Source organism: Phoenix dactylifera, chromosome 11 (assembly GCF_009389715.1).
Source record: "Phoenix dactylifera cultivar Barhee BC4 chromosome 11, palm_55x_up_171113_PBpolish2nd_filt_p, whole genome shotgun sequence".
Taxonomy (NCBI): Eukaryota; Viridiplantae; Streptophyta; class Magnoliopsida; order Arecales; family Arecaceae; genus Phoenix; species Phoenix dactylifera.
Window position 1 is genome coordinate 1026008 of NC_052402.1, and position 141462 is coordinate 1167469.

Consider the following 141462-nt stretch of genomic DNA (forward strand, 5'->3'; position numbering starts at 1 on the left):
ATTTTAAACGTTATTGAAAAGAGCCACGTTAGATGTAACGGAAGTCAGTAGCACGTGGTTTAATTAAGATAAGTTCGGAGGCCGTAACAATTTTTTTAATATTACTTTTTGCATGTGCGAAGCCTTTACGTAGGTGCTGCAGCCTTTACATGTGGTAGGTTCCAGCAACTTTTACGCGTGTCGGGCACTCGCTGCAGCTATTGGCGGCGGCCACGTCGGAAGCCGCCGGCTGGTCCTGAAAGCTGAGTCAGCGAGACCGGGCCGGACACCGGGGGCCAGAAGTGGTCCCTCACAAACTTGACAGCTGTAACGCATCAACTGGGTCCACAGGCCGTAACTGAAATCCAGTGGGGGCGCCGCCGTGGATCCCCTTCTTTTCCGAGTCCAGGAGACTTTTTTTTTTTCTTTTTCTTGGCTGCTTGCAAAGAGGAGAACAGAGATTCTACCAAAAAAGGAAAAAAAAAAGGTAAGAGAAAACAGAGAGCACGCTACTGCCTTACTAATTTTTTGATTTAACATGAAACCCGATCACAGTTTAAACAATTATTGTTGGAATTAGAAGTTGATGAATTCCTACTTAATTTCAACAATAATTATTAAGTATATCTTGAGCCTATAAAATTCAAAAAAAAAAAAATTAGTGTGGAGCGAGCGAAAGGAGAAAAGTGAGTAGAACATGATGCTCTGTTGGCTATACTTATTTTGTTTGGATGCATAATTAGTTAGTTGAATAAACAGAGATGGACTTCTCTAATATGAATATTTTAGAATATTTATTTGGATTTAAATCAACTTATATTTATATACTGTAATTAAAAAAAAAGAGCAAATGAATGCTCTAATGATTGAATATATTAGAATCCAAAATTTGTAAGCAATTCTTATATTTTGTAATCTCTAATTACCTATAGTAAAATTTTTGCAATGTTTCAGTCCATAAACATAGGTACCATGTACATATTATATATTTTTTATTTTTTTTCTTTTTTTTTTTTTTTTTTTGCCGACCCAACAATAATGTTTGTTAGTTGTTTAAGAAATAATGCTACAAAATATAATAATATATAATAGTTGGACAACTCAATGTCATCATTAAAATATAACTAAAGCAAACTTTCTTCTGGATCCAGAATCTTATCGGTTGAGTGGTGCAAACATACCCGCAGGCCAAAGGATGCATTAATTATAAAATGCAACAGGAAAAGAATAAAGCAGCTGATAAGACAATAAAGTAATAAAGAAAAAAATTCTTTACAACCTGCTTTTGACGAAGGAAGAAAACATAATAGTGAAATAGAAGCCTAAGAAAATACAAGCAAGCTTTTGCAAACCGTTCCAAGCTTGCTAATTAACCAATCGATAAGCAGATAATTGCTGTAGTAAAATCAACAAAGTAGAATTAGGAGCAAAGTAGAATGGAGATGCTGTATCCCTCTTTTGCTTTAAAAGCAGGGGGAAAAAATCTAGAGGCATATTGCTTTGAGCAATATTGGAAGTTGTGTGAAAAAGAGAGTTTAATTAGATTACACTTGTGAGATAAAGTGTGCGGGTACCCTAGCTTATAATAAAAACTGTCAACAGCAACACGAGTTTATTAATTTGACTCCTACTAGAGTAGGTATGCTTATGCTACATTGAAGCTCAATCCATGTTCCTATATATAAAAAATCTTAAAACAACTTTAGTTGTTTTAGTCCGATGATGATTAAGAATGGCATTTTGTCCGCTAACTACTCATTCTCCATTTAAAAAATTGTCGGCCGCTGGCTGCCAACGTATCACCATCTGTTGTTGAGCAGCGTGTGCTGGTTATATCTTTTGTGCGAAAAAAATGATCGGTCTTCTTTTGCGACATCAATCGTTGAATCATATTTTGCACGGATTTCAAAGCATTTTATTTTTTTTATCTATCTGTACAAATCTCATAGTGGCTATTGTGCGATCCTACAGCGCACATCACAAACAAAAAGAAGAAAAAAAATCATTCTTTCATGCGAAGGATACAACTCTTCAATTCCTAGGGCGGAAACCACGGGCGGAACTGCTGCCACACCACCAACACCGTAGGCTTTCTTAATCAATGCATTAGAAAGAGCCAATCCTATAATCTCTCTTGCCCATTGGTTCCTACGTTTTGGCATGAACGTGGACGTATATATTACTCATAAAACAAGTAAACTACATGGGTGCAATGGTTCCTCGCATGCAAAATCGAGCCACATTACAGCCACCATCAAAAGCCTAGCTATTTCTACGTGGAAGACACGCTGCTCCTTCGTTTGAAGGATATTTTCCAAATGTTTTGGCCACTATATACTTATATATGACATATTTGGTGGAACATTTTTAGGTACCACACACCTTATCCTATGTGCCTAGCTTCTGTTAAACTTTTCTTCAAGTAAGGGTGGGAACGCCATGCCCCAAAACTCCGGACTCTCACATCAATGGAAAGATGCTTTGGAGTTCCAATGAGCTCTCATGTTTGCATTACTTGCCTCCCTCCCAAGGAAGCGACCTTCTGTCTTGTAAAATGACAGCAAGATAATGCGATACACGCGTTACCACTAAAACTTCTGGTGCACCTACTTTTTATGAGTTACTTTCGCCTTGTTTTCTCATTCCATGTACCATATATTCAAAAGGAGTGGCCAGCAGCTAAAGCTATGGAGATTCAAAGAACTTTGCCATCTTTGTTTTTAGATTGAAATGTAAAGGCTTCTGGCCTCCTTGGACCTGTGCTTATTGTTTGATTAGTGGCAGATCTAATTGATGACGACTGGAATCCTTTCCCTATTGATGATGTTGATTGTAAGTAATCTTGCATTACTAGGCAAGATGGCTTGTTCGATCAAGATGCGAATTCATTGGATTCTGATTCAGTTTGCTAGAGAACATCTTATATGCAGAATTGTTACTATAGTTTGGTATGTGCTTTGCACATGCTTTAATAAAGAATAAGGAGCTATGAGGAAGACCGAAGACCAACTACATAAAATTATCTACCTAGTAATGATATATATTTTATTAAATGTCTTGGGCTTTTAGGACTTTCTCATTATAGACATATGGATGGTGATGTACTTAATGACAATGCTAATATGTGTTTGGGCTTGGAAACTGGTTTCGGTATCAAGCATCTCATGCAAAAGGTGCGCAATGAGGTCTATTATTGTTGCAGCTAGAAGAAATATCATATCAAAAAAGTGCTGGTTTTGTGTAAGTGCTCTATTCCTTTTTAATGTTAATATTATATCAAAAAAGTGAGAGTTTATTGTAAATGTTTTATTAATTTTCAATGTTTGAATGATATTTTATCAAAAATTAAAGTAGCTAGCACAGGCATTTGGATGGAATTATGACAGAGGATGGTCGACAAAACAAAAAAATAGCGCCTTTTGATGAGTTGTTCTTAAGGACTTCTCAAATTGCATAGGACAAATATATTAGCCAACTTTAGATTAACTTGATCAAGCTTAGCTAATGTGATCTAGACTTTGAAATATCATTACCAACCAATAAAAATTCTACAAACTTAAATTACCTTTCTATATCCCTAAACTTGAGTACGCATTTTTATGAGAAAAATCAACAAAATTGTTTTTGGAATGCCTAGGTGAGAACAAAATTTTATCAACTTTGTTATCCATGCAATATTTGCAATAGGATTTTTAACATGTTCGGCTCAAATGCCGGTATTCATCATCATGTACCAATGCTTCTAACTTCTTTTCTTAGCAGTCCAAGCTTAAGATTGAATTCCCAATTGAATTCCAATGCCCCACAGCCTAGCTTGTATCTTTTCTATAATTTTTTTTTTACTTACAAAATTCAGACCAAATTCAAAAGCAAATAAAGCTACAAAGCTGAAAATATACTAAATTTCCGTTTCTGTTTTGAATGCACAATTTGGCTATACCATAAAAAAAAAGACAGGAAAAACCATTTTGGAAAGAATAATGCTGCTTAACACCACTTGATCCAATGCACAGGGTTGATGTGCTTTAGGGTATTGGAGTCACTGGAAACCACATCAATGCCGATCTGTAACACTATCTTGTAGAAAAGAAGAATACTTTAAGAGTGCTAATTTGGAGAAATTATTAGGTAGACTTAGTCTAACACATCAGCATGATGTAGGGAGCATGAACATGTTATTAAATTACAGTTTAAAGGTTTGTGGCTTTCACAAACCGAATTCCCTTTATGACTCATCACCTTTCTTAAAATTTAAAAATATAGTAGAAAAGGAAATGTTTTTTTTGGGCACCCATGCAGCCTATATTTGAACACCTGGATCCTGCCCAATAGTAATGTGCTAGTGCACCAGTTCAAATGATCTAGCAGAATACTTGGAAATGGGAGCTATATGGGGGGATGAAGAGGATTCATTACGTGGTAATGCTATCATTGTAGACTTTATTAGTTATATACGTATAAACTCAACACTAATGGATCCATTTACGGGTTCAATTAATTGATTAAACTGCCACCAAATTCTACATCCTTGACAAAGTAGGGTTTTTTTTAAAAAAAAAAAACAGAAAAAATGGGTTCTGTATTCATTCATTTAATCGAGAACTTGAAATGAAAAAATAATGAGGCATACATGAAATACATGAAGCGAGCAATCATTTCATCAGCAACTGTAGAAGCCCAAACACGATATATGATTTTTATATATTTAATCAAAATCTCAATAAACGTGAGATATTTTAAATATTCCTTGACTTCTTTCCGACCAGGTTTCCATTAGATAGCCATGACATGTAAATTCACCTCAACTTAAGATTTTCTATTAATAGAATAACTACAATAATTAATCATTAAAAAATACGAAAGATTATATTATGACACATGTCCCCCCACAATAATTAATATCTTATTACCTCCTTGAAAAAAACTATATCTAAAACTTTTCAATTTTTTATTCAAAAGTATTAATAAAAATCCTTCTCCACACTTTGTCCAAGTTCTCTTAATCTTGCCGGAACTTAATGGGACTAGTCCAAGCAAAAAACTATATATAAAAATTTTGATTAAATTTGACCCGATAAACAAACTAAAAATAATTGAAATCAGGTCCATGATAAGCGAAAACCTTTCAAGTAAACAAAGAGAAGCAGATCTATTCTATAGCTGGTAAGTACTTATACCCAATGGGTGAATTGGCTCCATTTCATGAGGAATGAATACATAAATACTTGTTTATAATTCGAACAATCCAATGCTCGATTCGTTAAAATTTTTCTTTATTTATTCTATCTTAAACCTTCCAATACAAATATATCAATATTTGACATGTGCAGATGTAATAATATAGAGAACAGACTGTTCATGGTGGCGATAAGAATGTTACGGACACATGAATCCTACACATAGTAATTTGCATTGTAATTATACAAAAAATATTGAAATTTTCTGACTTTTTTAAGGGTTTGGAATCGAGGAGACAATGATGGATACGGGACGTGTCCCAAGCCATTGTCCAGGCCCACTGGGCATTGATTGTTAAGCAATACGTGCTCCTTGTCACGTTCAAACAAACTAGCAAAGCCCAAAAGGAAGGTGGAATCTACGTGGGCCTAATGGTCCTTCAACCCTAATTCTCGGGGTCAACCCAATCACCGGCTTCTCCTCCATTCAATCTCTCTTTCTTCCACCATGGAATTCTCCGATGACTTACAGCCAATCATATGTGGCTTTACACATTCTTTGGTGGCTCAGCAAGAACAAAGTTGTCTCGATATAATTTACTTTTTTTTTTGTGTGTGTGCACGCGTGCGCGCGCCACTTTAAACTTGGTGGAGAATTTCCAAACAATGTCAAAGGTTTAGGTTGTATTGGCAACGTCGATAGTTAGATTGCACCACGCACGCATCTGAAAACAAATTAAATTTTATTTATCCATCTGCACGTATTTTGAAATGATCATTGTACAATCCAACGGTGGGTTCGTACGAAGAAAAATAAATTTCTTTTGCACTCAGCAAACAAGAAGAGATTTTTTTTTTTTTTTTTTTTTTTTGGTAGAGACGAAGGCGGAGGTTACTAATTAGAAACCATCAAGCATCAGAAAGTTTATTAATTAAGGAAAGAAAAACTGTACAAAAAAGCTTGCTACAAAGTGAAAAAGCGGTGGAGGAAGTCGAGCAACGGCAGCAAAAATGGACGGATTTTCGCTAGATTTGGCTGGAAACGCCAAATCTTTTCTATGGGCAAGAAGGGACCGGCCCTTCTTCTGGAAGGGAGTTATATATATATAATACTAAACTTTTCTCCGGATCGAGCACGTACAGCAGTGTGAATCACCACCAACCTTGGAACTCTTCAGGCATCCCATGCAGGCACGACACGTTCGTGGGTGCGAACTCCGAGGGGAGACCAACCAATGCCATTCCATGGTCCAACTCTCCCCTTCACCTACAGTAGCCGTCCAATCTTTGACCGGACGGATCCTGCGTGGTCCGGGGTGCAATCATGCCTTTGATTTGGCCGCGAAATGTATGACTGCGGTTCCAGGAAAAGAACGTGGAAGAAGGGCTGGTGTTTTGCTAAAATTTAATTTTATTGTCTAAATAATAACATTATTATAACTTATATCTTCTTATTTCATTTTAGTACTTTTATGAAGGAGAACGTGCTGGCGGAGAGAGGTGACAGAATCACTTTGTGCTGTGAGTGGTGCTCGAAGATGGAGGAGTTCATCAGCCATGTTCTACTAGAATGCCCTAAAGTAGCACATATTTGGAGCAGGACTGTATGTACCTTGCCACAGACCACTCGATCAGCCGATGATCTTTTACTCTAGATGACGAAGGCGATGTAGAGCTTGAGGACTATGGAGTAGGGGATCACCTGCGCCTACGTGGCGTATCACATTTGGTTGGATAGGAATGTCCGTGTCTTCGAAGACCGGTGGGCTAAACTGAGCACTGTAGTGGAGAGAGCCACTGTTCAGGCTGCCGAGCTCACTCGGGCCACTACGTCGACTTCATCTGGGATGGTTGGAGATATCTGGGACACTCACACTACTGATATAACGCCCGGGTTCTTCTTTGTTTCTTGGATGTCCTCACCTCCTGGCCATCTCAATGTGAATTTCGATGGGAGTGTTTCCACTGAAGGAGTGGAGCAGGGGTAGGCTTTGTGATTAGGGGTCATGACTCGCAGTTGATTGCTGCAGGAGGCCGACGCATCGTCGGGCTGTCAGCTGCAGGAGTGGAGCTCTGGGCAACTTGGGAGGGTCTCGCTTTCGCGAAGCAGCGGCTGGGGGTGGAGCGCATCATCCTGGAGGGAGACTCAGTCACTGTAATAGACTGGATCCGAGAGAAGAAGTGGAGGGAGGATGCGAGCCCTTTACTTCATGATATTTGGCAGATATTGGGAGGATGTAGCAACCTTTCAGGTTGTGCATGCCTACCAGGAGGCAAACCGAGCTGCCGATTGGGTGGCTACCTATATGGCGCAGCATTTTGGAGAGATCTTTTGTACTCATCAGGGGGTCCTTCTAGCACCGTTATGCCAGGCTCTTGCTTTTGATTCAGTCGACTATACCTATATTAGAATAAGGTGAGTAGTTGTCAATTTGGCTGCATGCCAAATTCGACCAGTGGTCGCAGAGGAATTTCTCTTTCCTCTATGACGTGGTTCCATGTTTTTAGTAAGCATTGTTGACATTTTTTTTCAACCCTTGGCTGGGTACCAGCATACAGCTTCAAAGTCAGACGCTGTGTGGCATGCATTTTTCCGCGCAAAGTCTTGAGATAGTTTCCCAACTCCTTTCTTTTTCTTCTCTCATTTTCTCCTTCCAAATTCGACCACTGGTCGTAGAAAAAGAGCACCTTCCAGTCGTCGCGTTGTTTCCTATATAAGTCTGAGGAAAGGGATGGTTGTCATAGCAGAAGAGGTATTTAATTAAGTTTGAGGAAAGGGGTGTTTGTCATAGCAGAAGAGGTATTTAAGTTTGAGGAAAGGGGCGTTTGTCATAGCAGAAGAGGTATTTAAGTTTGAGGAAAGGGGTGTTTGTCATAGCAGAAGAGGTATTTAAGTTTGAGGAAAGGGGTGTTTGTCATAAGAGGAAGAGGGTTGCGCACCCACTTCAGGTAATCGGGTAGTTGTCTTCTTTACCTTCGTCATTAGGCTCCTCTGTTTCTTCAGGTTTGATTCGTTAGTTTCTGGTACGTAGAACCAATTATTGAAGTATCATGAGCCAATCGGGCATCGACACGTTATGTATCATGCCATGCCAGTTGTATCCATGCTTGGCTTGCAGCCGATGCCGTGCCAATGCATGTACAGCGCTGGAGTAGCATGTGTTGTGCCATGTCCAACCTAGCCTGAGTTCATGGTTGAAATTTACATTCGTTAGTTGATGATCTATCTGTAAGCTTGTTGGTTTCCTCTCGGTTCCCTGTGTTCATAATAATTTTGGAGCATCAATTCAGCTTACACTTTTGAAAGCAGTTGATATGCTCTGTTGTTTGTCGTTTCTTTCTATAAATCAAATACTTTAATTTTGATTAACTCAAGTCACTGTGCATGATCTTGTTTGCTTTTTTGTTAGTTTCATGCCCCATGTATTTGTTTTTGTTTGTAATTTACTATAATCACCTTCTTGTGGAAGCCAAGTCGCGTAACTCTGATTATTCCTTGCGTGATTTAGGTACTGTCGTATCCAATGGAGAGCAAGGATCTCCATGTCCATCTTTCAACGAGGCGATGTTCCCCTGAAGAACTCCCATCTCCTTCAAAGTGTGCCATATCCAAAACCATTGCTTGTTTTGAAAGTTCTGAGTGCGGCAGTGGGTTGACTTGTCCATCTCCGCTGGCTGCTGCTGTCACTTCCCAAGGCGACCCAATGGCTGGCAAGGTAAGTTATATATCTTTTGCTGTGTTTCCGTTGATGAAATTTTGAGATTTTCATGTAGGTGATCCACATAGTCATGAGATTGTCTGAAAAATTGACCAACCCCTGAATGCATTCATGACACCTACTTCAACAGGGGAGACTCTGTTTTAAATTTATAGAAGATGATACCGATAATTTTATGAATGATTCACAGGTTATATTATGAGCGATGGTAACATCCACAATTGTGTTATAATGTCTCCATCTTCTTCTAATTTTTCTCTCGCATGCTTTTTGTCTAAATTCATACAGCATTTCTACGAATTCTTTCTGTTTACGTTTTGGCCCATCAAACTCACAGTTGCTTCAATTCAGGGATCAGAAACTCCTAAAATACGTAGCCAGGCCAATGCGATCAAATTACCTCCGCTGCATTCGGCCATTCGAGCAAATCAGTGCCACCAGTCAAATTCGATCTCTATCGGCTTGCCTGCTTCTCCTTCTGGAATAAGTACCGGACAAGCTATAAAAGTTGTGATCGGGGATAAAGCTGGCTCAGCTGCCATTGAGGAAGAACCAAATCAACCTTATGACTCGAGTACTAGCAACTCAAGGCCAGCAAAACTGGGGAAGTTTTATTCTCGGTCCATACCAGCGGGAAGTTCATATGGCAAGGCAGCTGCCGCGGGAAAAGTTAACGGTCCATTCGAGGATCATCAAAGGATGCCAAGAAGCTATAGTTCGAGGGACAAACGCTTCGATTCTTTCAAGACATGGTCTGGAAAACTCGAAAGGCAGCTATCCAACTTTCGTGGAAAGCCGCAGGAACCAGATGTGGAGGCTAATGATTCAGATATTGAGGAAATCGAGGCTGTGCCGGAAGTAGAACGCTACTTCGATGCCTTAGAAGGGCCCGAATTAGACACTTTAAGGGTATGCAACCTTCTGGACACACCATATTCTTGCTGTTACTATTGCTTCTCTGTTCAAGTTTTTGTCCATCAGTGCCACCTTTTCGTCATTAACAGAATATAAAAGACGATCACCAAGTTTATTTTGCCCATCTAAACATTAAAAAGAAGGTGATACATGCGGATTTGATTTTGTATAAGATAATATCCTCAGATATACAGCTGTTTCATGACCCTTCTCAATGGCTTCCTTATGCTCTTTTCTTCCTCTCAAGCAATCCCTTGTTTTTTAAGGTCGAATAGCAACGAACGAGTTCTTCTTTTCCCCAAGAGTTCTTGATTATATAGCACCGCAGTACAAGTAGACCTTATACGCAACATGCATGCCATGCTCTATTTCATCCATTTCAGCAACGTTACTCATAATTATGGAACTTGTGCCATATTCTGCAGGCATCAGAGCTGTCAGCACTTCCTGAAGACGAGAAGTGGCCTTTTCTTCTTCGCTTCCCAATATCTGCCTTTGGTATGTGCCTTGGTGTAAGCAGCCAAGCTATCCTCTGGAAGACCTTAGCTACATCTCCATCCATGAGCTTTCTACATGTGAGCTTGACAGTGAATCTCGTCCTTTGGTGTATCTCGCTCGCACTGATGGGAGCTGTGTCCCTCATTTACTCTCTAAAAATAATCTTCTACTTTGAAACCGTTCGACGAGAGTACTACCATCCAGTCCGCATCAACTTCTTCTTTTCTCCCTGGATAGCAGGCATTGTCTTGGCACTCGGTGTGCCGCCATCAATTGCAGTACACCTTCATGCTGCTCTCTGGTATGTCCTCATGGCTCCAATCCTTTGCCTTGAGCTCAAAATTTATGGCGAATGGATGTCCGGGGGACCAAGAAGGCTCTCAATGGTGGCAAATCCATCAAACCATTTAGCGATCTTGGGCAACTTTGTGGGCGCATTGCTCGGCGCGACTATGGGACTTAAAGAAGGACCTCTCTTCTTCTTTGCCGTTGGGTTAGCTCACTATGTCGTACTATTCGTAACTCTATACCAGAGGCTTCCTTCAAATGCAGCTCTCCCAAGGGATCTTCATCCAGTATTCTTCTTGTTCGTAGCAGCACCCACTGTTGCTTGCCTGGCATGGGAAAAGATTTGTGGGGAATTTAATTACGGGGCAAAGATGGCTTACTTCATTGCTTTGTTCCTCTACGTCTCTCTTGTAAGTCTGCTCTTTTCCAAACTTCAGCGACTAATCCAAGTTGGTGTATTATAAAAAACATTTTGCTCTGATTTGTTCATTATTAGAAGTTCCTTGGTTGCATTAGATTACAGATTTGCAATAGGAAATGACCATTGCATCAGCAAATCTGTTCATTTATTCAATTTATCTGTGCGGATTTTTACTTCTTCAAGCTGGTCATCTAACTCATTTGCGCATTTTCCTGTGTATTTGCAGGCTGTGCGGATTAATTTTTTCCGAGGCTTCAGGTATCAATATCTTTCATTCCTTATGCTTTCTCTTGTCTGTTTAGGCCGCCATCCTGTTGTCTATGGCTCCTTACGTTTCCATTATTTCAATAGGTTCTCGCTAGCATGGTGGGCATATACTTTCCCAATGACTGGTGTTTCCATCGCAACCATTAAATACTCCATGGATGTAACAAATGTGCTTACTAAGATACTTTCTGTCGGACTCTCCGCAATCTCTACCTTCGCAGTAACAGCTTTGCTCGTCACCACCATCATTCATGCTTTTGTCCTCCACGACTTATTCCCGAATGACGTCTCGATTGCCATCACCCAGAAGAAATCGAAGTTTACGAGGAAGCTGGCACTTCTGAGATTTGTGAGCTCAGACATGAAAGACATTGAAGCTTCTGTCTCAAGAAGCACTCCACAATCATGAGCGTCGTGTCATCTTTATACCATTTGTCATGGTGGGATCCTGTTCCTCCGTTGATAAGACTAGAGTGAGTGAGTGTGTGTGTGTGTGTGAGAGAGAGAGAGAGACAGGAGCCAAAACTCAAATGCAATTTTTTTTTGTACGCTAGAGGAAATATAGAAGATTCTATTCAACTAAAAAATCAATAGTTGACTAAAGAATTGATATTTGAGGGAAAAAAAAAATTGAATACGAGTATATCATATCAGCAAGCTTCAGCCATCTTTATGGGTCAATTTCTAAACCTTAGACTCATCTCATCTTTTCAGGTCAACATTTTAAATTCTTATTCATTCTTTCACTATCCTGATTCTGAATCAAGTGAAGTTTCAACTTTCATCCAAGTCATCTCATGACTACTCCTGTTTTCTTGCCATGCCACATGACTCTGAGCTTTAACCTTTCATGCCATCAAGGGTTCCTTCGATTTTCAATACTCAGTTACATCAATTCCTTTTTCCTTTTTTCGGTATAATTCTTAATTAAGCAATCACCTGTTCCAATTATATAAGAGTGAAAAAAAAAATATAAACGGATCATCATGCATGTGATTGTATAATTGATGCATTTAGCCATTTATCTTTCCTTATAATGAAGTTCAATCGTGAGATCTGACATAAATAATATAACAAATGAGACTGACCACAGGACCTGGTTAGTGACTTCCCCCCACAACACGATAAGCATTAAAGTGAAGGAAAAAAAAGGGTTGTCTAGTGACATCATTGGGTGCATTCAATATGAGCTCATATCATCATATGTCAGCTAATGGGGCATATCGTGACCAATACTTAGTTGACCAAGCCAGTCAAGAAAAAAAGAACAAGTTTAGACCATATGAACGTGTGCCTTTGCTTTTGACATAGCTTTTTCCGCTGCTGAAATTAAAATTCAGTAAACAAGCTTTAAGGCAGCTTTCACAATGCTCGAAATAGGTCACTTTTTTCACAATTTTTTCTTTTGTTTTCTTTCCTTTTTCTTGAAAAGAAAACTTGGTCAAAATTCACCAATCTCTCATGCCAACTATTTAGTATAACCAATTTGTGCTGTCATATGTGGATTGGCAACAGAAAATTTACTAAACCAGGAGCTAATGGGGCAATGGATATTAGTTATGAGTGCACCAGTTGTTTGAAAGTTTTAACTACTATGTGTACAAAAAGCGTTCTTAGATTCCAAATTCAAGGAAGCTGCCTCTCACTCTATCCAAATTACTTATTTTGTTGGCATAAATAAACGATATCGTTGCCAAGTGGCAATTTGCCTTGTATGATTTCTGTCGGTAAAAGAAAAATAGATCTAGCTAAATTAACTAACTTAGACCACATCAAAATTACAAAACTATAGTAAGGCAAGGAAAATTGGTCTGCACTGCTTATCTTATAACAAAATGCAAGTAGAAAAGAGGCAGAAGAAAGCGTAGCAAAAGATAAAAGACAGGGAAAAGAAAAGTAGAAAGGTTGGGAAAATGAAAGAGAAGTGACATTACACAAAATCTCCACTTTGAGGACTGTATAAATGTCCAATAGGTTAGGTAATATGAGTCATCCTCAAATAAATTTCCATCAAAACCACTTCTATCAAATTAGCAAGACTATAGCAATAGAAACAAAGTCCATATGAAAAAGAACAAAAAAAAAAAAAAATTTTGAAAACAAATAAAGAAAGCTTGAATCAGATTATAAAATGTGCAATTTCCATGGATCACGGGCATCCTATTTAAAAGCAAGAATGATCCTTATCATCAAAGCAACAAAGCTACCATTTTACTATGATTCACTAATCACCTTTAAGATCCATCTGTTATCCACGATGTACAAAATTCCGGTCTCATTCTGACAAAAACATGAATAAATAAATGCAAAGAGAAGGCAGATATGGGTCGAGAGCGCATGACTTGTATTTAGTATTCCAATTATTGCCAGCTCCACTCTTCTGAAGAAGACATGGAGGATGAGTGTATTCACTCAATCAGAAAAAAGTTTAATTTGAAGCACCCGACCCAAGTTTGAGCCACAGGAACAGAGTTTCTTATTCAAGATAAATTAGAAAAAGAAAATTATGAGAAGAACGGCAGAATACAAATAAAGATTGTATTTTAAAAAGAAGATTGTGATTTGTGAACATGATCAAAAGAAAACCCATTAAACCTGAAAATCAATTTTTTTTTCTCAAAATAAAGCTAAAATGGAATACCCTGGCATTAAATAAAGGAATCAGAGAATCAAGAACGCCTACTTTCCCAAGGCCCTCATGATGCAATTAATATCTTAACGTCAATCAATGTAACATTAAACAACGGAATCTTGAGGTTGAAAAGAATCAAGAACGGATAAACACAGTTGGGCCAATGGGCTGGCCCAACGTGGCCAGCCCAAGGGCCACAGTAGAGAAGAATAATGCTATCCAACACCACTTGATCCAATTCACAGGAGTCACTGGAAACCACATCAATACCGATCTGTAACACTATCTTGTAGAAAAGAAGAATACTTTAAGAGTGCTAATTTGGAGAAATTATTAGGTAGACTTAGTCTAACACATCAGCATGATGTAGGGAGCATGAACATGTTATTAAATTACAGTTTAAAGGTTTGTGGCTTTCACAAACGGAATTCCCTTTATGACTCATCACCTTTCTTAAAATTTAAAAATATGGTAGAAAAAGAAATGTGTTTTTTGGGCATCCATGCAGCCTATATTTGAACACCTGGATCATGCCCAATAGTAATGTGCTAGTGCATCAGTTCAAATGATCTAGCAGAATACTTGTGTGAGCTATATGGGGAGATGAAGAGGATTCATTACGCGGTAATGCTATCATTGTAGACTTTATTAGTTATATACGTATAAACTCAACACTAATGGATCCATTTACGGTTTAATTAATTGATTAAACTGCCACCAAATTCTACATCCTTGACAAAGTAAGGTTTCTTTTAAAAAAAGAGAAAAAATGGCTTCTGTATTCATTCATTTAATCGAGAACTTGAAATTAAAAAGTAATTACGCATACATGAAATGCATGAAATGAGCAATCGTTTCATCAGCAGCTGTAGAAGCCCAACCAAGATATATGATTTTAATATCTGTAATCAAATTCTTAATAAACGTGAGATATTTTGAATATTCCTTGACTTCTTTCCGACCAGGTTTCCATTAGATAGCCATGACAAGTAAATTCACCTCAACAAGATTTTCTATTAATAGAATAACTATAATAATTAATCATTAAAAAATAAGAAAAGATTATATTATGACACATGCCCCCTACAATAATTAATATCTTATTACATCCTTGAAAAAAACTATATCTAAAACTTTTCAAATTTTTATCCAAAAGTATTAATAAAAATCCTTCTTCACACTTTGACCAAGTTCTCTTAATCTTGCTGGAACTTAATGGAACTATTCCAAGCAAAACTATATCTAAAACTTTTAATTAAATTTGACCCGATAAACCAACTGAAAATAATTAAAATCAGGTCCACGATAAGCAAAAACCTTTCCAGTAAACAAAGAGAAGTAGATCTATTCTATACCTAGTAAGTACTTATACGCGATGGGAGAATTGGTTCCATTTCATGGATACAGGGCAAGTCCCAAGCCATATCCAAGCCATTGTCCAGGCCCACTGGGCATTTATTGTTAAGCAATACGTGCTTCTTGTCACGTCCACATAAAATAGCAAAGCCCAAAGGGAAGCTGGAACCTACATGGGCCGAATGGTCCTTCGGCCCGCCGAGAAGCCTAATTGTCGGGCTCAACCCAATCGCCGACTTCTCCTCCCTTCAATCTCTCTCTCTTCCACCATGGAATTCTCCAATGACTTACGGCCATCATATATGGCTTTATGCATTCTTTCGTGGCTTCGCAAGGACAAAGCTGCCTCGATTTACTTCACATTTTTTTTTGTGTTCGCGTGCGCGCGCCACTTTAAACTTGGTGGAGAATTTCCAAACAACGTGAAAGCGTCTGGGTTGTATCTTTTGCACTAAAGAATGTTTGATTTCCTTTGGTAACATCCAAAGTTGAATTGCACCCGGCACCCATTTGAAAGCAATCCAAACTTTATTCATCCATCTACATAGATCTTGAAACGGTGGTTGCACGATCCAATCGTGGATTCGCATGAAGAAAGATAAATTCTTCTTTCGCATGAAAGATACAGCCCAATTTTTTTCAGTACTTTCGGCAAACAAGAAGAAGCATATATATATATATATATATATATATATATATATATATATATATATATATATATATATATATATATATATTGATGTAAATGAAGGCGAAGCCTACTAATTAGAAACCATCAAGCATCAGAAACTTTATTAATTCAGGAAAAAAAAACTGTACAAAAAAGCTTACTACAAAGTAAAAAAGTGGCGGAGAAAGTCGAGCAACAGCATCGGAAAATGGACGGATTTTCGATTTTCGATGGGCAAGAAGGGACCGGCCCTTCTTCTGGAGGGGAGTTATATATATATATATAATACTAGACTTTTCTCCAGGAGCGAGCACGTACAGCATTGTGAATCACCACCAACCTTGGAACTCTTCAGGCATCCCATGCAGGCACGACACGTTCTTGGGTGCGGACTCCGAAACGGGGAGACCAGCCAATGCTATTCCATGGCCAATCTCTCCCCTTCACCAACAGTAGCCATCCAATCTTTGACCGGACGCTCCTGCGTGCATCATGCCTTTGATTTGGCCGCGAAATATATGACTGCATGCGGTTCCAGGAAAAGAACGTCGTTCCTTTCAAGCTGATAGCTTCCGATGCATATGCAGCAACTCTACCACGGTCTACACGCTTTTATGACTGGAGTCTAAAGTGGAGTGAACTCTAAGATGGCAAGGTCATCACGTCTATTATATTTTTTTGACCAGTTGAGCCCAAAGACAAGTGCATGGGATTATTTCAGACCAATGCAATGACCAATGTTGCTCGCTTGTTTCCAGTTTCAAAGTTTTCTGGCAGAATCGTGAAGCGTTCCCCGATCGCGAGCAGTTGCAGTCAAAGTCTCTGCTGGCTTACTTCATCGTTTGCAGAATTTTCCTTGGAGAGATGATGAAATCCCTGACGCATGGTCCCAGCTGCGCATGCCAAAGTTGATCTCTCGTAGAAGCAAGGCCTGGTGTTTTGTTAAAATTTATTTTTATAGTCTAAATAATTACATTATTGCAACTTATACCATCTTATTTCGTTTTAGTATTTTTTTGAAGGAGCATGAGGAGGAAGAAAAACAGTATACGCGGCGATGACCGGTAGGTCAGTTGTCAACTGCATGCCAGGAAGCAGCAATCGTTGATATAATATACATACTTTGATCTAATTAATAGTACTGCTTATGATGATTTTGCTTGATCACGAAGATAGTAATTCTATATTTTTTTGTACATATGCTTATATGTGATGCCACATGTACCAAGATTCTTGTTCCGTGAACATGCAGATCATGGCCGGAGGTGAATGGGTTTTGCTCGGAATTTCTCTTTCCTCTATGATTAGGTTCCACGTTTTTAGTGAGCATTGTCATGGAGATTCTTTTTGAGACCCTTGGTTGGGTACCAGCATACAGCTTTAAAGTCTCAGACTCGGCGCTATGTGGTATACATTTTTCACCACAGAATACTGCACAGCTTCATGTAGCTATCACGTCATCCATCTAAAAAATAGACGGCAAATCAAATAGAACATATTTAGTAGTAAACACAGCGCATACATGTTGAAAGCAGCTGTATGTGGATCCCGATTCCTGAAATCGAGGCTGCATCAAACCTGTGGATCATTTCTATAGTTTCCCAACTCCTTTCTTTAACAGTTTTCGTGAGTTGAATAGTAATAACGTCTTGCAAGGACACCTGGGGCTCTACATCTGCTTGTAGAGCGCCCCGTATAGTGTTTTTCATTTGGTAGCCTCCATCTCCGAGTTTCCTCAAGGTTAATTTCGATGATTTTATCTTGTAGGGGGGTGAGAGAGGAGGTGCGGGCTTCGTTGTCAAGGGTCCGGACTCTAGGATGATTGCTGCTGGAGATTCCCAGCTTTTTAATATATCGGTGCTAGGGGCGGAGCTGAGGGCAGCCTGAGCAGGTTTGAGGTATGTGCGTCATGCATTGCAGGCTAGAGATGTTCTCCTGGAGGGCGGCTCCGCGACAGTCATTGGATGGCTATCACAGGCTTCAGGCAGTGTAGGCGATTACCACCCATTGGTGAGAGATATCCGAGCCATAGGGTGTGATGGGATGGTTGTTTAGGTGAGGCATGTGTTTAGGGAAGCGAATGAGGCGGCGGACTAGATCGCCTCCTTTATTGCCAACCACTCAGGAGACCATCTATGGGTAGGAGAGACAGAGTTGCTCAGGATTTTCTTTAATATTTTGTTTTTTATTTTTTTTTTGATTGTATTTGTATATATTATGTATAATATTTTTGTTTTTAGAAGAAAAGAAAGAAGAGAAAAGAAAAGAAAAGAAAGGAAGAAAGAGCAATAACGCGGATTCTGGTATGCATGGATGCGTGCGGCTCATGTGGGAAGGACAAAGCGTGCAACATTAACAATTCGAAGGACGATGACGTAAAATTCAACGAAATAAAAGGGAAAAACGAAAGGAGAAGATGTATATATGTGATGTGGACAAACGTGGTCGCCAGTCGTCGCACATGACTGATGAGGTCAAATTACAGAAGGATGCAGTCTTCCAGCTCACGTGGGCGTCACTTCACCTCGGTCGTCGTCAGACTGCGGACGGGGGGAAATAAAGAGGCCGGAGAGGCCACAGCGCTTTCCCACCGAAGCCCATCTACTCGGTTACACTATTACGTATCGCTAAGTACTTCATCAAAATAGCGGTGAACTCTTTCTTTCTAACTTTCCTTCATGATCCAATATTGTTGCTCATTTCTCTTGGAGTGATCATTAATATTTTAATATTAGCATTTTATAGCTTGTTAGATTTTTGGCGAGTTATCAAAATGTCGGTTATAATGGATCTGTTTAAGCTTTGATGATCTCTTCTTTCTTTTTTTCCTCATTGAGAAGATAAGTGAATCACTGGATTTATAAAAATATGGTAGTGTGATAGCATACTAAACTATAATAGAATTGATCATTATATATTTCATACTTGCTATGCTAGACTCTAAGCAATGACTTGATACTTTGAATACAGCGATAGTAGCAAAATACAAAGAAAAATAAAGAATATCTTTGGTATTGGTTACTTTTTACATCAGCGAATTGCAGGTTCACACATATTTGACATTGAATAGATCCATCATACTTAGATAAGAGTGTAAATTGCCTAGGCTTCCATGATGTACTAGTAAAATTCTCAAGCTTTAGATTATTAAAACGGAATTGCCGTAGTTATGAATAAATAAATAACGCTTTAGCTTTACACCAACATAAATCACTGTCATACTTTGAGCCACAACAATTATTAAAGCATCAAGATCTTATCGTAAATAATACTCTGAAAGGTGACATAAGAAGCGTGAGACCTAATTGGAACACGTTCTAAAGAAAAAAGTAGCACAAATTATTTCAAATATTCTAGGAATCTTTGCAGATCCGAGATTGCTTTCAAAAGAAAAGCAAGAAAGAGAAATGTGCGTTTGGATTTAGATCCTAAATTCGGTACACCCTTAAATGGCAACCCACTAATAGAATCGGTCATCCGACTCAACCCGCACCTACCTACCTTGCTTTGGTAATTGGGTCGACCCTTCCCCACTTTCTCCCTCTTTACCTTCTTATACAACCCCTCGGCCTTGGCCCAGGACCCAAATCTTTCTCTCCTCCTTCAACTCCTGGAACTCTTATGTCTTCCCTCCTCTGATCTTCTTTCTCTAAGAAAGCTTGGTAAGTAGTTTTGATCAGATTTTCTCAGAAAGAATTTTTATGTTAGTCAATTGTTTGATTTGGTAGTGGTATTTCTTGTATATTTTCCTTATATATGAACAGATGAGAGAATGAGACACTTCATCCTTTCTAAAAAAAATTTAAACCATACCTCTATAGTTTATTATTGCGTATCATATTTGTATGCTAGAGCTCATGCTATCTTTGACGTTTCTATGGTCATGCTTTCACATTATTCAATTTAATTAGTCTTTTTTTTTACCATGGCAACTGTGATAGGAAAGAAGCAGCCTAAACTCCTTAGAGATTCTATGGTCAGACGATATATATGAATCGATCTTAGTTTGAACTCCTAAACGATTGTTTTGTTTTTTTTCGTTTTGTTTTTAGTAAATTAGATGACTTATATCAATTGAGTATGGATATATCTTTAAAAAATTTAAAAATAAAATATTAGAAAATTGATTAGAAAGATCTGTCAGAAAATTTATAATATAGATTTTATATGGTTGGTCATATAACATAGCATTCAATCCGCTGCATTATTAATTTACATATAAAAATACAATATTTTATTTTTTTATATTTTTAATAATTATTTTGGAAGAATTTAAAACTTTTTGAAGGAAACGGAACCCTCCTGCTATCGTGGGCTATTACAACGTGTGTCACGTATTGCAGTCATGGGCATAGGTGACTGCAAGTCTGCCATTTTTTTTTATTATTTTTTTATTTATTTTTTTTGGTAAACAAAAGGGAAGAGGGGGTGAGGTTCTCTACACGGGAATCTCACCCGCGTTGCAACCTCCACTAGACTTTCCTTCGCTAGAGAATATTCGATGTGGATAGAAAAATTTTACTCATATCCTTTACTATTCATAGAAAATTCACCTATGAGTACGTCACATCAGCACCATCCAAGCATCCGGTAAATCAGATAGCGACTACACCGGATAAGTCATAGAGTGGGCCACAAACATTTATGATGGGCCCCAGTCTAGATGTGCCAACTAAATCAAATAATATTAATTCCTTTCTTATGTTTGTTGGTACATGAGTCCCATTTAAATGACTCCATCATTGTCCTGCTTGCTTAAAAAGCATGTGGTTGGTCGAGCATTAGCGTTGCACGAATTAAAAATAAATATAGTAACTATAAATTTGTCAGTATCTTAAGGATATACGTATGGCTGATGCCGCGATGCCTTTATACAGTGTTGCTTGTCTATTTCAAGTTATGGAGACAATGGAGGGCCCCAGCGGCCACCGGCTTTAAAGCAGAAAGTGAGTCGTCAGGTTATGCCTATTTTCGTATTCGATTCGGATTAGAAACGGATATATATATTTTTTTTCAATCCTGTCTAAATACGTATTTGAATAGCCAGTTTAAAAAACTCTTAGATACGAATACAGATGTAGATGCATCCTAATGTCCATATAATAAGAATAAATAAAAATATTAAGTTTAAATTAAATTAAATTAAGGAATCAATTAAGTAATTAACCAAATCTAAACTAAAAGAAACCTAAATATCGGATAACCATCACTTAAGATAGTAACCCGAATATGGAATACCTGATTCGAATAAAATTATTCGAATCACCTCGCATGCCCGAAAGGCTCAAACCTCTTATTCGTCTGTTTCGTCTTTTTTCCCTCTTCATCATCTTCAAGCAACTAGGGTTTTGAAGATTATGTCCATTTCTTAGTTTCTACCTAGTGATTGCGACCAGCGACAACCATGAGATGCTTTGGAGGCGCCATAGATTCCGTCTACTTCAATAACAATCAACTTTAGGTAGTATATTCTTTATAAAATTATTAGTTTTTATTATTGATAAATATTTGTTAAAATTATATTTGTTTTAATTGAATCTTTTTTTTAATGATCATATCTTTATTGCCCATTTTTATTCTTAAATTTTGCTCAAATTTGATTAATATCTGAAAAAAGGTATCCGATTTATATTCATATTCAGATAAAAAAATATAGATACACTTAATATTCGAATTGTATATGTATCCATTTAGAACAAATATGGATATTAATTTTGATATCCATTTAATATCTATATCTATATTTATATTTATTAAAAAATATAAATATAAATATAGATATATCAATAGTTGATCCATTTTCAGCGCTATCTGTATTAAGGTAGAAACACGTGTGTGGTGCGCTGCTAGTCGCCTCACACTTCCATCTAAATTCGAGCTTTGACTCATGAGAAAACCAAAATAATTTTTTTAAAAAAAATTATTTTGATAATTTAATAAATCAACCATGCTTTCAACCATAGAGGTAGGTGGATAGTGAGTGCTATATATCTGATACTTGACATGCTTGAAGCAAGATTGCAAACCATATATTCCCATACAATTTGCTCAAAAATAAATTTTGCAAATCAGTATTTATCATAGCTAGCATCTATAGATGGGTAATATTTTTTTAATAGTACACAAGATAAAGCAATTTTTTTTCTCCGATGTTCATGGTTTAGTTTGCGAGTTCTAGCAAATTTGCAAGAACTCCACGAAGCATCCCATCTCGACTCATGTAAAACATGTGGATGTGATTATGAAATCAATGCACACCATCACATGGAATCCATGGCATGTGATGAGAGCAAATCACAATATGGAATTACATGAATGACAATGAAGTGCAGGATAAAATTTTTATTTACAAGTTTAAGGAATCATAAATTGAACCTCATTTCCATGTACCTCACCGTGGCATTAGTTGCTCTTTGTTTCTATGGATCCATCTAATAATTTCTCCTGCTTGGTTATTTAATTATAATATTAATTTTTAAAATAAAATTTTGAGGATTTTAATATTAATTTTAGTCCTAAATTGATCATTTATTTGATAGATCTTAGATACTTATATAGAATTAAAAAATTCAAATAATATATTTTTAGTAATTTTTAAAATAAAGTTTTGAGTTGTTACAAATAGTATTAAAATCGATCTGGACCAGCGAACTTACTGATTTATTGTGGCCGATCATGGACACCGTGATTTGTTAAGAATTTAGGCGTGCTTCTGGATGCAGTCCGGCCTACCAGTCCGGTCGCACCGCGTAAGGCCTGACAAATAGAGGAACATCTCCGTACACAGGTGCAAGGGGACACACAACGTGGAGTCCAGGTAAGGGCACCCACATTCATATATAGAACAATGCTACGGAAGCTCGGAAAAAACGCTCAGAATGATCGCTCAGGTTAATCAAATGCCAATTCAAAGGGAGAAATGGGAATACACCGTACCAACCGCGTAACTCGTCGAGTGCTCTTTTTTTTAATTTTTATTTTGATATTCGCCATCCTCGGGACCGGTTACTTCAGCTTCTTGGAAGCACTGCCACCTTGTCCGCCTATATATGCACAAGCGAAAGCGCCCTGAGTGCTTCTTGTGTGTATGTGCTCGCCTGGGCCTCTCTCTCTATCTCTCACTGCTGTTGGTGCCTGGAGCTATTAAAAAGAAAAACCAGAATCAAGAAGCCTTCAGTCCCCACTTTTTTTTTTGCAGAGTTGCTGATCTTTGAGAATATAGTTTCGGAGATTTGAGAAGTAGAACCAGTTCTCCTTCCAAAGAGTAAGAATTGGTGCTGTCGTGCTAATTAGCTGGACTTCTTTCTCTCAATAGTAGATTAAGTGGTTAGCCATTATATTATCCATGCATGGGATTTGGATTTTGGAGTGCTTCATCTCCACACTCCACTCCTACCAGCCTCCGTTTGCGTCTCTTGTTCCTTACAATCAAAGAGACAAACGAGTGTAGCCGGTCATCCTCATGCGTCGGCATTCGCGCAGGATGGAGATGTACGGCTCTTTTCTCATTTTTCAGTTGTTAATTAAGCTGCCATTTCCATCACCTCTATTTCCTTTCCCCGGATCTTGATCGGAGATCTTCTCCGTTCGTGTGCTGTCCTACGTCCATCCGTCGCGGTGTCTGAGAGTTGGACAAAGTTATCTTCACCGTTGGCCCTGCGGCTCCCCTTCTAAATTCCAAGTTCTAGACCAGCCAAAGTTCCATTCCACAACTGCGGGTCTCTCCTCCGCGCAACTTTCTCACCCTTTGTCCTAATTAAAGAACTTCTAACTCTTCCGGCTGGCTACCGGCGACTAGAATCTAAAGAAAGCGACGGGTTGAAGTCCGGCGGCTTTGTGAATGGGTGACTGCCCTTCAAATACCATAAAGTGAGCTTTAACTCTTTTTCTTCGCTCCTTTTCTCCTTCCAAATTCGACCACTGGTCGTAGCAAAAGAGCACCTTCCAGTCGTCGCGTTGTTTCTATATAAGTCTGAGGAAAGGGGTGTTTGTCATAGCAGAAGAGGTATTTAATTAAGTTTGAGGAAAGGGGTGTTCGTCATAGCAGAAGAGGTATTTAAGTTTGAGGAAAGGGGTGTTTGGCATAAGAGGAAGAGGGTTGCGCGCCCACTTCAGGTAATCGGGTAGTTGTCTTCTTTACCTTCGTCATTAGGCTCCTCTCTTTCTTCAGGTTTGATTCGTTAGGTTCTGTTACGTAGAACCAATTATTGAAGTATCATGAGCCAATCGGGCATTGACACGTTATGTATCATGCCATGCCAGTTGTATCCATGCTTGGCATGCAGCCGATGCCGTGCCACTGCATGTACAGCGCTGGAGTAGCATGTGTTGTGCCATGTCCAACCTAGCCTGAGTTCATGGTTGAAATTTATATTCGTTAGTTGATGATCCATCTGTAAGCTTGTTGGTTTCCTCTCGGTTCCCTGTGTTCATAATAATTATGGAGCATCAATTCAACTTACACTTTTGAAAGCAGTTGATATGCTCTGTTGTTTGTCGTTTCTTTCTATAAATCAAATACTTTAATTTTGATTAACTCAAGTCACTGTGCATGATCTTGTTTGCTTTTTTGTTAGTTTCATGCCCCATGTATTTGTTTTTGTTTGTAATTTACTATAATCACCTTCTTGTGGAAGCCAAGTCGCGTAACTCTGATTATTCCTTGCGTGATTTAGGTACTGTCGTATCCAATGGAGAGCAAGGATCTCCATGTCCATCTTTCAACGAGGCGATGTTCCCCTGAAGAACTCCCATCTCCTTCAAAGCGTGCCATATCCAAAACCATGGCTTGTTTTGAAAGTTCTGAGTGCGGCAGTGGGTTGACTTGTCCATCTCCGCTGGCTGCTGCTGTCACTTCCCAAGGCGACCCAATGCCTGGCAAAGTAAGTTATATATCTTTTGCTGTCTTTCCGTTGATTAAATTTTGAGATTTTCATGTAGTTGATCCACATAGTCATGAGATTGTCTGAAAAATTGACCAACCCCTGAATGCATTCGTGACACTTACTTCAACAGGGGAAACTCTGTTTTAAATTTATAGAAGATGATACCGATAATTTTATGAATGATTCACAGGTTATATTATCAGCGATGGTAACATCCACAATTTGTGTTATATTGTCTCCATATTCTTCTAATTTTTCTCTCACATGCTTTATGTCTAAATTCATACAGCATTTCTGCGAATTCTTTCTGTTTATGTTTTGGCCCATCGAACTCACAGTTGCTTCAATTCAGGGATCAGAAACTCCTAAAATACGTAGCCAAGCCAATGCGAACAAATTACCTCCGCTGCATTCGGTCATTCGAGCAAATCAGTGCCGTCAGTCAAATTCGATCTCTATCAGCTTGCCTGCTTCTCCTTCTGGAGTAAGTATCGGACAAGCTATAAAAGTTGTGATCGGGGATAAAGCTGAATCAGCTGCCATTGATGAAGAACCAAATCAACCTTCTGACTCAAATACTAGCAACTCAAGGCCAGCAAAACTGGGGAAGTTTCATTCTCGGTCCATACCAGCGGGAAGTTCATACGGCAAGGCAGCTGCCGCGGGAAAAGTTAACGGTCCATTCGAGGATCAGCAAAGGATGCCAAGAAGCTATAGTTCGCGGGACAAACGCTTCGATTCTTTCAAGACATGGTCTGGAAAACTCGAAAGGCAGCTATCCAACTTACGTGGAAAGCCGCAGGAACCAGATGTGGAGGCTAATGATTCAGATATTAAGGAAATCGAGGCTGTGCCAGCGGTAGAACGCTACTTCGATGCCTTAGAAGGGCCCGAATTAGACACTTTAAGGGTATGCAACCTTCTGGACACACCATATTCTTGCTGTTACTATTGCTTCTCTGTTCAAGTTTTTGTCCATCAGTGCCACCTTTTCGTCATAAACAGAATATAAAAGACGATCACCTAGTTTATTTTGCCCATCTAAACATTAAAAAGAAGGTGATACATGCGGATTTGATTTTGTATAAGATAATATCCTCAGATATACAGCTGTTTCATGACCCTTCTCAATGGCTTCCTTATGCTCTTTTCTTCCTCTCAAGCAATCCCTTGTTTTTTAAGGTCGAATAGCAACGAACGAGTTCTTCTTTTCCCCAAGAGTTCTTGATTATATAGCACCGCAATGCAAATAAACCTTATATATACAACATGCCATGCTTTATTTCATCCATTTCAGCAACGTTACTCATAATTATATAACTTGTGCCATTATCTGCAGGCATCAGAGCTGTCAGCACTTCCTGAAGACGAGAAGTGGCCTTTTCTTCTTCGCTTCCCAATATCTGCCTTTGGTATGTGCCTTGGTGTAAGCAGCCAAGCTATCCTCTGGAAGACCTTGGCTACATCTCCATCCGTGAGTTTTCTACATGTGAGCTTGACTGTGAATCTCGTCCTTTGGTGTATCTCGCTCGCACTGATGGGCGCTGTGTCCCTCATTTACTCTCTAAAAATTATCTTCTACTTTGAAACCGTTCGACGAGAGTACTACCATCCAATACGCATCAACTTCTTCTTTGCTCCCTGGATAGCATGCCTTTTCTTGGCACTCGGTGTTCCCCCATCCGTTGCAGCAAACCTTCATGCTGCTCTCTGGTACGTCCTTATGGCTCCAATCTTTTGCCTTGAGATCAAAATTTATGGCCAATGGATGTCCGGGGGCCAAAGAAGGCTCTCAAAGGTGGCAAATCCATCAAACCATTTAGCGATCGTGGGCAACTTTGTGGGCGCATTGCTCGGCGCGACTATGGGACTTAAAGAAGGACCTATCTTCTTCTTTGCCGTTGGGTTAGCTCACTATATCGTACTATTTGTAACTCTATACCAGAGGCTTCCTACAAATGAAGCTCTCCCAAGGGATCTTCATCCAGTATTCTTCTTGTTCGTAGCCGCACCCAGTGTTGCTTGCATGGCATGGGCGCAGATTTGTGGGGACTTTAATTACGGGTCAAAGATGGCTTACTTCATTGCTTTGTTCCTCTATGTCTCTCTCGTAAGTCTGCTCTTTTCCAAACTTCAGCAACTAATCCAAGTTGGTGCACTATAAAAAACATTTTGCTCTAATTTGTTCATTATTAGAAGTTCCTTGGTTGCATTAGATTACAGATTTGCAATAGGAACTGAGTACCATTGCATCAGCGAATCTGTTCATTTATTCAATTTATCAGTGCGGATTTTTACTTCTTCAAGCTGGTCATCTAACTCATTTGCGCATTTTCCTGTGTATTTGCAGGCTGTGCGGATTAATTTTTTCCGAGGCTTCAGGTATCAATATCTTTCATTCGTTATGCTTTCTCTTGTTTGTTTTGGCCGCCATCCTGTTGTCTATGGCTCCTTACGTTTCCATTATAATTTCAATAGGTTCTCGCTAGCATGGTGGGCATATACTTTCCCAATGACTGGTGCTTCCATCGCAACCATTAAATACTCCATGGATGTAACAAATGTGTTTACTCAGATACTTTCTGTCGGACTCTCCGCAATCTCTACCTTCGCAGTAACAGCTTTGCTCGTCACCACCATCATTCATGCTTTTGTCCTCCACGACTTGTTCCCAAATGACGTCTCGATTGCCATCACCCAGAAGAGATCGAAGTTTGCAAAGAAGCTGAGACTACTGAGATTTGTGAGCTCAGACATGAAAGACATTGAAGCTTCTGTCTCAAGAAACACTCCACAATCATGAGCGTCGTGTCATCTTTATACCATTTGTGCGATATGTCATGGTGGGATCCCGTTCCTCCGTAAATGAGGAAAGGTTACAGTATGCAATTTTGTTCATGATAGCATCCATTGATAATTAGGAGACGAAGATTGCGCCAGAAAAGAAGGCACTCTGTACAAAATTGTTCATGCGGTTCTCTTGGTTCAAGTGTTGCATACGGCATGTTGTTATGTTTGTTGTATGAGTTTCATAAAAAAAGTCAATATATGTGCAATACGTTCGGGTTTCAAATTCATGAACTCTTTCCAACCATAAGACTACGCTTGGTAGGAATCATTGTCATTATATATATATATATATATAGTAAAAAAAAATATTCTTGAGAAGAAAGAAAAGGGGTGTAGCACAAAAGCTTCATTACAAAAAAAAATAGGCTTCCCCAACTATGATCTGCCGATGCTAGGAAGAAGCATCGGTAATTTAGTCACTGCGCCAAAATTTGCCGACACTTTTAAGTAGCGTCAGTATATTACGATGCTTCAAAGCGTCGGAAGTAGAATAAAATTTCTCCGAACAGATCTTCCGACGCTTTTTGGTAAGCGTCGTCGGAAATAAAACTAAGATGAGGCCTAGAAGCGTCGTTGGAAGCCAATATTAATATGTGTCGTCTTAATTCAGAAATAAACTAACTAAAACGACGCTTATAAGCATCGTCGGAAACCAATATTAGAAATAAAACTAAGACGACGCTTATAAGCGTCGTCGGAAACCTAGGAGCAGACAACGCTTATAAGCGGCGTCTTATACTAACTAATATTAAGACGACACTTATAAACGCCGTCTTAATTTGAGAATAAACTAAATAAGACGATGCTTATAAGCGTCGTCAGAAGCCTAAGGACAGACAACGCTTATAAACATCGTCGAGTTCCATAAATCCTCAAATCTCTCCGACCCAGCCTCCATCATCCCCATTTCAACTCCCTTTCTTCTTCGGTGCCCAAATCAACCGACCAACCCGCCGAGTTCTGCTTCCGCCCGTCCACGCAGGTCTCCTTCTCCTCCTCCCCCTCACCGGCGCCTCTTTCTCCCTTGCTAACTTCCTCCCCCTTATCCTCCTCCTTGATGCCCTTACTCACCACCAATCCGCGATGCTCTTTGAAGATCCGGCCAACCATCCTTTTCCGGTCGATGGCCTCCTCGGTTGCGGATCTCAGCCTGCCTTCCTCTACGCTGGTAAGTTTCTATTTTTAGAATATTCTCCTTTTGAGTTGCTACTTGGATTTTGGTCTAGAATTTTAGAAAACCTAGGAATTTCTTAATTCAAAAATTTCTGATAGGATCCGGCACATTAGCACCGGTGCGAACCTGCCCAAGTCATTGTCTTTTATTTTCGAAGAATAATTTTTGAAGAATTCAACTTAACATGCAGACTTCGCTGTGTTAATTGAGGAAATGATTTGTCACCAAGCGGAATCAGCAATTAGTTCAACGTTTCTTCTTTACCTGAAATTTCTCTAGATATTCAGTCCAAACTGCCTTTGATTGTGTTGCCGTCCTGAAATTCCCAGCTACAAAGTATCATCTTCTAGCCTTCGGTCAGCTTCTGCCACCAAGTTTGTCAAAGAGGCTGCGCACGCACGAAGGGAACCGTGGAACCGATGGTTAAGTTAGAGTACCGTTCGACTCAAGAGGGTGGAAAAGTTTCTTCATAAAACAAAAGGGTGGAGAAGGGGAGCAAACGGTGACAAACAGAAGACTGACGGTTTTAAATAGTTCTTCTACGATGACTGCTGATGTTTGGGAACTCTTCCGCAGTCTATACGCCTAAATGGCCAGAGTCTGAGGAGTGAACTCTCAGATCACAAAGCCTAGGGTTCTATTGATTGCTTATTTAAACTAGACTCGTGCAATATAGCAGGTAGTGGAGAGTGAAAAAATAGCACAGTTGTGAAGTGATTTACTAATTCAAATTATTGTATTATTAAATTAATATAATAAAATGAAAGCTTTGGTTGTATGTGGACGGCTTTAATAACGGCATTAATAGAGCTATGATAAGTAGAGCTCTTATTTAGAATAATTTTTTATAAAAATATAATAATATAATATTATCAAACCAGATCAAATTATGAACTTTCATTAGTATTGCTAAATTAATGTAAAAATTAATGGCATTACTAATAATCATATTTGCTTAATATATGCTGGTATTAATGAAAAATACTTTAAATTAGTACCAATATCTCACATGGGTCATTAGATTACTCTAAGATTTTATTAAATTCTAGTAAAATAATATGTTATTATAAAAATAAGAAAATCGTTATCATTAATAAGAGAGAAAAGTATTGCATATAGGGGATATTTAAATAAGATAGAGTAGAGTTATTAGGAGTAGAGGTGGCAATCGGATTCGATCTGATCTGTAACAATCCAGATTTTTGGGCTCGTGGGTCGGCCTGGAGTGGCCAGGCCCAGCCCGACCCCGATTAGCTCAGCTTGTGGGCTTGTGTGCCGGACCAAATAAGCGAGGCCCAACCTGACCGAACAAGGATTTTTGCCTATTTGAGGATTCTATCCTCCTCTTTTGATAATCCATCAAAAATTAGGAGAGAAATCACCACAATTTCGAGCTCTCTTTTGGATCCTTCTTCCTCAATTCATCACCGGAGAGCCGCTGGGACGCTTTGTCGAACCCAAGTGAGGGTCCTTCACTTCTTCTCCTTCTTCTCTATCATCTTAGTCTTCGATTCACCTTGTTTTTAGCTGGCAATCGCGAAAAATTTCATCAGAAATAGGGTACCCCTATTTTAGCCTTCATCCTCCCTATTTTGCCGTAGTCGGTCGCTGGTTGGCCGGGGCTGCAGCTGCCGTGGTTACCATTGAGTGAGGGGAGGGCCACCATAGCCGCCACCCCCTTGGACTTGCAAGGTGGAAGAGAGAAAGGGTCGGACCTTCGTGAAGAGAGGAGAGAGAAATTCTCTCTCCTCTTCCCTCTTTTCTATTTCTCTCTCCTCTATCTATTTTCTCTCTCTAGCTTCTCTCTCTTCCTTCTTTCTCTTTTTTCTCTCTCTTGATGTCTCTCTCTCTAGTTGACCCGGGTAGATCGTAATAGGGTCTTGGGGGACCTGGTGATGGACTCCTGGTAGACGTCGGTAGGTGGTCTAGATTACTAGTCCATTGTTTGATTTTTTTTGATAATCGAGTTTGATTCTGTAGATGAAGAGTTATCTGCACAAAAAAGTTTTAATCAAGGTACTCTGCACCTCAGCTCGTTGATCCTGAAACGGGTCAGTGATCATTGTGTTAGTCAGTCTTCGATAAAGGTAAGAATTCTTAAGAATTCTTGTACTTGAATCACCATATATATATTTGTTTATTTGTTTGTATTGCCGGATTTGCACCGTGAGATTTGTATTGGTTTGGCATGTGACAATATGATTTTATATGATTTCCAATACAAATATCTTTATGTGGTCATCATGCTCGTCAGGTGTTGAGAACATAATTATATGAACAAAAATATCATGAATTTGAGAAAAATTATTGTATATGTGATAATTAATTTAACAAGACTAATAGGCAAATCAGACGGATAAGATATGGTTTAGACTAACTTCGTTGACACATGGAAAGCTACCATAGGTTTACGCGTAGTATCAACCTCGAGCTGGGTCATAAAGCTACCATGAGCTTACATGTGGTACAGCCTTGAGCTAGGTTATAAAGCCACCACGGGCTTACATGTGATATCAGCCTTGAGTTGGGTTATAAAGCCATCATGGATTATAACGTATGTCGGATAGTCTAAAGCCAAAAAAAAAATTGATATAAAAATCTAAAAATCAAGTTAATAAGTAACAGGTAACATGACATAAGAAATTATTGTTGAACAATTGGTTACATTTGATATATATATATATATATATATATATATATATATATATATATATATATATGTATATATATATATATATATATATATATGTATGTTTCTTTTAAAAGATAATAATGAGAACTTATATGCATATCATTTATGAGCTTTTTGAGTATTGATACGATATTCATTTATCTGGTATTATTTTCTCATTACTTGTGGTGTAGCGGTTCGGAAATGCTTATCGAGCTATAAAGCTCACAACCCTTTTTTCTTTCTTTTTTTTAGATTTGCAGGTTGCATAGTATTTAACTATGGTTGAGATCATAAGTAGAGGGGATGATTAGATAGAGCAACACTAATATTGGTTGGATGATTAAATTTTATAATTGGACCAGTTTTGTTGTTCGTTATAAATTGAAATCATTTTTTATTACGGATATTGAGATTGTATTAAATTTTTAGGCCTAATATATTTTCTAGGGCTCAACCCTAGGGAGTGTGCGGGCATGTCGCATTCTGGACTCACTTACTGGGTTTGAGCCATGACATAATCGGATATAGATCATGCCGAAAATAGTGTAAATAAAAAAATCGTCAATCGGAATCCGTCCTTTTTATTAAACACATCACAAATCCATTCATTTATTAAATAAATAACCTAATCTGATCTATAATAGGTGGAATCAAATTAATCAAGTTCAATGGTTAAGCATTGCCATCCTTAATTCGTGATTGTACTTTCACCTCTAGACAAGTAAATAAATCTTGGACTAATCAGTATAATGTTGATCTCGAAATTTAATATGATCTATACTATAGCCCGCAAGTAATAACTCTTACAATATTGTAATAGCATAACGATGCTTTTGACTAACCCGCATAATCGTTTAAATATAATTAATTATACCATTGATTGTATTTCAAGAATAATTTGAAAAAGATAAAAAAAAATGAATCTGCGCATATGCATATACTAGTTCTTACTATATTGTGGCGTTATCCTAATAATGCTCTCAACAGTGTCCGAAAGATATACGAACCTAACTGGAGCCTATATATTAAAAAAAATATTTATAAAAGTAGCAAATACGGCTACACAAAAAAAAAAGCACGCATTTTTCAGATTCCTTGAAAGAAACATTATTGGACGATCTCTCCTAGCTGCTCATCTAGTCTTGTCACCGACAAACATCTTTGCTGGCACCAAAAAAACATTGGAAAATATAACATAAAACCAAATATTTAAGAGGAGTTAGGTGCTTATACCTACATTGCGGATCTGCTAGAGAAATGGCAGCATCTTTTACGTGTTTTCGGACCCAATCTCACCTACTAACTCAGGCTCCATCCCTTTATCCATCTAAATAAGCTCTGCTGCCCAGAGCGAGATGGAGGGCGGGCTAAGCGCATCATCTTTGAGGAAGATTCGATCATAGTGATCGACTAGATATGAAAGAAGAGGTGGAGGGCGGATGGAAGTTCCTTGCTATGCAACATCCATCTAGCAAAACTATAACGCCTTTCAGGTAGTGTATGTATATCGGAAGGTGAATAGAGCCGCAAACTGGATCACATCCTATATTGCGCAGTACTCGAAAAAGTCCGTTGGCCATATCAGGGTGCTCTCACATTTGTGCCAGATTGTAGCTCTTGATTCTGCTGGCTACACCTATATTAGAGTAGGAGAAAAAAAAAAGAGACGCTTAGGGAAGCAAGTAGGCCGGTCATCCCACACGACCCACACCAACCACTTGGGCCGCCCGTGGTATATGACCGAAAAGCCGGCCCCGCCCACTTCGGCCGGTGGGTTGGGCGTCATACGGACCCTGCCCCACTTCATCTCTTCACCCTCCGGTTGGCTAGAAAACCCCACGGTACTCTTGGGTCCCATCCCAGCTGATATCGTGTGAATGCTCTTCGCTGGTCTCATCTCCTCCTCTTCTTCCTCTCGCCTCCTTGTTAGCCATCTCGTCAAACATTTTGCGACGCATCTTGGACCAAATTTCGCACGTATATCTTGTTTCCTTGGCAAATAGGGTGCCTTTAAGTCTTCTCGATTCGTGGCGGAGTCTACCAAGTCCAACTGGCATCAGTCCTGCAAGCCGAAGCTTGCGTGTCGCATCCATATATTAAATGTCTTCCGGTGGCTTGCGTGTTGCATCAAAATATATCCTGCACACGAGCTAGCTTTGACATTCTAAATTTCATCCAATAGCTTCACTTTCAAGTTCTTCAATCTTTCATCGTCGTGTTTTTACTTCTTAATTCTTTCTTTACCCCATTACGGTGTTTCAAATGGGACTGGATTTCTGGTAGCAGCCCTCGGACAACTTTAGTTTATAAAGTCAAATGGTATGCGTGAATTGGCGTTTGGAGTCTTTAATACATTGTTGTTATCGTCGCGACTTCTTCTACAGCTTCTTCGTTTGTTTTTCCAACCTAGTACTGTGAGCGTTTTGCTCATTTTTCATGCATCATTTAGGAGTCTTTTACGAAGTCCTTGTGATACTCTCTCTCGTCATTTACTGTTGATGCTTGGAATCGAGGACCATGTTTCGTGCATGGCTATAGTTATAGTTTGGGGACCAGAAATTTGGCACCAGCCTCGGTCCTGTCTTTAAGTTAGGTGGGGTCCTCTAACATATTATTATTATTATTTTGATAGTTCTAACATATTATTTTATAAGTAATCTTGTTTAAGGTGGCGTAATGGTTCTACAACCTGCATCTGATCGAAGATGTCTGCTAAAGCCAACGACAAGATGCCACCTTTTTGCAAAATTAATTCATATATGTCCTGGAACTTTGAAGGCATAGATATATATTTATGTAGAATTTAGTTCCATAAAAGTGATCCCTGCTTGCAGCTTGAGTATTGTTTCACGGTTGTGGTTTGCCCGTGCGCTTAGTTTATATCTAGAAGAAAAAAGAATATCTATATATTTTTCATTTTCAGGTATATTCCGCTTATGGTGTAAAGACATAATAGGACCGTTATGTCATGCTGAAACTGCAATATTTGTAAATGTAGTTCTCCAATATACAACATGGAAGTGTTCTTCATTTGAGTGCAAAGACATGATAGATGATAGCCAGCCAATTTGCAATAGAACTGGTGCCAGCCAAATCAAGCACGGATGCCATCATTTTCAGCTCCATGCTTATATCATCTTGTACTCTTCCTAAATCAATTTGTGAAGTCAATAAACAACTCTTTAGAGAACCAAAGGATTTCCATGGATGGCGGTGCAATGCATCATCATAGCCAGTGAGAAGTTTTGACGCTCAACCTCGAGGTAATTCTAAAAGACGAGATAGAATAAAAGGAAATAATTACTGTTGGTGCAACGACATTAACATTAGTAATCCCGTTCTTCCTTGTATCTCTTAAATACGTATCTCTTCCTTCATTTTCCTAATGAAAGATGGTTACTAACTTTAATTTTTCTTTCTGAATAAATATCTATACAAATTGCAAAGATTGAAAAATATGAACGACCCAAGATAAGTATTTAATGCATGTGCATGACTTCTCAATTCATTCACATCCAGTTGTCGTTGTCATCTATGCCTACCGGCATGTTAGACTGGAAAAATGGTGTGAAAGATTAGGTGTTGCCGGAGGTGGTATGACACAGTGCTCTATGAGCTGCCTTCTACCAAAACTACTGCTTTGATGTAGTCAGACGGTCAGCATTGGCTTTCCACCTCTGGGAATATAAGGATAAAAATGAATGCTCATCTCTTACTTGAAGATTAAGTAGTATTCTCTCTAAAAGAGGAACTGCTAAATGTACGTATATACACTATATCTCATTTGAAAGTAACATATATATATATATATATATATATATATATATATATATATATATATATATATATATATACACTTCAAGCCAATTTACCTATTGCATTTGACTTTTGTGGGCGCTCGCAAGCAAGGATCGATCGATGTCCCCTTCAAAACATTGCTCTCCATCTTCATTAAAAAAAAGAGAAAAAAGCATCGTTCTCTGTGGATTTAATCAAAAGCTTGCAAGATGATCGTAGCTTTACGCTAACTAAACTATCATGTTGATGGAGATTGAAAGAGAGTAAACACAGGGCATGCATGCTCCCAACTTATCAAGGAAAATGTTTGTTGAACTCTGGAACATGTGATTTCATATGTAGTTGTACTGATGTGGCATTCTTTGACTTGCTAACACCCAATGGGTCCTACTTGTTAGGTTTTTCAAGGTTAAGCCTTGACAAATAGTAAATAGATGCGTCAGTGGTGTCGCAAAGGGAGTTCCATTTGTCGCAGTCCGATTGGCAGTACCCGTTATGCTTGAATTTTTCTCAGCTGCCTATAAATGCAACACATGGAAGAGCACGTAGGTTGTGTCTCAAGAGTGAAGGGGTGGTTCAAACCTCGTCCATTATTGTGCATAGTTTCTCCTCAGCACCTGCTCCTCGTTCGTGAGAAACACTGAGAAACCCGGGAATAACAAACCCTCGTGGCCTTATCTTGCCTCAAGGATAGCTCTGACCACCGAGTATATAGCGTTGGATATTCCAGAAGGAACCAGTTCTCCTTCGAAAGGGTAAGAATTACATCTCTGTAGCTCGAAAATATTCATAGATATCTTTCATTGATCTCGGAATAAGTATATTTTGATTGTACTTGGAATGAGGCTTCATATTTTTACATCGCGGTTTATAACAATCTATGATCTCCTCTAAATAGATTTGCTGGAATGTATTATTTAGGCTTTTTGGCCCATATAAGTGCCCAAATAATCTATATAAATACTCAAGAACTCTCTAATGCATAATCCATGCAAGACTAAATATATGTCCGCATATGTTCTCATGCATTCTCTTGCTTAAGTCTTGACATTTTCACTAAAGTAAGGATCTAAATCCAATCAAATTCAATAATAAATACTATGATCCATTCATTATCGTTTCCTAACTGGCTCCATTTTGTAGCGTCTCTTAATCCATATGAGTCATAAATTGGATTCTTTTTTAGGCTTCTTGATCCATGTGAGTACCAATATATAGTCTATATAAGCAGTCAAGATCTCTCCAACGCATAATTCACCAGAGACTAAATACATAGCCACATGTGTCCTCACGCAATCTTTTGGCTAAGCCTTGACGTTTTCACCAAAGTAAAATCTAAATCCAATCAAAATTAAATTATAAATGCCATGATCCATTCATGATCAATTCCAAATCAGCTCCATTTTGTAGTGTCTTTTAGTTCATGTGAGTCATAAACTAGATTCTCTTTGATACTATTATAACAGTCAGGATCTCATCCAATAAAACAATCTGAAGATATCATTAAATTTTGGTTCTTGGTCATGCTTGAGTTTTTTTTTGCACACAACTGATACAAGACTAAACGATCCCGCACGCTGTGGCGGATTGGATTTATTATCCATCCGCAGGGCTGTATTAGGGTTTAGGAGCCAAGGATATCCAAGCAAAAGCTGGAATGGGGTAACCTACTGGCGAACGTATGTTGGCTCTCCTTCTGCGTCGAAAGCCATGCAAATTAGGGATGGACAGTGTCTGATACCAGTGGACTCGCGCTTTTCTTTGCTCCGGCCAATATCTTGTGAGGCTGGCAGGGAATAAGCTTGTTGTTTCTCTGGTTTTTGGGGATACTAATGGGTCAAATATTGGTTCTAAGCTTAGTGAAAGTGTTAGGTTATTGGTAACGTCACTATTATTTGTCAAATTTCACCGTGGTCGATCATGGTGGTTCAATTAATGAACCCACGACAATAATATATAATAATAAAATAATGGACGATGAAGTAGCAAAAAAGATCTTTTTAATATGCAGTTCGTCTGTGGAACCATGTGGACGAATAAGAGGATGTGGACTGGTTTTTTAATTTCCAATCGATCCCTTCTCCATCCATCACCATACCAGACGTGTATAGGAGATTAAAAAATAAAAAAAAAGTACTTGATGGATAGGAGGTTAAGAAGATAAAGTCATCCCATGCAGCACATGTATTTCCGAAGATAAATAGAGCTACAGATTGGATTAGCTCCTTTATTGCTCGGCACTCTGGAGAGTTTATCCAAACTAGGGCTGCTGATGTTCCTTTTTTCTTACATCTTTTTTTTTTGTGACTTGGCTGACTGTACCCATTTTAGAGCTATATAAAATACCGATTTGACAAAAAAAAATGGTCAGTGAGATTTTCTTTTTATTAGAGTCTGGTCCACATAGGACCAGTCATCAAGTTCTGCTTGAAAAAATACTAGCATTTAGTCAGAGTTATTCCCAGGCCAAAGATCTTTTTCTTTAAATTTTATAGCCCTAAAAGCTGAAGGAGCTGTGCCACTGAGGTGGTAGCCCAGTGGGAGCATGGCCTTACTTCTAACCAAGTAATTTCGAGTTCGAAACGCACAGGCGTCGATTGAATTGTGGAGACCGGATACTCCCTACTCAGACACGGGGTCTGGAAGGGCGTATCGCTCTGCTGGTAGCCTCGGTGGTGCCAGGTGTGACGTACTCACACGTGGTATTCGTGCCGAAGCCCAGAGGGGTAACCGAGCCGAGCCCATGGGTGGGGAGGATATGAGTAAAACTGGCCGGGATGCTCAACACACGGTCATTTCTGCCCGCATCAAACATTCTCCTGCAGGGTGGGGACCCAGTGGGGGCTACTATATGGGGGTAGGCTTGTCCCTTGCTCCTCCTTCCTTTTTTTTCAAAGCGAAAAAAAAGAAGCTGAAGGAGCTGTTCCTGCGTTAATTGCTGGTGTTTGAGGAAATTTAAAGGAAAAAAAAAAAAAAGCTTAACGGAGCAGAACTAATGGTATATATGCTCATGCTTCTCATTTAAGCTAAAGTATAAATAAATAAAATTATTTTTATATTTATTTATTAAAGATATATGTAAAGTATATAACTATCTCATCTAAGGAGCTTTCAGGCTATGGAGAGGAAAATCGGAGATTGAATTTATTCAGTAGAAAGGTACGTACAGTATACGTTTGCTTTTATAGGTATAACAATATAATTAATAAAAAAATATTTTAATATTATAGTTTAACTTCAAAAATATTTATTTTGATAAGAGAATATCTGCAGATTATAATTCATTCAGGGAGAAATAGTTATCTCAGAAACCAAAAGACATAAAGCAAAATAAGTCGACACCTTCAAATTATATATACATGTTCAAAATAAAGTACGTACAGCGAGAAATCGTTGCCTACCATCTGCCCATGCAACCAATAATGACCGCCAATTTTTATAAGCCTCATTTATCAAGCACATATTTTGATGCATTATTATAAAAATTAATGGTCGTGATTGGTAGCGTGCATGCGACGCCGGCGCATGCAGTGAGGGCAATAAATTAATGATCGTGATTACCGGCATGAAGTCAATTTGTTTACATGGTGCACCGACCGAGCTTGAGCTAGGCCTAAAGCTTCGCTCCTGTCTCTTCCCCTTACCTTATCCTTGCTCCCGGTTGAAGTTCGGAAACAAATAAAAAGCTCTCCGCTTCTCCATGAAAGCGGAGAGCAATGGCGACGGGTTGGAAGACCGGCGGCGGCGCCGTCCATCCTTCCGCATTGGGGGAAGACGATACAGACGACAGTCAAACAGTCGCGGTGTTCCGTTTCTTCTTCTCTTACGTTGCTGCGGAGTGGATCGAACGCTCTCTTGTGTTCGCTAGTTATCGTTGCCTTCATTGTACTTCTGTCAGCTGCCCGAACAAAACAGAGAGATGATATAATTTTATTCGTGTCTTCATATGCTCGTAAAGGAAACCATTTCAGGTATTTAGTTAATGGCATGTGTTGTGTTTGTAGTAAGGTCTCTCTGTTTCTGGTAGATCAGAATATAATAAATGTTGTTGTAGTTGTTGTTTTGATTTGTCTATGGTTTTTGTAATAATAATATTTTGGAGTTGGTGATGGTCGTTGGTTCAGGGATATAACCAGTGGAGAACAAGGTTTGTAGAGACCCAATCAGGTTGTTAACCATACTCGAGCTAGGTAGGTAATGGACCTAAAATTCTTCGGCTAGCACGGGAAGTTTTGGTTTTGGAGACAGGTGAGGACAAGCTTCGTATAAATTGGAAGACATGGATGATGCCCGGATGAAAAAAATGTTTCAATGCCTTAACTTTGTTTGTGTGTGTGGTGTAGGAATTATCATATCCAATGGAAAACAAAGATCTCCAAGTCGAGCTTTCAACAAAGCAAGGGTTCCCTGAAGAACTTCCGTATATTCTAACGTGTGATGCATCCAAAACAATTGCTGGTTTTGAAAGTGTTGAGTGCACTGGAACTCAGTCGGTTACCCTTCCCTATCCTCAAGAAGATGCAGCTGTTGAAAAAGTAGGTTATTTTCTTTCAGCGAGCAGTCGCATAAGTCTCCATATTCTTCTAATTGTTCTCTCCCATGTTTTCTGTCGAAATTTCTATGACATCTCAATGAATTCTTTCTGACAATTTGCTAAGTCGCTAATACTTAATATCGATCGACATTGTTAGTTGCACATGTCTTCACGACTTCACATCACCAAAATAACTTTCTGATGCTAAGCTTGACACTGTCTCTCTGTACTGTTATTCTGTTTCTACCCAAAGGTATATCCCAAAGTTGGTGTTTGCTTTTATGCCTATTTAATTGTAATTGTACGAGCTCATGCTTGTGCAAATCCATAGTTATAAAATATGAACTCCAGCCTATTTATAATAGTTTGTGCTTGTGTTTTTTAACTTGTCATTTGTTTTGGAGAAGAGGATGGAGAGAAGGAACCGGGTTAGTTCCTCTCCCCAACTTTTTACTAATTATCAAGTTTATGTTTTGGCCCATCAAACTCACAGTGGCTTCAATTCAGGGATCGGAAACTCCTAAAATACCTAATCAGGCCAACGCGATCAAATTACCTCCGCTGCATTTGCCAGCTCAAGCAAATCAGTGCCATCAGTCAAATTCGATCTCTATCAGCTTGCCTGCTTCTGCTCCTGGAATAAGTATTGGAGAAGCTATAAAACTTTTATTTGGGGATAATGCTGGATCGGCTGCCATTGATGAACAACCAAATCAACCTTCAGACTCTACAACTAGCAACTCAGGACCAGCAAAACTGGGGATGTTCCATTCTAAGTCCATACCAGCGGGAAGTTCATATGGCAAGACAGCTGCAGTGGGAAAATTTAACGGTCCATTCGAGGATCAGCAAAGGTTGCCAAGAAGCTATAGTTCGAGGGACAAACGCTTTGATTCTTTCAAAACATGGTCTGGAAGACTGGAAAGGCAGTTATCCAACTTACGTGGAAAGCCGCAGGAACCAGATGTGGAGGCTAATGAGTCAGATATTATGGAAATCGAGGCTGTGCCAGCAGTAGAACGCTACTTCGATGCCTTAGAAGGGCCTGAATTAGACACTTTAAGGGTATGCAACCTCCCGGACACACCATATTCTAGCTGTTACTATTGCTTCTCTATTAAAGTTTCTGTCCATCAGTGCCGCCTTTTCATCATTAACAGAATATAAAAGACCATCCCTCAGTTCATTTTGTGAATCTAAACATTAAAAAGAAAGTGATATATGCAGGTTTTATTTTGTATAAGATAATATTCTCGGATATACAGCTGTTTGATGTCAGTCTTGCAATAAGCATACGTCAATCACTTCTCAATGGCTTCCTAGTGCTTTTTCTTCCGCTCAAGCAACCCCCTGTTTCTTAAGGTTGAATAGCAATGAATGAGTTCTTCTTTTCCCCAAGAGTCCTTGCTTCTGGTTGTTCTTTTATTTATTTCAGCAACATTAGTCATAATTAACTTGTGCCATGCCCTGCAGGCATCAGAGGTATCAGTTCTTCCTGAGGACCAGAAGTGGCCTTTTCTTCTTCGCTTCCCAATATCTGCCTTTGGTATGTGCCTTGGTGTAAGCAGCCAAGCTATCCTCTGGAAGACCTTAGCTACATCTCCATCCATGAGTTTTCTACATGTGAACTTGACAGTGAATCTCGTGCTTTGGTGTATATCACTTGCAGTGATAGGCACTGTATCCCTCATTTACTCTCTGAAAATCATCTTTTACTTTGAAGCGGTTCGACGAGAGTACTACCATCCGGTCCGTATCAACTTCTTCTTTGCTCCCTGGATAGCGGGCCTTTTCTTGGCACTTGGTGTGCCACCATCAGTTGCAGTAAACCTTCATGCTGCTCTCTGGTATGTCCTTATGGCTCCAATATTTTGCCTTGAGCTCAAAATTTATGGCCAATGGATGTCCGGGGGCCAAAGAAGGCTCTCAAAGGTGGCAAATCCATCAAACCATTTATCGATCGTGGGCAACTTTGTGGGCGCATTGCTTGGCGCATCTATGGGACTTAAAGAAGGACCTATCTTCTTCTTTGCTGTTGGATTGGCTCACTATACAGTACTGTTTGTAACTCTGTACCAGAGGCTTCCTACTACTGAAACCCTCCCAAGGGAGCTTCACCCAGTTTTTTTCTTATTTGTAGCAGCACCCAGTGTTGCTTGCGTGGCATGGGCAAAGATTCGTGGTGACTTTGATTACGGACCAAGGATAGCTTACTTTATTGCCATGTTCCTCTATGCCTCTCTGGTAAGAGTCTCTCTGTTGAATCCTTAGCGACTCATGCAAGTTAGTGCATTAATATTTTCCTTTAAATATGTTGGTTCATTTGCTTTAGAAGGCTTAATAGGGAAGGACCATTACATTATTCCTTCTATCGAGATCAGAATCAGTTTGTAAAAGATTCAAATGATGCTCTTCAAATCCGAGTCTGCAGAGTCTTTAACCATGATTCCAGACCATGGCTTGAGAATTATGCAGCAGATAGTGCTTTATGCTTTGGTTCCACCGGTCCAAACATGGGAAAGCCAATAAATCTATGCATCGGTCCGAATTATCAGTAGGGACTTCTTAGAAGATTGTCATCTAACTTATTTTCTTGTGTATTTGCAGGCGGTGCGAATTAACTTTTTCCGAGGTTTCAGGTCTCTCTCTCTCTCTCTCTCTCAAGAATTTGCTTTGGTTATTTACTGTTTTCTATCCTCTTATTTATGGTTTCTTACATTATTTTGTTTCAATAGGTTTTCACTGGCATGGTGGGCATACACTTTTCCAATGACTAGCGCTTCAGTTGCTACCATTAGTTACTCAGTCGCAGTGACAAATATATTAACTCGGTCATTTTCTGTTGGACTCTCCGCAATCGCTACCTTCACAGTAACAGCTCTGCTCGTATCCACCATTATCCATGCTTTCATCCTCCATGACCTCTTCCCAAATGACGTCTCTATTGCTATCACACAGAAAAGACTAAAGTTCAGTAAGAAGCTCGCACATCTGAGATCAGCAAACTCAGACATGAAAGAAACAGAAGGCTCTCTTCCAAAAAACAGTCCAGAGCTCGAGCTTTGAATTTTTTGGCCTATTTACCCTTTTGGTGCACTATGTTACAGTCAAATCTTCATCTGCGGCGAGTGAACTACGGATCCCAAGAACATTGTCTGCTATTTTGTTAGCTTCACCACAGCGTAGATAATTTAGAGATGAAGACAGTATCATAAGCATTCTGTACGGAATAGAATTTGTTAATAGAAGATATGCATGCTGTTCATTGGTTCAAATAAGTCTTGCAATCAGCAGCATTCATTGTATGAGTTTAAAAATTAGTCAATCTACAAGTCTATTGGAAAACTGTATGAATTACTTTTCCTACCATATTGGTTGGTGGGAGTTCAGTTGTTTGCTATTGAAGAGTTTAACCATCAGACACAATTTTCCATCAACAAAAAAATTACCATCAAACTTCATTCAGGCTGGGTTGGTTAAGTACATGATATATCATCAACAAAATTACACGTTTTTATTCTTTATTTCTTCTTTAGTTTAATTTCTCAATATTTCCAGTTCATTCCAGAGGAGTTAATTCATCCAAAAAAAGGCTCATATTGTCTTTGCATCATGAATCTAATGGTGCAATCTTAAGTTTGTTTGATGCCTTCATGAATGGTTTCAGTAGACATGAGAGGAAATCTAACAACGTCAATTATCGTGTAGGTAGCATGCTGTTTGACGTGGCTAACAGGTATGCTTGGACATTGCAACAAGGCACCTGGTAGGCTGGTATGGTATAACATATTCCTCTTATCGTTTTGGTTGGAATAGTTATACATTACGACAGCCTAAAGTTATATGAGTTCTTCTTGCTGGTTTGTTCCAATAAAGGCTTAATTCCTTTATACCGCCCTCTAACAGCAGGTTCGGGTTGTATATTTCGCACAAAAGAGTAATTGATCTTCTTTCGCGACGTCGTCCGTCTCATCGCAACCCACACAGCTCTTGAAGCGACGTTTGTGCGATCCATTGGCAGATTCGTGCAAAGGTGGGTGAATCATTCTTTCAAGCGAAAGATACAACCTCTACCCCTTTGTAACTCATAAAGCAAAAGATGACTCGCATACAGAATATAAGCAACATCCAGTTAGCTAGAAGCAGACTCATGATCTGTTGATATGCATAATCTGTTAATGATATTTTAGTGACTTCTTATTTGCATCGGCAGGATGTCAACATGCTGTGCAACCACCATATCATTACCTTTTCAACTTGATCCGATATGATCAATCAACAACTCTAGAATTATACTGTAAAGATAACATATATCTTTTAGAGCATTCTTAAAACTTCTGCGAGGAATGTTTTAGACATGGATCGTCGTTCTTAATGTTTCAAGTATATCCCGAATTGCAAATCTAGATGACTCTCTGAATATCATAATATTATGACACAGTATCTTTTTTTTTTCTTTGCAGAACATGGATGATAGTTGAATACTCATAACTATCTGCTGCTTCCAGGTGTGATGCTGAGGTCTGAATTCCCAACAGGAAGAGCAAAACATGGGCTCTCAGTTCTGCAACACAAGGAAGCCACTCATTCTCAATGGTAAGACACAAAATATGAAGAGGTGCTTGAGCAATGCCAGGTATACTGGCTAGAAGATAACAAACTGGTGAAGAATAGAAACACATCTTTTATTTTCTTTGCTCCCCTTTTCCCACCCCCTTCCATGAGAACCATATGTTCTCAACTTGAGCCACATCTCCTACCAGCCTCTAGTTGTGGACCTAATGTCAAGCCTCCCAATGAATGTTCTCATCATTTTCAGATGAAAATGAACCGGCTGGAAGGCTCCAGTGCAATTCACAATCAACGCCATGGGCAACGGTCAATGAGACCACACATCTTGATTCATATTAGGATATCCCAGGCTTATTCAGACCTTACATGTAGTTTCGTCTCTTTCACCGTCCACCGACACCCGTTCCTCTTGTAATCACTTATCAATTCCATCTTCTTAGTATGGAATTATGAAAGAAAAATTACTCTCTTTTTTTTTTTTTGGGCAAAGTAGGCCTTTCTTTGTTGGGGTTGGGGTGATCCATTTTGGAATTTATTAGACTACTATAACTCTGCACTCATGACTGCTTTCCATTGCAAATAAGTGCATCGATGACCAAAACATATGCATGCATTTGAAGGTAGGGGCATAAGAATCCAGTAAGGTATATATTGTTTTCTTCGCACAAGGGCGCACATTGTTTAAAAAATGATCTTGTTTTTGCAAAAATCAAAATAGTGGATTTTTTTCTTGTAAAATCTCTTCATTATTAATTATTAGCAAAATATCTTTGTACATTTTTCTTCATTGATGATAATCAGAGCCCAGAGTCATTTCCCAAGAAAATCGCATCTTTGAAATGTTTCTTCCTGGACAACGTGAACTAGTTTGTGTTTCTCCTTTGAATTGGTAGGTAGTGTGTCATTCTCTCTTTTTTGGTTATTGACTTATTGTCTGTCGCAAGCCCAACCAGGAACGGCATCAGACAACAGGATTGCTTTTTTGGTTATTAGTTTAAAGTCAATGATAGCTAAAGCAACAATCATGTACTCCTCGTTTCCAGGTCTCTTTGCATTGTTGAAGACTGGAAGGACATTTCAAATCCTAGGGCCAAACCCATGAACATTATGCATATGAGAATAAAGGACAATCCTCTCAAGTCCATATAAACAAGGACAACCTGATCTCAATACCAGCAAACTGGACTGTCAGCCCATAGTATGTAACTGGCATTTTGAGGGATATTAATCATCACTGTAGATTGAGATAAACAAGAAAATTCAACCGAGATGAGAGTTTGTTAGATACAATTCATGAATGATCATAAAATGACAGAATTGTAAATGTGAGTGAATCATCAGCTACAACAAACCAGAACAGTATAGCTATAAATTCTTCCTGATTTTGTAAATGATATTAATCCATTCGTTCTATCTGTCCTAGCATCTAGTCTCATAACTGTTGGTTAGAATTTCATGACCAGGACTTCCACTCTATACAGTGTTAGGCTTAAATGTAACTCGCTAGATTGAGCATCCCATGGATGCTTTGATAACCAGTTAATAGATCTTAAGGCCCTCTATGAGCTCTGGCCTATCAATAGAGAGAAATTAGAATTTTGTATGGGAATCTCGTCTGAAGGTCCATTCACAAGTATTAATTGCTAAGCGCAGAGAGAGAGAGCTGTAGCTGTCGCTAGAATTTTTTTTGAGAATAAAAACAATTTGTTTTGTTCCCTCTATAGGTCATCATCTACAGAACCCTTGGAATCCACATTATAATAAGCAAAGGCAAGAAACATATGCACCACTAGAAATTTTTCTTTTCTGTCCTTAGCAGAACAGGAGCCAAATTTCATAACAAAAAAAAGCCATAAATATCATCTATAATAAAAGTAATTAAACCAGCATTGTACTACAACTTCTAAGCGCATCTCATCAAGCTACCAGTCTCTCTCTTCTTTTTTATTTTTTGATGAGAATAAGGTACCAGTCCCAAGGACTCGCGAATCGAATTTTGCAATGGAGATGGCATCATGGATAACATTCTCAGTTCCCACATCGAATGTTCTCCTGCCATGACAACACTCGAGCTCGATAAAGCATCACTAGTCCTCGGGGATTCTCCGATCGATTCCATGCAGCACCTCGTAGAGCTGACTTGAGAGCCTGCCGCCCTCCTGATCGGTTTCAAGCCCTTGAACTTCTTGTGCATAGGCATCAGGAAACTCAAGTACCTTTGGAAGAACTTATTGGAAGACTTCGTGCAGCTGCCCCCCAAGAAATGTACCTTGCTATCGTTGCCTCTCGAGAGGTTGTCCTTGGATGAGCTCGAGCATGGTGACGTGGGCGCTCCTTGCACTGGACTAAAAAGTGATGAAGAATTCAGAGAAATAGGACTACCTGGGACAGTGTAGAAGTAGCGAGAACCGAACCGGTTGCTCCCAGAGAGCAATGACTTGGATGAGTCTGTCGAGAGAGATCTTATCAAAACTGAGTTCGTAGAGGAGTTGGAGGCGAGTTCGCTTCTTGGTGGCCGGGTTGATGAGGTGAAGTGGCAGAAGCAGGCCATTGGAGAAGATCTGGTCAGCGCGAACGAGGACCGGAGATTGCGAGCTAGGGAGACTGAAGTCGAAGTCGATGAAGTCGGCCTTCGGACGCATTGAGATCAACTTGGGGTCCATTTCGATGAAGGAACCAGCATCCTGCGGGGTGTCCAGAGAGAAGCGAAGGCCATCATCGAGAGAGTTGATAGAAGGTTTCTTGCTGAGCAACCAGTTATAGGAGAAGCTGTCAATGGAGAGCTGCTGTCGTAAGGGCTCCATGGAGCTACAATTCCAATGTTTGGAGGTTGAGGAATGTGAATGGGAATGATGATAGGAAGGGTGACTAAAGAAATAGCATGGTATGATGAGTAAGTACAAATATGCCTCCATCAAGTGACGTGGATCTATCTAATGACCATGATGCTCCTTTATTAGCTATAGATGGCTAGATCTTCTTGGGGAGGTTTAGATTTATCCAGTCAAATTGATTTAGTTGAGTCTTTAGGCTTAAATTGATCCAGCAGAAAAATGAAGTCTTGTTTGATTCTGATGAGTTGATCTTCTGTCTTCCTCTTTTAATGCTGTATTTGTTGTCATTCCTTATATTTATATTGCTTTTCATTCAACAGAAATATGTTGATCTCTACACCTGCTTTAATTTCTTTTTCATTCTTTAAATATTGGACTTTATTTAAACCATTGAAAAATACTAAATCATTCCCTATCAGGTCTTTACTGCACTGATTAAACCATCTAGATTCGCTACCTTTTTCTTTCTGGTTTATTATTAGACAAGTTATAAAGCTTATAAAATTTGCATGTCAAGTGTGCTAGAAGGTTGGATATGATATTAGAGGAAGAATCATGCTTTGATTTACAAATAGTGTTGCACTCCAGCTCGAAATTGAGCTTCCGTTAATATCTTTACTCTAAAATGCTGTATGGACAAGCAAAGAGAGAGAGAAAAAAGGTAGAAAGCCTTTGCATTAGTCTTGAATCTTTCTATCAATATACGTATGCATGTATGTATGTATGGAGTGCTATTCACCCATGACCGGCTGGAAGGAGCCCACATTAGAGATGACCAAGTATTTGTTGGGCCAAGTCCAACTTAGGCTTCAAATATGTTATATAGCACTAACTCAGCTTGGGCTTGGATCAGCCCACATGCAACATAAACATCAGAGTGCAAATGGATCGGGTCGGATCGGATCCTGGGTGACCCGATCTGATCCGATTTTTTGTTTGGATCCTAATTTTGGTTTCAGATCCGATCCGGTTGAAGATCGGATCGGATCGAGTCGGGCCGGATTGGATCCGGGTTCGAGTTGGGTTCAAATCGGATCCATTTTTTTTATACTTTTGGGAAAGAATTTGGACAAATCTAATTTGGTCATATCATAATTATGAGGTGCTGGGTGACCCATGACTTAAAGACTTGCAATTGACCTCGAGTCAGGACAGATGACCCCTGACTTCCTAAGTAAGTCGGTCTACAAGCCAAATTTCATATCACACTATTTTTTGTCCATATGACTGATTGGACGGAACTTGGTGTCTCCCAGCTCCCCTCTCACAAGGACTAAAAAAATCCCAGACCTTCTTCCAAAATCCAATTCCATTGCAGAAAACTGGCACATGACCCATATTCAGTTAAGTGTTCCCACACTTCCTCCCTCCAAAAGTTAAAAAAAACAGAAACAAAAAAACAGAAAAGAAAAAAAAAAAAAAGCCAGCTACCGAGATACCAGAGGTATCAACAGTGAAATAGATGGAGAGAAGATCCTGACGGACCAATAATGCCACGACCCACACAAAAAAAAGAAAAAAAAACTCTTTTTTGCTTTTTCCTCCTCTCTCTTTCTCTCTTCGGATCTATTCGGGTCGGGTCCGTTCGGTAAACCCAGATCCGACCCATAAAATGATTCGGGTTCAATTTTAGGATCCAACCCGGACCCGCAGGTCCTAAAATTCGGATCGGGCCAACGTGGGTCGGGCCAGGTCAGGTCTCGGGTCGACCCGACCCATTTGCAGCCTTAATAAACATAAATGATGTAACATAGACCCTGAAATTTCATACATGGAAATATAAAAGTACTCATGCAGTCTCTTCTTTTTTTAAAAAATAAAAATAAAAGCAAGATGTTATTTTACTTCAGCAACCAAATAGATTACTATGTTTGGATTATGTTTGGGCTGAAATCAGAAATCTGACCTAGGCCTACTACTTCGGAGCCAGCTCCAGCCCAACTTATAGCAGTATGGGCTTGAATGACATAGGGCACATCAGGAAAGCCCCGAGATCAGCCCGAGATCACCACCGACCTGGACCAGGCCGCCCAGTGTTCTCCCTCGTGAGAGAGCTTTCCTTGACAAGTATCGCCGCAGAGAGTATTGCACGCTTGTGGCATATGGATCTCCTTTCAAATGTCGGTGAAAGACATAAATAAGATATAAAGCTGAAGGCCTTCAAGGGTGAGCTTTCCATACTAAAAGGGCAGGCCGGCCGCGAGGCATTTGGACAAAAGAATTCCAATCCAAATCCCCGGGCCGTGCCGAAAGCAACGATTAGCTTGTCGTGAAGATATTCTATCTACGGGCTAATGAAATGAGATGTGATTGCCACCGGAACATATAGAAATTTAAGAAAGACCGCGGCCACCGCCAAAATCTCTTCACGGATACAACCATTATACTATGTAGGACGTGATCCACAGTGGTAAAAAAAGAAACAATGGTGAATGATGATGATGGTGGCAAGGGTAGCTAGAGTTGATATTTAGAACTTATTTGGTTCGCAGAAAAAAAAAAAAGAAATTTTTTTCGGAATATAATATTTAAAAAAATGATTTTGGCATATTTGGTTGATCATGTAAAAGTGATACATTCTAAAGTGCTTCTATATTGGAGATTTTGGGAGTGGGAGAGCAGGAGGGCATGTTGAGGTACTTGGGTGTGCCACTTTCTGGTCAGCGCTTACGCAGCAGGGAGTGCTCCTCTCTTGAGCTCAGCATTAGACACAGATTGGAGGGGTGGCAGCTACACTCACTATCCATGATGGGCAGGGTTACCTTGGTACGGTCAGTTCTCTCCTCGATCCCTATTTACTTACTGTCCAACTCCCTTATCCCAGTAGCGACTGTGCGGAATCTTGAGCGGATCTTCAGGAATTTTATCTGGGGAAGGAATGGAGGTAGAGGGGGGATCCATTTGATGGCGTGGGAGGTGGTATGTCAGCCGACCAGGTGTGGAGGGTTAGGGATCCAGTCCCTAGTGATGAGACGGGAGGTTTTGCTGGCTCGACAGGCTGCTAGAGTAGTACTAGAGCCGGATGGTATGTGGGCTGCATTGATGAGGGCCAAGTACGGTGCTCTAGCGCCTGGGATCCGCAGCGGCCGCCGCCACTCACCGATATGGAGGGAGATTTGCACTAGAGCAGGGATGGTGCTACCGGCGATCAAGTGGGCCATTGGGGATGGGAGGTCCATAGATGTGCTGGAGGACAGCTGGTTGACAGAGCAGCCTATCAGTAGGTTGCCGGTGATGGTGGACACGGCGAGGATAGCTGGGCTCAGGGTCAGAGACCTGATCGAGCTGGAGGGCGGCCGATGGAGGGAGGAGCTGATTCAGGAGGTGTTTGGAGCGCAGCTGGCAGAGATGGTCCTGGCCCTACCAGTTCCTGCCAGGGAGAGGCCAGACAGACTAGTTTGGGCGCCGACAGGGAGGTCTCAGGTGCGTGCCAGGGATATTCATCAGCTGATGATTAGTGAGCCAGGCCGGCAGATAGAGGGGGGATGGATTTGGAGGATGCGGATTCATCCGCGGGTGGCGCTTTTTATCTGGAAGGTGGCATGGGGTTGCTTACCGACCAGAAGTTTACTAGCATGGCGTGGGATGAGGATCACTCAGGGGTGCGAGGTGTGCATAGATACGGAGGAGACTATCGATCATGTTTTACTGCAGTGTCCCAGAGCCAGGGAGGTTTGGAGGAGGTCACCGACCCTATTGCCCCACTCAGTTGAGTCGGTACAGGATTTGATTCATTGGTTGAGGGTTTCTATGCGGAGGCCCAGTACTGTTGATGCGGGGATTCGCTGGGCATATCTGGCTTATCATATATGGCTGGACAGAAATTCTGGTGTGTTTGAAGGTAGAAGATTACCGCCGAGGATGGTGGTGGACAGAGCGATTCGTCATGCGAGGGAGATCACCACAGCTACCGCGAGGTTCTCTTCTGGGATGGCCGGGGACATCTGGGGTACTTCTTCCGCTGTCACAGCGCCCAGGTTCGTCCTTGTTTCTTGGGTACCTCCACCCCCTGGTTATCTCAAAGTGAATTTCGATGATAGTATGTCGGCGGACGGAGTGGCCGGAGGCGTTGGTTTTGTGATCAGGGATCATTTTGGGAGGATGATAGCAGCTGGTGGTCGTCGTACGCCCGGACTTACTGCTGTTGGGACGGAGTTGCGGGCAGCTTGGGAAGGGATATCCTTTGCCAGGCAGATACTGGGTGCTGAGCGGCTATGCCTCGAGGGGGACTCCTCTGTGGTGATTGACTGGGCGCGTGGATTGGATAGATATGGTGATGGCCATCCCCTTATCCGTGATATCCGTAGGTTGGCTCAGGAGTTGAGCGATTTTCAGGCTCTACACGTTTTCCGGGAGGCAAACCGTGCAGCTGATTGGGTGGCCTCCTATGTAGCACGACATTCCGGGGAGATCCTCTGGACATCGGTAGGAGGGATACCCCCCACTTTGTACTCTTTTTTTGCTTCCGATATGGCTGGATGTACTCAAGTTAGAGCTATATGAAATGCCGTTTTCACCAAAAAAAAAAAAAAAAAAGTGGCTTATGCTTTGATAAGCGTTTATTTTTCTGAAAAAATTGTATAAAATACCTATTATATCCATAACAAAGAAAAAGACTTTATTAATGAATTTTAATGGCTTAATAATACCTTTCTCATTTCCACTACAGCTTTTTCTTTTTTATGAAATATAGAAATATTATTTTTATAGAAATGCTACTTCCTTATCTCTATTCTTTTAAAACACCAACTAAACAAGAACCATTTTTTTCGTTTTTTCATTGACCATACTTTTTTTTCTCCTTTTCTTCTTTTAAAAACACTAATTCCGTATTATTTTCTTTCCTTTTGCTATTTTATCTTTTTCTTCGAAGAAATCTTGCTATTCTTCGAACTTAATTAACTTGAAGTCTAACTAGCATCCTCTACTCAATTCTGACTTCTAAATTTGAGACATAGGAGAATTCCAAGATTCTTTATACCTAGAGCATGGTCCGCCATTAATTTTCCTTTGGACGATGTAAAGCAACAACTTTGCTGTGCCTTACACGAAAATTTATCTTTGAAGGCAAGCAAAAGAGAACCAATGCCCCCGTGAAAGCTATAACCCACAAACTTGGAGCCAAGGTTCTCCCTTGGGGCTTTAGGCCAAGCAAGAAAAGGATCAGCCACCTCGTGATGGAGTCATAAAAGTAGTGCTCGAGCGCGGGTGGCGGCGACAGTCTCCGGGACCCCACATGATTGGCCAATCCCATCCGTAAAAGAGAGTGGGGACCACTTGCTGCTGCGCTGGAGTGATGGCGATCCCTTCGCCTGGGCCCCACCCAACCGACAGCCGTTCGCTGGATGATAGCGAGTGCAAGGCTTCGGAATTTGGTTCGCCGCGAATTTTATCCCACTGAAATAAGTTTTTCGAAAAAGCTACGCCGAGATATATAATATTTTAAAAATTAATTTTTATATATTTAGCTGATCATTAAAAAAAATATTTTATAGAATGGTTAATACTTGATTGAGCAAAACACATATTATGCCCTTAATAAAGTTGTATAAAATAGCTATAAAACGTCGCAGGTATAATTTTTAACAGTTATTTTTAAATTTAATTTTTTCATATATATTTTAAAATATTTATTGGGTTGAATTTTTAGAGTTCTTATAATTTTTAATAATTAAATTCTTCTTTACATTATGGTGGTTTTTAATAGTATATTTTTAATAGTTTTAAAAATAACTATTAAAAATAGATATTATGAATATTATAATGGTTTAAGAATATTTTTAGTAAAAAAATATCATAATTTTTGGTCTATAGTGCACACAAGATCTTCTCTTTTATGAAATATGAAAATTTTATATCTAAAAAAAAATATTTTTCTATCCATTCTTTAAAATCTTCAATCCAATATAAGATTTTTTTTTTTTTTTTTTGCTGATGATATTTTCCTTCTCTTTCTTTCTGGGAACCGAATATTTTGCAAAAAAGAGAAAAGTTAGAATGGAAGCTTTTTAAGTGAGAGTGGGGCAAAATGATGGGGAAGCATCAAACAGATGATTTAGAGAAGCTTGATTAGGTAAGGAAGCAGCTCTATCCGATTGGCTCCTCATTGTGGGGCCCAGAGAGTCCTGTAGGGGAAAAACTAACCCCACCTAAAGGAGGTGGATTTGGTGGAGCTTTATCCTATTATTTATAGCTCCATGAATGCGTAGTTTACCTACCCGCGGGGTAAAGTAGTGCTAGCTGGACCCGAAAGTTGTGCGATCTTCAATGTAACTCTTCTGGTTTGGTGCATCTTCCACTAGAAACAGGAAGAACTCTACTAGTTATGTGTGACATTTGATAAAATATTTACAACTTCTACGAATCCCAAGTTTGTATATGAATTGCAGTATTGACTTATATGTAAATCTCACATGCAGGTATATTGAGATCTATGAGTCTAACACCCGTCGCCCCTCGTCTTGTCTTGATTTATAAATTAGATACTTTGCGAGTTGCATCCAAGAATAAGCACTCATCTCAAGTTCGCTCGGCGCTATCTCAATGTGCCTCTCACAATTTTTACTGCCAAAATTAATTTATTTCTTCATTGACCCAATAGCCAACATGGTCTTGTGATGCTGAAGGACATGTTTCTTATGTCGTCCTCAGCGGTGTACCCATCCATCTAGTCTTCTCATAACGGATATCTATCAAGTTGTCTTATTTAAATTAAGAGCTACCGTAATTCAATAATGTATGCTCCAAATGAGTATTTCTTTATGCTTTGATGTCTAAGTTGCTCTTTATGAGACGTAGCATCCAAGCATATCGATATCTTTAGAAGAAGCAATATAGCATGTCATTTTCGATGCAAACTTCTTGTGAATGCCCGAATTCAATGATGATGATGCTACTGCATAACCATGCAATGCACCAACCAATTTCGTGTCGTTGTGCCGTGACATGCACTCGGAATTAGATACCATCCAACGAGGACGCAATGTCATTGGCCAATAGAACCAATTTCGTATCTTTGTGCCGTGATATACACCGGAATGCAAGCCCCCCATGCCGTTTGCGGCGCCGAGCCGCTCGCCAGCTCGTCGGTCCCGACCGTACGCCGTTTGGTCCACCAACCCATCAACGCCTCATCAAGCGGCACCAACCCCACTTCCACCTCACGACCATCGCCATCGCTTCTCGGCCTCTCCATTGATCTTTCGAATCACGAGGCTCAACCATGAGTGAAAAATATAACGAAGCCATATGGCACGTGATGATTGGTGGAAGTTCATCGGTCGGTGCCGTAAGGACCAACTACGTTGCCACACGTTGGCAGTGGATTCGTTTTGGTCGTGGGATTTGGGCCCCAAAAGATTTTAATCTCGGTTCCCCGCTTGTCCCGGTATCACTTCGGCTTGGCTCCCTTCTTGTCTCTGTTTCTCACACTCCCTTTTCTTCTTTTAAAAATTTTCTTCCCATTTTCCCAAAACAAGAAAAAGAATCCAAACTTTGACGAACTCGACCTAGCCTGTTCTTCTTACCGTCTTTTCCTTCGTCGTCTCGAGTTCGCCGGATCGCGCGTTTGGTAGCGGAGGGTCGAGGAGGGGGGGAACAAAGAATGCAGCAATGGCGGGCCGAGAACCCGGCCATGACCTTCGATGAGGTATCCATGGAGAGGAGCAAGAGCTTCGTCAAGGCCTTGCAGGTGCCTTCCTTCTCCTCCGAAGTCCTATCTGATTTCTGGTTTTTTAGGCCCAGATCTGATCGTGTTCTTTGGGTCGGATCTGCTCCCCCTTTCTTACTGGTTTGGTTTCCTTGTCTTTCTTGGTTTGGTTTCATTGTCTTTCTTGGTTTTCTTTGTATGATGAATCCCTCCTTGTGACCGTTTCTCTTCAAGCTTAGGGCTTGATTTTTCTGTGATTCAATTGGAATATCAATTTCTGGCCCTTTTGTTACTTTTCTTTTCGCATCCCCAGTGATCTCCGACTCCTCGTTGGCTCTTAAATTGGACAAGTTAAAGCAGGGTAAGAGGCGGCCTTGGAATCTTGGTCTTTACACGGTCATGGATGGGTTATCTATTGGTTTTCTTTTGAATGGAGTTTGTTGTGAAAAAGAGCCGGGGTTGTGTACGTAAATTTTTTATGATATCTTTTATTGTTTCTTCGGGCTTTTTTTTTTCTTTTTACGTATGATGTCTTTTATTTTTCTTTTCTCTCGAAAAGATTATCTTTTTTTAATGTGTTAACCACTCTTGAAAAATATTAATGTTATCGTCTTCTATAATTTTGTATATATAATTTGAGCAACATGTGCTGTTGTTATTGACTGGGTGCAGGAACTGAAGAACTTGAGGCCTCAGCTTTACTCTGCTGCTGAGTATTGTGAAAAGTCTTACCTTCACAATGAACAGAAACAGATGTAAGATTTATTCTTCCATGAGTTTCCTTCTAAATCCTTCGTATTGATGCTTTATCTGTATACCTTCCTGAGAATCAAGATATATATTTATTTCATGGATGAATCATAAATATTAAGTCCTTCTTCTAGTTCCAGGAATGGAAGAATGTTTACCAAGTTTACCATTGGTGACATGTGCTTGCTGTTCATCAAAAATACCATCACGTTTTTCTATTTGAATGACATTATGATCAGCATGCAATTGAACAAAGATGATGCAATGCACCATCTCAAGATTGAGCGTCAATTTTTAGATTGGATCCGATGGTAAAATTGATTTGTATAGTGTAATCAAACATGTTGTCTTTCTTTATCTTCTATATCCTATTAAGCTCCATCTCTCCCTCCACTTGCATTAATATAATCCCAGAGACCAGCCTACAAATGCAATTTAGGATGGGATTTGAGTATCAGTCATTTTATGCAAAATCAGAAGCCAGTTATGATGGCATAAAGACATCTCTAGAAAGGATGTAGGACGACTACTTGCTAGATAAGAAACTTGCTAATGAAGATTCATGAGCTTTTGGGATTTAATGTATGAGTCATGATTTTCCCCTTGAAGTCTGCAGCAAACGCCTTCCATCAACATTGTCCCACTTAAAGTGATTTTTTCTAGTCAAGATCTCCTCAAGCATGTAGGCTTATTCTTAAAGTTTAAATTTTACTGCTCCTTCTCATAGTATTTCAAAGCTACGATTCGATGCGAAATATTGTGAAGAAAGTTTTGTAATAAGGAAAATGGTGTAGTATGCATGGTTTTAAGTTTGGTACATGGCACTTACATAAATTAGTCCTCCTTAGATATATGTCTCTTAGAAAGCGTTAACTATACTAACTTAAGTTTCCTATAAAATAATCCGTACTAACTTAATAAGTGAATAAAACTGCACCTAGCATCTATAAGCACAAAAATTTGCAGCCTTGTGGAGAAATACTTGAAAAAAGACAGGCTTATGCTCAATTTTCTTAAGTTGAACTTTTTGGCTGTCTTATAATGTTGATTAGATAGAGTCAAATTAATTTTTGATTTTAATAGACACATCATACTTAGTGTATACTAAATTAGGCATTTTTATTTCCAATAAATGTCAATGAAAACATCATACTCCATATAAATCTTAGTTCCCAAACTTGGGAGCAGGGGCAGGTGTAGGGAAGAGGATACTTTAGAAATGCTTTTAGTATAAGAAGCACTTAGAAAGTGGGTGCAGGTTCGAGGTTCCGGAAAAATTCCAAAGCAGGTGCATCACCATAAGATTCCGGCTAGTAAAGCTCCAAACTACATGTTGACATTTTTTTTCTTTTATAAAAAAAACTTGCTATAAAAATCTTATAAAGGAGGGAAACATGTTAAGAAGGTTTGAATCTAATAAGTATGGATCAGATCAATATGCATAACAAAGTACTATAGTGCACCAAAGCATATTAGCCTGTACATTTTGGTTAACATGATACTCACTGTGGGTTGACACAGTTATATTTCCCCCTAGATATGGAATGATTTGTTTGGTCATCAGGCAGGGTATGTATTACACGACACTGTAGAGTATGCACTGTTACTTAAATTCGTGCTTATGACCCTTGATTTTTTTAAATGCTAGAAAGTGCTTAGTGTTGATTGATTGAATTAATTAAGAAATCAAACTTTTTTTTGGCTCCATAACATAAATTTGTAAATTTTGGTATGAAATAGTCCTAAGGGTGCAAGTTCAGATTCCCACAATGTAAATTTGAGAATATTAAGGGTTTATGTCTTACCAGTACATGCAGCTAATAAATGTATTCATGCAAAATAGAATTTTACTGCCTCTGGATCACTGAGCACTGCATTAATCAAGCCTCTTACTTCTGGTTGCATATTATTTCTCTTGAATTAAGATAGCATCCTGATCTGCAGCAAAATTTATAAGTCATCGGAGTTCTCTTGAGCTAGCATAACCTCAGTCGTCTGTAAGAATGTTACTCTTTTTATTTTATTTGTAACATACAAGCAAAGTGACCCAGTAATGTGCAAAACATAAATCTAAATATGGTTGACAATCACAGGTACTCTTGAATTTTTATGATTGAACAGAAACGATGCACTTCTTTGGATTCTAGAGTTTTTCTGCAAAATTCAGAATTTTCACATCCATAAAATGTTTGCATGATTGTCTAAATTACGGTGGTGGTGCCACAGTAATTATCTATTGATTTTGTGTTAAATATTTAGATTTCCAAATGCACAGTTCGCCTGCTTTGTTGTGAAAACGGAACTACATTATTTTTATCAGGGTACTGGATAATCTGAAAGATTATGCTGTTCGAGCCCTCGTCAATGCTGTAGATCACCTTGGTACTGTTGCTTACAAGTTGACAGACCTGTTTGAACAACAAACATTGGATATTTCAACTCTGGAGCTAAAGATTTCATGTCTGAACCAGGCAAGAGTAACATGATAGCATGAACTTTCTTTCAAAACATTTTGGTTAGAAACTAATGCTATTGTCTTGTTTTCAGCAAATTCTGACTTGCGAAACATACACTGACAAAGAGGGTCTTAGGCAGCAGCGAATGGTGACAAATAATCCAAGACATCACAAACATTACATTCTACCAAGTATGACTAACAACTGATATTATCTTTTTTTGAAGGAATGATGAGAAGCAGTGTATTTTTAACTTTTCATTTGAATTCCCAAGCTAGATTCTGTTAGTAGACAGGTGCAAAGTAGTTCACAGCTACACAAAGATGCGAATCTAAATCATGTCCAACCACAACCTCGTCCTCATCCTCCAGGTGCTTAGTTTCTGCATTTGATGCTTATTCAATTACTTCTATTATCTCTGTTCATATATTTGCATATTCATGGTAAATATCATGTTGAATGGCTTAAAGGAACCCCTGCATCAAAAACCCTTTCCTGGCATCTAGCCTCCGAAACCAACTCCGCATCGGATGGAACACCTCATGCAGCATCATGGCAAGCTTCAGCACGCTTTTCTATTATCCTCTCACCCCTGTTCATACTGATTTCATAGGAATATAGAAACCACAAATAAATTGTCCTTTCTTATCTTTGAGCTAAAAGCATTTCTTTTTTCTGGTTGCAGCATTGGAGATATTATAGCTCCTAAGATAACTTCTGAAGCCTTCCATTTTCTTGGTATCATCCATTCTGGAGCTTTCAACTCAATATGTTGCTTCCTTTCTTCTTATACTATGTCTTGATAGCTCCATAGCTTTGGAGTTAATTTCTGTATTTGTAGGTCATAAATGAATCACTGTGAATGTGTAAATTTCAGATAAACAAGACACTGCTGCACCAATGCCCTTATCAACTCATCTTCAGTCAGCCGGTGGAAATCCCACTTCTAGTATGGCTTTGCGCTCGTTTGGCATTAGGGTAAAAAATTTAATCACTGTTATAAATTTCCTTTTGGAGATCCATTATTGAGGGAATTTATTTTGCATGTTATCTACAAATGTTCAAATGCATCAGAAGAAAATCAGTGTGGCCACTGGGAACATTGCTCGCTCTCAATTGCTTGGGATTTCGAACCCTTTCTGCCAATCATTTTCACTCAAGGCCCCATTCATTTTATCACTGCTTGACAAGTGAAACACTTTCCCATAGTTTCCATCCATGTAATCTTAGTATTACCTCCCTTTCACTTGACCTTGGAGCAAATGAACCAGATGCTCCACATCTTTGTCCTAAAAAATTGTTACAAAATATAAATTTAAATGCATAGAGAATTTCCTATAAACATCACCGAAGAAATTTATCATGAGAAAAGGAAATGTGACGAACTGCCGCAGAAATTCTTTGGCTTTGACATTTCATGTCTCTTAAAACGTAATTGGTTAAAGTTGGATAATATCACATTTTCTCGTCTTTCACTGAAATAATACAAGAAAATAAATTAACTTGAGATTTAATTTCATAAGCTATGTTTTTGATCTGCAAGTGTTTCACATATCAGAAACTTCTATGCATGAAATTAATGGTTTTCTCAAAGTAACTTCCTTTTTTGCTTTCTGTAACTCCTCTCATGTATTGTATCAGTATAAAGTTCACGTGCCCATGCTTGTGTGATTGACCTGGTGACCTACTTAAAAGTGATGAAATGTGAATTTTTCTTATATAAAAGAAGGAAATAAAAGAGGCTGCTACCAATTTACTTGTTATTACTTCTGTAATTACATAACAAAATCTATGTTTCTACTGGAGATAAGCTCCCTATGGTGGCAAGCTATGCCTGCATCTAATAAGCTGCTGTTTCATTTCCTGTCAGGATTCTTTGGAGCCTTCAAAACCTTTAACCGCATTCAGATCCTTTGACAATCCTGGACGGCTTCAAATTTACCGGCCTCCTGTTCGCAGTAAGAGCATGCTGTCAGCATTTTTTGCCAAAAACAAATCCTTAAAGCCAAGAAAGGCTTCCATCACATGATGGTTTTCTTCACAAGTCGACAAATTTGATCTGCTAGATTCCCCCGTCTCTGTTTTCTTGCACATAGTCCTAAGCGGTGTAGTAAGTGCTTGTAATCTCTGCAATATTCTGTGGTTGCTGGATGGATTTATCTATTAATTGGTTATAGTTGTGTGACTTCTTTGTCACTATTACATGTCTGTCTTTTGCGGCATGACCTAGTTGAAGAGGTGTTGCGAAGGTTAGGAGTATCTCTTGTGTAGCATTTCAATCTCTCTTTATTTTGGAGAAGCACAGGTCACTCTGTCAAGATGTCCGAAACAGCCAAGATATGTAACGGAATTCTCAAGTATTTATATTCGTGGACATAAATCTTGCATGACTAGTTTTATAGATTTAGTTTTATTTGAAGGCTATGTTGCAGGTGATACGGTGTATTAGAGGCCTCTTGGTGAATTTATGTTGAAGGATTTTGAAGCTGCAGTTCAGTAACCTCTGCAGCAAGAAGAAAGTCCCTAGGGGTAGTATTTTCATTCTTCGCAGGGCACCCAGGGCAGCAAGAAGAAAGTCCCTAGGGGTGATTTAATTAACAAAAGATCGGTATAAGGCTCTGCACCCAGGGCAGCTACCCAGATAAATTTAGTTTTATTTTTAGGTATGCTTTTGGCGAATTTTTATTTTTTGTATGTCCCGATGTTTCTTATTTGGCAGGGGGATAGTATTTTCATTGGAGTTACTATTTAGTTCCATTCTTCGCAGTCAGTGTACTTTTAGCCTCGAAAGAGCCTGTTTAGCATCTTTGATATTTTTGTTTCTTTACTAATTAGTGAAATATCATGGAGATTGATGTTGAAGATAGCATATGCACAAAACTTTTGTAATTCTTTACTTTTGTTTTTTCTCTTTTTTTAAAAAAATAGATCTTTGATTCCAAAATCTCCAAAGATTTGACGAACAATTTCAGAAAGCAAAAAAGTTCCATCCAAAATGTTGTTCAGTTTAGTTCACTTTCTTCTTTGATTTCAGAAAACAAAAACAGAAAATAAATGCAATACCATATAGGCCCTTGGTGATGTTAAAATGTATGCAGCTTCCAAAATTTAAAAAAAAAATGTAGCTGGATTCCCACCATAAAAGTCGGTAGCTTATTCCTAAGCCCTCCACGGATGACAAATTCTAGACCGATTGAAACAGTTCTGAGAAAAGGCCAAAAGAAGAACCAATTTCTCCCATAAAGGTGCAAGCAGAACCAGTCTGTTCAAAGAAGATAAAACAAGAAAATAGGGTAATGACCTTCAATCACAGTTACACATGAAGAGGGTTATAGCAAAGCACCAAAATCAACAAGGCATCAGTAAAAATCACACAAAATGCTGGAATTAGTGTCTTGTGTTTGGACTGCTTGATTTACAGGAGGCTAAACACCCAGAAATTGCAGCCATTACTTAAATCCATCCCTGGAAATGAATCAAGAGTTTCGGTTGTGTTCCTTTTGTGCAGGAGTTAGAGAATCAAACCTCCGACTTGCTTAATCTGGGCCATGAACAAGGCAACTCTCATTTAAAGCGCCGGTTTGGAACTATCGCTGGGCTGTCTTTCCTCATCATGGCCGCAAACTCCTCATAGTTAATTTTTCCATCCTGCAACATGAGCTGGAAACGATTACTTGGAAGAAGTCAAATAAACAGAAGTATCCAGCGAAAGGCAAAGAGCTGTGTGCATATCATCATCATCATCAACAACAACAACAGATTCAAAATCCAAAAACTACAAAAAAAAAAATTTAGCAAGCATTACCATGTACTTTGCTGGAATAACCCATCCTTTGCAAAAGCCATAACATGGAAATCCCCTTTCTCAGAGACAGGGAGGGAGGGAGGGACATTAGCAATTTAAGCCCTAAAGAACCCCTCTTTTTTTTTTGAAAAAAAACAAAGAAATTCTCCAGCCAACTGAATGAGGAAGAGATGTCTCAATTTGTTGCTGTCTATGGTTATAGATTTTAATACAACTTTTGAGATTAAAATACAGAATCTATCATAATTTTACCAGCTTCTGCTGCCAATACCTGTGAAAAGTTTGACCAGTTGGGAGGGACTGAGGTGAACCAAACATACTCTTCAAGTACTAGATCTACTGAAGTAGTAGCATTGACAGATAAACGTTTAGCTGTTTCAGAGACCCATTATGGAAAAGATGCATCAACTAAATTTAAGTTCTCTCAATTTCAAATGTTCACAAGCTGAAGCTTATTACAGCAGACCAAACAAAACAAGGAATGTACCTCAGGATGGGCAATATTCATGTTCTAAAATTGAAAAGTAGAGGAAATAGTAAGGGTTCATGAAGGAAGTACCTTCTGCTTCACCTGAACATTGCAAGTGCATCCTCTACATTTACAGAAACTAATCCAAATCATTTGTTTTGCTGTCCCAAAATCTCAACTGAACTTAGGGCCCCACAATACCACCCATATAACCAAACCAGACAATAATAGGAAAATGCATCACTGCCGGCAATTTACTACATCAAGTACCTTTCAAAAAAATAGCCATTGACAACTAACAACATCGGCACATGAAAGGTGGTGATGAATGACTAGATAGGTACTTCAATAAAATGTGTGCAGCCTTATCAAAAAACAAAAAGTGTGGTGCCTTTTTCTTATATGCAATTTGCTGGCGACATAGAATGAATAAAAATATAAATCTTCTTTGCATAAAAATTGGATGCAGAGAATTAAGGACTTCATTCATACAAGTACATCCACATGGATCAAGGCAGCCCATGTATAGAGAGTGGAACCTTTGCTGGTTGGCCTCTCCTCTGTTTTTCCCCATATTTGTTTTTTTTCTCACTATGGTATCTCCTTTTCACTAATTTGAGTGGGCTTTATAATGTTCTCCCTTACCAACAAGTCAGGCGATATATAGATCCTAATTGCGAGCCAAAAAGATGAAATAATGCTAAAATAAAGAACCATATATTTATTTTGCATTCAACTCGCACCAACACAGCCTCACAAAGACTGAATGGAGTCAGAAAAAGGCTATTTTGATAAACCCAGGTTCCTTGTAGATTGGACTGGTAAAAGACAATATATGCGGTAGCTTTGATTTCATTCAGTCCATTGAGTTTCATGAACACAGACTAGCAGAGATCAGAGCTCATCAAGAGATCAGCATCTCAAAGCAAGAGATATGGGAATTGACTGACATCACAAATTCAGGAACCAAGCTTGTGTGTTAAGTGTTTGGTCACTCACTCTGGTTCAATGTGCCACCTATGATTGGTGGGTTGACTACCAGCAGGTGGAAAGTGGGAGCTGAGGGATAATTTCCTTATATGACAAGCTAATCATTTTTCCCCTTTATTATTTCATTCTAGTATCATAAATTTCTATAAGTGATAATTATAAATTGAAGTATTATGGGTAGTTAATAAGAGTCACTATTTCCCGACTATTTTCATCAGAACTCTACAATAACAAACGGCAGCTCTGTCAAGTAAATTGGAACAACTCAGAATATTTGAGGAATTTTCTCAGCATATGTGAAATCATGTATTAACCGGAACTTAGATCTTATCTTAAATATGGAAGAAGAAAAAACAAGTGATAGCAGGCCTACATGATCTGTATCTACTTCTGCAATGATCTCTTTTATTGTTTTATCATCACCCATATTGTACTTCCTAAGAGCTTGCTCAAGTTCCTCCACTGTGATGTACCTGTGCAAAAAAAAAGTGTAGACGAATGCTTAGTAAATTAATTTAATATTTAATAGTTAATAACATTCAACACTTAAAGGTTACCCGCTCTTGTCTTTATCAAAATATTCAAATGCCTTATACAAATGGTCTTCCTTTTCCACTCTATTCATGTGCATTGTAGCTGTTATAAATTCAATATAATCAATGGCCCCATTTCCATCCACATCAGCCTGTCAAGAAAACCAAGCAGTTATGTTGATTACAGCCACACCATTTTCCAACAAAAAGTGAAGACATCATTGAAACCAATAAGCATGTCCTAACATAAATTAGGGTCCGTAGGCAACAGGATAAAAATCCATGCCTTTCATAAAAATCATTTCATGCAAGTAAGCTATGCATGTCTTTCCAAAAATATAACTCTAGAGAACCAACATTCTTAAGGTTTAAGAATGCAAACACAATACTTTGTATGTTGAATATTGATGTATAAGAGGGTGACCCTCGACACAACAGTAAGGTTGCTCTACAGTGACTTGGAGGTCACGGGTTTGAAATATGGAAACAACCTCTATGGATGCAGGGGTTAAACTGCATATATCAAACCCCCATGGACCCGTAATGGTTGGACTCTCGTGCATTGGGCCATTCCTTTTTTTGGACAAGTGATGTAGAAGACTGAAACCTTCCGCTAAATGTAGCTATCAGAGTTGCATTTGCTTTTTCAATAGATGGCAAAGAATCTAACTTAACAAAATGAGTTACAACATAAGAACATCGTATTTCAACCCATTTTAGTTAATAAATGTTATTGGAGGAGAGACCCAAATGTGCCCGATATGATATGATGTGCTAGCTAGAACTCTCTCTATAAGCTTGATAAAGTTCTAGTCAAGAAAGTAAATTCTATTGGAACTGATTTCACCTTGAAGTTCAAGAGAATTGCCAGTTTATCCATCTAAATATATAGATTCTATGCAAAAGAAGATAGGTGGGAAAACACTATAGAGAAAGCATAAAAAGCTTCAAATGATCCTGAAGGAGAAAGACTAGAAACCATACCGCTTCCATCAGCTGCCTAACTTCAGATTCAGAAATCTTGGTACCAAGTTTGGGTAGACCAGCTTTTAGTTCTTCAAAAGTAATTGTCCCACTGTTATCAGTGTCCATAGATCTGAACATTTCTTTTAAACCCATAATTTCTTCCTCTGACAGGTTTTCTGCGATTACCTGAGCAAGAATGCAATATAACAGTGATGTCAAGTGGTTTATCAGAGGCTAATTATATTGGAATGAATGCATCCAAATAGATAATGTAGCAACCTAGATGCAATCAATCACCTTCAAGGCTACTTTCTTGAGCTTGTTCATGGCCCTGAACTGTTTCATTCTAGTTAAAACTGTGATGTCAAGTGGTTTATCAGAGGCTTCCCCATCTTCTCTGATCCATGGATGATCTACAATTATATAGTTAATTGCCAAACTGAGTTAACTGAAATATCAAAGAATAGGGGAAAAACAAATACTAGGAAGTTACATAGCAGGAATTCATTTTGTCATCAACATAGTTATATGATTTCATTCTTAGTTTTTGATTTCCAATTAAATATGACTCCAGAACATCTTGCAAATTAGACAGGGAGATCTTATATAGGAGTAATACTGGAAATGCTCATGAACAGCATACTGCACACAGATTGGAGAAACTTTAGAATTTAAAGCCGCCAAGTTCTCTAAAAAGATATGGCAATTATATTAGTTATCAATAAAAAATCTAACCTGTGAATTCGAATAATTTCTGCTGAGAAACCAACACAGAAATGTTTCTTGGGATCAGAACTCTAAATAGATTTTGCTAAATATAATCGATGTGATACTGTCATCATCTTTATATGTAATGATAATAAATTAAAATTTCCTGAAAATAACTAATGGAAGAAAAAGGAAATGCAGTAGCAGTCAATGCACCAAAAGTAATTCTCCAAATTACATAAAACAGAAAAGCTGCATTCAGCCAGTGCTGATGTGTAATTTATGTCGATGCACATGGAGTTAAAAGCTTTATGCCTTGAAGCTGGACTTGTAAGTATGCTTAAAATTTTAATACTTACTCAGGATTTGACCTGCAGTGAGCCGTTCATTCGGATCTTGCCTTAGCATCTTCTTGACTAGTTCCTTTGCACCACTAGATATAGAAGGCCAAGGATCAGATGAGAAATCAATATGCCCACGTAAAACAGCATCAAATATGCCCTGTTCATTCTCTGTGAAAATGGGAAAAAAAGAAGAACTTCTTGATCCAGATTTCCTTAAGTTACAATAGGTACATCTAAAATTGTTTGTGAATATAATGTACGGACCTGCCCAAAAAGGAGGAACACCAGAGAGAAGAATGTATAGTATCACTCCAGCACTCCAAATATCAGCCTCTGGTCCATAATTCTGCCGCAATACTTCAGGAGCTACATAATATGCACTCCCAACAAGATCTTTGAATACTTCTCCTGCAACAGCCAGATTGCTGTTAGCACAGTTAGAACCCTCAAAAGCTCGTAAGTTCAATGTAGCCAGGTGGAAAATAGTTGACATATGTCACAATAATAGAAATGCTCTCCCATGCATTTACCTCAATGCTTCACAACTTCAAGTTTATATAATGGAAAAAATGAAAATTTATGAGCATAAGGAATAGAATACTAGAAAGAAAATAATCCTTCAGTCTTGAAAATTTTAAAGGTTTTGAACATCTTAGTTCTTAAAAACAGCATGTGCAGTCACTTGAAATGTCCAGAAAACCTTTATGGCACTCAAAAAGTACCCAACACTTATAACTAGGAGGCTCCTACATGACTCTCCCAAACAAATGTCAATTGTTGGATACTTTTTGCTGATGTCAGCCGGACAAGTCAAAGTGCAGTGTCCAGCTATTTCATGTCATGTCCTGTCCAAGTGTCCAAAACTGTCAACACTCCTAGATAAGGTTTTAAGTCCCGGCAGGACAGAGGATGTCCCGGTTGTCCTGTCCTGTTTCTGTGAGAAAATGGGACCAGGCCTTCGAAACTCATCTATATGGGGAAAGAAGAGGAAAAAAAGGAAAGATAGAAAGGAAGAAAAGATGAAGAAAAGGAAAAGTGAAAGGAAAGAAAAAGAAAAAGAAAAGAAAGAAAGGAAGGGAGAAGAAAATGAATGAATGAAAGAAGAAGGAAGGACGGACAGAGAAAGATGAAGAAAAAGGAAAGAAAGAAGCAAAAGAAGGGATAAGAAAAAGAAAGAAGAAGAAAAAGGAAAGAAAGAAAGGTAAGGAAAAAGGGAGGAAAGAAGAAAGAAAGGTAAGAAAGAAAGAAAAAGAAAGGAAAGGAAAGGAAAGAAGAAGGGGAGAGAGACAGAGGATTTCTTACGAGACTCTCGACTGGGACTATCGCCAAAACGAGGCAGGACAGTGGGGCATCCCATTCCATGGAGAAATAGGGACACCTCCGTCCAACGGGATTTAAAACCTTGCTTCCAAACATCTTAAAGAGGAAGTGTTCGGATATAGCTAATGCTCAACACAATTTTCTAATAAGAATTATTTTTCTTTGGATAATGACAAAGCGACCTTTGAATGCAAGCTTTATCATCAACATTTGGGAACTTTCTACAAGTTTTTAACATCAGCTTTCTAAAAACTAGTGTCACATTCCTAGTTGATACAATATTACCTTGGATGCAAAAGGAGCCTATCAGGAAATAGATACCGAGTAGAAAGGAAAATTAACTTCACTAGCTACACGACTTAAGCTCACACAACCATGGATTAATGCCTGGAGATTCCGATAGACTAGGTAGGAATCTACAAAAATTGGGAGAAATGCATTTACTTACAAAGCACAAACTATATTTCTGGACAGCAAATTTGAAATGCAATCCATGGATTATGAAATCTTTTATTCAGCTCTCTCTTTGAGTAACAAGATTTTTGGACAAGACCTTGATACAACAATGAAGAACTAGATGCCAAGCAGATCTCACCATCAGATCTCAGAACAGAAGGATCATAAGTTTTCTTGCCCTCAAAGTGATTGAGATTAATATTTGATAAGCAAAAAATGAAGCTCAAAGTGAAACAAACATCATTCCTGCTTTAAATACCAAAAATTAGCATCTCTCACCTTATGTATTTCAGGTTCATGTTTGATTTTCTGATGTGATGGTTGCTTGACATTTGATCTTTCTCCCTCAACTAGACTCTAACATCAGCCATTGCTGATAAGTTGAAAATTTAATTCCATGCTCTTTCCAACAGTACAGGCCTCAGATTGCAATTATCTAAGAAACGTTAACCTTATTTTTCTTCTTCTTCCCATAGTTATAAGGACTGAAGAAGTGGCTTCTGACATGCTCAAATACCTCCTGCGAGCTTTGCCTCAAGTTCAAAAACAGAACCTAAAAGACTTTATATTCAACCATAGGCACATGAAAAAGAAAATAATAATCCGTTGGTGACTATTTATCTAAATCTGCTATCTGACAAGCTTTCTCCATTCCACAACTGAAAGCAATGATAACTTGCTCTATTCGAGTTTTTGGGTTGAATGTGGAACTTCTTGCAATGAAAACACCGTGCATATCCTAAAGTTAAAAATAATTTCATCCATTGTTATTGGCCTTCCAGCAATGGTGCTCTCTGATGTATGCTATTTGCCGAAGGAAAAGAATTACTGCCTTGAACATGTTATCCATTATGTTAAAAAAAGACTGCATTTTTATCAACTTGTGGTTAATCCAACTTGTAATTTGTCCCGCATTAACCAATCTTATCTAGTGCTCAAAGAACTGGTTCACCTCCTGTTTTTTTTCCCGCCCAAAAAAAAGAGAGAAAACTTGAGGAGTACATTGAAAGAGGTAATATCCAATTTATGGAAAACAAACTTAAATATTTCGTCAAAAAAAAAGAAAGATAAACTTAAGTAGAAAGGTGATTGAAATCACACTGACTGCCTTGATCTTGGTACCGATCATGCTCAAAAGTCAAAAAGACTACATTTTTTTATCAATCTGCGATTAAATCTAAGCATTAATTATTGCTTATTTTGTAATTTATAAATAGAATCCATATGCTCTCGTGCTTTTCCAACTCATAAGCAGATTAAAGAAGGCATCTTTACCGGACTTAAAGAAGACGGAGAGCCCGAAATCGGTGGCCTTGAGCGGCGAATCCTCCCCCTTGTTCAAGAACAAGAAGTTCTCCGGCTTAAGATCCCGATGCATCACCCCCATGGAGTGGCAGATGTGGACGACGGTCACGATCTCGCGGCAGAGCGCGGCGGCTGCTCGCTCCGAGTAGTGCCCCTTGGCGATGATCCTGTCAAAGAGCTCCCCGCCCTCGCAGAGCTCCATCACCAAATTCACGGAGTGCCGGTCCTCGTACGCCGCCTTGAGCTCGACGATGTTCCGGTGGCCAGTGAGGTGGTGCATGATCTGGACCTCCCGCCGGACGTCCTCGATGTCGTCGCGGTGGATCAACTTCCTCGTGGCGATGGACTTGCAGGCAAGGCGCTCGCCGGTCTCCTTGCGAGTCACCAGGTAGGTGACGCCGAACTGGCCGCGGCCGAGCTCGCGGCCAAAGGTGTAGAAAGCCCGGACGTCCTCCATGGGGCGGCCAAGGACGCGACCGACCTTGGGAGTGAGAGGGCGGGGGATGGACGCTGCCGGGCGGGGCCAGACGGGTTTAGGCCCGTCGCCGCCGGCGGAGGCGGCGGTATGGTGGGTTCGGGGAGGGGGAGTGGTAGGGGGAGGGCGGTCGGATCCGCCGCGGCCGGAGTCATCGGGGCGGTTGGAGGAGAAGGGCCGGGAGCCGCGGTTTCCCATCCGGTCGTCTTCGGGGGTCGGTTTCCGGGGTGGTGGTGTGAAGATCTCTGGGAGACTTTCAGGACACGGAAGTCAGCGCAGCAGTGTCGAGGAGAGGGGCGAGAAAACGGCGAGGAAAGGGTAGTGGAGGCTCCCTTTTCATTAGGTTACCCGCCTCGCGCGAGCCGAGGTATCGCGTCTTAATGACAGCGGTCCGATCGATTGCCTTGTTCCACGTGCCATGTGGATGGAGTTCCTGCGGTCGGAGTGCCTGCGATGTGGCCGCGACTGTTCTGGCCAAGTAGGTCTTTATTGTTGTGGTTCACGGTGGCCTGGTTCCTATTTTGGGGAGCTACCATGTGCTCGCACCCAATAGAATCAGCAAATAAAAGATCTCCTAATGCAACAGGCATCTCACCCTCCCCAACTCACAGGATACCTCCTGAGTGGTTCGCTATATATGCGCCATCTAGTCTGCTGCCCTGTTAGTCTCACGATATACATGCATAGCCTGAAATGTAATGCCCTCCCTCACCATCAACCACATATCACAGAGCAGAGGATAAACATCTCCATCTCTGCTCATGCCTCGTCGGACCCAGCCGATCATTGTGGTCGAATCACCCTCCAGGAAGATGGAGGTCGTCTGAAGCACATGCTACTATGTTGTTTGGCGAGCGAGCTTTCAGGGAAGCAGAGCTTTTTTTATAAAAAATATTTATTATTTTAAAAATATTTAAAAATTTTAATATATATTTAATAAATAAATTTTAAAAAAATTAGTACAATGGCCATAAAAAATATTACATAATATAGTAAAATATAATATATATTAATATATAAATATATGATATAATATAAAATTATTATAATATAATATAATAACATAATTTGATATTATATAATATAATATTGTATTTATAATATAATACAATATTTTGATATAAAAGATTATCATTATTATGATTATATATTAATATTTTATTAATGTAATATTTTTAGAGATTAATTTTTGAAAAAAATATAAAGAGACACTAAGTGTAATTATATAATTTTATTATGGGTATCTTGGTCTTAAAAAAAATTATAAATCTAAAATAGTTTCTCAGCGCGCTAAAATAGCTTTTCAATTTTTTCACTAAATACTATTATATTGTCCAAAATATTTTTAGACAGTCAAAAAAATATTTTCTAGTCCATCAAAAACACTGCCTCGTTAAAATCCGGTTGCTCCCTCATGTCAACTTTGGACCCATGCGCAATAAAATCGCATTAACTGGTTCCATTCACAAGAATCGAACTACATTATTTAAAAGGCCTCGTTCGAGGGTGAACTTTAATGTTGTTCGGGCCTTAGGGCCGTTGGAAATTTTGTACGTATGTTCGGACCAAGCCCAGCCCATTAGAATCCCCGATGGGCTTTTGGAGTGCCAGAGTGGAAGTTGGATCTCATCTACCGTTGTTTAATGGGAATCACTGGTACTTTATCGAGCTAGATGGCGGTGATCCAAGCAAACTCTTGCATGTTTGTGAAACTAATGTCATTCGCTATGTTAGCTGGTCTAAAACTGCAATGCCACTGGACAATATGCCTATCAGCATATTACCTACTTCATCTGCACCATTCTTTTTTCTCTCAAATATTTACACTATTCTTTTCATAAAAACCTAATGATTCTCATTATAAAAAATAAAAAAAACTATGATTATTATCTGTAGAGTGTATCGTTGCAACTTCATTGGAAAGCTCACAAATCCATGATCTGGCTTCAAATTTCTTACAATTCTGATATGTCTGCAGGTTGGATGAGCTGAACTTAGATGACAAGAATGTTTCCTTTTCGTTTATATTCCACAATAACAAGGAAAAATGGAAGGGTCGTGAGTTCCTTTATTTTATTCTTCTCTGTTTCAGCAGAGCTGGTCCTTCACCTTCTGTCCCTCGCTGTGAAACTAAAGAGCGGGCCTTGTCATATGGTAGGCTCAGGCTGACGCCACTCGGACTTACTTGACAATGGAGAACTTGCTCCCATTTTCTTAAACCATAAAAAAAAAGAAAAAGAAAAAAAAAACTTGTTATATCCCAATGCTTACCTGCTGGTTGTTTAACCTCCGATCCTAATGTCTCTCATCCCATTTTGGAGGATCCGAGGAGGAGGATGATCACAACGTTGAGCTTCTTTGAGGCTATTCATGTTTATACGTAAGTTTTTTTTTATGACTAATCACTTCAGGGCAATCTCTTGGGAGTTAGCCTAGTCAGCCCCACCTGAGCTTTTTGGTATTCTTCGTATGGATGCTAATGGTTGAATTATTCCCCCCACTCCTAAAAGAAATTAAAAAAAAAGGAGGATCACAAGGTCTATTGGAGCTTCAACACCTGCTTCAATCATTGCTGAGATGTTTTACATTAGAGACATGCAATATTTGTATCCAAGGGAGGTTATATGTGAGAACATTCCTTTTATTTTTTTAAAAAAATATGTATAGAACTGGTTTGGGGACCTTGCTCATTAAGGGAATTGATATTCATTGTAATTAATTTGAGATATTAACTATAGTATATATCCATCTGCTAGAGAAAATCTTAATACATCCCAACAATCTTATGCATCTAAAGGATTATGAAAACAACTAACCTATTCACAACTCTATTGCTGCATTAGCTGTTTTATTTCATGGACTACTAAGTGAAGCAAAACATAATACCTCATTATGTCCCGGAGAAAAGTGATAGCTGCCGAGAAATTTAAATCTGGATTTGTCCCTTTCTACAATTTTGAACATTGATAAGTTGAGATAGCCACAGTCTACTAATTTTTAAGTTTGAAACACCAATTGCCTTCTTTTTTTTTTATGAAAAAAATCAATAGGGAGTTGACAAATATTTTTTGATGTACAGATTTTCTAATTAACAAGATTAGTAAATTAATAAATCAGGGAGCTAAAAAAATTATCTACGAGATTATTTAGAATTTATTTAAGTTTAGTAAGATTATGGGCCTCCTTGATCGTGCTCCACGTTTTCTGATCTTTCCCGCTACATGGCATCTGAAGCCGGCAAGTGTATTGCCGTCTTTCTATAATGATTGGCATCAAGGATTTTCGCTATGAAATGATGAAACCGCCCAAGCCTTCTCCCATGCCCTCCCTGACACCGCTCAAGACCTTGACGTCGCCATTCCCGCCCTTCTCTCTTCCTTGCCTAAAGCATCCAAGAACCGGAGAATGGCGTGAAATTGTATTCCATTAACCGTTCCACCGCTCCCCCCGGCGGATATATGGCTATAAAACCCTAGCAACCGCTTCCCTCTCCCCATGCTCGTGCTCCTCCCCTACCTCTCCATTCTTGTCAAAAGCCCTAAAATCTCGACCCTCCCCTTCCTCGCGGCCAGCGCTCGCGCTCGCCTACCTCCTCTAGCCTTCGCCTCGCTCTCTCCAATGGCGCCGCCGCCCAAGGTGGTCGCGGAGTACGCGAAGTCCGGCCGCTCTTCTTGCAAGAACTGCGGGAAGGCCATCGCCGCGGGTTCTCTGAGGGTAGGCTCGTCGAGCAAGGACCCTCGGGGGTTTGACCTCAAGAAATGGTATCATTTGGATTGCTTTCCGACTCGGGATCATCCGCTTGCTGCCGCGGAGGAGATACTGGGGTTTTCTTCTTTGAAGGTTTGAGCGATCCCTGTTCCTTTCTTGACTGGCTAAAGAAAGACTTATTTCTTGATGTCCATGTAGTTTTTCTACAATATTTTGTTTATGATTATTTCCTGGGGAGTTCAGAGTTTTGATCAGGATGCATTAAGGAAGCTAGAGGCTTTTCAGCAAAAAAAAAGGAAGCTAGAGGCTGCGGCATCATCCGAACAAACTGTTAATGAGGTTTGAATTTTTCTTTTCTATTTTAAGTGTTACTCCTTTCATTGTATTTTCTGAATGAAAGAAATATTTGGGTATGCTTAGATCTTGTTGAGTCGTGATAATTCTAGTCTCTTCAATCGTGAAGCTTTGTTTTTCAAGCGAGAATAAAACTGGTCTGATGAAAGAAGTCGGTCTCTTGCACCTGTCTGATTAACAGCAGCAGAGACCTATTATTTGTTTAATTGTTAAGTTTAAAGAAAGGAGGATCTGTACCAACGGATCAGAGTAAAGATCATAGGAGAAGGCACATGGTGCCGCTTAGTGATTTCAACAAAAAAAAGTATGGATTGTTATGAGGAGGTCTTTTTGTACAACAATTTCCAAAAGCCATGGAAGAGAATTTCGTTCTTGAAAATTGAAAAAAAATCAAAATATTGGTGGTCATCATTTGGTTTGATGATGAATCCAGTTGCAGTATCCATGGGTTCTATCATGTCTGAAGTGGCCATCTTCTCCATGTCAAATGTTAGATATTGTGGCCCAACTTATATCTTGTACCCTGTTTTTCTCTCCAATTCAACTGGAGAAAACAAAGATGTTACTCCATGGATGTAGGTATATTGCTGAACCACGTAAGTGGTTGTCTTCTTGCACAGTCTTTTTCTATTGTTGCTTTTGTACAGCATTGAAAGTGTCAGTAGCATGGTAAAGTGGAGACTGATAGAAGCATAGAGAAGTCTCTGAAGGTTTGGCTTGTTGTTGATTAAATTCATGTGATATATTTGGCTAATTTAGCTTAATTTTATTGTTTCTTTATTTTAGATTGGTAAAACAGATGGGGATGCAGCCGAAGAGTTTGAGGAAAAGGGTTCAAAGCAACAAAAGGTTGACATACTTTCCTGTTGAAATAGAATAACTAGTCAGATGCTGTTTTGGTCTTGATGTTGTTGCTGCTATCCTTTCCTTTTTTAGCTCTCAAACACAGATGAAGGTGGGGATGAAGAGTCCACTGAAAAGAATTCTTCAGTGGTCCCCCATAAAGTAGTTGCGGAGTATGCCAAATCCAACCGATCTTCATGCAAAAACTGCAGGAAGGCAATAGCTGCAGGTTCTCTGAGGCTGGGCTCTTTAAGAAAAAACCCTCGAGGCTTTGACCTCGTGAAATGGTATCACATAGACTGCTTTCCGACTCAGTCCCACCTGCATATTGCTGCGGAGGAGATAACTGGGTTTTCTTCTTTAAAGGTCGGGCAATCCCTCTCTCGTTATTGATTGATTTAAAATTACTTTTCTTTGATATCCATGTAATTTTGTTATGCTATACTTTTCTTACGATATATGTGCTGGAGGGCTCAGAATTGTGACCAAGATGCATTAAGGAAGCTAGAGGCTGCTGCATCATCCAGCCAGACTGCCATGGAGGTATGATTTCTGTTGTTTTCTACTTCTAATTTTCACCATCTCCTTGTATTACATAGAATATGTTGGTATTCGTCAATTTCACTAAAAAATAAAAAATCTGATATCTTTGATTGTGAAGCATCACCTTCTGAGGAAAATGAAAACTGTTTTTACTGTTAAGAACATCTTTTAGATTAATAGCAACGGGGACCTCCTATAGAGATGGAAAGGAGGATCTTTACCAACAGATCAGAGAAAACAAAGTAGGAGAAGGTACATGATGTGCCTTATAGATGATTTTCCATAAAAACATGTGGGCTTTTATGTTTGAAGAAACAAAAGGAGGCCTTCTTGTACATTAATGTATTTGATAGCCTTGTTCTCTTACGTGCCATAGTGAAGATGAATTTTTTCTTTGATTTTAAAGAAATAAAATAAAAAATGTTTCTTTCCATCTCAGATTAATGCCTTAGTTAGGTCATCCTATTTATTGGTCGTATCATGTCGCGAAGGTGTCATGAATTTGGGTAAATATCTGTGTCGGTGTTTAGGGAATATAGCTTGTAACTTCTAGCTCATACCTGGTTATCCTTTCTGATTTAACTCAATTTTGACAGAGCTCTTGCCCCATGGATGTAGGCATACAGCTGAACTATGCAAACTCTTATATTCTTGTGCTTCAGTTATTTGTCATTTTATTTCTATGATATGTTTATGATTTTGTTGTCTTCTACTAGCATTTTTAGATTACAGTGTCATGAGTCTGGTGACATGGAGAGCAGAAGCATGGTGAAGTCTACCACCGCAAGCTGCCCATTAAAGTATGTGCTATATAATGCTAATTTAACTTATTTCTGTTGTTTCCTTTATTTTAGGTTAGTAAAAGAGATGGCAGTGCAATTGAAGAGTTAGAGGAAGAGGATTTGAAGAAACCAGAGGTCAGCATGTTCTACTGTTGAACTAGAATATAGCTAGATGGTGCTTATACGGTCTTTGATTTTTTTTTTTTTTTGCTGTCATCCACTTATCCTTTTTCTTATAGGCTTGTAGTACAGGTCAAGCTGGGCATAATGAAATTATAGAAAAGTGTTTAGAGGAGCCAAAGTTACACATTCTTATGTCTTTAACTGGATTAGTAAGATAACTTATATTTTCAGATGTCAACTTAAGTAAATATATTATTGCATACAGATTGCTTTGTTGGGTGGATGAGTGTATGCATGTGCGAGACATGGGGCTTATATATAATAATTGTTTGTCAAAGTGTTATATGTATTACCTCTTTCTTGTCTTTTTTCTTCTTATGATATTGTGAACCGTTAAAAGTTATATACAAGGGAACAACTACTCGACTAATAGAAACTCATAATTTGTTAAGGAATACATGATAATAAAAATCATAGCAGAAATGGTACAACCATTAAAAAAAGGCAAGCAACTGTTATCAGTACAAGTTCTTCCTCTTCTTCTTCTTTGTAATAAAAAGGATATTAGAGATTTGGCTTGTCCACATATAAAACTGAGTTTATTTATAAATCTAGGTCTAGCACACAATGGCCCTTCATTGGTTGGATAGGTTGGTCATAAATGACTGGCCTTTACAGCCACCTGGTGAGTATTAATTATATTCTTGCTATTCCTGTAGCTTTGACATTGCACATACCTTTTATTTTCATGTTACTGATGTAAACAAATCTTTTTTTGAGTTATTACTGATGTAAACAAATCATTTCATCCATATGTTTTTTGTCAGTTGCCTGTAGATGGCAAAAGGGATGACTTCAAGATGGCCTTTTCTGCATCTGATATCAAAGATCAATACAAGGTGTTCCCCCCTTTCTTTAAGCATACTAGTAATGCATATGCATCTCTTTTACTTGAAATATTATAGGAAGATAACTTGTTATTGTTTGTATGCATGCATTTTCTAACTATAATGATTTTTTTTTTGACAACTTTTCCTTTGATGCATCAATCTGCCTGGTGATTTATGTTTTGTTTTTTGGTCCAGGATGCCACCCTTTCACCAAAATGGAAGACCTTCAAGACGCTCATTTTTCGTGAGCGAGTAAGATTATTTTAAAGTTAAGGATTATCATTGTTAATGTGATTTCATTTTGTCATCAACCAGCTTGCTAATTGTTTGACCATGTATAATGTATGAGGTTCAAGAAGTACATTTAATCAACTTTTGTAATAAACATTGCCACAAAAACTAAGGTACGAATGTTTGGATGGGTCAGAAAAGACAGGAAGATGTAAAATACCTAGATAAGATTTGTGAGGAGGGATTTGGAAAAGATTGCACTATCAGGAAGAAAAACAAAGAGAGACCTGTGAACAACCGATGGTTGATACAAGGATGTTGGTTATGGATGCATCATCAGAGGCAACCCTTAGAATATCATTGTTTACCTCATTGTGATGCAGAATTGATTATGGATATGTTATATCTGTTTGGATAGAGGACTAGAGGTTGTAGTTTACTATAAAACAATATCGAATATACAACTATACTAACTATTGAAACTAGATGGTATACACACGAGAGTGTCTCATGGGGGGAAGTTGGGTGGATCTCTCTATTCCACAAGGGAAAGTTGTGCAGACAGGTACGTTGATATTGTAATTTGCAGATGAATGTGTTCTCTTATGAAAGAAAAGTTGGTTTGGGTGGATAATTGTTTTCATGTATAAAAATAGTGAAGATGAATGGCTGTGATTATCATGTTAAAATAGCGGAAAGATGGATGATTTAATCTTGTGAAAGTGAGTGAGTTGGGTTTGGGTGGATGGTTATCTCATGTATGGGTGTTTGATAATTCCTCATTTGATAGTGCGGTCACATCATTTAAGCTTATATATATGTTTATATATTACACAATCACTTTTCTTTGTGATTTGTGATTGGTTATGATATACTGGCCACAGAAAATTATTTTATAAATGTGGGGATCACGGTACGCTATACCATACCGAATCGGGCGGTACGGGGTGTGCCATACTGTACTGATATCGAACTGGTATGCGGTACAAGAGGCGTACTGATACTCGGTATGCTGAACCGGCTCTCGTACTGAGCGTATCGATATAATAACAGGGTGGCACCGGTACGGGAACTTGTACCAAGATGACGTACCTTGGTGGGATCATATATCTCATTTTATACATTTGTATACATCTTAGGAGTATTTAGATGTCTTGACTTCCAAAGGAGATCATGAGGACCAGATCTGCTTTCACTTGGAATAAATTTAAGAAAAAAATCTCTCTTCTAGCTCTTGGAATCATATTCATTTACTCTGCCAGTTGTGTGGAAGATTTATCATTTTATTCTCTCTGTTTATTCAATAGGTGCTCGTAAAAGTTGGCATTATGTACTATGCCTGTCCATTGAAATTTTATTATTCTACTACCAGACCATATGTATAGGCAATCTGGTACTGTACAGCAAGAGGCAATTTAGTCTTGATAGATGATAATAACATGGCGTCTGACCATCTTGAACATCTTGGACATGGAAGGTAATTAGATTTGGTGAAAGAATGGTTGATACATGTTAAGCTAAATATGATGCACCCATAAGAGAAGGTATCATTCCTTAAGTGGCCAGTTATTGGTGATCCAACACTCGGTTAAGGGAAGACAAGCATGATATGTGTTTTCATGCTTCTTATGTCTTGGAATATACATGTGCTTTTTTATATACTTATGATGGACAGATGGGTGATTTCGTTTCTTTTTATCTTGTAGATGCCTATTCAGGAATTTCCGTCTTGATACTCGTTGTGTCCATATACTGTTGATAAATTCTGTATCATTTAGTTGTTCAACGCCTCGACATTTTTTGTTCTCTTTCTTTGTTTGTTTTCTGTAGGGGATACCAGTTCAATAAATAGTCAATTTAAAATCCTGGTGGATTAGTAACTCTATTATCCAATACTTTATAAACGAATAACCTCTATTGTGTAATTATCTTTTGAGGTTCGAAGTTGATCTCATGGAAATAACTGATAATCTATAATATGCAACAACTAATAAACTCTTCTGACTTCCAAGGATGATGTCAGGTAACACAATTCCAATTTCTGCATGTTCATGTTTTAATTTAGATGGCATAATTATCATACATTTCTTATATGAACGTTGATCTTTATCTATTTTAACTTTACAATTAGATATCTAACAGTATCCTGTCCTATAGTTATATCTTACCTGAGCTAACTTTGTCAAATCTCATCAACTATGTACATTAATTAATTGGCTAAAATATAAAATTTAGTTTTTTTTCAGATAATTATTAGTTTTAGTTAGAACTGTGAATGACTTGTATTTTATTTTCTATAGATCATAAATAGTATACATTCTCATTTCAATGCTAGAATTTCTTTATCAATATCATGTTACTTCACAATGAATCACAATTTTTGTGGGTTGAATTATTCCATCATATATATATATATATATATTCAGATTAACTTGTTTTTATGATGCTTGTTTTTGATACTCATTACTGCCTTAGTTATGGCCTTCTATTAAAAGTAATTTCAAATTATTTTTCAGCAATAGATGTTATCAATTGATTTTCCTTAATTGTTTTTCATCCTTCCACTGAAACTAATAGCCTGGGATTTTTAACAAGATATAATATCATTTGTGTTTTTGGTTCCTGTATGTGACTAGGAAGAAGGTCTTCATGATTCTGAAAAAATTGCTGCATTTGATTTCGATGGATGTCTTGTGAATACATCTGTGAAACGGTATGATGTTTAACTTAAGAATTGATGTTTGAGCTGATGGTCTGTTGATTTGTTATTGTCATAATTGCATTAGCATTTTACAAATATATTGAAGCCTTTGCATTGAACACAAATGTGATAATGTTGTAGTGTTGTATTTCCATGTTTTCAGAATTTACCAAGTGAATTCAGAAATATTAGATTAGGGCCTCTGTTTTTCTATAGAATTTGGCAATGTTTATGACTTGAACTTGCTTATTTGAGTCCTAGGTACAAGGTAAAGTCTTATCTTTCTTTGGGAGCATTGAAGTTAATGCACCTTCATTTCTTTTCTTTTCCCTCTTTTTTTTTTCCCTGAGAAGACATGCTAACACACCTTCAACAGAGCTGCAAAAGTAGTCATTCTTATGCATGGCTTGCCATTCATAGATTCCAACTTAAACCAAATCTTAACAGAGTTTTGATGTTGTTCACTTTGCATTGCCGTTTATATCCACTAATGATCCATGCTTAAATTATCTTCCATTTCCTTTGTGAATAAAGATATGAAGACATCTTCAAACTCAACCAAAGGAAACATCCTTGAGCTCTTCTAGTGTCTTAATCCAAGAGGAAATCATCGTCTCAATTCCAACATTTAGGGCTTGTTTGGATATTCCTACAGGATTGGGCTAAAAATCATGCAGGAATTGGGCCTGTTGGCCTATCTAATCTAGCTTTCATTTTCTAAGAACCTGTCCAAACCCAGTCCAGATTTAGCCTTTAGGCTGCAGGAAGAAAAAAAAAGACTTATGGAGGTCTTTTTTTCTTCCCATGGGATTTGGGTTGGGTGGAGTTTTAGTTGTACAAGGCTATGCTTAAATGGATGGCCTACTCCACGAATTCTAAGGGATTTTCAGCCCAATCTTGTAGGAAAAGCCAAACAGACCCTTAATATTAAGAATAGCATATATCTATTTTTGAAATACTCAAATTCATCTATTCCTCTCACTATCCATAGATGGACCGGTAAGCAAAGTTTCCATGCTAAATGCTGAAAAATAATGAAAGGTCTGAAGTCTCAAGGTAAAAATTGTTTGAAAAATATGTTTTTAGCCTTTTTGAGTGGTCCTTCAAAATTTGCTTTTGAATTTGCAATGTAAGAAGTGATGGACTGTTATTTATTTCCAGGAACAGAAACAACTAGAGAGAATTCCTCCATTAAAAATGATTGCTTGAGAAATTCAAATTTGGTTACAGTCCATTTGAAGGTGTGCTCTTGCAGTGGTGCAAAAAAGTTTCAGTCCTCCATTCTGAGCACTTCCCTTTGAACCTTATTGGGAGAATTTAATTAGAAAGGATTAGGCACATTTGTGCTAGTTTATCAACTCCCCTAATAAGATGGAGAATATCCTCAAGTGTCTCAAGAAAAATCATTTTGCAAATCTCTACTTAACTCATGGTGAAATAGGTATCTAGAATAGTCATATTTTGACATTGATCTTCTGCTGTTCATCTATTCATTTTGTTCTGAATGCATATATTTGACAAATCAGTTTAGGCTGAGGAAAAAGTAGAATTGCTTGTTTTACTTCGTTTCTTGGGTTTAAGTGGATAAGCTAAACTGAGGAAAAAGTAGAATTGCTTGTTTTACTTCGTTTCTTGGGTTTAAGTGGATAAGGTTGAAGGAAGCTATCATAAGTTTGTCAGGATGACGTGTGCATCTGGTTTTCTGAGAGCTTAACCATATTGCAACCAGCATTATTGCCATATTTTCTCATAAGTTTTCTCCTAATGCATGTATTTTTTAGTAAGTATAAAATCAGATGACTGCGTGACTGGTACATCTTGTTGATACTGGTCTGTATTGAAAATATACAGGCATCTGAATAGAAGCCATATATTTGAAAGAAAATGACAGCTAACTTAACACCGTTTATGGCATATATTACTTGTCTCTCGTTATGAAAGCAGTGTATCCTCATTTTAGTGACTCATGGAAAACATGAGAATGGTTTAAAACTAGATGTGGAGGAGATACTAATTGACTATTAAAATCTGATTGTAATCAATTTTGTATGCTACAATCCTTGATAATTCTCTGATGCAGCCAGATTTTGTGATCTAAAGATTTAACCATAGATTAAGAATTTAGACCTAACATTGCCTAAGGTGCAGAATTGGTCCAGATGCTTGGTCTCTGATGTATCCATCGGTTCCTGAGAAGCTGCAAGGACTGTATAACACTGGCTACAAGCTGGTTGGTATATAATGTTCATGTTGCTCCATAAAGTATTCACATTCTTTTTGCAAAAAAAGAAAATATTCGTGTTTCAGCCACCTGTAAATTTCTGAGAGGCAAGCACTCAGGGTGCCTTGATTTTGGGAACCTGCTTGTGGTTTATGTGTTCTTTATCCATCCTTTTCTATTAAGATTTTGAAAAGAAGGTGTCTTATTGACATATATTCTTCATCATTAGGTTATCTTTACTAATGAATCAAACATTGAGCGCTGGAAGAACAAACGACAACAAGCTGTGGATTCCAAAATAGGGAGACTTGACAACTTTATCAAGCATGTTAAAGTCCCAATTCAGGTACACTGGATAATTTTTTTCTTGGAATTCTTGTTTTTCCCATAATATATCCTTGACCTCTATTTTTATGTTTAGTTTAAATTCAAAGTTTTGCAAATTTTTTTGTTACCTCATAAATCATCTCTCCCTCTCCCTCTCTCTCTCTCTCTCTCTCTCTCTCTCACGCATCTATACTGCTGCTGAAATCTTTAGCATACTTGAACTTCATTTCTGTGCAGGTTTTTATAGCTTGCGGGCTAGGGACAAGCAAGGATCGAACTGAAGATCCCTTTCGCAAACCAAAACCTGGAATGTGGAGGCTAATGGAAGAACACTTCAACTCTGGCATTGCGATTGACATGGATCAGTTATTCTTCTCTCCTATCATTCAACACAACATAATTCGTTAATCTGGAACTATTCTTTTCTTAATTTTCTTTGGAGGTCATGTGCAATCTGATAATACAGGGAGTTAGAATTGTAGTTTTGCTTACTCTTCTTGGGCGGTTCTGTTTATGTTAGCTCTTTGGCCACAACTTGTGCCAATAGTTGGATTCAGTATTTTATATCAAAGCTTGCTCATTTTGCATTTTCATCTGAACTCACCTCAGAGGGCTTCTCCATGGTCCCATGCTGTAAACTTCTTATCCGTTAAGATAGATATCTGTGCCAGCTATGTAGCCTTTTAGGTTTTATGTGAGGCCTCCCTTACAGAAAGTTTCAGATCTTGTTTAGCTTTAATTTTGATAGCTGGCTGTGAAAGATTCTCGAACTTTAATGGATCACACCTTGATGGTATGATCCATTAAGCCAACCACATTTGCATGGCTAGCCCTTCATTGAAAGTTTGCAAACTGCAATTATTGGCCACTCTAAAACAGACAGTCATTTCACACTCTTAACCCAACAAAAGCACCATAAATTGAACTGACGTACATATAATACTATCTAAAATGACTAAATGCTTCAATTGAAAGAAAATTGTAGTAACAATATATTATGTTTTATAAGAGCTTTCAGGATTCATATTTTCCATCGTCATTTATGAATAATTCCTTCAGCTGTTTGGTTGTACATGTATAAGATGAAAAGAATATTTTACTAGTGCCTTTCTTTATCTGCAGATCCTTCTATGTCGGTGATGCAGCTGGGAGGGTCAATGATCACAGTGATGCTGATATTAAATTTGCCCAGGTAAAATAAGAGTTCTTTTCCTTTTATTTTAATTTCAAATATTCTGGTTCCATTGTTGTTGCCTTACTAAATCTGTTTGCTTATCTGATGAACTCTAGCAAGCTGAATTTTTCAGATTAAATGGCCAAGTTAAAATGCAATTAACTCCATGAGTTATAGGCAACTGAATAACATTAAATAGCTAAGTTAGTATATGCCTTATCAGTATTTGATACTAAGTAACAGAATAAGATTTAAAATGGCTTCTAATGAAGCAAACAAATGTTCAGTCAGCATTGACAATGATTTAAACGCTACATACAAACACACACTTGTCTGTGTCTAGATTCTTATCTCCAATAGGATTATCAACTAAATTATCCATGTTGTCCTCATCCAGTTCCTCATTCACCTTGAGTACTAAAGTTTTCAAGAATACTTGAAAAAAATAAGTTAATATATTCTTCACCAACAAAATTGTGTAGGGAGCTTTAGTGTTTCGAATTCCAGTTTCTCTCACTTTTTAGAAAGGAGAAAAGATGCATTTTTTCCTCTAGCATCTTGTGATCGCAAATCTTTACATCATTGCATATGCGTGAACATTCGAGACACCCTTCTTTGATCCCAAACTTATGATCGAATTCCAGTTTCTCTCACTTTTAAGAAAGGGTAAAAGATGCAGTTTTTCCTCTAGCATCTAGTGATCGCATATCTTTACATCATTGCATATGCGTAAACATACGAGACACCCTTCTTTGATCCCAAACTTACGACAAGTAGAAACTTGTATAAACATTCTTGCATTGGGTATTTTATTGAGGCTAATGTTTCAGATCCAGATACCTTATTGATTCATGTCAAAGTTAAAAAGCTTGGTTGGTTAAAACCATGCATTAACCAAATCTTGATCATTTTTTCTTGAAAGAAAATTAAAAGCATCAAAAAGAAAAAGAAAAAAATAGCAGGCTGCTTATCTTAAATTCTTAATTTTGTCTGTATTGGATGAAGCTGTTAGTCATTTTGGTCAAACTATCTCAATTTGCTTAAAATGTCCCAAACACATCTGAGGCTGTAAAACCTCTATCAGCATCATATTTTGTATCGTCTTTCTAAACATCCTAAAGCCAATGTTTGCAAAACACTAAACTGAGTATCAAAGTGCCCAGTGAAGGTCTATCAAGCTGAGAAAGTGGCCCCAAGATTGTCATTCCATGTTAAACAAATAATTATTTGTCGTTCTCTATGTTACACCCAAGACAAGTGAAGGCCCCAAAGATTTTCGTTGGATTGCACATTTGGAATTTATTTCATGTAGGCATCCTTTCATAAGGGGAGGAATGATGTTAAGGAAAGAAAAGTGGAGAGTTTTACTTCATCTGTGTTCCAAATATTTCAAAGACTCCTAAACTGTGTTTGGTTCTTAAGGCTGAGGTGTATGAAGAATAGATTTTATATTTAGAAAAGAACAGCTAAAAGGAATTAGAATCCCTTGTACAGAATATGAAGAATACACACCTATGCTCTATGAGGAGGGCTTCAACAGACCTGTGTCCTACGAGCCTGAGGGAGTCGGAAATGCATCCAAAGTGCTGTGCCCCTCCTCAATCCATGAGGAATCCTCACATATATCTGACAATCTACCGCCATGACAAATATCAAGCTTCTTGAGTCCCTCGATATCATGCCATGGACATGCTGTGCCACACCTATCCGTTGCTCCCTGCAATACCCCAGCAAGACATCCATTGGATGGTGACCCTGGGGGTTCCAAAGTATCGAGGAGCATTGCATCTTTTGACACATGCAAGATCCTCCGCCGCACCATGTTACACCCATCACTACAAGAAAATACATATTCCGCGACTAAGATTCGAGTCGCCGAATAACCATATTTGGTCGCCGAAACCTTTTCGCGACTAAAATACTCTTCGTCGCCGAACCCTAGTCACTGAAAGGTTTTGGCGACCAATATTGTGTGGTCACCTAAGGTACACCAACAACGACCAACGTTTGGTTGCCGAAGCAACTTTTCAGCGACCAAATTTGTTGTCGCTAATTCCCACGCCGACCAAATAGTTGGTCGTGGAATGTTTGTCTTCCGCTACCAAAAATATGGTCACTGAATGTCTATCTTCCCCCACCAATAGTTTGGTCGTAGAATGTATTGGAATGCATTGGCAACAAACATTTTTTGGTGGCAGAAAGTATTAACCTGTATTTAATTAATAATTCAAATTATAAGCTTAATATTTATTTTTGAGCTCGTTCCAAATCCTGTACAACCAACACAGCCTATCCATTATGCATATTGCACAATACATTTGCTCATCCAAATAGAAGTATACACAATGTTGGAGAATCCATAATCATTCATTATAAATATCATTCATACACAAAGTCAAGCAAACCTATTAACCATTCATCAAAATGTTTCATCCATACCATATATTAAGGTGATAATCATCACCAAACACATCAAAATGTAAATTAAAAATTCCAAAATATCTGATCTTGCAATTCATCCAAACAACCATCATGTAGATAAAAATATGAATAAACAAAAAACTGATTTCTGCTTGTAAACAACTCCACCATGATCATCTGAACAAAAGCTATCCATGTACCAAAAACTAGATTCACATGCTCATAACTCCACCATGTATCTGAGAAAGCAAAAAAGAATACACAATCAATAACCACATGTGAAAAATAATAAACTAAAATTCAAGTATAAGTTCACAATGATATTTCGCTTAACTTGGTCCAAATCTCTAAATAACCTACGTAATATAAATGAGAATACATACCAACGAGTATTTGTGCCACCAGTTGAATACATGGCCCCATCATGATGGATAGACGACTTATGCGTTTGAGTCTTTTCCTTTAAGAACTCTGTCACCAAACTTGTAAGATGTGCAATTTGCTTCTGTTCTTCCTCTCGCTCTCTCCTCTCCTGTTCCAATTGCCTCCGCAGCTCCTCACGCTCCATCTCACGCTCCATCTTCATCTCCTCCATCTCAGCTTTAAGTTTCTGTAACTCCCCAACATGGTCTTGTGACACACGACTAGGTGTGGAAGAAGATGAAGAGGGCTTCGGCCCATCCCCAAATCCAAGAATGTATCTCTTCCTTTTTCCAAGTGCCTGCCTAGACATCTCCTCTGATGTTAATTGCACACCGGATTGGGAAGATTCTTCTCGCAAGCTCAACATCTTTGACTGTCAATGCAAAGGTAACAACAGAATTAAATGTATATATAATCTTGCAAAAGCATAAAGTGATTTAAATTATTATTGAGATTTTAGATACCTACATGTTTCACGGCGCAAATAGGATCAATCCACTCTTTGTTCTTCTTGGTATGAGTTTTCTTATAGAATTCTGGAAATTTAAGGTTTTCAGAACCATTAAACTCCGGCTGCAAAGTGTAATTTAGATTAGCATATAGCCACTATATAATAAAAAAACTAGAATAACTGTCAGATCTACTTGCATAAATGATTCCAAAAATATACATGCAGCAAACTAGAATAAAAAATCTACTTGCAGCAAATTATCTGTTTTACAATAGCCAAAACTATCCCATAGACTGTTTCACAGGCAATTCACTAAAAATATAGCCAGTACATACTCAAAAATATATTACCTGTATAGTCATTGTTGCAACAAATGACCGAGATCCTGAACAATGATTGTACTCAAGCTTTTTCCTATTCTTTTTGCCAGCTTTTGATCTCACCTTCAAAAAAAATACAAATTAAAAATCAAAAGAAAACATTATGATCAAATATTTTACTTATAAACTCTGAAGCACTAAATATGTAAGTTACCTTGTGTTCTTTACTTTTCCACACATCGTCAATTAAGTGGCGCCAATCCTCTTGAGTCACATGTTCGTATGGATGACTATAAGGATCTACATGTAAGACGTTCTTAACATGCTTGTAATGCAATTTCATATTGTGCCTCCAATTTCTGTGAATATTGTAGCATTTTCTATGGACAGCTTGCTGAGCTACTAGATTGCCATAATAATCATCCGAGATTTTGAACTTGTCCTAAAAACATAAGTAAAATCATTATGTAGTATGATCAATGCAACTATTACAAGTATGTAAAAAAATATTATGCAATAAATAATTACAAGGACAGATTGTATGATAGCAGATTGAGTAGCCTCGTCTACATGCCGCCACGTCGGTATGCCCTTAATTGGACACATTCTCCTAATATACACCCCCAACAGACTGGCTACCTTTGGGGCATTAATACCACATAAAGCATTCCACTCATCAAGTACTGGAACAGAAAGCTTTTCTCCGCCATTCTGGGCAATGAGCTTATCAATTCCTTTCCCAACTGTCTTACCCCGCACGCGCTTCGATGATGAACCTGCTAAAATAGTTAAATACCTTAGGCCATAAGACAAACCTGCTAATGATAGATAAAGAGAACGCAAAAAAAAACACAAAATCACTGAAATGCCATCATTTTACCAAGAGTATATTAGCAATAACAAGATTCAGAAAGATAAGTTTTCTCACCCACGCTGTTGGCAATAATAGGTGGACTTGAAAGCTCGTGGGTTTGCTGGGTAGAAAAGGTGGGGAGCAGAGTAGGTTGGGCAGCCATCACGGGCACAAGTTCAGCATCTCCAGAAGAATTCAGTTCTTCATTATCAGATGGCAGATACTCTTCATTATCATTGCCATTGCTAATCTTGTTCGGTCCTTCATTACCATTCTGATTTGAACCAAACAATGCCTTGGACATACCCGGTATGCCAAGAGCTTCTAATCTCATTGAGTTCATTTCAATCCTTTTTTGCCTTTGCCTTTCGTATCCCGTCAGCTTCTGGGACAAGCACCCAGGCTTCACAAATTTTTTACCTACTTTGTGCATCTTTCAAAATAAAAACCAGATAGATACAATATTACATTCAGCCATAAAAAAATATGGAGTAAAAAGTACATCACACTCTCCATAAAAAATAGAAGCATGTAAGATAAAAATGGATGATTTTCATTAACATATAAAATAGAAGCATGTAAGATAAAAATGGATGATTTTCATTAACATATAAAATAGAAGCATGTAAGATAAAAATGGATGATTTTCATTACCATATAAAACAGAAGCATGTAAGATAAAAATGTTCAACTTTGCTATGGATAGATCATTAGAGAAATATATCATAGCTCTAAATCTACGAGTGTATCACTGTCACTATCAATGTCTTCTTCTTCATCGCTAGGGTCCTCCATTACTTCATCAACACTCCCCCCGGCTTGATCTCGCCCACGGCACTGCAAAATGACCTCCTCTTGAATAATTTCAGCATCAATATCATATCTGCGCAAATCCATTGTGGTTGGCTCTTCAATGAAAATTGGTTCAACGTCATTGGTTTCATCTTGTTGGAATGCATGATTGAGAACAATGGTTTCTTCAACATCATTGGGTTCTAAATCACTCATCTGTGGCACATCCCATATACCTCGATGCTTGAATCTTTGGACAACTTTCCAATTGCCACGTCTCTCTGCAGTGTCATTAATATAGAATACTTGCTGCACTTGACTCGGTAGTACAAAAGAATCATCTTTGTACCACCGACTTCTTGTATCAATGCTAGTGCAATGCGCATCAATGCAGAAAGTTTTTTTACTTCCAGTGTTGAACCATTCGCATTGGAACAAAACGACTTGTTGTCCGAACATATATGTTAATTCCCAAACTTTGCACAAGTAACCGTAGAAGTCAATCGGTTGCCCTTCGTGGTCCCCTTCAACAACTAACCCACTATTTTGGCTTTTACGGTGGTTGTCACGTTCGATGGTATGGAATCGGACACCGTTACAAAAGCACCCTGAATATATGTTGACTATCGGACGAGGACCGTTGGCCAATGACCATAATTCATCAGTAGCTTCCCGTGATCGCTGGTTTCGAAGTTGAGTCATCTATAACAAAAAAGTGACATAATATGTTACTTCACTTTCAAATGCAAGGATAACGGTCGTACATGTTAATTAATTTTGCTTACGCGATCTTTGAACCACTTGGGAAATTCTTTACGTTGTCTGTTTGTGATGTCAACTTCACTCTCACCTTGTATGTAGTTCTTGTGTTCCCTATTCGACATTCCGTAACGTATAAGTAACATATAAGTCTAAAACAACTAAATATACAATAGCTGAACCTTAATAAGCAAGTTAAAAAAACATACTCTCGATATTGATCCACTTCTGAACTATTGTATAAGACAAACCATTCAGCCATCTCGAGTTCATTGACCGGCACATCAGGTCCCCTTCGGATTAACCCAAATGGTCGGGCACTTTGAGTAAAGACTGTTAACCCCGTGCCACGATCACCACCGTCATCATTCCTTTCTTCTCTGTTAAACACTGTTTCGATTCCATTGAGGTACATTGAGCAAAATGTTGTACTCTCTTTAGAAATATAAGCCTCAGCGATAGAACCTTCTGGAAACTTAATCGATTTTAAAAAATCACAAAACCCTTGTCTCTCTTGCAGGGACAATGTGTACAATGCTGGAGGCTTCTCATAAGATCCGTTCGCCCGCTTTTTTAGGTGTAACTCCTTCCGTATACCCATATCTGCCAAATCCATGCGTGCTTTTTCTGTATCCTTGCATTTCCCATCTACGCCCAGTAATATCCCAACAATATTTTCTGCAATGTTCTTTTCTATGTGCATGACATCCAAGTTGTGACGCAGATTGAGTGTTTTCCAATAAGGGAGATCAAACAAAATGCTTTTCTTGGCCCAAATCGTGTCAGCATCTTTGCCCCTTTTTCTTTTCTTATTAATGCTTGGATGCTTGCCCAACGGCTTGTATGTCCCTGAATTAATTTGCTCCAAGATCTCTTCTCCCGTGAACTCTCGTGGCCTTGACCTGTCCTCACTTTTACCATTAAAGAGCTTGCTCTTTCGCCATGTGTGGTTCTCAGGCAAGAAACGCCTCGCACCCATATAGCCAATCTTACTCCTCAAACGTTCTGATGAAGCATCTTCGTTACAAATGGGACAAGCCAAATAACCTTTTGTTGGCCATCCAGACATGTTACCATATGCAGGAAAGTCATTAATGGTCCACATGAGAGCAGCACGCATTCTAAATGTACTTCCACTAGAGGCATCATAAGTTTGGACGCCATCCTTCCAAAGCTCTTTCAACTCATCAATTAATGGCCTCAAGTAAACATCTATTTCTTTACCGGGAGCCGTTTTTCCGGGAATAAGCAATGACAACATACAAAATTGCTCTTTCATACACTTCCAAGGTGGAAGATTATAAGGCATCACGATAACAGGCCACATACTGTACGATGTGCTCATATTTCCAAAAGGATTGAAACCATCGGTGGCTAGCCCTAACCTCACATTCCGCGGATCCTTGGAAAACTCAGGATGTTGCCGATCAAAGTTCTTCCATTCCTCCCCATCAGCCGGATGTCTTAATGTTTCGTCATCCACTCACTTCTCCTTGTGCCATCTCATATCTACAGCTATTTTCGGAGACAAAAATAAGCGCTTCAATCTCGGTGTCAGGGGAAAGTACCGCAAAATTTTATGAGGAATCTTCTTACCGTTACCATCATTCAGCTTATATCTAGGCTCATCACATATAGGGCATTTCTCCAGGTTCGCATTCTCCTTCCAAAAAAGAACACAATCATATTTGCATGCATGAATTAGCACATATCCCAAACCCAAATCTCGTAAAAATTTCTTGACTTCATAAAGGGTCCATGGAACAGACTTATCACACTCCGGTAGAATTTCCTTGTATACCTTCATGTTCATGTCAAAAGAGGAATTGCTCCACTGGTTGTACACCTTAATATGAAGCATCTTAATAACGAATGATAATACTGTAAAAGTTTTGCAACCAGGATAAACGGGTCGTTGAGCATCATCAAACAACTTATCAAAATTCTGTGCATCCTCCCTCCCCAAGTTATTAGGCAATTCGTCAATATCGTCATTCATGAAAGCGCCCATGTAAACAGCTTCCAGCATATTAGACAATTCGTCCCTATCATCGGTGCCATCCCCAGCCATTCTATCCTCAACACCTCCACCATTGTCACAGTTAGCATCATTTGAAACACAAGATTGATGCACGTGAACAGATTCTCCATGTTGCACCCAAGTCTTGTAAGAAGGCGAGATTCCTTTCAACATCAAATGAATCTTGACAACTTGAATGCTTTGTTTTTTGTCATTCATGCACTCGACACAAGGACACCAAATATCATTTGCTGAGCCTAAATTTGCCACCGCAAATTCAATAAAGGACTTCACCCCTTCTCTATACTCTTTACTCTTCATTCTATTTTTTATTGTCATCCAACTCTTGTCCATTTTGACTGACCTACAAAGTACTTCATCAAGTTAGATTGATTAGTTTATAGATTTATTTTTGTATCCTGCAAAAAAAAGTTGCAGCAAAAAACCAGGGGCGGCCCAATACATTTGGGGGCCTAAGACAAATTCAGTGAATGAGGCCTTTTCTTTTTTTATTATTATAATAATAATAAATTTTAATAAGTATAAAATAGTTAAAAAAATGATATGAAAATAGATAGCTGTCAAGTATACTATTTCAACAAAGATGCATGAATCTAACAATGATAGACAAGAAGCCTCTTCAGTTTAATATAATCCTTAAATAGAAGCATGGAAAAATAATTAATTTAAAAGAAGTCCCATCCCACCATCTCCCATCTCCCATCTCCCATCTCCCATCTCTCATCTCTCCTTCGATACCCAAGCTACCTCACAGCACGGCAACCATTCAACCCAAACAGAAAGGAGTAGAAACAATTAAAAGAATCTCCACCCTCTAAGAAGTCCATCTCTAATCCCCATCTTTCTTCCCGATGGCCCAGCTGGATAAGGAGTAACGTGAGGGAAGGAAAACCAAGACCAAAACCAAAATAGTGATGGTCCCCACCCTCTAAGAATCTCCACCCTCTAAGAAATCCATCTCTAATCCCCCTACTTTCTTCCCGATGGTCCATCTCTAATCCCCCTATCTTTCTTCTCTCCACCCAAAACAAAACTACTCCACCCAAATCCCTCTGACCGGAAGCCCTGCGGTGGCTGCGGCGGCGAAGGAGGCGAAGCCCTCCCGCCTCACCTCCAAATCTCCTGACAACTCAGCCCCGACGACCCCCACCACTCCGCGGTGGCAGCGGCGGCGGCGAAGGAGGAGAAGCCCTCCCGCTTCGCCTCCAAACCTCCCGACGACCCGGCCCCAACGACCCCCACCTCTCCGTGGTGGCTGCGGCGGCGGCGAAGGAGGAGAAGCCCTCCCGCTTCGCCTCCAAACCTCCCGACGACCCGGCCCCGACGACCCCCACCTCTCCGCGGTGGCTGCGGCGGCGGCCAAGGAGGAGAAGCCCTCCTGGGTTTCTTCTTCTCCCGCCTCGCCTCCAAATCTCCCGACAACCCCCGACGACCACCACCTCTCCCTCTTCCTCTCCCTCTCCCTCCCGGCCTCTGTTAAATCAAATAACAGAGGACCCCCGGCCACCTCTCCCTCTCCCTCTCCCTCTCCCTCCCGGCCTCTGCTAATTAAATCAAATAAGGGAGGACACATACCTTGGACGCCGACGGCGAAGAGCTGAGCGAACGGGCGAACGGGCGAAGGCGATGGGTGAAGGTGACGGGTGAAGGCAAAAAGATAAAGCAGAAATTACCCCAAAAAAAAAAGTTAAAGTAGAGAAATAGGAAATTAGGGTTTGTTTGGTTTCTCAAACCCCCTACATACATACTTTTCTCGACTAAATTTTTTTTAGTCGCTGGAGGTGAACCTTTAGGGGCCAAAATTTAGTCGCCAAAAATTTCCGTGACCAAATATACATTTAGTCGGTGTAGGATAATTATTCTGTAACTAACAAGAATATTGGTCGCAGATAGCCTTATTTTCCGCGACCACACTTTAGTCGCCAAACGTTTTACCTCCACCCCGCCAACTTGGTTTTGATTTTCCGCGACCAAATATACATTTAGTCGGTGTAGGACAGTCATTCAGTAACTAACAAGAATATTGGTCGCAGATAGCCTTATTTTCCGCGACCAAACTTTAGTCGCCAAACGTTTTACCTCCACCCCGCCAACTTGGTTTTGATTTTCCGCGACCAAATATACATTTAGTCGGTGTAGGACAGTCATTCAGTAACTAACAAGGATGTTGGTCGCAGATAACCTTATTTGCAGCGACCACTATTCATTTAGTCGCCGAAAGTGGTCTCTGAAAGTGTATTTTCTTGTAGTGCATGCCGGCGCCCCCTGCAAAGAGGTTGCAGTCGTGACCGTGACAATGCGCCCCCACAATTACTAACATTCTCGTCGACACCCAACAAGCACTACTGCATGTCGGTTGCCACAACTAAAACTCCACTGCATACTTTGCAATCACAATTCCTCAAGCCAGAGCCTTACGGCCGTGGTGTCCTTGATCTTCTCTCCACCATTGAGATTCCATCATCCATACCACATTGACTCTTCCACGGAACTCCAAACTGCTCCATATTTTGACTTTGGCCTCTATTGTTGTCTCTTCACTGCAATCCTTTGACCCAAAACTACACTTCTTCCGTGTTCCAAATATTCTATGGAACTGTCGGGGAGCGGGTAAGCCCTCCTTCCGGCCGGCTTTCCGCAGGTTAGTGAGTCTGCATGACTCAGATGTTTGTGTTCTGCTTGAGACCCGATTGTCAGGATCTAGTTTGGAACAGGCTAGGCGTGCCATTCCGCGATCATGGGGGACATATGCGGTGGACTCTCGGGGCCTCTCAGGGGGCATCATTGTGTTATGGAGGTTAGGGGGAGTTGACATTGATGTCTTCCACAAGTGCAACCAACATGTCATCTTAGTGATTTCTGAGGGGGCCGGGCCTTCTTGGGTCCTTTTAGCCACATATGCCAGTACAGACTATCGGGAGAAGAGAGTCTTGTGAGAGGAGGCCACCAATCTCATTCAGCTTGGGCACCCAGTGATGATGGCAGGGGATTTTAATTGCATTGACAGCCCGGAGGACAAGAGAGGGGGTAAGGTCTTCACCAACAACATTGAGATCAGAGAGCTTCAGGACTTTATACAGTCCAACGGGCCGGCTGACCTTGGCTTTACCGGCCCACGCTTCACTTGGTGCAACAACAGGTTGGCGATGGCACGTGTTTGGGAGCGGATTGACCGAGTGTACGCGACGACCGGATGGATTCAGAGATTCCCGGATTTCTTGGTGCGCCACCTGCCCAGGATTGCTTCTGACCATTGCCCGGTACTGGTGAGTACCTTTTATACTTTTCCAGTTCATTGTCCTTTCCGCTTTGAGAACGTATGGTTGTCTTATCCACGATCGTGGGAGGTTGTGAGAGAGGCTTGGCAGACGCCGATTAGGGGGGATGTGATGTACAGGATTACCTGGAAACTTGAGCTAACCAGACGCCGACTGCAAAGTTGGAATAAGGAGGAGGTGGGGAATATCTTCAGGAGGGTGGAGGAGACGGAGGCATCCATCACTAGGTTACAGGCACTTGAGGATAGAGGGGGTGGTCTTTCAGAGGAGGATCAGGGGGAGCTTAGGGGACTATTGGCTAGACACCACTCCCTTCTGAGGCAGCAGGAGGTGTTTTGGAGGCAGAAGTCCAGGGTCCAGTGGATTAGAGAGAGGGATCGGAATACCAGGTTTTTTCACCAGTCGACCATCATCAGGAGACAGCGGAACCGGATCGGCCGGATCAGGGACAGTAGTGGGCAGGTGTCTGAGGACCAGGAGATAGTCAGGAGGATCTTGGTGCAGTTTTTTCGCGACAGATGGACCGAGTCAGGAGGTACAGATGGAGGAGTATGTGGACCGGCACCAGGGAGGCATGTGTCAGTGGAGGAGAACGCAGCTTTGGTCAGTCCAGTATCCGGGGATGAGGTACAGGTGGCCCTTTAGTCTCTGGGCGAGGACAGAGCCCCGGGCCCAGATGGGTTCCCTCCTTTCTTCTTCAGGATGTACTGGCACATAGTCAGACATGAGGTGATTGCGGCGGTCCAGCAGTTTTTTGTGTTGGCAGCGATGCCCGTGGAGTGGAGGAGGACCTTCATCACATTGATTCCGAAGAGACAGGATCCTGTTGAGCCGAGCCACTACAGACCGATTAGCTTGTGCACCACCTTGTATAAGGTGGTGGCGAGGGTACTAGTCCAGAGGATGAGGGGCATTCAACCCAAACTCATTTGCCCTGAGCAGGGGGCGTTCGTTGGGGGGCGATCCATCTCCTATAACGTCCTCATTGCTCATGAGTTCATGGCTGACCTCCAGAAAGCGCCTAAGCGTAGGTGCTTAATGGGTATCAAACTCGATATGGAGCGGGCATATGACAGGATGAGATGGGAGTTTGTGCGACGATGTTTGGAGGAGTTTGGATTTCACCCACAGTGGGTCAGATGGGTGCTCGGATGTATACTGTCTTCGTCCTTTGCCTTACTGGTTAACGGCTCACCATCGCGTTTCTTCGAGTCGTCGGTCGGATTGAGACAGGGCTGCCCTTTGTCACCACTTTTGTTCATCTTATGTGCAGATTCTTTGTCCCGTGCACTTAGACAGACCGTCCATGAGCAGGAGTTGGAGGTCTATGGCCCGGCGGCCGGGACGACTAGGGTTTGTCATCTGTTATTCGTTGATGATTGTATACTGTTAGCTCGCGCGACGAGCAGATCAGCACGGGCCATTAGCAGGATATTGGGGGCATATTGTGGAGTGTCGCGTCAGCAGGTCAATCTGACCAAGTCTGCCATTTCTTTTAGCCCGAAGACTGACCATGGGGCGAAGCAGTCTATCATGAGCCTTCTAGGGATTGAAGAGCAGGAGGGGACCTTTACATATCTTGGGGTACCTATTACGGGACGTCGCCTACGCTGGAGGGAGTGTACATCTATGGAGCTGAGCATCATCCGCCGTTTGGAGAGTTGGCAGGCGGGTGCACTGTCGATGATGGGCCGAGTCATTTTGGTACAGTCAGTGTTGAGCTCCATCCCCACTTACTTGCTTTTCAATACCTTGGTCCCTCTTGCAGTGATTCGGGGATTGGAGAGGATGTTTCGCACCTTCATCTGGGGATGGCGGGGAGGTAGAGACGGCGTTCATCTGGTGGCATGGGAGCCTATTTGCCAGCCGACCAGCAGGGGAGGACTTGGTATTCATTCGTTGGTTGAGCGCAGGGAGTTACTAGCGACCAGGATGGCAGCCCGGTTTCTTCTAGAGCCTGAGGGCCTTTGGGGCTCACTGTTGAGGGCGAAGTACGGGGATCCTGCCCCCCACTACGTCCTACGTGCTGGCCGAGGACCTTTATTTGGAGAGAGATCTGCGCCCGCGCCCCGGGAGTGATGCCAGAGATCAGGTGGGAGGTTGGGGATGGGCGGACGATCAGTATTCTGGAGGACAGATGGCTGGCTGAGGTAGCATTGTAGGGTTGGCCCACCGAGATTGACCATGGCTGGATGGAGGGACGCAGAGTGTGTGCCTTATTTGCCCAGGGGGAGCGGAGGTGGGACGCGAGTCTTGTTCGGCAGGTATTCGAGGAGCACCTTGCTGAGCGCGTTCTGGCTCTGCCGATCCCAGAGGGGGAGGCAGTGGATAGGAGGGTATGGAGCAGGACAGGGAGGACGACTGTGAGAGTTCGGGACCTCTTGTCGATAGGTAGAGGGCCCTCAGCGTGATAGATGGACTGCGGCTGGATTTGGAGGATGCACATTCACCCCCGAGTGGCCTTGTTCCTGTGGAAGGTGGCTTGGGGGTGTTTACCTACTAGTGGGGTTTTGGTGAGGCGGGGAGTGAGGGTTCCTGCCGGATGTGGAGCTTGTCAGGCGACGGAGGAGACCATCTACCATGTTCTTTTTGAGTGCCCGAGAGCCAGTCAGATATGGAGATATGCTTCAGCTCAGCTTGACCAGAGGCAGATGTGGGCGTCCACTGAAGAGTTCTTACGACATTTGGAGGCCTCGATCCGAGGGTTTGTACGAGAGGAGAGGGGGACTCGTGATGCCTACCTTGCCTATCACTGCTGGCTGGAGAGGAATACACGGGTTTTCGACGGCGAGAGCCTCCATCCGAGAATGATGGCGGACCGAGCTCTACGGCATGCGGCGGAGATTACCAGCACTATTGAGGCTTCACCTACTGGGTTGGTCAGGGACATCTGGGGGCCCCATTCTGCTCTTGCAGCGTCCAGGACGATATTAGTATCCTGGGTGCCCCCACCCCCTGGCTTTCTTAAGGTGAACTTCGATGACAGCGTATCAGCGGACGGGAGCTGCGGAGGTGTGGGATTTATTATTAGGAATCATGACGCCAGACTTGTGGCGGCAGGTGGACGGAGGATTTTTGACTCATCAGTGGTGACCGCGGAGCTTCGGGCGGCCTGGGAGGGTGTCTCCTATGCGAGGCGGGTACTAGGTGCGGGTCGCATCCTTTTCAAAGGGGATTCGACCACGGTAATCAGGTGGATCCAGGAAGAGGGGTGCTCAGTTGAGGACCGGCCGCTGCTCCACGATATCCGCAGAGCTTTGGGGGAGGTTGTCTCCTACCAGGCCACGCACGTATATCGGGAGGCGAACGGTGCTGCAGATTGGGTTGCTTCCTTCGCGGCTTATCACTCGGGAGGCTTTTTTTGGATAGACCACGAGGCTGTGCCTACGCCTTTGCGCAGCATTTTGTTTTCTGATTTTGTTGGCCATCTTCACACTTGTCAGGTGCGAGTCGCCGATGTACCAAAAAAAAAAAAAAAAACTACATGGCACTCCTCAAACTCGTCCAAACTCTCAATTGCCCTAATTTGAGAGCGGCCATTGTGTCTTTCGACCTTTCGCAGTTTTTCAACCATCAACTTCAACTGAAAAGGCATTTCTAGAACTCTTCCAACACTTGACTGCTGATTGCCTTAATCTAACAACGGCCATTGCTTGTGCCAATGCATCCTCAGTCCTCTAACCTTCAAATTCCATAGAAAACTGAGGGGAGCGGCACTTTTTAGACTTATTATCAAGGCTTAAATCTTGACCCCTATGATCTAAGAGCGGCCAAACTTGAATATGCACCTTGCAAGACTTCGACTTGTGGCTAAAATCCACTTCCAGCAACACAAAAATGACACTTCTTGGAATGCATCCAAGCTTAACTCTTGACCATCTAGATCTAGGAGTGGCCCTCGACATGAGTTCTGACCTTTTCTGCACAGCACCATGCCTTCCATTCCTACGACACTGTCAATCCCAAGTATGAACGAGTCACCCCCATTTCTCCAGATCATCCAATACCAATGCAGATCCACAAATGCTACCAATGGGACCCTGATATCTGATCAAGGCCATTTCACAATTTGCTTAAGTCTCTCGACATAGCAGACTTCGCTCCAAGCTCCCAACAATCTACCTCTGCAGAACCACTGTTCATGCTATCTCTTCCAATACTCAATTTGACCTAACTGCCCTTTTGTCTTCACCTCGAGTCTATAGTGCCATCACAAAGCTAGTCCAATGGCCTGCCTCGCGTTTGAGACTCTGGTACCGCGACACCCTTTGTAGCTGACATTTGAGCCATATAGTGCCTCATTGCATCTCGAAACCAAATGCCTCAATTGATAGCATCTTTCTGCATCGCGGCCACCCTGGCCAATAGCCACCTTGGCCAACAAACTACGCATCCTTTGTGCTTCAACTCTTGTAAACTAACATCACATGCCCATGCAGCGAGCAAGCACCTTCAGCCAAATATCTGCCTCTAGTACCTCAGCCTTCCTATGCCTTCCCCCTGAGCCTAGTACTTATTGTCTTAAACTTTTCTTTAGAGTCAATTAGTATTTTATTCCTTACATCTGTGGAAGACCATTTGTAATGTGTTGTTACTGTATTAATTGGGATTATTCAATTTCTTGCCTTCAGTTCCAAGCTCAATGACTTGGTATTCCAGAAGGATGTAAAATTGCAGTCTATCAGCATCCTTGACATGTGACTGACGGAATTTTTTTTTGATGATAATGGCCTGTTGCTCCTGGTGTGTATGTCAAGATGCAACATGAGTTATCAAAGTCCCTGCACCCCTGATTGTTTGGTTCTCCTGTGTTCTGTGCTTCTCTTTTCCTTTTGGGAGAAATTATTTGCATTGTTTTATTGTGATGAGATAATGCATCCGATATTTGTGTTACATGCTCCTGACACTTAATTCCTTTATTTCTGGGTTTATTTAATTTCAGGCAGTGGGGTTGAAATTTCATGTCCCTGAGGAGTTCTTTGGCACTTAACGCTCATCATCCCACACTTATAGTTCTCGCTTTCATTTCCAGTTTTGGTCTCCGTGTTCGGAGTAACATTTTGAGACTCTTGGAAAAAAGTAGTTTAACCTAACTGGAGATATTTTTTTGAGCTGATCAGCTTGCTCATCTCCATAGGTTTGTGCTGTTCATCTGCATATCTCATCTCAGCAAACTTGCTCATGATTTGTAATATGATGGTTAAAGTAACGAGGAAGAACTGAAAACTAGAGATATGTGATAACTGTTTCTGTGTTCAGAAATATTGTGGATCCATATTACTCCTATCAACTTTCAATAGAATCTTTTACCTGTAGATAAACAAGTGGTTAGGAAAGCTCGCCCTGCAGTACCCCCCCCCCCTCTCCTTCCGTTTCTTTACTGAAAAAAGTTGCCCCAAGTCTATACTAATGGGAATGGCAAGCTGCTTGGGCGCAAAAGGAACTGGACCTGCTGTGATTGGAGTGGACTGGATGATCCATATGACGGGGAAGGGAACTCCGGTGTGGTCAAATTAACTTACATGAAAATACTGATCCCACCTTTCTCTTCAGTTTTCACCACTTCAGTCTTGACAGGTACTAATCATACGTTTCTTTCAACCTTTAGTTAGCTAAGGGCTATTTTGGGGGGGGCTAACTTGTTATCTAAGTTTTTCTTTGTCCATCTTGTTGTCCTTTACCTACGAGTATACTGCCAAGTTAACACATTTGCATGGTTTGTTAAGTAATGCACATTAGGCCTTCACCGCTATCTTTCAGAAGCTGGAAACAGGTTCACATGTCGTTCACTTATTACGTTCAAGCCATCTCAGTCGTGGCTTCAGGTTCTTACTTTTCTTCACCTGTAGGTGAGATTGCTCCAATTTTGGTAAATCAGATCTAGCTGGTAGCTATGTACTTTGTCCCTTCAGCTATTACCGTGACCAGAAAAAGTATCTAATGGAGTTCGCTGTTCATTTTTTTCACTGGCCGTGGGACATTTGTTCGAGTCTGTCCCCTTCATTTTTCAACGACACCACGTTTTCTTTCTTTGGGACCATTCGGGTTTGAAGACAAACTCGAACTGTTGCTCCTGGGGCTGTTTCCGTCCTTTGGATCACAATGATCCCAACATCAATCAATTCTTCAGTAACTCATCCATCATCAATCACACTATTTCCTCATATTTTGGTGCTCGAGTTAAACATCTATCTGTTAGCCTCGCTCCATGTTGCATTGGCACGACACTGACGCCATCCATCATGGTGGCATTTGCTGATTGCAAAGCGCTCTTGAAGCACATCTGAACCAATCCGTTGTGTTTCATAATTTTTGAATTACTTCTCCACTCTTTACATACTGGCTATCACATTTAGACTGCCAGCTTCTTTTCTCTTCAAACCTTGAAAGGTCCGTTCTTTTCCAATCTTTAATTTACACCTGGGTAACCTGAGATGTCCAGGCTACCAAAAGAATTACCTCCCAACTCTTGCTTGTGCGGAGGCATTTTATGATCACGGAAGGCGGCCGAAGCATATTCTCAAATATTCCAAACAAAATCGCTTTCCACGTACCGCTCGCTCGCGGTGTGGGAAGGGAAAATACGACGACGTCGGGTAGGCCCTCGAATCGCAAAAAGATATACCATCCTGGGAAATTGAGACGGCACCAAGGTGGGCATTAGCGAGGGGCCCCACCTTGCTTCCCTATTGAGTGTGCGGTGCTCTTTTTAAGTTAGGTGTCGGTGGACGCTGCACCACCCTTTGCATGACTTGGAACAGCAATAACTTAAGATGAGGCATGCCTTAATGTACGTGAGTTTCGGATGTTTAATTATGTGCGCACGTGTAAGAGGATATACAAATATATGTGATATTTCTCTTTTCATATGACACGTATAGGGTCCATAAATTCCTAAAATCACTCTCTCTCTCTCTCTCTCTCTCTCTCTCTCTCTCTCTCTCTCTGACATTTATTCAGAGCACGAACAAAGATAGGGGCCATAGGGCCAACCGCGGCCAGAAGCTTAGCGTTAAATTTAGCAGAAAGATATATAAGTTTAACTGAAGGCATCTGACTTCAAAATGGTAGCTCAGAATTAAGATACATGATTGAGGTAATCTCGTTGCTGGAGTTTTGGAGCGTGGGGAGCGGGTTTTTTTTCCCGATCTTCTCATCCAGACTTGTATAGTTTTGTATGTTTCTCTATGAGGTCCAATTTTCGTTACCTTAATAAAATTTGATTAGACATCTCCATGCTCCCCTCAAATGAAAAAAAAAAAGGAACGAAAAGACATCTTCATGCCTACCTTTTCAATAGTAAAAATAAATGTCATGAAATGCAACTATTGCAAATCTGATCACAGTGTTGTGAGGTGCGCTTGGAGCGCATAGACTAAAGTATGATCATGGTGTTCTTGTGAGCACAACAGAAGGGACATTTATGCATCGTTGATATTGTGAGAGGCTTGAGATGCGACGCCATCTTTTAAAGATAGTTTGTCTGGACAACCAGAGCCTTTTGCTTGAAACATGGAGAGCCTGCGAGCTTTCATGGTCTTAGCTATTCATGTAGTGCCAGCTGCATCAATAAGTCCTCAATTATTTCAACTTTGGATGTGTACTTTCATAGCTTTGTAGTATGGTACTTTATTCGAAGTAGATCTACCACACCTGTCTAAGATTCAGAACAAACAACAACAAAAAAATAGCAGAAAAAAATATCAAAAAAAATTATAAAAAAGAAAAAAAAATATTTTATTAAAATAATGAGCTACATAAAAAAAACTCATAGAGCATCATGTTCATGTCTATTTTTGTTGTTTCACCAAATGAACAAAAGGATGCCATTCAAGCAGGCAATTATATTTCCTCAAAAAGAAAAGGTAGGTGATAGTGGAGATGCCTTCAGCTCCTGATTCCTAACTTGCGCGATACTTTTCTTTGTAAATCGTTAGCACTTAGCAGTGCAGTGGTTCGGCCACCAGGAATCACGCTTTAAAGAGGTGGCGGTCGTCATGGCGCTCGTCAACGGATCTCTGATAGCTGTAAATGAGAACAACTGATGAGTGATGAGAGACCATGGCAGTTATATGATTTAATAAGAGATTGCAAAACCCAACGTTGCAGGGCCAAGCCATGATCCCAACTCTGCCAAAACAGTAAAAGAAGAATAAAAAAAAAAACTAAGACATCCTTATAAAAAATTCAAACAAGACGTTAATAACGCCAATCTCCTACACCAATTCCCTGCCTTACTTTTTGTTTTTTACCCCTCCCTTCAACCAATTCCTCTGGGACCAACCCCTTTCCTTTCTGTCTTTTTTGGCTCGTCCAAACTACCGGTAACTTTAGAGACCTCTTTGGTCGTTGGTTCCCCGTTCGAGCAAATCGGCACACGTTCGGTTCGCCAGCCTCCTCTGACGGTGAGGTCTAGCTCCTTATCTACCAGAAATTTTTAGTTTCGTTTCAAGACTATGGTCATGTAACGTGGACAGTTGTGGTTTAAACCGGAATTGATGGTGGACCTAGACAACATCATCTCCTTGTGATACATGTACCGCAATGCATTTACACGTAGCATGGGCAATGGTGCCGAAGTTGATGTTAGCTTGGCCGCTCAAGTGGTAGGTAACGGGTCAATTCAGTCCCCCATGACATGGTCTCCCATACTTTCTGAACAAGCCCAATAATTATCCTCTGCCATATTGGAATTGACCGGTTATTGTCACCTTTTTATTCTCTAATCGAAAGCTACATTTGGGGATTTGGATATGTTGGTCCAAATCCACCGTAGTCCGGGCCTCCTTGTCGGACATCAATGAACACGAGTAATTGAGTCCAACTAAATCCACAGACTCTGGGCCAATTCCAATTCCATCAACCACGGACACGCTATTCCGGTTTGTTTTGTCCCGCCTTCGGGACGCTGATGTTGCCAAATCGGGTCACCTGGATATTCCCGTCGCGGTCCTCATTTTCTATTTGGGTCCCGGTTAGTTACGTCTTCAATTTTTTAATAGAGGACGGCACGTCGAGGGCCGAATTGAAAAGGATGGAGAAGAAGTCCGCACCAAGCGACATGGTGTTCTTTTTCTATCCGGCCATCAAGAGAGAGAACGTAGGGCGCGTGCAGGCGTGAAGCATTTATGAGAGAATGGCGCGATTGTGTCTTTTTCCAACGAGAACCCTAAAATTATTATGGCATGGCGAGGCAGAAGGTTGACTCATCCCACTTGGGGAGGATGATAAAAAAATTATATATTTTTTAAAATAATTTGCTTCGGATGATTTTTTTTTCTTCAAAAATAACAATTATTTTATTTAAGGATGTGTTTAATATATTAGCTGATTTAGCAGGTTAACAATATTTTGAAATTTTTATAGATAGAATTGGACTTATATTTGTTGGGGGGGGGGGGGGGGGGGGGGATGTAGTGGAAGACCGACAGGATGTAAAAAGAGATTTATATGATTTGTTTTAAAAGAAAATAGATATGAGAAAAAATATCGAAATAAAATTTTTAAAAATATTTGTATTAACCGGTTTAAATTAATAAATTCATATAGTTTTTTTTTATCAGAGAATGTGGGAGCATAATAACCTCTCTTATCTAATTTTTTGATGTCTTTGTCATGCTCTGATATTCTCTAGTAAAAAATTTAAATGACTAATAAGGCAATACACATTTTAGATTTAGATTTGATCGCACCGTTGACTATTTAAAAGGTTAAGATATTGGAGGGAGAATAGGCCATGCTAATAAACCTGCTAAGCTTTATTTTGTTGAAAGCAATATATTTTAAATGGATGCTCTGGACCATTATCATTGAGACCGCTGCTATGAGTTAAATAGGGCTGTTCCCTTTTTTTTAAAAAAGATTATATCAAAATTTTAAATAGGGCTGTTCCCTTAATTAAAAGAAAAGGGCATCAGGTACGGCTTATGATCAGCTTTGTTTATGATTAATTATTTCATGTGTACATTAAATACTGCATCTCTTTTTTGTACTTATCTCCATCGCGTCCTTAATTTTACCGGCTGACTGCTTCGACGGCTCTGATTGGCTGCACTTACATGTAATAATGCGAGTACATCTTTAATCTTCTACGGCGACGAGCAAAACCACCCACCGACCCCCAAGGGCATTTTGGGCAAACAAATATTACAGGGGTTGCCACAGGAACGTCGTCATTGGCTAGGTGAAAATATCCGGATCTTTGAGAATAGCAGGGTACATCCGAGGCAGGTTGCGAACAGGGTCATTCTTCATATGGAGGAGATCTCCTGCATCACCATGCCATCACCCTTTGGGATGACCGGAGAATCTGGGGTCCCTTCGCTCCTATAGCATCCAGAACCGTACAGGTCTCCTGGGAGCTCCCATTCTTTAATTTTCTCAAGATAAATTTTGACGGCAGTGTCGGTGAGGGAAAATGTACTGGAGGTGTTAGCTTCATCATTAGGGACTACGAGGCCAGACTGATTGCGATGGGAGGCCGGCGAATCTTCGACGCATCTGTGGTCTGTGTTAAGCTCAAAGTTGCATGAGAGGGAGTCATCTATGCGAGGCAGGTATTGGGAGCGAACCACATTATACTTAAGGGAGACTCGACCATGGTGATAGAGTGGATCCGAGCCGAAATCTCGATGTGAGTTCGAGTTTGCTGCTACGTAATTTTTGCAACCTTTTAGATGAGAATGACTTTTTGTGGGCCACACATGTCTACAGAGAGGCGAGCAGCGGCCGACTGGGTGGCCTCATTTGCAACCCATCACTCAGGAGGATTCATCTGGGGAAATCGTGCATCTATATCCCAGTCTGTGTTATTTGCTCATTTTTGATTTTGTTGGTTGTACCTATATCCCGGTACATATGAGGTGCCGTTATTAAAAAAGAAAAAGAAAAATTTCAATCCCCATGCGTTTCAGGAACGGAGAAACGGATCTCTCTCCAAGTGAAACGCCGGCCGTAAAGTCGAAGCGCCCGTTCCCTGGGCCGGACATTCCATGTCCCGATCCCAACAAAATGACCAAAATGGCCCTATATAGGGGCATTCCCGGAATACCACCAGATCTCATCCCGATATGGGTGGTTCTATATACACCCCCCCTATTGCTCAGGACACCCCCCAAAAATTAAAAAAAAATTAAATACTCTCTACACCCCCCCATTTGCTAAGGACACCCCTAAAAAATTAAAAATTCCTAAATTACCCCCACCCTCCCCACCCCCTCACCTAAATTGCTCTCTACACCCCCCAAACCCCCCCCACCCCGCTCTTCCCCTCCAAAACACCTCGCCAACGCCCAAAACCCCCCGTTCCCCCTTCTCCCTCTCGTCGCCGGCATTCTCCCGATCTCCGACCACCTCGCCGGCTTCTCCCGGAACCACCTCGCCGGCTTCTCCCGAAATTTTTTTTTTTCACGGTTCGTGCTCCGTTCGGCACTGGATCGCCGAACAAAAGGCTTCTGTTCGGCTGAATAGTGCCGGACAGAAGCCTTCTGTTCGGCACTGTGCAGCCGAACAGATCTGTTCGGTTGAGGGTTGCCGAATAGAAGGCTTCTGTTCGGCACTGTTCAGCCGAACAGAAGCCTTTTGTTCGGCGATCCAGTGCCGAACGGAGCACGAACCGTGAAAAAAAAATTCGGGAGAAGCCGGCGAGGTGGTTCCGGGAGAAGCCGGTGAGGTGGTCGGAGATCGGGAGAATGCCGGCGACGAGAGGGAGAAGGGGGAACGGGGGAGGAGGGGTTTAAGGGGGGTTTGAGGGGTGTTTTTTTTTTTTCTTTTCAAAACGAAACGGAGGAGGAGGAAGGGGGTGTATGAGAAAATTTCAAGGGCAATATGGTAATTACACTAAAGGTTAGTTTGGGTATTTTTTTTTGGTTTTTGGGGGGTGTCCTGAGCAATAGGGGGGGTGTATTTAGAACTACCCGATATGTAGGCCTACTTTACCGTCTCTCTGTCTAAAGATTTCTCTCCCCCCCCCCCCCCCCCCCCCCCCCTCTTCTCCTCTCCCTGTCTGTCCCGTAGCAGCTGTCACCTAAATCTTAATCACAGGCCAAGCAAACCCTTGATCGACGGTCCAAAGTACTCACGTACATCCGCTGTCACACGGTTCTTCCGCTGTCTCGCGTCGATCCTCCCTAGTCTCCAGTGTTCCCCGATCCCACCCCGGCTCTCTCTCTCTCGGTCGCTCGCTCGCTCGCTGTAGTCTTCTTTCTCTCTTACTCCACTCAAAGCCTTCTCTCCCTTCTTCAATGGCGGCCGCTGCGGCCGAACTTTGAAACCCTCGCTGCGAAGCGAGAAGGGATCAATAAATCGAACAAGACTCGTTCAATCGGAGCTAGCATGGTGGTAGTGGTGGTGGCCGCGTAGATGGGTTCGCTGGAGACGGGGGTTTTGCAGAAGAGGGCGCCGCTGCTCCGGTCGTCGCCCTCGGCCGGCGTGCGGTCCTTCTTCCACCGGCCGAGATCCAGGCTAGCTCGGTTCCTCCTCTTCGAGAAGGTCGACTACCTGCAATGGATTTGCACCATGGCCGCGTTCTTCTTTGTTGTCATTCTCTTCCAGGCGTTCTTGCCCGGTTCTGTGATGGAGAAATCGGGGGGTTTGGGTTTGAATATGGGTTCGGGGGAGGGGGATGGAGGGGTGCTGGAAAGGATCGATGAGTTGGATTTTGGGGAGGGGATCAGGTTCGTGCCGTCGAAGCTGCTGGAGAGGTTCGAGAAGGAGAGGAAGGAGGCGAATTTGTCATTGATGGCTTTGGGGAGGCCGGTAAAGCAGGTCGGGCTTCTAAAGCCGCGGCTGGCGATGGTGGGTCTTGGTTTTTGCGATGGTTCTTTCTTTGTGAGAGTTTTGTGTTGTTTGATGTGATTGGTGTGGGAACTTCGCTTGCAGGTGGTTCCGGATCTGTCGTCGGATGCCATGCAGTTGCAGATGGTCAGCATTGCTGCTGCTTTGAAGGAGATTGGCTATGATATTGAGGTATGTGTCGGAAAAAGATTTTCTGGGGTTCTATTGGGTGGTGCATAAGGAAATTATACCACGTTTGAAAGTTGAATATTTCTTTGGAATAGATAGTCTTTAGGACAATCAAGTTGGATGTAGTATATAATTTATTTTTATCATTTTAATTTTTGACATTTTAATAGCTTGGTTTAATTAACTCGATCTTTTCTTTTTGTTTTTCTTTTTAATTTGGTGGAAATACTTATTGCTCAAAGTGGTTTGCAGTGGAGTGATTGCTTATATCAAGATTATTCTTGCATGATGTTGCATCTTTTGTAAAGTGTAAGACACTGTTGGGAAGTTTTACCGGAGCAATTTTACTGAAACTTGAGGGGACCATGCAATGTTGTATCTGTCCTTTTCCTTCCTTATCATGAAGATCATTATGATCTATGCAACCATATTCTGAATGTTTAACATCCAATATTGAAAAAAACAACAGGAACTATCTTATCCTTTTCTACCGTTGTTAACTCATCAAAGTTGGCTTCAACTTGTAAGAAAAAAAGCACATGTTGCAATCCAAGTCCAGTTGGCTTGAGCATTTCTTGTAGTATTGTGTTGTTCAATGCTCTTTCTATGAAAAACACATGAAACAATTAGCTTTCACTAGGTGTTGTGAGTGTAGCAGTAATTCAGGCATGCCAAAACACCATGAGGGTAATATAGCTTACTTGATATAATCTTTGTACAAGGTGGCAGTATCAAAGATTGATAGAGTTTTTGCTTTTGGTGGAGTAAGAATATTCTCTTTCCATGGAAGATACAAAAAGCAATTATTTTTATTAGGTGCTACAAGTGGAGCAATAAATCCAGGGATGCGTGACACACTGAGGGAGGACATACTTCACCTAACTATTTTGTGGTGAAATGTGGCAATCTCTGAGATTGATAGGATTGTTGCTTTTGGTTGAGTAACAGTTGCACCTGGACTTGTCCATTCCATGAAGATGTGTCCTGCTGCACTGTATTGGGGAGGATTGTGAATCTTACAGTGACAAAACTTGCAAACTAAATTAGGCGATGGTGTGAGAAATATGGTGGACCGGGGCCCGACGATCATCTTGTTGAGAAAACAATGTTCTAAAAGAATTATTTGTTGTTGGAAACAATGTCTTTGAAGATGTTAGAGAAATAAATAAAAAATATAGAAGAGACCCATTCTTTAAACGACAAAGAGAGACAATTTTAGACCTCTTCAAGGGTTGAGAAGAACGGAGATAATTTTCATCCTAAGTTAGAACATGGGAAGTGACTCCAAAGGGGGGAGTTGATTAGGAGGGAAAATCCATAATTGTGTGGTTGATTGAAGGAGGAAGACATGCCAAATGCTTTCATAATTTGGCAATAACAATGCCCATGAATCAGTGACTGGCTCAAGGACAAAAATCAACAAAGAGATTTAGTTGATGGGTGTATTAATGGAGCAAGAGGAAAAATCATTTGCGACATTATCTGGCAGACTTTATCAGCACTAGAAGTAAGCAAAATATGATCCCCACCTTCCACATATTAGCATTGTCCCTAAAGAATATGCTGCTTATTTGATTCTGGTTTCGCTGAAATATCAGGATGTCAATTGGAAGAACTTTGAATAATTTCCTCAAGTAAAGCATCGTGGATGAGTATGGTGGTCTTGATCACAATCATTAGAATCTGCGAGCCTTTATAATTAGATCTATTCTTTCTTCAATGGGAACCAGACCTTGACCTTGTGTTGAAACAAAAGCTGATTGGCCTGGCATATTGATCTTAGGGTGCATGCACTCGACTTCTTGATGAAATAACATTTCAATTAAAGGATAAAGCTTCATGATGCTTTCAGAATCAAATGATTCATATTCATTTGGTGAATAGACTGCCTCACCAGATCAACATAATGTAACGCTCTCTGGATTGCTAAAAGTCGATCCACTACAAGCTTGATTTGTTCAACATGGTCAATATAACATGTTTCTTCATCGTTTGCATTAGGATCTTCGGATATTAGGAGGGGACTGCAAAATGGGACATTAATATATGCTTTAGTGTCAAAGACTTCCTCTGATGCTTGAAGATTCATGATTTTTGGCCACATTGGTTCCATCATAGTTGCATACAACCAGTTGAGAAGCTATGGATCTGTTTGCTGCCATATTTTAGCATGTTTGCAAGTTGAGTGTATTTTTTTTGTTTGGCTTCAATCTTCTCCTCTAATGGTGGGAATGATCCATCACAAACTTTAGCATATCTTGAGAGTTCTAGATCTGTATCATTTGATTTTTTCAAATAAGAAAATTCTTCTTATCAAGCTTAACTGCTGCAACAGGAGTGAGGCTATTGAAGTGGGAATGGATGGAATGATCATTGTGCTGCTATGGAGATCTGAAATGAACTCAAGGGCCAGGATATAAGAGTAGAATGGTCACTAGACAGGACCTAAGGAAGGAAGTATAAGGTAGAGATTTGAGCTTTGATACCATAAAAGGAATAAAGCAATAGAATTTGGTGGAAAAATTAGAATTCTCATGGAGATATAAGGCACTTTTGTTGTTCATTTCTAGATGGGCCAGACTGCAACTATACATCATATTTCTATTACAACTGTGTTACAAAGGTAATGTACAACAAGAGTCATGGCTGATCTCTTGGTTAATGAACCCTCTGGCTGTTTCTTGAGCTGTTTGTTGGGCATTATTCAGTGGGTTCAGTTTGAACCCTTGTCTAATCTCAGGCAACCCCTTGCTTGATTCTTGCTAGCAAGCAGAGCGAAAATACCAGGTCACATTATCTTCAAAAATAAAATAGCTAGATTGAAGATCAAATAAAGATCGAACGTAGTGTTTGATTCATGTTGCTAACAAATGCTAGCATCAGACATCGCATAGCTTAGAATTATAATGGAATAAAGCAGAGTTATGTGAGTGTCTGAAAAACTAACTTGTTCAATGCTTGAATCCCTTATGGGAGGAGAACAAAATCAAACTTTTTGTTTCTAATACCTAAATTAACAATCTTCCCCACAACTGAAATAAAAACACAAAGGTTTTTTTTACTTGTATTATATACATTCTCTAGGTGAATTGTATCACCTTCTGTATCAGGAACAGATGAATGCCTGAATTTAATTTAAAATTCAAATAGAAACCTTTTACCAATTATGACATGCTTCATTATTCAGTTTTCTATTTGGAATTATTGCTTTTTTGAATGCTATTTATGAGAATATCTGCTTTCTTATTTAATTAGAGGAATTTTACTGGACAAATTGAGGATATAATGTGTTGTTATTTCTTGTGCTTGTTGAGAGTGTTAGATATGTATTTTTCTATGAAATTTCTTTGTCCTATCCTTAAGTTACTAACCTCTGGTTTTCCTAATGGACACTATTTACCAAATTCTTTGTAAAATATCATAGATATGCATGTATGTATTAATCTGGGTAGCAGGATTCTCTCAATATAATTGCTATCAGTTTATTGACTAAAAATTTATCTCATGACTTCTGACTGATTGTCGTTGTTCTCACATCATGTATGTGTCATTTTATGTATAATGCAGGTTTTTTCATTTGAAGAAGGCCCTGCTCTTGCTGCTTGGAGAGCTGTAAGAATACACGTTTATTTTCTGCCAATCAGTACAAAAGCAGAGATTGCTGTTGATTGGCTTGAGTAAGCTACGCATTTGATTGAGAACTTCCCAAAATGAATTGCTGTCTACTGTTATTCTTGAGCTTAAGTGTAGCTTTTATTATAATCCCATTCTTATTTAGCTAATGATATGTTTCTTTTCACCTAAACTATGTCTGAATTTCATCTTACTAAATAATTGTTTCCTGATCTTTTTCCTTTTCACTTATAAATGCTGTGTGCAGCTATAATGGCATTCTTGTGAGTTCTCTTGAGGCAAAGCCTGTACTTTCATGGTAAATATATCTGGAACCTTCAGATGTCACTTTTACTCTTTAGTGCCTCAATAAACACTCTTCTGCTTTTGATGTTGTGTCTGTATGTAGCTGGCATCAGCTTCAAGTAAGATTGTACCAGCATGATATATGTGCACGCATGTGTGTGTGAAGATGTTGTGATTATTTTTTTGATTACTTACATTGCAAACAGTCGCTTTTCATCCTTGGACTGTCATAGTTTATTGACAATTAGTTGCATTACGCATTGTTTTTCTTTCCTGTTTGCATGCTTGTGTTTGCGTCTATGCACACATGTGCACAAGTGCTGGGATGTGAATATATTACAGACAATTTTCAGATGACTTATATTGCAAATAGTCTTGCTTTTCATCGTTGGACCATCATTGTTATAACAATTAATTGCATTTTGATGACACTCCAATTATTTTCCTTTTCTGTATGTATTCTTGCAACTATAGCACAAAAGTAATATGTATCTCAGACGATTGATTTAGGAATGCGGTCTTGCATTAATATTTGCACCTTCTTCTGGTTTCCAGTACACATACATAGTTCTTCGCTATAAATAATAATTCAGGCATCCATTGACCCCCTGAATGTGAAACTTGTCAACCCTTCTTATCTACTTGATTCCATAAAACTTAGGGATATGCTTTGAAATAAAATGAATTCTTGTTTACTTTACAAAGCTGCCTCAAAAAAAAAGAGTACATTCATGAAGTTAGCAGAATTTAAGAGACCTGCTTTGATAGTTCTAAACTTAGCTAAAGAGAATAGTTACTCAATTTTGATGACTCCACAAAAGTAAAGGAATATTTATGATTGGTTCAAAAAAAAATATGTTAGTACATTTTGTATTTGGTTACTCTTGCCCTGTGGTCTAGAAGTTAGTACACCTTGCCTTCTGTCCTCTTTGGGTAGATTCTTGCCAATGGTAGGAAACTGAGGGTAGAAACCAATTAAACAGGGAAGAGTGAAAAATTCTGGATTGGCTATGGAATAACATAAACTGGAGGATTCTTGAAAAAGTTTATTTCATAATGGCCTGGATGATATCTTAGATTGGTTTATTTATTAGCTCTAATTACAAAACAGAGCAAAGGATAAGCTTCAGACACAGCCTTAAGAGTATCCCTATTGATTCTAAGAACTTAAGCAAGCTTCGGACAGTAGTAGGAAAAGCAATATAGTGTCATGTAACAAAAGCAAACTATACCTGAAAAAACCCGAGGGATTTGTATTCGTTTGTGATGGAATGAAAGAGAGGTGCCAGCTGAATTCATGGTATAACATGTAAAAACTTTGAAGTAGCTCGTACATTTAGAGGATATGCCTCTTTGGTTGGAATAGTTAGTAAATTCTAATTTATGATTTTCACTCCAAAAGGTTTGGGTATGTCTTGTTAGTTACTGGTATAATTATTAAGAATAGACGTACTGGATGTAGATGTTCCTCAAGTAACATGAACTGATCTACAAATTCTCTTTGTTGACCAATTTCTTGTTTGTATAAGTCAAATTTCAGGTGTCGGCATAGGCAGAGGTTCAAGATAGATGGACTCGAATGTTTTTAAGTCAACTACTTGATCCAGCTTGTGCAAGTTTGTATGTGATATGTACATAAATGCACACACATATTTTTATTCATTTACTTGTTTATGTCTAATTGTCCAATTGAATGCTTCATAATATATGCACTGGATGATCTGAAAGCAGCAAGGGAACATGTCCTTTAATAAGATAATTGGGTGATATAAGTATTTCTAACAAAATCATTGTACTGCTGCTGATCTGACCTTGAAGTAGAAAATTTATTCTGGTTTACAGTCTTTTGCAGGAGCCTTTCAAATCTATACCCATCATATGGACTATACATGAAAGGTCCCTAGCTCTTCGTCTTAGTCAATATGCAACAAATGGCCAGGTTCAGCTTATAAATGACTGGAAACAAGTTCTTAGTAGAGCTACTGTTGTAGTGTTTCCAACCTATTTATTGGCGGTAATATATTTTTCCATATGCCAAAGCTGTATGTTGGGCTTTTAATTTTGCTCATTTTTGTGGAGGCAAGAATTTGAATTGAAACTGTGCTTGATCTATATTCTAATGTTTATGATATTATTCATGCTTCCAGATGATGTATTCAGGATTTGATTCGGGTAACTACTTTGTTATTCCGGGTTCTCCTGCTGAAGCATGGGGAGCAGATAGATTTTTTGCTAGCCACAGTGACCATGATTTAAGAGTTAATATGGGTTATGAATCAGAGGATCTTCTTATTGCTATTATAGGCAGTCAATTTACATACAGTGGTATGTGGCTAGAGCAGGCACTCATGTTGCAAGCATTGGCACCACTGCTCAAAGAGTTTCCATCTGAAAACACTTCTCATTCTCCACTAAAAGTTGGCATTTTGACTGGGAATTCAACTAGCGCATACAAGATGGCTCTAGAGGTGTTTTATCTTTCTCAACATAATCAGTTTTTTCTTTTTCTTATTTCTTATTTTTGAAGGGTACTGTTTTGAAAAATGATGCTTGTGCCTTAAATTTTTGCAAGCAATGATCTGTCCATTTCTCATTTTTTACTCAATTTTGACATTGTATGGATTGATGTAGACCATTGCTTTAGAAGTTGGTTATCCAAGAGGCATTGTGGAGCATGTTGTTTTTGATGAAGACATGAACAGTTTTCTTGGAATAGCAGACCTTGTAATATATGGTTCATTTCTTGAGGAGCAGTCCTTTCCTAAAGTGCTAATGCAAGCTATGAATCTTGGAAAACTGGTTATTGCTCCTGATCTGGGCATGATTAGAAGATATGTACGTTATTGAGTACTGATTTTCTTCTGAATATTCTGCTTGCTTATTATTACATCTTACTGGAAAACTACTGACTCACCAGTTAATGACTTAGGTTGATGATAGGGTAAATGGGTATCTTTTTCCAAAGGAGAATATTGGCATGCTAACCGAGATTGTACTTCAAGCAGTTTCAAATGGAAAATTGTCTCTATCTGCCCGGAAAATTGCATCAATTGGCAAAGTTCATGCCAGAAACCTGATGGCTTCTGAAAGTATCCAAGGCTATGCATTTTTACTAGAAAATATTCTCAAATTTTCATCAGAAATTGCATCTCCCAAGGCTGCTGAAGAGATCCCTTTAAGACTGAAAGAAGAATGGCAGTGGCATCTGTTCAAAAATGTTGCAGACACAAAAAATTTAAATAGAAGTTTCAGAAGCTATATATTATTAGACAAGCTTGAAGAGCAATGGAATCATAGTCAAATGGAAAGCTCAGCTAATACTACCTTGATGGTTGATGAAGCATTCTCCTCAATAGCTTGGGAGGAAGAAAAAAGAATCGAGATGGCTAGTTTCAGAAGGAGATTAGAAGAAGAAGAGGTAACCAGTGTGGGTCAATACATCTTCGCTAGTTTGTTATTGACAGTTTACATGGACTTTTTAACCACCTGTTTCTCAGAGGATATTCTGTTGAAACTTGATGCAGTTGAAGGACAGGAGTGGCCAGCCTCATGGAACATGGGAGGAAGTGTACCGGAATGTCAAAAGGGCCGACAGGACAAGGAATGAATTGCATGAGAGGGATGATAGGGAGCTTGAGCGGACAGGGCAGCCCCTATGTATATATGAACCTTATTTTGGGGAAGGAACTTGGCCTTTTCTGCATCATACCTCACTCTATCGTGGAATTGGTCTTGTAAGTATTTCGTATTAGATAATTGATTTTGGCATCAAAACCTCGCTTCAAGGATATAGTAGAAATTTTGGACAAGAAGCAAGATGGAAATTACACTTTAAAGAGCAAACTACAATTACAATGCCATGTGGTATGTATCTCATAAATAATGAATAGAAAACAATGTGCACAGAAATCCAAATGGTTGAATACTTCAGGTTTATTTAACCATCATGATGTATCCAAGGATTACATTTTGGTTTCAACCCAAGCTAGGATGTGGTATCTGTAATGTATGATAAATTTTTTCCGTAGTACTTCATAAATTACTTGCACATCAGCCTTCTGAAATTGTTTGAGCCGCAAGAAAAAATGAATGACACATCTGTAATGGATAATGTATTTTTCTATAGTAATTCATAAATTACTTACACATCAGCCTTCTGAAGTTATTTGAACTGAATAAATATACAGGAAGTCGAGATAGTATGAAAATTTGTAGCAAGGTAGATCATACAAAATCTGTTTACTATGTAATGAGCACCTTGATTATTTTAGTACTTATTCTTTAACACATTTGTTAAAATTTCAGCTCCCATATAATTGCATCTGCAGGAATACAGCCAACAATTTGGTTTATGCTATGCACTTTTCTGTAATTTATTGATCTTATGATTTTCTTCTTAGCTTTGTAATGGAAAAACTGTCATTCCTCCATCTAATCATGAAAACTTGTTAATTGTAGTCCTCCAAAGGCCGAAGACCTGGAGCTGATGATATAGATGCTTCTTCCCGTCTTCCACTTCTCAGCAATGTGTACTACCGAGATGTACTTGGTGAATATGGAGCCTTCTTTGCTTTAGCTAACCGGATTGATCGTATACACAAGAATGCTTGGATTGGATTCCAGTCTTGGAGAGCATCTGCAAGGAAGGTATGTACTAATGTAATATATATATTTGTTTAACTAAAGTTCTGTACTTAATGTTTAAATCATAATGCATGTTTCTCCAGTTCTTTTATCACTCTTTGCTTTTTTTTAGTAGAATCATCTGTTGCTTTTCCCTCACTAAAATAGTTTGGAATTTTGGTTGTGTTGTACAGAAGTTGTAGATATAAAAAGCCATCTAGCATTCTAAGTAGTAATTACAAAAGGCTATAATGTGTTCAGACTGTATTAGCTTTAGTCCTTAGCAAGAAGCAAAGTAGTGAAACAGAAAAATATTCAGTTTAATTTAAGAACTATTCTATCTAGAGCATGATTCAGCCTAGCCACTTGGGATATGTGATAATTTTTTTTTGGACTGAGGGTCCTATTACTGCAATTGTGGTCCTCCTAATGTTGTTATTGCATGTAACTGGAGCAGTTCCTAGTCTTGCTATTTTGACTGTTTGGTCTGCATATCCAGCTTCAACAAGTGGCCAAATTGCTGCAACTTGACCTATGGTCAAATGACCTAGGCCAAATTTTTGCAGCTGAGGATATGGGTGTATTCTTAGTTTTGCACTCTCATCTTATCCAAGTTACACTGACTGCAGGTGCTTGATTTCTAGCTCCATGCTGCTTCACTTACTTTCTTTATCATAGATGATGGGAGTAGAAACTCTCACATGTGGCACATAATTGATTTTTTTGATAATGCAAGTACCTTATTCTTAAGCAGTGTTAAAATGTCAGAATAACATGCTACCAAGGGTGCTTGCATTGGTTTTTATGTGTAAAATCTGATGCACTCGCCATGCTATTATTGTGTAGCATGTCAGGCATCTTAACACCCTTTGAACTGACTTAGAATTGCGAGGTTAGATCCTTTTACCTCCACTAGCCTTCTAGGTTTCATAATCCCCTCTATTATGAAAAGTTGTCATAGCAATAAATTCTGTACTAATTCAGAGGGCTGACATCATGTTGAGAGCCTGCTGTGAAACATTCTCCAACTTCATGTTTTGAAGCTAATCCTCGACAAATGGGATTAGACTTAATGATTAAAGCTTACTAATGATTTATGTTGCTATAGATAATATTACCCTTTTTACTCTGTTACCACAATGTTATGAGTCCTCTTCATGAATATATCTTTCATTTTGGGTTCATGTTGCTTAAGAAAAGATTAAGAATTGACACATGCGTGTATATGCTTTGATGGCTGTAAGTTCTAAAATCATTTATGTTGGGTTGTTTGTCTTTGCCTGCCATTCAGTTATATCTGCACCTTGTATCTTCCTTTTTCTGTGACACTTTGATCTTTTATTTTCTCTTTGCCAATGGTTGCTCAATTTTAACTTTTTTGATCAAAGGAGATAAAATTTATATATGAGTATGCCATTGATATATATATTCTTTAAAGTTTAACCAAAATGTAAAGAAGTCCCTGGCTCATAGCAATACTAAAGAACTACATGAGCTAATGAATCCAATTTTTATGTCATTTAGCTTGAGCCACAATTTGAGTTTTGGCTTGATTTAATTCTTATTTCTTTATTGTATATATTTCCTGTATCTCTCAAATAAAATCTGTGTTTAAGTTGCTACTCATCACCTGTCCATGTGGATATTATTCTGTTCTAGAATTGAAGTATCACATACCAGTGGTGTTCTGTGCTGACCATGCAAGTGCTTGGCATGCACTGGTACAAGAGCATGCGAAGTTCTGGCATGTTGCTGGTACCATGTCAATGCTGCATGTTGGTAAGGCACTGGCATGTTATGTATTATGCCATGTTTTGACTTGCCAACCTGCATTTAAATCCATGATTTTGTTTATGCGGAACCATTTCATGGAAACATCAGGCCTCAGACTCTTGGTCAAATACTTAGTCTTAACCAATTAACTTAATTGGTTAGATTATGCTATGGTATGGGCAAGAATCATGACTGAAATAATAGTTGGACTTGTATAATCACTAGTCTTTTTGCCGTGTAACTGCATGGTTTTCATTCTGCTATCTGGTTTTTCTAATGACAGGCTTGCTTATCTAAGAAAGCTGAAACTGCACTTGTAGAAGCCATTGAAGACAAGAGGCATGGGGATACTCTTTACTTTTGGGTTCGAATGGACAAGGATCCGAGAAATCCACTACAAGTAGATTTTTGGACATTTTGTGATGCCATAAATGCAGGAAACTGCAGGTCATATACTGTTTTCTTATGTTCTTATTACCAAAATGCTCAGGATTATTGTATACCATTTCTTATACACCTCTTCTTTCCACTGTTGGTCAAAAACATCTCATCTTAGTCTCTATGTAGTGTAATTTTTTGTTAATGCTACTCTGAATAATGAAGTGGGTGGGGTTCAATATCAGGAGATTTATCCATGTTGAAAATCTTTCCACTTAATCAAGTAAGAACAGAAACAGGTGACATTGTCACAAGCATCCATAGGTCAGCATAAATCCATTAAATAGGTGATGTGATAAACAGTAGTTTCTTGTTGAGTCTCAGCATAAAGAAAAACCTACATGCCAATTCAGAACAGCAAAGGGAAAGGGAAAGTTAGCAGTTTAGAACATTCTGGGCAATATCACCTTCAAGACACCTGCTTCAAACAATGTATGCAAAAAGACGGAGGAGATAGATTATCACTTGCTAATGTCACTGTGCAAGACATCTTCATCAATGTTCGATGTAATAAGGTGGATGAATTGGCATATCCCTGTCATTGGTAGATACTGAAAAGTTGATAAGTGATCTGTCAATATGAACAGCGAGTCTGTTGTTGTAGTAGCATGATGCATATCAAATGGTTACTCAAAAGTTAGAAACCTCAGCATGTGTCGGTATTTCATTTTAGGATACACATTTCAACTATTAATTGACATGTTCTCTTCACTTGTGTTAAATCATCCTTGCAATCTGAATATCATAAGCATAAGCATAACTGATAGGCTGCATTCTGACTGTTCATTTCTTTTCAAAAATTAGGCTGGAAAAATCCCTGACACCATCGGGGTGAGGGCAGGACTCAAACCCAGGTCCTTGCTACCAACCTGCGATGACCTTTTCAACTGCACTACTTGACACCCTTGACCATTCATGAGTGTCTTTATGAAGCCTTTCTTATTGTAGCTTGATTACTATTTACTGGTTATCAACCTTAACCCTTAGTATTTTTGATCTGTGTTTGCGATGATCTTAGGCTACATTGCAGCCTAATTACCAATATTATCTAAAACTTTAAACATGCAGCTGTACTCAATAGCATCAGGGTTTTCCATCATGATGATTAATCGTAAGCTAAGCATGCATCTTTTACTATGCTTGCTTTAAAACTAATTAAATGCATGATACTAAGACATTTTTAAAGACTAATCAGGTGCTTTTTTCTCCACTTCTTTGACTCGTTATAGATTTGCTGTTTCTGAGGCTCTTCGGAGGATGTATGGTGCACAGCATGATTTGAACGCATTGCCACAAATGCCTGATGATGGAGATTCTTGGTCTGTTATGTATAGCTGGGCCTTACCAACAAGGTCTTTTCTTGAGTTCGTCATGTTCTCAAGGTACATAATTTGGTGTTCAAGTATTTTTACGCTACTTTAGACAAGAATTGCAGAAATTGAGTTGCTTCTTCCACAGATTCACTAATATACTTCCATTTTTAATGAATGCATTTATAAATTGATTGTACTTATATCATATTCTTCTTTGCCTTCCAATGAATCTCTTCTTTTAGCTGGTAACTTGCCTTTCTTTTTTTATTTTTTTGAAGTGGGAAGGAAAATGAATTAAAGTTTAGTTGCTCATTGACCATCTATAGCTGATTTAGTAAAGCTTAACAATTTGATTATGCCGGTCTGAATGATCAACTTTTATCTAAGAAGATATAATATTTTGTGTGTCATTCCATTTTACGCCCATTGCTACCCTTGTAGTCTATTTGATTGGAAAGGAAAATGGACAAAGTATCACGAGCCATGATAATTGAATAAAGTGGAGTCATTTGTCTTTTGTTATCAGTGTGAAACAACTGGCAGAACATTCTCTTATGGGCAAAACATTATGAAGTCCTTGCGGTGCTTTCTTGAATAGTTTAAACTATTTGTACAATGGTCCATATTTTTGCTAATGCAGTATAGAGATATCTATTATATGCAGCTGTTGGCACATGGGGAAAATTATGTATTTTTTAAACTGCTTCTGTGGCTGAAAAAAAATTCTATGGTAGTCATGAGTGAGAGTTCCTTATATTAAAATATTAATTTTTCCCTGTAAAAACCCAAAAATGCCAAACCAGTTTTGGACATTTCTTTTTTAATATATTCATTTGTCAAACTGCTACTTGGAGGATGGATATCTTTTATATATCTTCCTAAAGAGATTGATTGGTAGTGGCATCATTTTCTTTGTACTTGCAGTCAATCTATTTCGACTAACAAATATCAAATTAATTTCTACTAGATTTCATTAAGGAGTTAGAAATAATAGCTGATTGTGTAGATTAGTCAGGCCATGATATATGATGTGCAAAGTAAGGATATTTATTTTCAAGTTGCTAGCTATTGCCACTTGGCTTGAACTCTTGCTGGTTATTTTCCAGAATGTTTGTAGACGCATTGGATGCACAGATGTACGATGAGCACCATCAAAGCGGGCATTGTTATTTGAGTGTATCTAAGGTAATGATTCCTTATGATAGCTTTTTATGTTTTTAACTTTTGTGTGTGTATGTGTTAGAGCATTATCCCTTAAATATCGATTGAACAATTCTCTAGTGGTAATGCTACTAAATTTTTTTTATGAGAATCTTGAGATGTTTTGATAAAGAGCTAATGAATTTTTTTATCAAGTTACCGGTCCTCTCATTGGTACTTTGAGAGCATCTTCATTGCTGCAGACAACCATTGCATCTTTGACTTGCTGTTAACGCTATTTTTAATGCAAAATTTATTGTTCTTTAAGAGATGTTTTGTTATCTATAATTGTTTCAAAAGGCTGGATCTTTTATCCTGTAACTAGGTAGTTGGCTCCACTTCTAATAAATAAGAAAAAAATCCAAAATCTATGTTGATGGAAACACACCTAAAGAAATCTGGTGCAAAGTGATCATGTTGGTGTTATGTAGAAAATCCTCCTGTATGTAAATACAGTTTCCCAATATTGTCATTCAAGTTGAGCTGATAGGAATAGTGGATCATTAGCTTCTTGTACATAAAGCCGTACGCGTAAATCAGTGCCGGCCCGAGCCTTAGGCGACCGAGGCGGTCGCCTAAGGCCCCTGAGAGGTGGAGAGAGAGAGAGAGAGAGAGAGAGAGAGAGAGAAGTTTCTTGGGTCTGACCGTGACCAAAAGGAAGCAAAGGCCCCATATAAAATGGGAATAGGAGCTGGCTACGAGTCTTCCCCCTTGATTGAAGGGAGGTGGAGAGTTTCCTGGCCTGCAGAGGGGAAATTTAGGAAGTTGGGGACGGTAGTTTTGTTTTGGATGGAGAGAGAGAGAGAGGAGGGATTTGGTTGGCTTGATACACGCCTGAAGCCACTCTTATCTTTCATCCCTTCTCTTGTTTGGTTTTGGTCTTGGTTTTCCTTCCCTCACATTACTCCTGATCCAGCTGGGCCATCAGGAAGAAGGGGGATTGGAAATGGACTTCTTGGAGGGTGGAGATTCTTTTAATTTTCTCCTCTCGGTTTCTTCTCCCCTCTTGGGTGGTCGAGAGAGGAGGGAGGGGGTTGAATGGCTGCTGTGCTGTGATGTTGCGGTTGCTGCTTGGGTACTCACTTGAAGGGGAGATGGTGGGATGGGACTTTTATTAATTAGATGGAGTCAATTTCCCATAATGCCCCTACGTTCTCTTATAGAGAGGTTTCTTTCTGGACAAATTCTTTTCTTTACCTTGACCATGAAGTGCCATGGGATGACTTTTTCCTATTCTGCTCTTGCTTGACATGATAAACAATATTGCCAAGCATTATCTCAGTTATTTAATCAGTTTCATGGCCCTTCTTTAGAATAATTACTTTTCTGTACTTCCATTCAAAAATAATATTAAATTAAAAAGGTTTCTTGCCCATCTTTGTTAGATTCATGTATCTTTGTTGAAATAGCGTACTTGATAGCTATCTATTTTCATATCATTTTTTTAAATATTTTATACTTATTACAAAAATTTATTATTAAAAAAAAAGAGGCCTCATTCATTGGATTCGCCTTAGGCCCCCAAATGTATTGGGCCGCCCTGGCGTAAAGTTATGACTTGTTTTAGCAAAAGGTCAGGGAGCTTTAATTCATTATATCATTACCGTATGCTACAGGACCGCCACTGCTATTCTCGTGTGCTAGAGCTTCTGGTGAATGTATGGGCATACCACAGTGCACGGCGGATGGTATTTGTGAACCCTGAGACTGGAGCAATGCATGAACAACACAAGCTGAAGAACCGGAGGGGTCATATGTGGATCAGATGGTTCTCATATGCCACCTTGAAGAGCATGGATGAGGATTTGGCAGAGGAATCAGATTCCGATCACCCTGATCGGAGATGGCTGTGGCCTTCAACTGGTGAAGTCTTTTGGCAGGGTATGTATGAGAGGGAGCGAAACTTGCGCCAGCAGCAGAAGGAAAGAAGGAAACAGCGGAGTATAGATAAGATTCGAAGAATACGGAAGCGAGCACACCAAAAAACCCTTGGAAAGTACATAAAGCCACCACGCGAGGAGACTGGTGATTTGAACACAACGAGAACTCTTTGATCATTATTTACCATACAAATCTTTTAATGATTCTTTTTTCCCCATTTTCCTATTTTTTGTTTTCCCCCTACCTAGTTATTGCAGGGTGCACAAATGTGATTAGATTTGTACTCTTTTTCATTTTGTTTTTAGTTTTTGCAGCATTGTATTCTTATTGCTGAGTCTTGGAGCAAATCCAATGGCAATTAAAGATGTAATTATATCATTCCTTACCACTCCATTGTTACTGTGCTGGTAGAGGGAGAACAAAAAAAAAGAAAACATGAATCAGACCTTGGGAACTAGGTTCGCTGTCCCAAATGGAAAACTTCTCTGTTCTTCAAAATAGGGTTCATGCGAGGCTCTTGGATTTTTTTGACCTTTTGCTTATTCAGTACAGTTATTTGTAACCAGTCTGCAGGGGTCTCTTTTGCAAATAATGCTTGAAGTCTCTTTAGGACCTGTAGGGACGGATTAGCGGTTACACTAGTGTGTTATTACTTTTCTCCCAGGTAGCATCCCAGATGCCCGGAGTGACGTCAAGTCAACTGGGGAATTTCCTGACATTGAATGTAATAACAATATTCTTTCACCAAGCCTGCAGGAACTAGGACTGTTTCTTGCTGAAGTTTTCCACCCTACTTCTAGCTCAGATTGTGCCTTTGAGATGCTCATCCCGCTGTGATGTGTTCAGAAATCCCATCGTCCAAAGATTTATCCGACAAAATCCTCTCCTGAAAAGACTCCAGTTTAGTCTACTAGCATTGAAGACATACTAATGCTCTTATGTGGCCAACCACACGGGGGGTATGGAAGGTATGCTGTAGACGATTTTATTAGGTACTGATATGAACAGTCTACTCAAAAAAAAAAAAAAAAAAAAAAAAGGAGACATACTAATGCTAAGGCCCCTGGACAGCCCCCTATTCCTTTTATTGGTCTCATGAGCTTGCGGTGTAAAGATCACCATGGCATGCCGTGGACCGACCGAGCATCTCATGCCCCTAGTCAGGCAATCTCCATCTTCTAAGGGTTGCTGACAGAAGTAGGCATAATTCCTAAACAGCTACACCAGGTACGGCCATCTTGATTGCTGCCTAAAAATAGTTCTCTTCTCCCACACGTAAGTGCACGATCACGACATCTTGGGATTGAAATTTGACTGATACTTTACAGCCATTTTCACCATCTCCCTAGTTTGTTCGATTGTTCCTTGTGGGCCAGAGGTTATGCAAGCTTTCATTGCCTAAAGCTACAGGGTTCCAGTTCCCGCCAATTCTCGCGAGTTAAAAGGCCACCGCCGGCGGATGTGGGCACGGTCTAGCTTCACCACCACTCGCATGTAGAGGACGTGTCTGTACGCATGCGCCCGGTATTTGCAACTTGAACATACTATGTAAAAATAAATAAAAGTTCTATATATGTACATATTAACATAAGTATGGCTGTATCAGTGTTAGACTGAATGAACCAGCTTTCTCATTGACTCCTCTTTCACAACATTAGAAAATCTCACTAACATTCACTAATTTTTCACATGTACACGGCCGAACCACCATGGAAACAAGAAATGAGCTCCCGATATCAGGATACAGATAGCAAATCAGTGATGTCTTTTAACTGACATTGGCAAGATAAAAAAATATTGCCCAGTAAATCTGTAAATGTAGACCAGAAGACTGTCCTTTCTTAATAAACTCTCGGGCGAAACACCATTATACCCTCTTAAACTGGTCTATTATACTGAAATTAGAATTAGCTGGTCCAAGAAAACACACACTTCCTGCACAGGCCTATGAATAGTTTGATTAGGGTTTATATTAAAAATACAAGTGGTGGGATAGGATTTAGGGTGGATAAAGTTTCAAAAAGTTAAAAGCTTAAGGTTCATGTTAAAGATAAATAGGGCTTCTGCTTGTTCGGAAATAACATCGAAAAAAAGAGATTAAAAAAAGATAAAACAAATGGATGAATAAGAGCTCGTCCGAAGGAGAAAACAATCAGCTTTATCAAGCTAATTGTCAACCTCAATATTGGGACTGTGGATAAAGATTTTACGGATAAAGACACTCTTAGTGTTGATGGACATGGACCATAAAGGCAAGTTTTTGAAAACTTAATGATGGATACAGTGAAATGAGATTAAGGCAAGCTTTTGAAAAGTTAATGATGGATACAGCGAAATGAGATAAACTACCACGGGAATCTCATAATCAGCTGTCATAGGTTCTGAAGCAAGAATATTAACATCCTTCACCAACATCGACACCTGTAAGGCATCTTCTAGGCTCTTTGAAGATGTCATTACTTTCAATAAGACTTCACGTATTGGAAGAGTGCAGAAATCCTCAATTTGTTAACTAGATTCAGCATATAAATGGGGGAAAAAATACCATCATATCTTGTTGCATAGCAATGCCCATTCCTACGCAGACTCAAACACAAGTTAATAAGTCAGTACTTTCTGGACCTCATATAACAGAATACCACACACCCTCTCTCTCTCTCTCTCTCTCACACACACACACACACACACACAAAACACAGCAGCAAAATGTTACGGGGTGCTCCTTGGCCAACAAGATCATGACTGAAACAAAGAGACCAACCAAACATCTGAAAAGTGTAAACTAAAAAAATTATTCCACATTTATTTGCTTCTTTTCCTCCTCTAATGCAATTTGCATTAAAATCTCCCCCAAAGTGTAGAGTCTTTTATAAGTCCTTAATAAATAGCAAGCATTTATTGAGATGAGAATAGTGACAAAAGATGTCGCAGTTCTCTAAAGAGTATAATTTTAATGGAAAATCCAAGTTAATTTAACAACTCTACAAGGAGCATTAAGCACAACAAGTAGTTATAACCTAATTCTGCTCGAAACTTGTCTGAAGCAACAAGTACATGCAGCAGTTAAGGACATAATTCAAACCCTCAGTTCTATTCTCGCCTTTGAACTTCGGGCCTTCTGGTATTCAAAGCTAAAACAAAATAAGCAACCTGAAAAAATGTAATGGCATCAGCATTCCGAAGATTGTGCTCCTTCTTGATATCTTCAAGAATGGACTGCATCAAAACTGATTAGCTGTAGGTCAGAGCAACTAAGACCAAGAAGTGCAAAATATTTACTTCAATAAACCTACCATTGCAGCCTCCTGACAGAAACTGAATGGGAAATTGTATAACGAGTCCAAATTATTGTCCTTTGGCAAAGAAAGGCTTCCATGATCCCATGAAGTTCTTTCTAATGGCCCACACTGAACCTTATGAACTTTTAGCAAGCCATTTCCCGAGGGCATGCAGAAGATTAATTGATTGCCTCTCAGAGCCATCCTAACAGCAATAAAGAATAACAAGAGTAATATCAACAAGAACACCACCAACAACAACAAAGACAACTAAACATCAGTTGCTTGGCTCGAATGCAAATAATTCCCGCTTGCCTTCTCGCAGTTGGCCAAAATTCATACCACGAAGGCAAGTAAATGGTCCACTAAATTGTGAATGGCGTTCAAAGTTCCTTGGCCCTCAAGTTCCTTCTTTTTATCTCTTCCTCCTCCATAATCGACATGAGAGAATCTTCAGAAGTTATCTCCAACAACCTGCACATAAAAAACTCTTCTACATGAAATTCCTAGTTTCCAGCCCAATAAGGCAACAGTTACAAACCATATCTTAGGATGTTAAAAATTCTCAACCTGAGAGAATTTATAGATGCTTGATAACAATGATGAACAATGCTTAAGCACTGAGGCTGTCTTACAATGAATTAATAAGACAAATTCATAATATTTACTAAAGCGATTATGTCAACACCAAAACCTCTCCAACAACCTGTACACGAGACTCTCTCAGAAGAACAGGAGACTGTGACATTTAATGCATGGGACATACAATAAACAGAATATTAGTTTATTATCAGAATCAAAGGCAGAATTGCCGATATGATATTGTTCACATATATAAATATAGACTGCTCGCACACCGATCGGCGCTATAAACTAGCATCAATCATAGGACAAGAGGGCACTGGCATTAAACAAAATCTGCAACATTATTTGGATGCCATACCTCTATTTAACATGTATAAACCATACCTCTTTGCAAAATTTGCTCTACTTCATTCCATATTATCTATCTTTTATAAAAAAAATAATTGTATCCGTGACATGCACACAAGATTCCTACACAACGGCTATATTCGAATAAGCGGGCTGCCACGCAGGATAAGAGAACACGGTATCAGGTCCAAACACGACGCGGGAGGTTCTCTGCATGCTGCATGGAACAAGGACTTTGTGACTTGAGACACGTCCGGTGAGTTCATGGCGTGAAACACGAAGCTTGAGTGACGCGTGGCAAACTAAGCGTTAACAAGATTTGGCCCCACCGCATGGATGCGTTAAATAAATTCCCATGGCTGGCGATCTGTCCGCACGGCGTTGATCACGCTTTGGATCCGCCCAAAGTTCCCCTCTACCGTCCAAACAGTGGAACGTAACCGTCCTGATCTAACCATCTTGAACCGTCCGCTCTGGATTCTAGGTGGGCTCCACCATCACCTTGTTCCCCAGGACCAACTAGTCTGATCCACTGATCCGGCGGTCCTTCGGATATTCTCCAGTACCCCTTTCGTGGATATCACCGGCGCCGGGCAACCCTTTTGAAAGTTCGAAACTTCACGGTGTCCACGTGGAGCTGTCTACGGGACCGGCGGCACACCGTAAACATTAGTGGCGTAATAACGTTCGAATGTTAGGGATATATCTGTAATTATGGAGTCATTATTTTTGAATAGGTTAACTGACGGAGACGCAGATGAGAGAGAGAGAGAGAGAGAGAGAGAGAGAGAGAAGGGGGCGTTCGGTTTTCGATACGACCGAAGCCTCGCCCCCTTCTTTAAATCCCAGCTCTAATTCGACGGCGATCTCTCCAACGAGAGAGAGAGAGAGAGAGGTACTCAAAAGCCAAAGCTCCACCTCGTGCCTTGACGCCTCCAAAGCTCTCCCTCTCTTCTCCTTCTCTTCTTGTACCGTTCTGTTCTTCTCTCGGAGTTGGTGGCCATGGCACAGGTGGTAGCCACTCGATCCGTCCAAGGTTCTGCCCTCTTCTGCTCCAGCTCCGGATCTGGGGCCCGGAATAGCCCCTCTCTCGATAAGATCAAGCCCTCGAAGCTCCCGGCGAGATTCTTCCAAGGAAAGGAGCGGAGGAGCACCAAGGGCAGTTCTTGCTGTTCGCCAGTTGTTGCCGTGGCGAGCCGGGTGCCTCGGGACGAGGCGATTGTTCTTCCTGTCACTCCCGAGGATGTCCCGGAGGTGATTCGTTCTCTTCTCTTTTCTTGCGGTTCTTTCTTGCAACAAGTTTAGATTTTTTTTTTTTCTAAATATTTTTGACTAAACATTTTTCTTGCAACAAGAATTAAAAGCTGCGATTTTTTCGCCTGCCCTCTTTCTCATCTGTTAGATTTCTCCAGTTCGGCACAATTTTTTTAATTGTTATTATTTATAATTCTTCCATTCTGATGGATGTGAAATTCACTGTTCTCAGTGTTCTCTGATTAACTATTTTCTGCTTAAAATTTGAAAATTTCACTTGAGTATGGCTAATTTAATCATTGATCTGACCAATCTGCTTGCTGAAAAATTTAATGGAAATATGCTTCCTTATTAAGAAACCTGTTATTATTGTTGATTTTAGTGATTCCGAGATAATTAGGAATAATGGTGATTGTTGGTTATTAGGAAGAAGCAAAATATCAGCACCTGAAGAGCATTCAACAGTTAGGAGAGGTATCGCAAGGAGTATGGTCCAAGCCGAACGCGAGGCGCAAGACAAAGATAATCTGCACTATCGGCCCATCCACCAACACAAGGGAGATGATATGGAAGCTTGCTGAGGCCGGCATGAATGTCGCTCGGCTGAACATGTCTCATGGAGATCATGCATCCCATCAGAAGGTCATTGATCTGGTGAAAGAGTACAATACTCAATCAAAAGACAATGTGATTGCAATCATGCTTGATACCAAGGTAAGCTTGATCTTTCCTTTGTAGAATTTCTAGTTTGCCACATGGGGGAGCTGATCTCATGTTCGGAAATCACACTACCATCGGTTCAAGATTACTAGGGTACTTCTCATACTGTGCTTTCCTGAAGGATGAGTACTTATTTGGTTCGTAGTATTTTGCAAAAAAGAAGAGAAACTGTGCTCTCGATTTTTTTTTCTAGATGAGCTCCAAACAGTTATCCAGCTTCTTTCACAATTCTTGAATTTGTTGAGATTGATGAGATGGGCAATTTGGGTCCCTAGTAAAATCCTAAGATATGCTCTATGAGGGTAATACCCTCTTATTTTCATGTTTTAGTGTTCATGTGTCCATGCATTCAAATGGGGGCTAATAATATAACTATGGTGGTATTTATATGTTCTCACTTGACTCATAACGATGATAATTCCAAGAATGAATGCATGAAAGAGTTAGTTCCACATTTCTTTTTTATAATACCCATCAATGTTTCAAATATGATTTTTCTTCTCTCATCATATCTTATCCTTCAGGGCCCAGAGGTTAGGAGCGGTGACTTGCCGCAGCCAATTTCATTAACTAGTGGTCAGGAGTTCACTTTCACGATAACAAGAGGAGTTGGCACAGAGACATGTGTCAGTGTAAACTACGATGACTTTGTCAATGATGTAGAAGTTGGAGATATGCTTCTTGTGGATGGTATGTTAAATTGATTACATTGCCATGCAGTCATTAATAGATAAAAATATAAGAGATGTACGTACATAACCATCCATATATATAGGCCTAGGCTGATTTTTATCATTTTTATGGTAAGAGGAAGTCTATATGCCAGAGTGCTTAAAAAACAAAGACACTAAACAAAGATGAGGTGCAGATCCCTATCTATATCGAATTTGTGAAGATCATAATGCGTCTCCATTTCATAGCACATAAATGGATGAAACTTAATGTTTCATTTGGAATATATTGGAAGTTATCATGATATGCAGATAGAAATTATTATCGAAAGATTAAATTCTGAACTCATTACCGAATGTCCTTTTAATTAGAACACTCTGTTTATTGGAGCACCAAAGATACACATGCTTTCCAGACTGTTGATGTACTTTTTATGTGCAATAATATCTGAGAACTTTCATATGACAAGGCTAGCAACTTTAGTATAGCATTCATAATATAGGTGGGGATACCTATAATTACACAGGTGGAACTCATGTAAAACAAGTTTAACAAGCTGATGTTAATGGAGCATTTGACATCTAACTGGGAAGTATCTGAAGAGAACGGTTCTGAAAGCCAACCATATAGTTGAAATAAGGTCTGTTGAGTAAAGTTTAATAATTTAGTTCCACACCACAACTAACCTGTTACTCGTTGTTTTACTTGTACTTATCTCTGGAACGCTAGTATTGGTTTCTTGTGAAATGTCCTTGGGTAGCTGAAAATGAAGGTCTTCCTAACTGGAAGGATGGACACAAGAATTAATTCCAAGCACTTCTTCATAAATTGAAGATCTTTTTATTAGCTTTGAGTTTTGTTGGTTTGATAATTGAGTACTAGTTACATCCCTTTTCATCCTTCAGGAGGAATGATGTCCTTAATGGTCAAGTCAAAGACTGAAGATTCTGTGAAATGTGAAGTTGTTGATGGAGGTGAACTTAAGTCCAGGCGGCATTTAAATGTCCGAGGAAAGAGTGCGAACCTGCCATCAATTACTGGTGAGAAATTTATGAATCAGGTTATATCCTTCTCCTGATATAACTATATTTTCCTTTTCTATATATTGGGGTTTACTATTATATGCAAGCTTTTTAGGTTTTACTATCATACCAAAGCTTTTTATCCAAATAGACACTTGCTGCTCTATTGGTCCATTTGACTTTCCTTCCATATCTCTTGCAGATAAGGACTGGGATGATATAAAATTTGGAGTGGAAAACAAAGTTGATTTTTATGCAGTTTCATTTGTCAAAGATGCAAAAGTTGTCCATGAATTGAAGGATTATCTCCAAAGTAATTGCTCAAATAGGATTTCTTATGTCTAAACTAACATGACTCTCCACATTGTGGTTCAAAATGGCAGCTAAGCATGATACTTTGTTTTCTTTTCGTTTCTTTTTTCCAGGCTGTGGTGCTGATATACATGTGATTGTGAAAATTGAAAGTGCAGATTCTGTTCCAAATCTGCATTCTATAATTACTGCATCCGATGGGGTAAGCATTTGAATGTGGTGACTCACATTACGCTGTTTGAGTTCTAAAATTAGCAACCATTAGCGTGGAAAATCTCTTTCTGGATGCTGCAAACAAACAATGCTTGCTGATTTGGCATATCTCTTCAAATACTCTGAATGTGATGTGTGTGTGTGTGTGTGTGTGTTTTTTTTTTTTTGGTGATAGGTCCGCTTAACATTATTAATGCCTGGTCTTTGATACATCCAATAACTCCCATCCATACATAAAGAGGTCCTAGTTTTGGTGGATGGCCACAGTCTATTGTGCCAGCCTCCATAACTTGGAATTGTAAGCTCTTGACCATGAAGCATTATTTATGCCAACTTCGAATGATCAAAGCAACAAATTCAGATTCCTTGTGGAAAGTAGGAGTGGACACCAGTACTTAAGTGACATTTTTGATTATGATTGGAGATCAGGTTGCTTTATGTATGGCAGGAAAAAGGATATGTGTTGGTTAGATACTATCTTGGAGTTCGGTAGAGGATTGCATGGTAGCGCTCTTAAGCATGCAAACAATTACAATGGGTGAAAAATGTAGTTCTAGACTTTGATAATGTACAACAGCAAGAGCAAGAGTTTGGAAGTTGATACACACGAAAAGCTGTATGCTCCTAATAGATTACAATCCTGGTGCTTAGAATATAGAATTCTTAGAGGAGAGTATATTGTCTACACTCCACATGGCTTACAAAGACCTAGAAACTAGTATTTTTTTTCCATATATCTTAGGTTGCTTGCCACTTTTAGTCACCACCTTTCTACTGATAAGGACAACCAACCATTAAATTCATGTCCCATCATTTTTCATGATTCACCGGTCTTCTCTAGTCCTCTGTGGCATTCAACAGTGAAAGTATCTTTTACATTCATGCCCTTCCTCCTTAATACATGAGCCAACAACACCCCCCCCCCCCCCCCCCCAAAAAAAAAAAAAAAAAATGTATGTGTAATTGAATGCAGCTCTCATAGAACAAATTTGGGGGCCTAAAACGTGGTGAATGCTGAAAGTTTCTAATCCAAGATGACAGTTCCCTATGTCCATGGTCCTATGATACATTTAGAAAAAGAATAAAGGGAAACCAAATTAGGCTTAAAATTTTTTGGGAGTATTGTTGCACAAAGAGTTAACACCATGCTTAGCACCTTGCATAAAAATTCTTAGAGAACATGTGAAAGCATTGACAAAGATAAAAAGAGAATCATACTACCCAACCATTTTTCAAGGAAAGACAATCTAACAATGTGGGATATAAAATAGGATGCTGCAAACCTGTGTACATACAAGGGAAGCTGGTATTAAGAAAGAAAACACATTCTTTTTGTATTCTGTCATCGTGTATTTGTAAAGTCTCACAGTATGTGCATAGCTTAACTTGCACGTTTAATTATGTCATGCGCATTCAAATGTTCCTTTCCACAGGTTGCTTTTCTTAACTTTGACATATTCATAAATATTGTGTATTTTGTTTTTTTTTTACATGATGGAAACTCTGGTGTTATTCTTACTTTCGTTTTTCACAATCTTTTGTAGGCTATGGTAGCCAGAGGTGATCTTGGAGCTGAACTCCCTATTGAGGAGGTTCCACTGCTGCAGGTATTTGTTGTCCATCGTCCATCAGCATTCTCAATTTATGTGCTTTCTTAATTGTTTGAATTGGTCACTGTGCAAAAGATTGAGCGATGTATTGGTTTGCATGCCAAAGAAAATTCCAGTGGATATTCAGAAATGCAAAAGCGATGTCTTGGTCAAAATTAAAAAATCAATTGTCCTTATAATGAATATTTAATCTTTTTTTAAATATACAAAAATTACTATATAGGCAGTCTATTTTGGCATAATTGTTTTCTTAATAGAATAGTTTTCCCTTATATTAGTTGCTCAAGTTAAGCAAGAAAAGCAATATCTATATCTGTCATTTAGTAGAATTTAAATCAACAAAGCACTTGCTCAACATACAAAGTTCTCTCTTTAATAGATCACCAACTATTGCTTATTGCTTCTCACTAAAGCTATAAAATGACAAATCATGGGGGCAGTGAATTTTTTTTTTTTTTTTTGGTGGGGGACAAGATTATTTGATCAATACTGACAAAATTATGATTACATTTAATAAGTGCTACTGGTACTTCAAAATATATCTCAATTTTACTTCGAAAAATTGTCACAGTGCAGTCTTGGATGACAAACTACATTATGGTAATGAGTAATTCACCTCCACTTTTTTTAATAAAATTCATTTAGAGCAAGCAATTCAAGCATTTTTGAAAGAGGAGGAAAAAATTGCCTAGATTGAGAACCAAGATTTCTCTCTATATACTATATAGGTAGTTGTGGATTTTTTTTTCAGCAGGGGGGGGGGGGGGGGGGTTGGAGGGAATTGCTGTCCAAGTGACTGATCTTGCTGCTTTGTTCTCATCCATATAATTGTATATGCATAACAAGTAGACAAATTCATCCATGCATTAAAAGCATTTTCCTCTTTTACAAAAGATAGCATGTTTTAGTATTTCAGACTTGTCTAACAAACTGACAATCCGATCTTCCAAATGTTGTTATCCATGACATCTCTTGGGGTCCAATCCCCTCATAGTTGAAGCGCATCATTTAGTATGATAGCAGATGGCAGCATCACTATCTCTGTTTACACTTACACTTCGTTTATCAATTCTAGGGTTGATACCTAAATTATCTGATAATACATGACCATGTTAACACGAAACTTTCAAATTCTTTTTGCAGGAAGAAATAATTAGACTGTGTAGGAGTATGGGGAAAGCTGTAATTGTAGCAACAAACATGCTAGAAAGCATGATTGTTCATCCTACACCCACCCGTGCAGAGGTCTCAGACATTGCCATTGCAGTTCGTGAGGGTGCAGATGCAGTAATGCTCTCTGGAGAAACTGCTCATGGAAAGTATGAGGTTTCCTTCTCTCTTTTTTTTCCTTTTTAATGCTAAGCTGTCTCTGTTAAGTATGGATAACAGTACATGGCATTTACAAAGTATAAAGATTAATACAAGTACTTAGCTAACAAATTTCTCTGATCTCTTTAGCTTGCCCTTGCTACCATTTTCTAACTTGAACATTCTTTAGTTGATTAAAACTATGAAGTGTATCATGCTTTTATATTGAATATCATTAGTTTCTTTCATAAAATTTTATGTTGAGCTAATATTTATGAGGTTTGTGTACACACTTTAACTGATTTCCGCACTTTCTTGTCTTGTTGCATGCATTCTGCATCGTCCATTTTGGAGGCTGCTGTTTTCTGAATCCTAGTTAATCTTCCTCAGCTTCAGAGATATAAGCTAAAGCATCAATAATGCTATTTAAATAAAATCTCTGGTTTTCCAGATTGTGCCTGATGTGTACATGGTTCTGCAAAAATTTCTCTATCATAGTCACTTGGTTCAATTTTTAATTTCATTGCCTTACATATCATAGTTTGTTGCATATAACCATTACAAGAACAGGGAAATCTCTTTAAAGTCTTTCTGCACTCTCATGTAACTAAAAAGTATTTTTCAATATCTAAGTTGATTTATTTCTCAATTCAATCCTGCATAAAATGGGTTGAGGCTTGCAGGTTAAAATTATAGGAATCATTAAATTGATTTTCACCATCTAGTTTGTTGTTGCTATAATATGTTCATCAGCAGCTACTTATATGGCGCTCATGCTCATGCAGAAACCCACTAAAAGCTGTAAAGGTGATGCATACAGTGGCTTTGAGGACTGAAGCAACTATGGTCGGAGGAGAAACACCAGCTAATCTTGGACAGGCTTTCAAGGTTACAAGTTCACCATCTTCTCTATTATGTTTCTTTACTGTTTTCAATTCATTTATCTAGATTAGGCCTTGACTTTAACCGAGCTTTTGCCTTGTGTAGAATCACATGAGTGAAATGTTTGCATATCATGCAACAATGATGTCAAATACTCTTGGCACCTCAATTGTAGTCTTCACCAGGACCGGATTCATGGCTATCCTACTTAGCCACTTTCGGCCTTCTGGGACCATATTTGCCTTTACAGATGAGTGCGTCCTGCACCTTTAGTATTTAAATTCATAGTTGCGAATTCTACTGTTTATAGGAAATGAGAATGCAGCATTACTCATCTAGTTATATTTTTGTCATCTTTCTGAAAGTCATGAATCTAATCAATTGTATTAGTTCTGTGAGCAACTAATGCAAATTTGTCAATCAAATGACCAATCTCAATGGGTGGCTATTTCAGGGAGAGAGTGAGACAGCGATTGTCCCTGTACCAAGGCGTTTGCTCCATAAGTATGCAATTTTCAGATGATGCAGAGAAGTCATTAGCCGATGCCTTATCTTACTTGCAGGTATCTGCAGCTGGTTTTCTTCCATTTCCTTCTTCAGATCTTGGTTTATCTTTTTCTTATGCAGAGAATATCTTTATTTTTTATGCATCCAAGTCTTGCAAATTTCTGATATGTCTTGAATTGTATGCAATTCAGAAGCAAGGTATGATAAAGGAAGGAGAAGAGGTAGCTCTCGTTCAGAGTGGCAGGCGACCCATCTGGAGGTCCCAGTCCACACACAGCATCCAGGTTAGGAAGGCCTAGTGTGACGAACTATAAGCTTCCATCAGCAATATCTTAAGCAAGAAACTGCAAAAACTCTAGGTGATGCCCCAGTGTTACCCCAGTGCGAAGGCAGTTTCTTCCACATTAGCGTGTTCAATTTACATTAGAATCTGTTGCAGATTTTTTGATTGGGTGGACAATTTTCAGCTTTCATTTTGAGTGATCATTTCAGACGTGCATATGAATATAAATGCTATTAATTTTCTAATTTTCCTTTCTGCACTGATGACTACTTAATTAGAGGGGATCTATGAGACTGCAATAAGGGACTTCCATAAGATGATGCATTAGAACAAGCAGGAGAATGAATTAAGGATGGACACACCTCTCCAACCTTGACTTCACCATTTAGAAGTACTCAAGAAAATAGAATAGATCAAACCAGGATATCATAGATTAGAGGCATTCCAAAACTCAACCTGAACCAACAGAAGATAGCAACGTCTTATGGTTGCTGTGGTAAGCTGCAATGGATTATAAAGGTCTTCAGCCAAGTAGAAGGGGGTTATGTGATACTTGATGTCGTCCGTTTGTTCTTTAGCCAACCATTCCTAAGATGACCAAGAAGACTTTTTTGCTCCTCTCATGGGAATACTACATAATTTCAGGTAAAAAAAAGACAGTTCTTTTGCAAAAATTAAGGAGGTCTGGAACAGCAAATATAAGAGAAGCATGCCAGTCATGACAGGAAACAGCAGCTACTTCAGCATAACATAATGATATGTTTTCTTGATCTAGAGTGCAAGAAATGCTGCTGGTCTCATACTAAACTAGCTGGAACAGCAAGATACTATGTTTGTTCATGCGGGATGCATAAAAGAAAATTAAGTTATCAAAATATAACACACAAGGATTTGGAATTCGCTAAAGAAGTAAAGAACCATATTTGCTGGAGAAAATTAACAGGCCATCTCGTCATCAGGTTCAAAAAATCCTCCTGCTGAAGGTTTAATGCTGTAATCTTTGTGCAAACTGAACAACATGTCTGGCTAAGGAGCCAGACTTACCTAGTTTAGAGCTTTTCACATTTGAAACAGGTATCAAACACACAAACTGAACAACATATATCAAACATTTGACACACATATATCAAACATATCATACATACACACACCAAACATATACCAACATATCATGAACATACACATATCAAACTTATCACACACACCCACGCGCACACATGCACACAACACGAGCGCACATACACAGCACACAGCACGGAAAACATCAACATACATACAGCATTGAAAATACACACACACATATACACAGCACTGAAAACAACCACTTTAAAACATATACACAGCACTGAAAACAACCACTTTAAATAAATAAGAATCATAACTATCTAGCTCTACTCCATATATGATACACAGCACTGAAAGTAAGATGTTCTCAACATGAAGCAGACAAAGTTAAACATCCATACGCATAAGATCCATTTTTACAGTAACTGGGGAAAAGAAAGAAAGAAAGAAAGAAAAACTAGCAAGTCTACACTAGGAGTTTTCCTCCCCTAACTTTCCCTTTATTTTTTGCATGAGAGGGCCTTAGGATCACATCAAAGTTCAAGCACGTACAATTCATGAATGTGAAGTAATGACTTCCTCCATCCCAGGCAGCAGAGTCACTTTGAACAAATATTACCCAGGCCGACCACACACTGCCAGAACTAAGATCAAAACCTCATACAAGAAACAATACAGGAAAGCATGCTTTGCCATTATACCCACCTGTGCATCCTGGGATGCGACACACCCTGCTCGGAGGTGCCACCAACCAATTGGCTTGTGCAGTTGCTTCGGAGGCCTGTGCCGCCAGCCAGCATCGCCATTAGACTCCCTCCCCGCACCCTTCCTTCTGGAAGCGACCCTGACCCAGACTGGCAAGGGATCAGATGGGGCATAATATTTTTCATATCAGAACCACTCCAGCCTACAAAACTTTCTCCATCCTTGCCCATCCTTGAGTATGCATCTCCTTTTTGAAAGAATACATCTCCTTCAGCTGTGATATCTTTCATTTTCTGAGTCTTAACCAGTGTTGGGCAGTGAGTAACCGAAGATCCCAGTGTGCTCCCACCATGAACACAATGGTCTTGCACAAGGGCGGTATCTGCAGCGCAGAGACCAATCTTGCCCCTAGCGAACCTGTCACATACATGGCCCCATGAGCAGCGCTTGCCTCCTCCATGCGCCTTGCAGAATTCAGTGCTCCCCTGCGCGCTCTTCCCGCACCCTTCAAGCTTGCATCGCTTGCCTCCACCATGCCGAACACAGGAATCTGTTCGCCCTCTGGCACTCTTTGTGCACCCAGGAACTGCACATCTCTTCCCGCCACCATGGGCAACACAAAACTGGGTTCCACCATGCACGCTTTTTGGACACACACCTCCACCCTGAAATGAGCAGCGCTTCCCTCCACCATGTCCCTTACAGAAAGGAGTGCTCCCTTCGGCGCCTTTGGTGCACCCCAAAAATGTGCACCTCTTTCCACCACCATGTGCCTTACAGAACATTGTGCTCCCTTGTGCGCCCTTCGAACATCCTGAAAATTGACAGCGCTTTCCACCTCCATGGGAGATGCAGAGGCCAGAGTAACCTTCTGCACTCCTTGTGCAATTCTCCCTCTGACACCTCTTGCCGCCGCCATGTCTGATGCATAAACCAGATTTTCCCCTAGCAGCTCGGGTGCAGCCCTCATGGCTGCAGCGCCGACCGCCACCATGGGCAATGCAATAATCAGTGCGGCCTTCGGCGCTCTTTGTGCAGCCAAGGTATTGGCATCGCCGACCACCTCCATGGGCCTTGCAAAAGATGGTCCTGCCCTCGGCTCCCTTGTGACAGCCAGGTGTCTGGCATCTTCGTCCCCCACCATGGGCTATGCATAATCCAGAAGCACCTCTCGCTCGTTTCCCACATCCCTGGAACTGACAAGCTTTTGTGGTAGCGTAGCATTGCTGCGGATGAGTAGCCCCGGAAGTACAGGCAACTGGGCTGTTCACTGTTTGTATAATGGTTGATGTGAGGTCTGGGACAACTGCAACTGGATCAGCTTGAGCATGAATCTTTTGTTTGGAAGGAAAGCTGCTACTTGGCTCTAAAGTATGTAAGGACGGTGCCATATAACTTCCTAATACCCAGCAAGATGATGCTGATCCTTCATCAACTGGTGGCACTTGATTGATCACTACTGATGTGTCCAAGCTGCTCCGAAGTTGATTTGAGACTGGGGTGATACCAGTGATAATAGATTCAGATGGGCCAGTTGATAGACTTAGCTGGAGATCATACACCGCCCCAGTTCCCGATACCTTAGGAGTAGCAACAGAGGATTTCTTAGGGCTGGGCATATTCTCATTGCCAAGATGAAGCTGCAAATTCAAAGCCACATCTGCTGATGATTCCTCATCAGTTTCCTTCGCTGAAGACATGTTGCAAGCAGTTGTTGAGCTAACCTTGCTAATGTCCGAGGAACTCGGTGACCGCCCTAAACCAAGTGCAAGTAAAGGGTGCTCAGGACCCTCTAATCCATTGATATCACTCCGCTTCCTCTTTGTCCCTTCAGTGTCGGAACTATACAGACTGGAGGTACCAGGGGAATCAAGCCGTAATGTAACATCCATGCAAGATTCAGCTCCAGATCGAACTTTGTTCCAAGAGCCAAAAGCATGTAAAGAGAGGAGGTTGGCAGCAAATCCTGGTTTAGGAATGCTGTCATTCATTACTATTACAAGCAGAAGACCTCTTATGTCAACCAGATATTAATTGAGAAGAACCAGTTAGAGTGACTGCCGGGACTGATGCCTAACAATATTTAACTAAGCTAGAAATATCTGAAGGGATGCTTGCCACCTCCGCTAACAAATCCTGATGTATCACGACGATCCATTTCAGAAAACGAAACACGATGTGGTTGGCACTTGCTGTTGAAGTTAGGCTACAATATATGATGATTCGCAGCCACTGATATCATCATCAACAAGAGCAGAGAAGCCAAGAAGTCCTGCTGCAGAACAAACAAGTGGAGGACAAATTAGCAGCATAAATAAAATCAAGGTCAATCAATCCTTGGGCATGCATTAGCTCAGTAATAACCCTGAATGTAACCGAAAAAGAAAAATATATCACAGAGAGAAAAGAAAAGCATTCTTGCCCACCATCAAACCTTTCAAGTCTTATCTCAACCTACGCTTGCTTATTAATTTAATACATAGAAATCCTGCAATATTTATAAATTATTCCAAAAAAAAACTACCATTTTAAAGTATAACTAAATTCAGGGGTCTAGAGGAACAACAGCAATGATAACAACAGTACTGGTTAGCACGCTCAAGTTATGGCATTGCTTACACCTGCCATTTCATAGTACAACTAAATCCTGGAGTGCTTTGACAGCAATAATAATGATAATGATAGCAGTAGCAGTAAAACTAACTAAACTGAAGTAAAAGGAAAAGAACATTCTCTATTATGAGAAAGTAAAGCCACTTTTTAAGATTCATGCCAACAACTGAATTTCTTTAAGAGGTATATTCCAACATAAATCAAAATTTCTGTAGTCAGCACATAGCTTCACTGCCATGTGGACCAGTATCTAGGAATGTCATGTCAGTATGTATTGGTATTATTCGTACAATATGTAGCCCGTCAATTAGAATGAAACAATGCAAATGGTGTAAATTTTGTGGTGCAATATGTATCAGACTAATGTGAAGCAGCCTCTTTATGCTTAACCACTTCAGCTTATTTTGGTCTCTTTTGAAAATTAAAGCCTCTTCATTTGAGGTTTTGAAGGCTCAATCTAGGAATCAGACACGTCCATGATGTAGAAACATCACTCTATTATTAGTCTCACTTATTTCACACAAATTTTATTTGTGCGATTAGTGTGTGTCATGAATCTTTTTTAAGTTATACATGTATGAAACTAGGTCATGGTTGTCATAAGCTTATACATCAAAATCCAAGCAGATATATGGATTCATTAATGTGTATATGTTGTTAATGTGATTAAAAACAAAATGGAAACAATAATAGAATATCAATGTCATGAAGAAAAAGTAGTAGTAGATTGAGTAGTTGTACATCTGGTATGTTCCTACGAAAACATTATACTCATATGATGTATCATTATCTGTTAAATGATTTATGGATATTGCTCAAAGTTTCATATGAATTAAACTTGTTCATTTGGTACACCAGTGTGTTAGTAGTCTAGATATGGTATTACTAGTCTTAGAAACTTTTGGTGGTAAACTTGCTTTATTTGCAGTACATTCATTGTATTACTCCCAGTACAAGTTACTAGTTGGTATTTCAGTTTTGTTTTGTTGTTCATGAAAAAAAATGGATGTCTTGCATCAAATATTAAATTATGTGATGCACATGTTGGAAAACAATTAACTTGCATAGATGCCATAATTAACAGAGCTGGGATCTTGTAGATTACTTTTGTCCAATGTTTCTTCTTTTTTTCCAGAAAACAACTCTTAACGCACTTAAAAAGAGGTTACAATGGTCTAAACTCTAAACTAAAATTAAACCTAAAGATAACGTAAGCCTGCAGCACAAACCATGCCCATGCATTTGGTTGCATGTCATGCATCCCAGTGCCACA

The 141462-nt window shown here is 39.5% G+C and overlaps 11 protein-coding genes across 22 annotated transcripts in view; 7 read left to right on the plus strand and 4 right to left on the minus strand.

Annotated features, from left to right (window-relative positions):
• Positions 1-9253: 9253 nt before the first annotated feature.
• Positions 9254-11681, plus strand: LOC103709012 (S-type anion channel SLAH3-like). Its single transcript, XM_026805334.2, has 4 exons — positions 9254-9784; positions 10216-10986; positions 11224-11255; positions 11349-11681. The coding sequence occupies exons 1-4, from the start codon at positions 9575-9577 to the stop codon at positions 11671-11673; spliced, it is 1338 nt and encodes a 445-aa protein (XP_026661135.2). The 5' UTR covers positions 9254-9574; the 3' UTR covers positions 11674-11681.
• A 7742-nt stretch (positions 11682-19423) lies between these two features.
• Positions 19424-27880, plus strand: LOC103709014 (S-type anion channel SLAH2-like). Of its 2 annotated transcripts, none has more exons than XM_017843293.3 (6): positions 19424-19584; positions 24598-24804; positions 25160-25717; positions 26147-26917; positions 27158-27189; positions 27286-27880. In XM_017843293.3, exons 2-6 carry the CDS (start codon positions 24613-24615, stop codon positions 27608-27610), a joined length of 1878 nt encoding a protein of 625 aa, XP_017698782.1. In that variant the 5' UTR covers positions 19424-19584; positions 24598-24612; the 3' UTR covers positions 27611-27880. The 2 variants fall into 2 exon arrangements, with proteins under 2 accessions (XP_017698782.1, XP_038987107.1); XM_039131179.1 differs by lacking the exon at positions 19424-19584 and adding an exon at positions 22561-23186 and having other exon boundaries at positions 27286-27627.
• Positions 27881-38899: 11019 nt separating this feature from the next.
• On the plus strand, positions 38900-44437 carry LOC103709015 (S-type anion channel SLAH3-like). Of its 4 annotated transcripts, XR_003386039.2 has the most exons (8): positions 38900-39274; positions 39428-39551; positions 39647-40902; positions 41311-42081; positions 42445-42476; positions 42573-43611; positions 43744-43870; positions 44346-44437. XR_003386039.2 is itself a non-coding variant. In XM_026805353.2 (7 exons), exons 3-7 carry the CDS (start codon positions 40039-40041, stop codon positions 42901-42903), a joined length of 1821 nt encoding a protein of 606 aa, XP_026661154.1. In that variant the 5' UTR covers positions 38900-39274; positions 39428-39551; positions 39647-40038; the 3' UTR covers positions 42904-42996. The 4 variants fall into 4 exon arrangements, 3 of the variants coding, with proteins under 3 accessions (XP_026661154.1, XP_038987106.1, XP_008792391.1); XM_026805353.2 differs by lacking the exons at positions 43744-43870; positions 44346-44437 and having other exon boundaries at positions 41311-41383; positions 41561-42081; positions 42573-42996; XM_039131178.1 differs by lacking the exons at positions 43744-43870; positions 44346-44437 and having other exon boundaries at positions 39647-40265; positions 40345-40902; positions 42573-42996.
• A 10244-nt stretch (positions 44438-54681) lies between these two features.
• On the plus strand, positions 54682-60498 carry LOC103709016 (protein ABIL1-like). Of its 2 annotated transcripts, none has more exons than XM_008794170.3 (9): positions 54682-54933; positions 55564-55646; positions 57962-58112; positions 58189-58288; positions 58376-58468; positions 58568-58652; positions 58783-58835; positions 58975-59075; positions 59968-60498. In XM_008794170.3, the coding sequence occupies exons 1-9, from the start codon at positions 54847-54849 to the stop codon at positions 60124-60126; spliced, it is 912 nt and encodes a 303-aa protein (XP_008792392.2). In that variant the 5' UTR covers positions 54682-54846; the 3' UTR covers positions 60127-60498. The 2 variants fall into 2 exon arrangements, with proteins under 2 accessions (XP_008792392.2, XP_026661157.2); XM_026805356.2 differs by lacking the exon at positions 54682-54933 and adding an exon at positions 55178-55252.
• An 804-nt stretch (positions 60499-61302) lies between these two features.
• Positions 61303-69774, minus strand: LOC103709017 (calcium-dependent protein kinase 1). The gene is made up of 8 exons (XM_008794172.4): positions 68964-69774; positions 66177-66320; positions 65928-66080; positions 65158-65273; positions 64879-65046; positions 63919-64046; positions 63735-63834; positions 61303-61745 (listed from the first exon to the last, which is right to left on the minus strand). The coding sequence occupies exons 1-8, from the start codon at positions 69664-69666 to the stop codon at positions 61662-61664; spliced, it is 1596 nt and encodes a 531-aa protein (XP_008792394.2). The 5' UTR covers positions 69667-69774; the 3' UTR covers positions 61303-61661.
• A 3004-nt stretch (positions 69775-72778) lies between these two features.
• LOC103709018 (polynucleotide 3'-phosphatase ZDP) lies at positions 72779-99989 on the plus strand. 2 transcript variants are annotated; one of them, XM_039131180.1, is made up of 14 exons: positions 72779-73308; positions 73420-73515; positions 74317-74379; positions 74467-74739; positions 74851-74916; positions 75771-75833; positions 76649-76720; positions 76907-76963; positions 79579-79655; positions 81792-81873; positions 82094-82210; positions 82429-82556; positions 83314-83383; positions 99646-99989. In XM_039131180.1, the coding sequence occupies exons 1-14, from the start codon at positions 72964-72966 to the stop codon at positions 99691-99693; spliced, it is 1557 nt and encodes a 518-aa protein (XP_038987108.1). In that variant the 5' UTR covers positions 72779-72963; the 3' UTR covers positions 99694-99989. The 2 variants fall into 2 exon arrangements, with proteins under 2 accessions (XP_038987108.1, XP_038987109.1); XM_039131181.1 differs by lacking the exons at positions 79579-79655; positions 81792-81873.
• LOC103702754 lies at positions 85761-89309 on the minus strand. 3 transcript variants are annotated; one of them, XM_039131183.1, is made up of 6 exons: positions 88862-89169; positions 87195-87422; positions 87011-87103; positions 86678-86782; positions 86170-86582; positions 85761-86025 (listed from the first exon to the last, which is right to left on the minus strand). In XM_039131183.1, coding segments are annotated over exons 1-6 (990 nt in total). In that variant the 5' UTR covers positions 89012-89169; the 3' UTR covers positions 85761-86024. The 3 variants fall into 3 exon arrangements, with proteins under 3 accessions (XP_038987111.1, XP_038987110.1, XP_038987112.1); XM_039131182.1 differs by having other exon boundaries at positions 85761-86582; positions 88862-89179; XM_039131184.1 differs by lacking the exon at positions 85761-86025 and having other exon boundaries at positions 86442-86582; positions 86674-86782; positions 88862-89309.
• Positions 89300-90629, minus strand: LOC120112307. 2 transcript variants are annotated; one of them, XM_039131185.1, is made up of 2 exons: positions 89411-90629; positions 89300-89327 (listed from the first exon to the last, which is right to left on the minus strand). In XM_039131185.1, exons 1-2 carry the CDS (start codon positions 90502-90504, stop codon positions 89324-89326), a joined length of 1098 nt encoding a protein of 365 aa, XP_038987113.1. In that variant the 5' UTR covers positions 90505-90629; the 3' UTR covers positions 89300-89323. The 2 variants fall into 2 exon arrangements, with proteins under 2 accessions (XP_038987113.1, XP_038987114.1); XM_039131186.1 differs by having other exon boundaries at positions 89306-89498; positions 89594-90629.
• Positions 99990-106694: 6705 nt separating the features above from the next.
• On the plus strand, positions 106695-123310 carry LOC103708367. The gene is made up of 14 exons (XM_008793266.4): positions 106695-107498; positions 107583-107669; positions 111234-111343; positions 111547-111597; positions 113427-113598; positions 113732-114052; positions 114216-114419; positions 114514-115002; positions 115109-115318; positions 116043-116231; positions 118264-118427; positions 119648-119800; positions 120838-120916; positions 122548-123310. The coding sequence occupies exons 1-14, from the start codon at positions 107064-107066 to the stop codon at positions 122983-122985; spliced, it is 3102 nt and encodes a 1033-aa protein (XP_008791488.1). The 5' UTR covers positions 106695-107063; the 3' UTR covers positions 122986-123310.
• Positions 123311-127795: 4485 nt separating this feature from the next.
• Positions 127796-136061, plus strand: LOC103708366 (plastidial pyruvate kinase 2-like). Its single transcript, XM_026805143.2, has 12 exons — positions 127796-128277; positions 128704-128991; positions 129522-129687; positions 130575-130709; positions 130894-131004; positions 131117-131205; positions 132761-132823; positions 133970-134145; positions 134920-135022; positions 135122-135270; positions 135471-135579; positions 135715-136061. The coding sequence occupies exons 1-12, from the start codon at positions 128026-128028 to the stop codon at positions 135820-135822; spliced, it is 1749 nt and encodes a 582-aa protein (XP_026660944.1). The 5' UTR covers positions 127796-128025; the 3' UTR covers positions 135823-136061.
• A 1091-nt stretch (positions 136062-137152) lies between these two features.
• Positions 137153-141462, minus strand: part of LOC103708365 — an 8732-nt gene continuing 4422 nt past the window's right edge. For 2 of the 3 annotated variants that reach the window (XM_026805140.2, XM_026805141.2), the window contains exons 3-4: positions 137577-139851; positions 137153-137506 (exon numbers count right to left, since the gene is read on the minus strand). In XM_026805140.2, the coding sequence (XP_026660941.1) occupies positions 137338-137506; positions 137577-139567 (2160 nt within the window). In that variant the 5' untranslated portion in view covers positions 139568-139851 and the 3' untranslated portion in view covers positions 137153-137337. The remainder of the gene's footprint in view (positions 137507-137576; positions 139852-141462) is intronic. The other variant, XM_026805142.2, reaches the window with a different exon arrangement.

What these genes read in the sequence shown, in the direction of transcription:
- LOC103709012 (XM_026805334.2), top strand. Translation starts at nt 9,575, where the DNA reads ATGCCAAGAAGCTATAGTTCGAGGGACAAACGCTTCGATTCTTTCAAG. An exon ending in TGTTCCTCTACGTCTCTCTT is followed by an intron (nt 10,987 to 11,223) that starts GTAAGTCTGCTC and finishes GTGTATTTGCAG; the next exon opens with GCTGTGCGGATTAATTTTTT. An exon ending in AATTTTTTCCGAGGCTTCAG is followed by an intron (nt 11,256 to 11,348) that starts GTATCAATATCT and finishes TTATTTCAATAG; the next exon opens with GTTCTCGCTAGCATGGTGGG.
- LOC103709014 (XM_017843293.3), top strand. Translation starts at nt 24,613, where the DNA reads ATGGAGAGCAAGGATCTCCATGTCCATCTTTCAACGAGGCGATGTTCC. An exon ending in GCGACCCAATGCCTGGCAAA is followed by an intron (nt 24,805 to 25,159) that starts GTAAGTTATATA and finishes GCTTCAATTCAG; the next exon opens with GGATCAGAAACTCCTAAAAT. An exon ending in CCGAATTAGACACTTTAAGG is followed by an intron (nt 25,718 to 26,146) that starts GTATGCAACCTT and finishes CATTATCTGCAG; the next exon opens with GCATCAGAGCTGTCAGCACT.
- LOC103709015 (XM_008794169.4), top strand. Translation starts at nt 39,662, where the DNA reads ATGGAAAACAAAGATCTCCAAGTCGAGCTTTCAACAAAGCAAGGGTTC. An exon ending in AAGATGCAGCTGTTGAAAAA is followed by an intron (nt 39,839 to 40,344) that starts GTAGGTTATTTT and finishes GCTTCAATTCAG; the next exon opens with GGATCGGAAACTCCTAAAAT. An exon ending in CTGAATTAGACACTTTAAGG is followed by an intron (nt 40,903 to 41,310) that starts GTATGCAACCTC and finishes CATGCCCTGCAG; the next exon opens with GCATCAGAGGTATCAGTTCT.
- LOC103709016 (XM_008794170.3), top strand. Translation starts at nt 54,847, where the DNA reads ATGCAGCAATGGCGGGCCGAGAACCCGGCCATGACCTTCGATGAGGTA. An exon ending in CACAATGAACAGAAACAGAT is followed by an intron (nt 55,647 to 57,961) that starts GTAAGATTTATT and finishes TATTTTTATCAG; the next exon opens with GGTACTGGATAATCTGAAAG. An exon ending in CAAACATTACATTCTACCAA is followed by an intron (nt 58,289 to 58,375) that starts GTATGACTAACA and finishes TTCCCAAGCTAG; the next exon opens with ATTCTGTTAGTAGACAGGTG.
- LOC103709017 (XM_008794172.4), bottom strand. Translation starts at nt 69,666, where the DNA reads ATGGGAAACCGCGGCTCCCGGCCCTTCTCCTCCAACCGCCCCGATGAC. An exon ending in TTTGATAAAGACAAGAGCGG is followed by an intron (nt 63,835 to 63,918) that starts GTAACCTTTAAG and finishes TTTTTTGCACAG; the next exon opens with GTACATCACAGTGGAGGAAC. An exon ending in CAGAAGTAGATACAGATCAT is followed by an intron (nt 61,746 to 63,734) that starts GTAGGCCTGCTA and finishes CTCATGTTGCAG; the next exon opens with GATGGAAAAATTAACTATGA.
- LOC103709018 (XM_039131180.1), top strand. Translation starts at nt 72,964, where the DNA reads ATGCTCGTGCTCCTCCCCTACCTCTCCATTCTTGTCAAAAGCCCTAAA. An exon ending in CCAGCCAGACTGCCATGGAG is followed by an intron (nt 74,917 to 75,770) that starts GTATGATTTCTG and finishes CCTTTATTTTAG; the next exon opens with GTTAGTAAAAGAGATGGCAG. An exon ending in GTGAATACATCTGTGAAACG is followed by an intron (nt 79,656 to 81,791) that starts GTATGATGTTTA and finishes CCTAAGGTGCAG; the next exon opens with AATTGGTCCAGATGCTTGGT.
- LOC103702754 (XM_039131182.1), bottom strand. Translation starts at nt 89,011, where the DNA reads ATGCGCATTGCACTAGCATTGATACAAGAAGTCGGTGGTACAAAGATG. An exon ending in GGAAAAGTAAAGAACACAAG is followed by an intron (nt 87,104 to 87,194) that starts GTAACTTACATA and finishes TTTTTTTTGAAG; the next exon opens with GTGAGATCAAAAGCTGGCAA. An exon ending in TTGCAACAATGACTATACAG is followed by an intron (nt 86,783 to 87,010) that starts GTAATATATTTT and finishes TACACTTTGCAG; the next exon opens with CCGGAGTTTAATGGTTCTGA.
- LOC120112307 (XM_039131185.1), bottom strand. Translation starts at nt 90,504, where the DNA reads ATGCGTGCTGCTCTCATGTGGACCATTAATGACTTTCCTGCATATGGT.
- LOC103708367 (XM_008793266.4), top strand. Translation starts at nt 107,064, where the DNA reads ATGGGTTCGCTGGAGACGGGGGTTTTGCAGAAGAGGGCGCCGCTGCTC. An exon ending in ATAAATGCAGGAAACTGCAG is followed by an intron (nt 118,428 to 119,647) that starts GTCATATACTGT and finishes GACTCGTTATAG; the next exon opens with ATTTGCTGTTTCTGAGGCTC. An exon ending in GTTATTTGAGTGTATCTAAG is followed by an intron (nt 120,917 to 122,547) that starts GTAATGATTCCT and finishes CGTATGCTACAG; the next exon opens with GACCGCCACTGCTATTCTCG.
- LOC103708366 (XM_026805143.2), top strand. Translation starts at nt 128,026, where the DNA reads ATGGCACAGGTGGTAGCCACTCGATCCGTCCAAGGTTCTGCCCTCTTC. An exon ending in CAATCATGCTTGATACCAAG is followed by an intron (nt 128,992 to 129,521) that starts GTAAGCTTGATC and finishes CTTATCCTTCAG; the next exon opens with GGCCCAGAGGTTAGGAGCGG. An exon ending in AGGAGGTTCCACTGCTGCAG is followed by an intron (nt 132,824 to 133,969) that starts GTATTTGTTGTC and finishes TTCTTTTTGCAG; the next exon opens with GAAGAAATAATTAGACTGTG.